Source organism: Giraffa tippelskirchi, chromosome 2 (genome assembly GCF_054371585.1).
Source record: "Giraffa tippelskirchi isolate mGirTip1 chromosome 2, T2T-mGirTip1v1.2.pri, whole genome shotgun sequence".
Taxonomy (NCBI): domain Eukaryota; kingdom Metazoa; phylum Chordata; class Mammalia; order Artiodactyla; family Giraffidae; genus Giraffa; species Giraffa tippelskirchi.
In genome coordinates this window covers 42,799,078-42,943,256 of record NC_137276.1, presented here as the reverse complement: position 1 = coordinate 42,943,256, position 144,179 = coordinate 42,799,078, and the positions used below count along the sequence as shown (strand labels likewise).

The window sequence follows — 144,179 nt, the reverse complement described above, 5'->3', positions numbered from 1 at the left end:
AGATAATAAATGGGATCACTAAGTAAAATATTAAATATGTTAATAATGTGAAAGAGAAAAAAATAAGACAGGGAAAGTCAAGATCAGTTCAGTAACTCAGTCATGTCCGACTCTTTGCGACCACAAGGATTGCAGCATGCCAGGCTTCCCTGTCCATCAAAAACTTCCGGAACTTTATCAAACTCATGTCCATCGAGTTGGTGATGCCATCCAACCACCTCATCCTCTGTTGTCCCCTTCTCCTTCTGCCTTCAATCTTTCCCAGCATCAGGGTCTTCTCCAATGAGTCAGTTCTTTGCATCAGGTGGGCAAAGTGTTGGAGTTTCAGACATAGCATCAGTCCTTCCAATGAATATTCATAACTGATTTCCTTTAGGATTGACTGATTGGATATCCTCGCAGTCCAAGGGATTCTCAAGAGTCTTCTCCAACACCACAGTTCAAAAGTACCAATTCTTTGCTGCTCAGATTTCTTTATGGTCCAACTCTCACATCCATACATGACTACTGGAAAACCCATAGCTTTGACTAGATGGACCTTTGTTGGCAAAGGAATGTCTCTGCTTTTTAATATGCTGTCTAGGTTGGTCATAGCTTTTCTTCCAAGGATCAAGTGTCTTTTAATTTCATGGCTGCAGTCACCAACTGCAGTGATTTTGGAGCCCAAGAAAATAAAATCTGTCACTGTTTCCACTGTCTCCCCATCTATTTGCCATGAAGTGATGGGGCCGGATGCCATGATCTTAGTTTTCTAAATGTTGAGTTTTAAGTCAACTTTTTCATTCTCCTCTTTCACCTTTATCAAGAGGCTCTTCATTTCCTCTTTGCTTTCTGCAATAAGGGTGGTGTCATCTACATATCTGAGATTATAATTTCTCCCGGCAATCTTGATTCCATCTTGTGTTTCATCTAGCCTGGCATTTCTCACAATGTACTCTGCATGTAAGCTAAATAAGCAGGGAGACAATATACAACTTTGACATACTCCTTTCCCAATTTGGAACCAGTCTGTTGCTCCATGTCCAGTTCTAACTGTTGCTTCTTGATCTGCATACAGATTTCTCAGGAGGTAGGTCAGGTGGTCAGGTATTCCCATCTCTTTAAGAATATTCCAGTTTGCCTTTGGCATAGTCAATAAAGCAGAAGTAGATGCTTTTCTGGAACTCTCTTGCTTTTTCTATGATCCAATGGATGTTGGCAAATTGATCTCTGGTTCCTCTGCTTTTTCTAAATCCAGCTTGCAACATCTAGAAGTTCTAGGTTCACATGCTATTAAAGCCTCGCTTGGAGAATTATGAGCATTACTTTGCTAGCATGTGTAAGTGTAAGTCATTCAGTAGTGTCCAACTCTTCGCAACCCCATGGACTATGATGAGTGTAATTGTGTGGTAGTCTGAACATTTTTGGCATTGTCTTTCTTTGGGATTGGAATGAAAACTGACCGTTTCTAGTCCTGTAGCCACTGCTGAGTTTTCAAAATTTGCTGGCATATTGAATACAGCACTTTCACAGCATAATCTTTTAGGATTTGAAATAGTTCAGCTGGAATTTCATCACCTCTCTTGCTTTGTTTGTAGTGATGCTTCCTTAGGCCCACTTGACCTTGCACTCCAGGATGTCTGGCTCTAGATGAGTGATCACACCATTGTGGTTATCTGGGTTGTGAAGATCATTTTTGTATAGTTCTTCTGTGTATTCTTGCCACCTCTTCTTAATATTTTCTCCTTCTGTTAGGTCCATACCATTTCTGTCCTTTATTGTGCCCATCTTTGCATAAATGTTCCCTTGGTATCTGTAATTTTCTTGACGAGATCTCTAGTTTTTCCCATTCTATTGTTTTCCTTTATTTCTTTGCATTGATCACCAAGGAAGGCTTGCTAGTCTTTGGAACTCTGCATTCATATGTGTATGTCTTTCCTTTTCTCCTTTACCTTTAGCTTCTCTTCTTTTCTCAGCTATTGCTAAGGTCTCCTCAGACAACCATGTTGCCTATTTGCATTTCTTTTTCTTGAGGATGGTCTTGATCACTGCCTCTAGTACAATGAAACCTCTTTCTATAATTCTTCAGGCACTCTGTCTCCTCAGATCTGAGCCCTTGAATCTATTTGTCACTTCCATTGCATAATCTTGTGGGATTTGACTTATGTCATACCTGGATGGTCTGGTGGTTTCCCCTACTTTCTTCAATTTAAGTCTGAATTTTGCAGTAAGGAGTTCATGATCAGAGCCACAGTCAACTCCTGGTCTTGTTTTTACTGACTGTATAGAGCTTCCCCATCTTCAGCTGCAAAGAATATAATCAATCTGATTTTCATATTGACTATCTGGTGCGGTCCACTTGTAGAGTCATCTCTTGTATTGTTAGAAGAGGGTGTCTGCTATGGCTGGTACATTCTCTTGGAAAACTCTGTTAGCCTTTGCTCTGCTTCATTTTGTCCTTCAAGGCCAAACTTTCCCATTATACCATGAATTTCTTGACCTCTTAATTTTGCATTTCAGTCCCCTATGATGAAAAGGACATCTTTTTTGGGTGTTAGCTCTAGAAGGTCTTGTAAGTCTTCATAGAACCGTTCAACTTCAGCGTCTTCAGCATTAGTGGTTGGGTCATAAACCTGGATTACTGTGATACTGAATTCTTTGCCTTGGAAATGAACAGAGATTAGTCTGTCATTTTTGAGATTGTAAGCAAGTACTGCATTTCGGAATCTTTTGTTGACTATGATGGCTACTCCATTTCTTCTAAGGGATTCTTGCCCACAGTGGTAGATATAATGGTCACCTGAATGAAATTTGCCCATTCTCATCCATTTTAGTTCACTGATTCCTAAAATGTCAATATTCACTCTTGCCATCTCCTGTTCGACCACTTCCAATTTACCTTGATTCATGGACCTAACATTACAGGTTCCTATGCAATATTGGTCTTTACATTATCAGACTTTATTTCCATCATCAGTCACATACACAACTGGGCGTTGTTTTTGTTTTGGCTCCATCTCTTCATTATTTCTGGAGTTATTTCTCCACTCTGAAGGCAATGGCACCCCACTCCAGTACTCTTGCCTGGAAAATCCCATGGATGGAGGAGCCTGGTAGGCTGAAGTCCATGGAGTCGCTAAGAGTTGGACACGACTGAATGACTTCACTTTCACTTTTCACTTTCAAGCATTGGAGAAGGAAATGGCAACCCACTCCAGTATTCTTGCCTGGAGAATCCCAGGGACGGGGGAGCCTGGTGGGCTGCCGTCTATGGGGTCACACAGGGTCGGACACGACTGAAGTGACTTAGCAGCACTAACCTGGGGAGTTCATCTTTCAATGTCATATCTTTTTGTCTTTTCATACTGTTCATGGGGCTCTTAAGGCAAGAATACTGAAGTGGTTTGCCATTCCCTTCTCCAGTGGACCATGTTTTGTCAGAACTCTCCACCATGACACATCCATCTTGGGTGGCCCTATATAGCATGGCTCATAGTTTCATTGAGTTAGACAAGCCTTGTTCCATTTGATCAGTTTGGTTAGTTTTCTGTGATTAGGGCTTTCATTCTGTCTGCCCCTCTGATGGATAAGGATAAGAGGCTTATGGAAGCTTCCTGATGGGAGAGACTGACTGTGGGCAAAACTGGGTCTTGTTTTGATGGGCAGGGCCATGCTCAGTAAATAATTTAATCCAATTTTCCACTTGATGCACGAGGCCGTGTTTCGTCCTTGTTGTTTGGCCTGAGGCCAAACTGTTGACTCAAGCCTCTACATGAGACTCCTGGACACTCACAGGCAAGTCTGGATCAGTCTCTTGTGGGGTCACTGCTCCTCTCTCCTGGCTCCTGGTGTGCACAAGGTTTTGTTTGTGCTCTCCATGAGTCTGTTTCCCAGTCCTGTGGAAGTTCTGTAATCAAATTCACAGGTCTCCAACATCAAATTCCCTTGGGGCTCTTTAGTCCCTTTGCAGGATCCCCGGGTTGGGAAATTTGTTATGGGTACTAGGACTTTCTTAACAGTGCAAGAACTTCTTTGGTATAATTGTTCTGCAGTTTGTGGGTCATTTGCTCGGCGCCTCTATGGTGGGCAATGCTGTGTGACCCAAGTCTGCTGCGGCCAGACACTCTGTCCCTATGGCAGGCCATTGCTGACCCATGCCTCCACAGGATACACTCAAACACTCAAGATAGAGGACTATAGATTAGAAAGTCAGGCAGAGATCTTCTCATGAGATGATATTATTTAAAGGAATAATAATTGAAAGAAGGGAGGAAAGAGAGGAAAATTCATTTCACACAGAAGGAAGTCTGTCACAGAGGCTGAGGGCACTGAAGTAGTGAGCCAAGTGATACCGTAGTGGGAGGTAGATTCTGAGAGAGAGGAGGTTGAGGAGAACAGATGGAGTAGTCTTGTAGGATAGAGGAAAGATTTTGTATTTTGAGCAAGATGGGTAGATTGAAGGATTTTGACAAAAGAGTGCAAGATCTGGTTTTGTGTGTTGAATTGTTGACTACTTTTCTGGTGAGAAAAAATTAGATATATATATTCCAACTTGAATTAACTATAGAGAAGTATGCTGCTTAGGGCTGCATTGGGCTCCCCCACCCCCACCGAAAAAAAAAAATTCCGTATGTTGAAGTCCTAAGCCCCACACCTGAGAAGGTGACTGTACTTGGAAATGGGGTCTTTAAAGAAGTGATTAAATTAAAATGAGGCCATTAGGGTGGACCCTAATCCATTGTGGGGCTTCCCAGGTGGCACTAGTGGTAAAGAACCTGCATGCTAATGCAGGAGACATAAGAGACACAGGTTTGATCCCTGGGTTGGGAAGATCCCTTGGAGAAGGCCATGAAAACCCACTCCAGTATTCTTGCCTGGAGAATCCTGTGGACAGACAAGCCCAGTGGGCAAGAGTCAATGGGGTCGCAAAAAGTCAAGGACAACTGAAGTGTCTTAGCATGCAGTCCAGTGTGACTGGTATCCTTGTAAGAAAAGCTTAGGGAACAAATACAGGAGGGGAGTGCACAGAGGAAAGGCCATGCAAGGAAACAATAAGAAGGCAGCCACTGTCCAGCCAAGGAGGGAGGCCTCTGAAGAAACCAGATCTGCCAACAATTTGATCTTGGATTTCTAGCCTCCAGAACTGTGAGCAAACAAATTTGTCCTGTGAAGACTCCCCAGTCTGTGTTATTTTGTAATGGCAGCCCTAGAAAACAAAGTTGTATGGCCTATACAGTCCATGGAACTCTCTAGGCCAGAACACTGGAATGGGTAACCTTTCCCTTCTCCAGGGGATCTTCCCAACCCAGGGATCAAACCCAGGTCTCCCACATTGCAGGCAGATTCTTTACCACCTGAGCCACAAGGGAACCCCAAGAATATGGAAGTGGGTAGCTATCCTTTCTCCAGCAGATCTTCTCGAGCCAGAAATTGAACTGGGATCTAATGCACTGCAGGTGGATTCTTTACCAACTGAGCTATCAGGGGAGCCCAAGGCAGCAAAAATGTTGCCCAATGTGTGGCTCGAACCCTTGACCCTGAGATTAAGAGTCTCATGCTCTACTGACTGGGCTAGCTGGGCATGACTTACTGAACCATATAGTCAAATGCACGTTTCCTTTTGACAGGGAAAGAGCATATTTTTCATATGATATGAAGTTTACAGTGACAACCAAAGTGTTTTTCCTCCTATTCTTTTTACTGTAAAGGTAAATATCTTTAATATATAATACTTAATACAGGAGACTTCCCTGACAGTCCAGTGGTTAGGACTTTGTCTTCTAATGTGGAGGGTGATCCTTAGTTAGGGAGCTTAGATCCCACAGGCCTTGTAGCCAAAAGACCAAAACATAAAACAAAAGCAATATTGTAACAAATTCAATAAAGATTTTCAAAATCATCCACATCAAAAACGCTTTAAAAAAATATTTAATACAAATAGCTGGGCAGACTATATTCTACCTCATTGTGGCAACTGGTGACCACTCAGTTCTTTAGCTTATTTTGCATGTGCATCATTTTAAAAAGAATTGATTCACCTAAATATGCCAACAAAGCCTATCTGTAAGGCAGTTATCATAAACTACCAAAGTTGTTATTAATCATTTTCTTACATACTCTAAAGAAAATTCTAATTTCCAAACTTTTAAATAATGCTTGGCATTTGTTTACTTTTGTATGTTTTGAAAAGGGTTAGAATTGAGTTTGGTCAAGATAGAAAGTTGCTAAATAATTCAATTTTTTTTTTTTTTTAGAACTCATTTTATTACATAAACTTCACAATTCTTCTCAAAGTCTCTATCTTTTTTTTTTTTTGTCCTGAAATCTTAGTAATAAGACAAAGTATAAACTGGGAAAATTCTGGTGTAGCATTTCCCTGAATGAAGCAAAGAAAAAAAATGTAAATAAACCAAATAAATATGGAGAATGTATGGTTGAGTCATTGGGGGGAAGAAGATTAGTATCTGTCTCTTTAGGCTCCTCACTTACACCTCCACACACATACACACCTATGGAAAGATGCCCTTTACCTAGGGTTGTCAGAGAAAATACAGGACACCTGGCTAAATTTGAATTCAGATCCACAACAAAGAATTGTCTCAAATATCAGATACATTTGTATTTGTTAAATCTGGCAACCCTTCCCTACAATCATCCTCTCAGTGTTGTGCTGCAATTGGCCTGTTCAAGCTCAAAAGAGTTGATCATTAAATTTTCTGGAAGTTTGCAGCCTGGTTAACATCAAGTTGCTGGCTAGAAATTGGCCAGAGTAGGAATATTAACACCACAGAAATTGGCAAAATTTAAAAAGCAAGGCTTTTCTGTTTGGAAAGCTGGTTGCTGAGCCATGTTCCAGATCACCACAGCTTCCCCTGAATAAGGAGATTGTTCAGAGCATCTGAAACTATTAGTATTTCTTTATAGAATAAAGATGTCTTACAATTGCAAGATACTTTGCAATTTACGAAACCATTTCACATACATTATTTCACTGAATAATTACAATCTCATGTTTGTTCTTAATTAATGGATGGTAAGAAAGGAAGCTTCAGGGAGATGATATAACTTCCTTGAGGCAAGCAATTGGTTAAGAACCAAAGTGGTGAAGAAAGGAAGGATGTATTTAGAGAGAGTCTAAAGTAACACCACAAATGACTTACTGCAAATGGGAAAATGTATCTGTATAGTGGAATCACTTTACCAAGGGGTCAAATGGTAGAAGAACCTGATGTATGTCAGTCCTGATGTGATGCATCATGAAATACACAATGTCACTGACAGTGTAGCCTTGCCAAAAGTATTTATCCTGAATCTCATCAATTAGACCTAAATTTCAATTTAGAAGAAACACAAGAGATAGGGGGACATATTAAATTACACAAGGAGCAAGCAACTAGATAAATTCAGAATGTGGAACATTTTATGAGAACACTGATCTGGGCTTTTTAAAAAAATGTAATTAAAAAAAGAGGGGTATGTGGAGGGAACTACTTTCTAATAGAAACTAAAAAGATGTAGCAACACATACAACATAAGAACATAGGCAGAATTCTTCTTTAGAAAAAAAAAAGAACTAGAAAACACATCCATGGCATAAGTGGGGAAATTTGAATGTGGACTGAAGATTAAATGATAACAAGTCATTTTTGTTAATTTTATAGGTTTGTGATTAGTATTGTACTTATGTAACACAGTGTCCTCATTTTGAAAATTTTAAGGGTGAAAATAGACACCGTCTAAAATTTTTGTTTTAAACATTTCAGAATAAATGTGTGTATCCATAGAGAGGAAGATATAAAACAAATACAGTAGGTGGTTAATTGTTGAATTTATGTGGCATAAATACAGTGTTCATTGTACTAGTGCTTCAACTTTTCTGTTTATTTGAATATTTCACAACAAAAAATTGAAGATATAAAAGAGAAAATCAGCTTTGGACATTGAAAATGCTCAAAGAAAGCAGACTTATGTACATATGGAGAAGTAGTGGTTTAAGAAGAAAGAGTTGTTGTTCAGTTGCTAAGTCATGACTCTTTGGGACCCCATATGCTGCAGCAAGCCAGGCCTCCCTGTCCCTCACCATCTCCCGGAGTTCTTTAAGAAGAAAAAAAAGAGAGGTTACTAAGAGTTTTCCAAGGATTGGCCTTTAGTCATGGGATTGGCCCCTGGAGACAAACCAAAGTGACATTTAAAACTTTTTTTTTCACTAGTAAATACATGCCCATAAAAGCTAAATAAAAATGTTCTCAAGTCATCCAGAATTTTAAAGTGATTCATGATCCTTGCTACCTCACTGATCACGTAGAAGATATGAAGCTCTGAGATTACATTTGAGTTAAACCACCTTTACGTTCCTCAACTAACACAGAGTTTTTCTTCTTTCTTTTTTCTCCTCAAGCTGCATGTATATTCCAGGAAATCTTGAAATAGCAGTCAGTTCTTAGATCAGAAAAGAATCCGGATTTAGTTCCTCCATGTATTGAGATACGCACGATCTCAGGCTGTGCTTGGTTCTGTGCCCACACTAGTTGCTATTTTGATATCTTTCACACTTGTCCATAAACCTTTCCTTAATCGACTCACTTTCAGTTATTTCCCTCCTCTTTTTGAGGGTATGGGAAATATGCAGGTGCTCTCTCTCATGACTTTCTGGGACTTCTGGAAATATAATGAGGCTAAATAAGGCCATGTTCCCAAAAAAACCATCTAATCATTTTTGCTCCAGTGCTGTGCTGGGTTGAAGTCAGAACTCTGGGAACTTGCTACCTTATTTGCATAAGACTCAGTCCCCAGGGTGTGAATTCTTTTATTACCCCTTGGCCACTTCCTGGCTAGTGCTCTATATGAAATATAGGGCATAGGCCTTTTAAGGATATGATGCTATGTAAACTCTCTAGCATCTTCTTCTCCTCTCTCTTTCTCTCCACCCTTCCCCAGTTAGGAAAAACTTGATCTAGTTTTGGAGATAAGAAAAAATCAATCAGACTGCTTAAGGTATCCCCCTAAATCTTGTATTTATCCCTCAAGGTCTAAGCTTTGAAAACTTAGAAATATTTACTTTTGTTCTCCGGATTCTACTGGATCATCACTGTCCTGAGATTAAGTATAGTCAGTCCCAGATGGTAACTCAACTAATGAAGGAAGACAATTTAATAGGAGTATAGGAATATAAAGCCCTTTGTTTTACATATCAACACAATACCCAGTACATTTATAAAAACATCAACATGTACTTATCCACTGTTCTGCCAGGATACCACCCTTCCACAAACATTTTGTAAATCAGAATATATGATCATTTTTTTTATATCAAAGTGTCTTAAATTAGCTCAGGCTTTTTTGTACAAACAAAATGAATTCTTTAACAGAGTGCAACATACTTTGAGCCAAATATGTAATTTAAATTTTTCTTGCACTTATATCACAAAAGTAAGAAAAAACAGATATGATTAATTTGATAAATTTTTAATTCAGAATGTCTAAAATATTACCATTTCAACATGTAATCAACATCAAAACATTAATATGTTACATTCTGTTTTTCCATGACAAGAAACTCAGCAAATGTTTTATATGTATAGTATATTTCAATGTTCAACTAACTATATTCTGAGTGCTAAATACAGTCACTACTGTATCAGACAGTATGATTCTAGCATCTCTTTTCTCAGTGCATCACAAAACATCAGAATTTTCAAAATTGAATATACATTATTTTTCTAATTGGAGTAAAGGCTTTCTCTGATGTTTATAAAATTTTCTCCATTTGATTCATGGGGGCTAACAAATGATAATAAAATAAAAACAAAAACATCTGTATATAACATATAAAAGCACATTTATGTCACAATAATTCTCTAGTTTGAAAACTTGTGTTTTTAGATTTATTTAGTTTTTTTTTTTAATTTATTTCTCTGCTTATCCGAGTATAACTTTTTAGTAGTAATAAGTAAGAATAGTAATTAGGCTCTAAATATAAAGGGTCATTGTTGATCACATGATGAAGTGAAAAACTGAAACCATTAGTCGTTCCTGACTCTTTGTGACCCCATGGACTGTAGCTCACAAGGCTCCTCTGTCCATGGGATTCTCCAGGCAAGAATACTGAAGTGGGCAGCCATTCCCTTCTCCTGGGAATTTTCCTGACTCAGGGATTGAACCTGAGTTTCCTGCATTACAGGCAAATTCTTTATCATCTGAGCCATCAGGAGAACCTCCTTAAGGAGAATACTAGGTAGGAGAAGACAGAGAGAATATCTAAGGAAGAAAAATAAGATATTTTGAAAAACTAGATTTTTGTACTTTATTTAGCGGTTCCTAAAGACAATTAGATGCAGTGTTTTTGGACAGCAGGGTCAGTGCTCATTTATGAAAATCAGAAGAAACCCTAACAACTAAAAAAGTTCAAGTGAAAGTTTTAGCATTCAAAAAGGAAATAAAATACATAAGGAAACATGGTCTAGCTATTTATAATGTAGTAGAGACCCTATCTGTGAGGATACATGTAAAAATCTATCTATACATGCTAATGCTCCAATAGTATGTTTCCGATATGGCTCAGGAAAACATAATACACGATATACAAAAGAACACTGCAGAAGTGCAACTTCTTGTCGAAACCTAAGACTACAGTGAGATACTAAGTAAGCTAGACATAGGTTATAAAGATTGGATTCTTTACATGGTTTGATCAAAACCCAAAAGCATGGAACTGTACAACCTTGAATAATTTCCCCCAAATTTTATTTACTTTAAAGTCCTCCTCCACATAATGGTAACCATAAAGTTCTGAGATCTGTACAAGTACTGTAGATACTTGTCCTACAGTATCTATCACTTTTTAAATTCCTCGATAGTGGTGATCTCTTCCTTTGCCACTGACATGTGGTTGTCAGGCCATTTTTATCAATTCAGCCTTTATCTACATAGTACCACAAATTCAATCATGTTGTAACTAAAGTGATGGCTTGGTAGTCAAACAGCTATGTAGCTAACAATTACATTGGGAACCATGAGCTCAGTTTGGTCTTTTCTAGAACCTGTAGAGTGTTCAATTATTTATATGTAACCAGCTGATCTGATTAGTTATATAAAACTGATTGTAGTCATTCACACTTTTGAAAATCCAACACCATATAAAGTTTCTATAACCAATGTATCAATTGCAAAAAATTTGAACTAAAAGTTCCTTGTCTTAAAGTAGTATAGAAAATTAAATTTTATTAGTGAAGCAATTAGCAATTAGCAATTTAAGTAGGTCAGAAATATTTTCCTATAAGCCAAGATAACAGAATTGGGGAAATTTTGATTCCGTATAATTTGTGCATGCATCTTATAACAACCTGGTTAAATTGCTCAAGGAGTTTCAAAGAAATAATAAGAAAAAATTGAAATTCAATAAGAATGCAGCATTCTAAGAGCTAATGTCATTTAATCTCATTCAGTGAAAGGACAAAAAAAAAAGTATGTGACTCTTTCTCAGTAAATGTCTCGTAAAATTTGAAGAATAACAATTGAAGTTATGTTCTAATTCTCTAAAAGAACTTTTGGAAAAACTTAATGAAGGCTTTAGATTTCAGGGCATAAATATAGTTAGAAATGGTTACTAAGGTATATTAATTAAATTTATTATTTCTGTTAAAGAACTCATGTAGCTATCTAAGATTTACTAACGTGATGGATACCGAGAAAATAATCTGTGGGCTTAATTGCCAAGTTTCCAAACTATACTAGGATCAGAGAGTATAATGGCCCCTTTGATCACAAAGTACAAACATTACAGAATCTTTTCTACCACACAATTGGACATATATGCATTACTTTTCCACATAATATGCTATTGCCATGTTTAGAGCATCTTCAGAGAATGAGAAACTCATATTAAAGTTTAACTACAGTACTTTTGATAAGTACACTCTCAGTTAAGTTCAGTTCAGTCGTTCAGTCATGTCTAAATATTTGCGACCCCATGGACTGCAGCACACCACACTTCCCTGTCCATCACCAACTCCCGGAGCTTACTCAAACTCATGGCCATTGAGTCGGTGATGCCATCCAACCATCTCATCCTCTGCCATCCCCTTCTCCTACTGCCTGCAATCTTTCCCAGAATTAGGGTCTTCTCCAATGAATCAATTCTTAGAATAAGGTGGTCAAACTATTGGAGCTTTAGCTTCAGCATCAGTTCTGTCAATGAATATTCAGGACTGATTTCCTTTAGGATGGACTGATTGGATCTCCTTGCAGTCCAAGGGACTCTCAAGAGTCTTCTCCAAAACCACAGTTCAAAAGCATCAATTATTCAGTGCTCAGCTTTCTTTATAGTCCAACTCTCACATCCATACATGACTACTGGAAAAACCATAGCTTTGACTAGATGGACTTTTGTTGGCAAAGTAATGTCTCTGCTTTTTAATATGCTGTCTAGGTTGGCCATAGCTTTTCTTCCAAGGAGCAAATGTCTTTTAATTTCATGGCTGTAGTCACCATCTGCAGTGATTTTGGAGCCCCCCAAAAAATAAAGTCTGTCACTGTTTCCATAGTTTCCGCATCTATTTGCCATGAAGTGATGGGACCAGATGCCATGATCTTAGTTTTCTGAACGTTGAGCTTTAAGTCAACTTTTTCACTCTTCTCTTTCACTTTCATCAAGAGGTTCTTTAGTTCCTGTTCGCTTTCTGCCATAAGGGTCATGTCATCTGCATATCTGAGTTCATTGATATTTCTCCCGGCAATCTTGATTCCAGCTTGTGCTTCATCCAGCCTGGCACTTCACATGATGTACTCTGCATATAAGTTAAATAAGCAGGGTGGCAATATACAGCCTTGACGTACTCCTTTCCCGCTTTGGAACCAGTCTGTTGTTCCATGTTCAGTTCTAACTGTTGTTTCTTGACCTACATACAGATTTCTCAGGAGGCAGGTCAGGTGGTCCGGTATTCTCCTCTCTTTCAGAATTTTCCAGTTGGTTGTGATCCACCCAGTCAAAGGCTTTGGCTTAGTCAATAAAGCAGAGGTAGATGCTTTAATGGAACTCTCTTGCTTTTCCAATGATCCAAGAGATGTTGGCAATTTGATCTCTGGTTCCTCTGCCTTTTCTAAAACCAGTTTCAACATCTGTAAGTGCATGGTTCACATACTGTTGAAGCCTGGCTTGGAGAATTATGAGCATTACTGTGCTAGCATATGAGATGACTGCAATTGTGTGATAGTTTGAACATTCTTTGGCATTGTCTTTCTTTGGAAGTGGAATGAACAGTGACCTTTTCCAGTTCTGTGGCCACTGCTGAGCTTTCCAAATTTGCTGGTGTAATGAGTGCAGCACTTTAGCAACATCATCTGTTAGGATTTGAAATACTCTCTACTTAAAAATACCGAGGTACTTTCCACTTAAAAAAGTCAGCAGGGCCAAATATATGTCACACGAAATATTTCCCTCATGAAATTTGACAGTTCTATGCAATTTTCAAGTTTATAAGTGATCAGTTGTTTTTCTAGCTTAGGAAAATATTGTATTTTTGATATCCACTCTTTCAATTCTCAGTCAGTGACTCTCTAATCTATGCTTAAAGTTCAAGTTTCCCTCTTAGAGACACAAACGTGTGGATCCAAATATTCACTGAACATCTCTACCTGGTTCTTCCAAAGCACCTCTAACTAAAAATCTCTACAGGAGGCAGTGATCAAGAGTATCCCCAAGAAAAAGAAATGCAAAAAGGCAAAATAGTTGTCTGAGGAGGCCTTACAAATAGCTGAGAAAAGAAGGGAGGCTAAAGGCAAAGGAGAAAAGTAAAAATATACACATTTGATGCAGATTTTCAAAGAATAGTAAGGACAGCTAAGAAAGCCTTCCTCCGTGATCAATGCAAAGAAATAGGGGAAAACAATAGAATGGGAAAGGCTAGAGATTTCTTCAAGAAAATTAGAGATACCAAGGGACATTTCATGCAAAGATGGGCACAATAGACAGAAATGGTATGGATCTAACAGAAACAGAGGATATTAAGAAGAGGTGGCAAGAATACACAGAAGAACTATACAAAAAAGATCTTCATGACCCAGATAACCACAATCACTCACCTAGAGCCAGATGCTGGAATATGAAGTCAAGTGGGCCTTAGGAAGCATCACTACAAACAAAGCTAGTGGAGGTGATGGAATTTCAGTTGAGCTATTTCAAATCCTAAAAGATGATGCTGTGAAAGTGCTGCACTCAATATGCCAGCAAATTTGGAAAACTCAGCAGTGGCCACAGGACTGGAAAAGGTCAGTTTTCATTCCAATCCCAAAGAAAGGCAATGCCAAAGAATGTCCAAACTACTGCACAATTGCACTCATCTCACATGATAGCAAAATAACATTCAAAATTCTCCAAGCCTGGCTTCAACAGTACATGAACCATGCACTTCTAGAAGTGCAAGCTGGATTTAGAGAAGGCAGAAGAACCAGAGATCAAATTGCCAACATCTGTTGGATTATCAAAAAAGCAAGAGAGTTCCAGAAAAAAATCTATTTCTACTTTATTGACTACGCCAAAGCCTTTGACTGTGTGGATCACTACAAATTGTGGAAAATTCTGAAAGAGATGGGAATACTGGACCACCTGGCCTGCCTTCTGAGAAATCTGTATGCAGGTCAGGAAGCAACAGTTAGAACTGGACATGGAACAACAGCTGCTGCTGCTACTAAGTCGCTTCAGTCGTGTCCGACTCTATGCGACCCCATAGACAGGAGCCCACCAGGATCCCCCATCCCTGGGATTCTCCAGGCAAGAACACTGGAGTGGGTTGCCATTTCCTTCTCCAATGCATGAAAGTGAAAAGTGAAAGTGAAGTCACTCAGTCGTGTCCGATCTTAGCGACCCCATGGACTGCAGCCTACCAGGCTCCTCTGTCCATGGGATTTTCCAGGCAAGAGTACTGGAATGGGTTGCCATTGCCTTCTCCACAACAGACTAGTTCCAAATAGGAAAAGGAGTATGTCAAGGCTGTATATAGTCACCTTGCTTATTTAATTATATAGAGAATGTATTATGAGAAATGCCAGGCTGGATGAAGCACAAGCTGGAATCAAGATTGCCCAGAGAAATATCAATAATCTCAGACAGGCAGATGACACAGACCCTTATGGCAGAAAGCGAAGAGGAGCTAAAGAGCCTCTTGATAAAAGTGAAAGAAGAGAGTGAAAAAATTGTCTTGAAACTCAACATTCAGAAAACTAAGATTATGGCATCTGGTCCCATCACATCATAGCAAATAGATGTGGAAACAATGGAAACAGTGACAGACTTTATTTTTGGAGGGCTCCAAAATCACTGCAGATGGTGACTACAGCCATGAAATTAAAAGACATTTGCTCCTTGGAAGAAAAGCTATGGCCAACCTAGACAGCATATTAAAAGGCAGAGACATTACTTTGCCAACAAGTGTCCATCTAGTTAAAGCTATGGTTTTTCCAGTAGTCATGTATGGATGTGAGAGTTGGACTATAAAGAAAGCTGAGCACTGAATAATTGATGCTTTTGAACTGTGGTTTTGGAGAAGACTCTTGAGAGTCCCTTGGACTGCAAGGAGATCCAACCAGTTCATCCTAAAGGAAATCAGTCCTGAATATTCATTGACAGAACTGATGCTGAAGCTAAAGCTCCAATAGTTTGACCACCTTATTCTAAGAACTGACTCACTGGAGAAGACCCTAATGCTGGGAAAGATTGAAGGCTAGAGTAGAAGGGGATGACAGAGGATGAGATGGTTGGATGGCATCACCGACTCAATGGCCATGAGTTTGAGTAAGCTCCGGGAGTTGGTGATGGACAAGGAAGCATGGCGTGTTGCAGTCCATGGTCGCAAATGGTCAGACATGACTTAGTGACTGAACTGAACTGTCGATGGAAGATACTGTTATCTATCCTCATCCTCATCTTTCTGTGTCATTTATCCTTGTAGAAGATGCCACCATCCCTTCAGATTCCCAAGGCAACACTTTTGGGGATATTTTAAATGGCTCTTTAGCTTTTAATTTTTCTTAAAATTCTGTAACAAAAGGATGAGTCCTGTTGTAACTGCAAGTTAAAGTTCTATCTAATCACCTCTGACCCTGGCTATTAGTTCCCTTTCCTTCCTTCCACCCTGTAATCTTTCCTCAACTTTTTCAGCATGTTTTTCTCTATCTTTTCTAACTAACAAATCTGATCATCACTTGTCACTCTTCAATAGCTCTCCATTTGTAGCAAAACAAGTTGCATTCATTTTGCATGACATTCAAGGCACTTTATGATCTGGCTTCCTGTTTACCCACTCATCTTTATCTGTCACTCAAAATTTGTACAATACAAATATAAACTACTAAGAATCCTTGAACATTCCCTTCTCATCTGACTTATATGCATTCATATATACTTTGCTCTTTTCTTGGAATGCCAGGCAGTTCTGCTATGCAATTCATCAGTTTTCAAGAATGACCTAAATGCTAACTAGCCATGAAGACTTCTTTGATTCCTTCAGGCTGACTCAAGTGTCCTCTCCTAGGTTCTGTCTGTACTTTGTACACAACATCCTTACAACAACTGCCTCACTGAGTCATTGCAACTGCTTGTTTACCATTACAGAATAGTAAAAGTTATTGTCAAAATTAACTAGGCTTGTTTTATAAGGATCCTCAAGAAGGCTTTCTTTCAGCTCTTAACATTAGGAAAAGATGTGCTTTTCTTGAATAAATCATTGTTCTTTAATATAAGAATATCTAATTTTGTAACTTTCTTTAGAAGATTATAATACCTAGGACCCTCAAGGGCATCTACTGTATACCAGCAGATTAATTGCTTTTTCTTGAATAAATAAATAAATGAAAATGTATCTTTCTTGCTTTGATCACTAGAAAGCTCACAACTAAATCTGCAGCAACAACACAGGACCTTGAGGCATGCAAGTGCTGTATTAATCTTAATGCTGGTTTCATCTTATTTTTTTTTAACCTTTTTGTTATTCATTACACTTATCGGCTCATCACTTTACTTTTATTTTTTAACTCTTTCAATAAAGTATGGTGGTGGTTTAGTCATTCAGTCATGTCCAACTCTTTGCAACCCCATGGACTTTAACCTGTCACACTCCTCTGTCCATGGGATTCTCCAGGCAAGACTACTGGAGTGGGTTGCCATTTCCTTCTCCAGGGGATCTTCCGAACCCAGGGATCCAACCCAGGGTCTCCTGCATGGCAAGCAGATTCTTTACCAACTGAGCCACCAGGGAAACCCTTAATAGCGTATATACATGCCCTATTGTTTTCCTGAAAGGAAAATAGGGTGTAATCATAAGCAACAATTGCACATTCATTGTTTAATTAAAGAAGAATGAATGTAAACAAAAAAACAACAATTTGGCAGAGTTTCGTAAAAGATATCATTGAATTTAATTTCTTGTTAATATTATTATGGCAGAAAACAATAGTTTACTGTTCTACCTTTAAGTTCACTTTCACTGTTAGGTAAGTCTAAATTTACACTCTCTAAACTGTAGATATTACAGCTTCCTCCCAAAGTTGTAGCTGATCCCACCAGACTTTCAGTAAAATATCTTCAAGTGAAAGGCATGAAATTATCAGAAAGATTATTATCATTCTACTTTTAGTCTACCGGATAGGTTTTTCCCTAAGCCTAATCATGTGAAGATTTAAAATTACAGCAAACTTTCCAGTTTGAATTTTCCCAGTCACAAAGGAAATAATTCTAACACAGGAACTGCTCAAAACTCCTTAAGTGTGGTTCTTGTTAGGTTATCAGTACCATCTTTTCCTTGGCTCTTAGATAGGAAATATCTGCTAATAGTACAGGTAGGGAGAGTTTGTGCATTAGGAGAAAAACTAACAAACAGAGCCAAAGCTATGACTCTTGGTGCTGTTTTTATATTTAACTGTTTGATTCAAAAAAAAGTTTCTATTCATAAGAAGCATTCCTTTAGTAGAGATTACATTTCCCATGCATTTTGCCATGGAAGCATAACTTCCTATGAGGAACATGTTTCAGTTTAGTCTTTAACTGCAACTTTTCCTTTCATGAAAACTACCTAGATGGAAAGAAAAGGAAGAAAAAAGTCAGGAACTCAAACTGCACAAGCATTCTCTGAATAATCGATTTGGAGTTGGATGGAAAGCTTATCTAAAAGAGAATAGTTTTTTAGTTTGGGTTTTTTAAGTGAAATCCTTTCTATTTCTCTGCATGTTTCTGCAAGATTTTGAGCTATTTTAAAAAAAAAAGCACTAGGGAAATGAGGAACATAGTTTTAAAAATAATTGCATTTGGACTATGTATTATTTAAATCCTGATGAAAAACAAAAATTTTTGCATTCTGTCAGTGCATCAAGTTTCCTAATATAAGAAGAAACACACTCTGCCTTAATCCAACCAAAATGTATTTACATGTCAGTTAGTATTCTAAGATATTTAACATTATACCTCATTTAACTTCACAACAACCCCATGTGGTACATGGGTGATGATCACCTAAATAAGGAGACTGAACCTAAAAGAAGTTAGGAGCTTTCTCAATGTCTCCACAATGGGGCTTTTTCAATGTATTAATAAATGGCTGAAAGGAAAGGTTAGGGGCGATAGGATTAGAGGTATCCAGGAATAAAGGACTGATTCTGAGCCAGATATGAATTTGAAAACCAAGTCTACCACCTGCTAGTTCTGTAGCCTTGATAAATTACTTAACCACTCTGAAGATCCATAAGGTAGCAATTATACCTACATTTTAGTTATGTTAAAAAGAAACAATACTATGTGTCAGAAATAAGGTAGGTGCTAAATAAATGTTTGTCCAATATATTAATAAATAATTGGTGAAAAGTTCTAGTGTGGTTTTCAGTGAGGATTAAATGGATTAATATATGTGGCTGCCTAGCACATAATAAGTACTAGTAAATATTGGTAATGCTATTATTATTGCTATTACATTATTAAAGTCTCTAAATAATATTATTAAAGTCTTTAAGTAAGTATAGCTAATATTATTATCATCATTAACTTACCGGGTTTGAATTTCAGTTCTTAGCTCCCTCTTACTTGTCATCCCAATTAGAAATTAAAAATACCCAACCTTTCCAGAGCAAAATAATCTCTTTTCAAAGTGAAAGCTGAGAGAAGGTGACTCTTTATGCTCTCATCTTTGAAGATGTGTATCTGCTTGTAATTCATATCTTTCCCATTCTTTCCTAGTTTATTTTTCTAACATTCTTCACAGTACTTCAAAAAAAAACTGCCAGTGAACAAGGCTACTTTGCTAAACTTCTCTCTAATTGGGGCCAGCAATATACCATGTTCCCTTTCTACTAGGCAAGGGCTATTTTATTTGCTTGCTTTAGAAGAGATTTGACACTGCCATTCCCAATTCACAAACCCACAAGTCACTGTCACAGACCTGGTTTTTATCTTTGAAGCACCTCTTCCTAAACTGGTATCCTTGCTTTTAAGGAAAAGAGACCTGATGTTTCCATCAGATATTATTAACCTGAGGAGAAGCGCAAATCCTGACATGACAAATGTGGCTTGTGACATAAGCCTGCTGTCGTCTCCTAGACTCCGGAATGGACAAACAGTCTGAAGGGTACAGCCGAGCCTGCTGACTGGCATTGCATGTTCAGGAAACCATCTGGACAAAGGGTTGAATCTGTTTCAAATTAGGAGAGTAGAAATACAGTAAGATGATTGCACAGTGATTTAAATAACTGAAAACAATTTATCAATTCAATAAGTTGTCACACCATCTGCCACATAAATGAGACAGTAAAATAGATTTGGCCTATAACACAGCCTGATGAAATGCAAACTGGATCTGATTATTCCTTCTGTAAATTCTTCACTTTTATTACCTTTATTGAATGAACTTCCTAGTTTCAGTAGTCATTTGTCAAGAATTCTGTTCTCTTCTTGACATCCTTTTGTGCTTTTACTCTTTCATTTTAGGAATGCACAGCTTGGAGATTGTACAAAAAAGTATGTCAAGTTTTCATTCATTTTAAGAATAAGTAAAACTTGAAATATATTCTATTAATAATAGCTGCCATTTATTGAGGACTACTTATGTGCTGTGCTAAACTTTTTATAGACAGTGTCATTCAATCCTCACAGCAATTGTATTAAATAGGTTTTATAATTTGTGCCAAGAAAAATTAAATAATGTACTCAGGGTCACACAAAACTTAAGTGAAATATCTGGAATCTAAACTTAAGTCTGTCTGACTCCAATGACTGTAGTTTTCATTACTTACTCTTTATTTAGATCCAATTCAATAAAAATATATTCCAGAATATCGCTAGCCAAATACTATGAGGAACTCAGAGAAGGCAGATAGCAGATTCAGTTTGGTAGGTGCAATTTATAAGGCACAGTCTAGGCCAAAAGTGTATAATCATTAGAACTGAAGTAAGTCCATTTCCCAATTCACTGCCGTAAGTCAGTACATTGTAACTATTTAAACCCTGTGGAGAAATCTTAAATTGTATTATTGAGTAGACAAAAAGAACTATAGATATAAATAGCCAGTGCCTTAATGATATAATTAAAACCAGACTTTTCAGCTCACCTCAGATAACTTTTATTCTGATACTTCAAAGCCGGAATACAGGTAGAACATTAGAGATTCTTCAATCATTTTGAGATATATATACACACATACATAGCCATTATACCAGCCATTGTGGCTTTTTAGGTCCAAATCCACCCTTCTTTGCCCTGTGACATGCTTCCCCTTGGACAACCAGTACAATGCTTTGTCAGTAGAATATGCGGGGGTGGAGGTGGGGGAGGGTATACTGCAAGAGGAAAGGGGTTTCTCTTCTTTGTTTGGTGCTTTATCTCTTACTCCAGCGGCTCAGATACCAAGGCTTCCTTGTCAGCCGTCAGCATCCCAGCTAGTGGGAAGGGGGCTCCTCTGATATTGCATTAGGGGGCTCAGTGACACGTACCCTTCCAAAGATTTTTGCCAGAACAACCATGGGCATCTTCCCAGTAAGTTTCATCAGTATCCCAGTGGTCAGCTTCTTTTTAAGTCTCTCTGGTACCTACTGTGTGTGGTTTCCTTCAGTACAGGTCCTGCCTGCTGCACAAACTTCACTGTCCAGTGGGCACAGCCACACTCTCTGCAGAGAAGCCTGGATCCCAGCTTGGGGTGGAGGACAGCTGCTCCAGGTTAGTTCCTCCCTCAGGTTCTCTCACAGCCCTAGAATCAGAAGCTGTTCTCTACATCTGTTATCCCTGCACTTCCATCACACTAGGAGCCTACATACAAACTCCCCCGAAAATCCTTTTAGGGTCCTCGTGTAAATTGCCTTTGTTTTCTGATTTCTGGTAATTATGTATTGAAACCTCTCATATGCTTCTTGGCACTTTCCCCCTTTTGTTTTAGCTGTAATTAATCGTTTCATACCCCTCAGGGTAGGAATAAGACAATACTGTTTATTTCTCAAATTAAATTATAATTATGTTCTAGAAATACAAAGCCAGTCTAGGTTAGCACAAAGTCCAGAATCATATTTTATGTTTTTAAATTTACTTATATTTAATGGGAGGATAATTGCTTTACAATATTGTGTTGGTTTCTTCTATACATCAACATGAATTAACCATAGGTATACATATGCCCACTCCCTCTTGAACCTCCCTTCAACCTCCCACCTCTTTCTAACCCTCTAGGTTGTCACAGAATACTGAGTTGAGCTTCCTGCATCATACAGCAAATTCCCATCATTTACCTATTTTATACATGGTAATTTATGTTTCCATGCTACTCTCTCAATTCGTCCCACCCTCTTCTTCCCCCGTTGTGTCCATAAGTCTGTTCTCTATGCCTATGTTTCTATTGCTTCCTGCAAATAAGTTCATCAGTACTATTTTTCTAGATTCCATATATATGTGTTAATATACAGAATTTGTTTTTCTCTTTCTGACTTACTTCACTCTGTAAAACAGGCTCTACATTCATCCACCTCACTAAAACTGATTCAGATTTGTTTGAATTTGTTCCTTTCTATGATTGAGTAATATTCCATTGTATATATGTACCACAATTTCTTTATCCATTCATCTGTTAGTGGACATCTAGGTTGCTTTCATGTCCTGACTATTGCAAATGGTGTTGCAATGAACACTGGGATATATGTGTCTTTTGGAGTTGTGGTTTTCTCGGGGTATATGCCCAGTAGTGGGACTGCTGGTTCATATGATAGTTTTACCAACGGAGTCACCAGGGAAGCCCAAGCTCAGCTAGTGAAGAATCTGCCTGCAATGCAGAAGACACTGATTCAATTCCTGGGCAGGGAAGATCCCCTGGAGAAGAGATAACTACCCACTCCAGTATTCTTGGGCTTCCATGGTGGCTCAGTCAGTAAACAATCTGCCTGCAGTGAGGGAGATCTGGGTTCAATCTCTGGGTTGGGAAGATCCCCTAGAGGAGGGCAAACCACTCCAGTATTGCTTGGAAAATCCCCATGGACAGAGGAGCCTGGCAGGCTACAGTCCATGGGGTCGCAAAGACAGCTTTATTTCTAGAATCATATTCTTCAGTTCAGTTCAGTCGCTCAGTTGTGGCCGATTCTTTGAGACCCCTTGAACTGCAGCACACCACGCTTCCCTGTCCATCACCAACTATCAGAGCTTACTCAAACTCATGTCCATCAAGTCGGTGATGCCATCCAACCATCTCATCTTCTGTCACACCCTTCTCCTTCTGCCTTCAATTTTTTACAGCATCAGGGTCTTTTCCAATCAGTAAGTTCTTCACATCAGGTGGCCAAAGTACCGGAGTTTCAGCTTCAGGATCAGTCCTTCCAATGAATATTCAGGACTGATTTGCTTTAAGATGGACTGGTTGGATCTCCTTGCAGTCCAAGGGACTCTCAAGAGTTTTCTCCAACACCACAGTCCAAAAGCATTCATTCTTCGGTGCTCAGTGTTCTTTATGGTCCAACTCTCACATCCATACATGACTGCTGGAAAAACTATAGCTTTGACTAGATGGATCATTGTTGGCAAAGGAGTGTCTCTGCTTTTTAATATGCTGTCTAGGTTGGTCATAACTTTTCATCCAAGCAGCAAACGTCTTTTAATTTCATGGCTGCAGTCACCATATGCAGTGATTTTGGAGCCCCAAAAAAATGAAGTCTCTCACTGTTTCCATTGTTTCCACATCTATTTGCCATGAAGTGATGGGACCAGATGCCATGATCTTAGTTTTCTGAACGTTGAGCTTTAAGTCAACTTTTTCACTCTTCTCTTTCACTTTCATCAAGAGGTTCTTTAGTTCCTCTTTGCTTTCTGCCATAAGGGTCGTGTCATCTGCATATCTGAGATTATTGATATTTCTCCTGGCAATCTTGATTCCAGCTTGTGCTTCTTCCAGCCCAGCGTTTCTCATGATGTACACTGCATATAAGTTAAATAAGCAGGGTAACAATATACAGCCTTGACGTACTCCTTTCCCGATTTGGAACCAGTCTCTTGTTCCATGCTCAGTTCTAACTGTTACTTCTTGACCTGCATACAGACTTCTCAGGAGGAAGGTAGCTGTGAAAGGAAGAGAAGTGAAAAGCAAAGGAGAAAAGGAAAGATACACTCATTTGAATGCAGAGTTCCAAAGAATAGCAAGGAGAGATAAGAAAGCCTTCCTCAGCAATAAATGCAAACAAATACAGGAAAAATAGAATGGGAAAGACTAGAGATACCTTCAAGAATATTAGAGGTAACAAGGGAACATTTCATGCAAAGATGGGCTCAGTAAAGGACAGAAATGGTATGGACCTAACAGAAGCAGAAGATATTGAGGCGGCAAGAATACACAGAAGAACTGTACAAAAAGATCTTCACAACCTAGATAATCACAATGGTGTGATCACTCACCTAGAGCCAGACATCCTGGAATGTAAAGTCAAGTGGGCCTTAGGAAGCATCACTACGAACAAGGCTAGAGGAGGTGATGGAATTCCAGTTGAGCTATTTCAAATCCTAAAAGATAAAGCTGTGAAAGAGCTGTATTCATTACGCCAGCAAATTTGGAAAACTCAGCAGTGGCCACAAGGACTGGAAAAAGTCAGTTTTCATTCCAATCCCAAAGAAAGGCAATGTCAAAGAATGCTCAAACTACCACACAATTGCACTCATCTGACATGCTAGTAAAGTAATGCTCAAAATTCTCCAAGCCAGTCTTCAGCATACATAAACTGTGAACTTCCAGATGTTCAAGCTGGTTTTAGAAAAGGCAGAGGAACCAGAGATCAATTTGCCAACATCCGCTGGATCATCGAAAAAGCAAGAGAGTACCAGAAAAAATATCTATTTCTGCTTTATTGACTATGCCAAAGCCTTTGACTGTGTGGATCACAATAAACGGTGGAAAATTCTGAAAGAGATGGGACTATCAGACCACCTTATCTGCCTCTTGAGAAACCTGTATGCAGGTCAGGAAGCAACAGTCAGGAGGAACTGGACATGGGACAACAGACTGGTTCCAAATAGGAAAAGGAGCACGTCAAGGCTGTATGTTGTCACCCTGCTTATTTAACTTATATGCAGAGTACATCATGAGAAACGCTGGGCTGGAAGAAACACAAGCTGGAATCAAGATTGCCAGGAGAAATATCAATAACCTCAGATATGCAGATGACACCACCCTCATGGCAGAAAGTGAAGAAGAACTAAAGAGCCTCTTGATGAAAGTGAAAGAGGAGAGTGAAAAAGTTGGCTTAAAGGTCAACATTCGGAAAACTAAGATCATGTCATCCAATCCCATCACTCCATGGCAAATAGATGGTGAAACAGTGGAAACAGTGGCAGACTTTATTTTAGGGGCTCCAAAATCACTGCAGATGGTGACTGCAGCCACGAAATAAAAGACGCTTACTCCTTGCAAGGAAGGTTAAAGCATCTGCCTGCAATGTGGGAGACCCAGTTTCGATCTCTGGGTTGGGAAGATCCCCTGGAAAACGATATGGCAATCCACTCCAGTATTCTCACCTGGAGAATCCCATGGACGGAGGAGCCTGGTATTCTACAGTTCACGAGGTCGCAAAGAATCAGACACAACTGAGCGATTTCACTTTCTTTAGATAGCATATTAAGAAGTAGAGACATTACTTTGTCAACAAATGTCCATCTAGTCAAGGCTATGGTTTTTCCAGTAGTCATGTATGGATGTGAGAGTTGGACTATAAAGAAAGCTGAGCGCCAAAGAATTGATGCTTTTGAACGATGGTGTTGGAGAAGACTCTTGAGAGTCCCTTGGGCTGCAAGGAGGTCCAACCAGTCCATCCTAAAGGAGATCAGTCTTGGGTGTTCATTGGAAGGACTGATGTTGAAGCTGAAACTCCAATACGTTGGCCACCTGATGCGAAGAGCTGACTCATTTGAAAAGACTCTGATGCTGGGAAAGATTGATCACAGGAGGAGAAGGGGACGACAGAGGATGAGATAGTTGGATGGCATCACCGACTCAATCTACATGAATTTGGGTAGACTCCAGGAGTTGGTGATAGACAGGGAAGCCTGGCGTTCTGCAGTTCATGGGGTCGCAAAGAGTCAGACACAACTGAGCGACTGATCTGAACTGATTGTGTAATTGTAAGGGATTTGATTTAGTTCATACCTGAATGGTCTGGTGGTTTTCCCTACTTTCTTCAATTTAAGTCTGAATTTGGCCATAAGAGGTTCATGATCTGAGCCATAGTTATTTGCTAACCTGGATCATTTATGAAAATGAGTCCAGATTACAGGTCTCCAGTTTTCCCTTTCCAAGAGAGTAAGAGCTGGTGCTTACCCTTTACATGGAGTAAGTAAGCAAAGGCTTACATCACCAGCAAAATAAAGCCATCAAGATCACCTTTTTTTTATCTGAAAATATTTTAAAAAGGCATTTTAATGTTGGCACACATAGAAGTTTTACATTTTATGGTTAATATTAAGCTGACTATGATGCATCTGGGGCTTCCCTGCTGGCGCAGGCTGTAAAGAATCCACCAGCATGCAGCAGACCCGGGTTTGATCCCTGGGTTGGGAGGATGCCCTGGAGAAGGGAATGGCTATCCGCTCCAGCATTCTTGCCTGGAGATGTCCATGGACAGAGGAGCCTGGAAGGCTATAGTCCATGGGATCACAAAGAATTAGACATGACTGAGTGACATGTATGTACACACACATACATGATGTATCTATGGGGTAAGTGAGTGAGAGTTTCTTAAACTTTTCTGAGCTGTGAGCCTCTGAAGGTCCTGCCTGGAAGAACACTGGCATCTCTCAGTTTGTCCTGGCATCACTTGCTGGTATACAAGGCCACTGCTGAGGTTGTGGGGGCTTCTTTCCTCTGCTTATTGCTGTTATTTCATGCCAGGTCCCTGCTGAGGCTTGCCTGGTCTTTTAAAGGAGGGTGGCTCTGAGTGTTATTTCATGCTCTTATTACCAGCTTGGTTATGACTCATCGTTGGTCAAGTTCTCAAGCTCTGGGTTCTAATGTCTAGTCCCTCTGGGTACACAAACCAACATCCTTGTCAGAAGTCTTTCTGTATCAGAACCTTTGGATCCAAGTGGTCCCAAACACCAACCTACATGAAATCTTCAAACTTTATGTGAGAGATCTAACACAAAGTGTTCCTTCCACATTCTGGTGATTCATCTGCCAAGCTTGATGGTCATTGGAAAGGACTGAAAGGGAGGCAGGCGTAGCCACACTACTTAGCGAATGAGTCACTCTCCCATTCCTTCCAATCAAGTCATTTTTTCTTGATTGGATGAATGCAGAACTTGCAACAGCATCAACACATACACACAGAATTCTGGAATGTTCATTTCAATATTTTGTTATGACATTGTCTTATGTTTCTCACTAGAATCAAAATCCTGAATGTGAGCTTAATGCCTAACTTTTTTTCCTATCCTTTCTGCAAGATACAGAACATAGTATTTTTTTTAAAGATTTTTTTTATATGGACCATTTGTAAAGTTTTTATTGAATCTGTTACAATATTGCTTCTGTTTTATGTTTTGATTTTTTGGCTGAGGCATGTGGGATGTTGGCTCCCCAACCAGGGATTGAATCCATATTCCTTGCATTGGAAGGCGAAATCTTAACCACTAGACCCTCAGGGAAGTCCCAAAATGCAATATTTTCATATATCATAATTGAACAAATATTTGTTGAATGAGGGAGTGAAGAAACTGTATTATTTTTAATTCCAAGAAATTATATTGACTAGAGTAAATCACATAATTAACATTTTTACCTTAAAATAATATATCATTGAGAGTTACAGAAGAGGGATTTGAAAACTACTTACCTAATTAGAGACTAGTTATAATAAGTCAACCATTCAAAGAACATTTAGTGGGTACCTACTATGAGCTTAAAATATGTTAGGTTCTAGGGTCATAAAAATAAATAAGACCCTGGAAATCAGGGAGTTTATAGTCCAAGAAGGAAAACTAGTACATAGACAAATATTCATTTTTCAATGTAAAGAGGCCAGTAAAATGAGTATGAAACACACTGGAGATGCACAGAACACATGGTTATCTAGCACCTTGTAACTCCCAGTAGAACCCTCAGTACTCTCTAGGTAATCACCAACTGAATAATTGCCTTCTCTAAAAGATTTTGAGCTCTGTGAGGTCAGTGGCTTTATTTTTTATGTTCACTACAGCCTCCAAGTAACTAGCAGAGAACCTGGTATATAGTAGGCACTAAATAATCTTTTGATTGAAGACTACATTTAAATGAATTTTGCTCTGATGATTTAAAAAATCAGCATTAATTTCAATTATTTGAATTAAATAAATTTTCTAAAATTACAAACATAGCACATGCCCCTTTGGGACAATTTAACAAGAAATGCTGATAAATTAGAACACTTGGACCTTCCATTTCTTCCTTCAGTGGTTGATCTTGACTGCTTATCCAGCATCCATTTTTTCTAAGGCCTTTCTGATGAAAAATTAATTTTAGTTATATAATATCCCTTCACATAGCTCAACTGCCCAGTTGCATAATTGGTCCTAAGGTAGGGTTTCCATATTTTTGATCCCAGGAACCCCTTGACAACTCTTGGAATTACTGAGGATTCTAAAAAGGTTTTGTTTCGTTGGATTGTATGAATTCATATTTACTATATGAGTAATTAGCTTCCCCCAGTGTCTCAGCAGTAAAAGAATTCACCTGCAATGCAGAAGTCACAAGAGATGTGGGTTTGATCCCTGGTTTGGGAAGATCCCTAAGATTAGAAAATAGCAACCCCACTCTAGTCTTCTTGCCTGGAAACTTCCATGCACAGAGGAACCTCATGGGCGACAGTTCATGGGATCACAAAAAATTGGACACAACTAAGCAACTGAGCATGCAAGCAAGGTGCCTCAATAGTAAACAGACTATGCCTGCAATGCAGGAAATGCAGGAGATAGGAGATTGATCTTTGGGTTGGGAAGATCCCCTGGAGAAGGAAATGGCAACTCAGTTGCATAACTCAGTTCAGTGTAGTTCAGTCGCTCAGTCATGTCCGACTCTTTGCGACCCCATGAAATGCAGCACGCCAGGCCTCTCTGTCCATCACCAACTCACGGAGTCTACCCAAACCCATGTCCATCAAGTCAGTGATGCCATCCAACCATCTCATCCTCTGTCATCCCCTTCTCCTCCTGCCCCCATTCTACCCAGCATTAGGGTCTTTTCCAATGAGTCAACTCTTCGCATGAGGTGGCCAAAGTATTGGAGTTTCAGCTTCAACATCAGTCCTTCCAATGAACACCCAGGACTGATCTCCTTTAGGATGGATTGATTGGATCTCCTTGCAGTCCAAGGGACTCTCAAGAGTCTTCTCCAACACCACAGTTCAAAAGCATCAATTTTGTGGTGCTCAGCTTTCTTCACCGTCCAACTCTCACATCCATATATGACCACTGGAAAAACCATAGCCTTGACTAGACGGACTTTTGTTGGCAAAGTAATGTCTCTGCTTTTAAATGTGCTATCTAGGTTGACCATAACCTTCCTTCCAAGAAGTAAGCGTCTCTTAATTTCATGGCTGCAATCACCATCAACAGTGATTCTGGAGCCCAAAAGAATAAAGTCTGACACTGTTTCCACTGTTTCCCCATCTATTTCCCATGAAGTGATGGGACCACATGCCATGATCTTAGTTTTCTGAACGTTGAGCTTTAAGCCAACTTTTTCACTCTCCTCTTTCACTTTCATCAAGAGGCTCTTTAGTTCTTCTTCACTTTCTGCCATAAGGGTGGTGTCATCTGCATATCTGAGGTTATTGATATTTCTCCCGGCAATCTTGATTCCAGCTTGTGTTTCTTCCAGCCCAGCGTTTCTCATGATGTACTCTGCATATAAGTTAAATAAGCAGGGTGACAACATACAGCCTTGACGTGCTCCTTTTCCTATTTGGAACCAGTCTGTTGTTCCATGTCCAGTTCTAAATGTACCAAAGGAACATTTCATGCAAAGATAGTCTCGATAAAGGACAGAAATGGTATGGACCTAACAGAAGCAGAAGATATTAAGAAGAGGTGGCAAGAATACACAGAAGAACTGTACAAAAAAGATCTTCATGACCCAGATAATCACGATGGTGTGATCACTCACCTAGAGCCAGACATCCTGGAATGTGAAGTCAAGTGGGCCTTAGGAAGCATCACTACAAATAAACCTAGTGGAGGTGATGGAACTCCAGTTGAGCTATATCAAATCCTGAAAGATGAAGCTGTGAAAGTGCTGCACTCAATATGCTAGCAAATTTGGAAAACTCAGCAGTGGCCACAGGACTGGAAAAGGTCAGTTTTCGTTCCAATCCCAAAGAAAGGCAATGCCAAAGAATGCTCAAACTACCACACAATTGCACTCATCTCACATGCTAGTAAAGTAATGCTCAAAATTCTTGAAGCCAGGCTTCAGCAATACGTGAACCGTGAACTTCCAGATGTTCAAGCTGGTTTTAGAAAAGTCAGAGAAACCAGAGATCAAATTGCCAATATCCGCTGGATCATCGAAAAAGCAAGAGAGTTCCAGAAAAACATCTATTTCTGCTTTATTGACTATGCCAAAGCCTTTGACTGTGTGGATCAAAATGAACTGTGGAAAATTCTGAAAGAGATGGGAATACTAGACCATTTGACCTGTCTCTTGAGAAACCTGTATGTAGTTGCATAACTGGCCCTAAGGTTATTTCAAAATTACTGGTCTGAGGTAATTTATCTCTCCATCCAATGACTGAGAGTTCAAAACACAATCAGCTTTCGACATCCCCTCAGTCACAGGATTTGGGTCAGCAATGGCAAAAGTATCGAGTTCAGGCCAGGAAATTTTGAGAACTCTATTTAAGGCTTCTGAAAGAAATCATGGTATTCTCTTTCATAGTAAAGCCAGGAGAAAATGCCATCTCTCTTTCCTCTGAATGTTGTGACTTGTGAAAGGTAGCCATAGATGCCAGCTGGTCAGGGACCAGTCTGGCTTATGCCTATTGCCCTGGGGTGAGTATTAATAGCACCTCCTTTCACTCTCCAAAATTTCCCAGTTTAGGTGATTAATCAGGCAGGCAGTCACCCCAGGCATGTGAATATGGCACAAAGAATGACAATAGTTCTTTTGCCAGTATAAAGAAAGCAGAAAGAGGACAAAGGTAATGTTCAAAGGTTTCAGATAGGAAGCAGCCAAATAAATCACACACCAGAGCCAGAAAGACACTGACCCTGAATCACCCAAGGGCTAGGATTCTAGAATGGATTTCTATTCCAATCTCTTTCCTCACTTTCAAGATCATTTTGAATGGAGATCACTAGGCCCTGAATATTCATTGGAAGGACTGATGCTGATGCTGAAGCTCCTATACTTTGGCCAGCTGCTGTGAAGAGCCAACTCATTGGAAAAGACCCTAATGCTGGGAAAGATTGAGGGCAAGAGGAAAAGGGGGCAACAGAGGATGAGATGGTTGGATGGCATCACTGACTCAAACTAAGCTCTGGGAGACAGTGAAGGACAGGGAAGCCTGGCGTGCTGCAATTCATGGGGTTCCAAAGAGTCAGACATGACTTAGCAACTGAACAACTACAACAAGGCCCTGAAGTTGAAGGTAACCTAACTGAGTGCCCCCCCACCTCAAGTGACAGGTGATAGTGGCTTGGTGCAGGCTCTTCCACCTTTTCCTTGGTCACATAAATGTATCCTCACACATATTTCACAGAATAGCTTTTGGTTGAGGTTTGTTTTTCTAAGAATTAAATTACTGGGTTGGTCAAAAAGTTCATTCAAAAGATGTTATGGAAAAACCCAAATGAACTTATTGGCCAACCCAATACTATGTACCTTTTTATAACAACACATTATGAACTCTGGGTCTGTAGATATAAATCAACCTGACATCATTTTACTAGATCCATTATATAAATACGACGCTACTTTCCCCCCTGATCTTGGGCATATAGGTTGTTTCCAGGTTTTGCCACCTGTTAATAATGTTCAAATGATGATTTTAATACATGAATTTCTTGAACTGTTGCTTATGATATGGTAGATTTCTAAATCTGGGATTTCTTGATCAAAGGGTGTGTGAGGATTATTATTCTTCAAAGTAAATAGAAAATATTTTAATGGAATAGTAAGGGAATAAGTAAAGATCTCAAGACATACTAGAAGAAGCAATGATCTGAATTCAATGTTCTTCCTTCTAATGGTGAAGTCGGGGAAGGAGAGAGGTTTGGGATCTCTTTAATTGGCATCTTTTGTCATCACCTGACTGCTCAATTTACCCAAATTTTCAGAAAGAGAAAGTGGATGGAGAATAAAATGGGATATAACTCTTTTAGTTAGGGAATGTTTTTTTCTCCCACTTAGTATGTTGAGGAAATAAGTAGCTACATAAAATATTAAATACTCAATTAAATAGATACATATAATATTTATTTAAATGACAATTGATATTTTATCAGCAACTAGAAAAGTGACTTTACAAATCAAGATAACATGCAGAAGATTAAACTATTGAAAATCATTTATATTAACTTGTGAGCCATATATAGGCCTTCCCTGGTGGCTCAGACAGTAAAAAGTCTGCCTGCAATGCAGGAGACATGGGTTCTATCCCTGAGTTGGGAAGATCCTCCAGAGAAGGGGATGGCTACTCACTCCAGTATTCTTGCATGGAGAATTTCATGGACAGAGGAGCCTGGTAGACTACAGTCCATGGGGTTGCAAAGAGTCAGACACAACTGAGTGACTAACACTTGATGAGGCATATAAGAAGATTAGGTTTAATAGTGCCTCTTTCAAGGCACCAAACTAAAAATTTAAAGTTCTAGTGTTGACATATAACCATGTTTAAACAAGTAAAAGGAGGTCATGATCTGAATATTTAGATTGTTTTTCAACTGCTATTCATGTAACATGTACTGTGTTCTGGATTTTATAGCAATGTCCACTTTATAAAAGAAATGGCTTTAATTCTCTTGCTAGCTATCTTTTTTGTCCCTCCAATATGGAATAAAGATTCGAAAGGCAGGTTGGAAGAAAGGCTATGCTTATAATAGATAATCTGCTAATTTATTTGAATAATCATCTTCTAATTAAAGGATATAAGTGGCTAATCCAATCAGCAATGAGTGAATTGCTTCTAGTTTTCAAAGACTAGATTTCATTCAGATTTTCATATCTATGGATTTTGGAGGCATAAAATCATAGTGCAAATACTAAAACTGGCTCAAGACATTGGAAAGATATAAATCACAAGTCATAAATTTATGATGAGATTATCTGTGCATATTAAATATTAAATGTTTCCATGTACATACAATTGATATGTATGTGAAAATGAAATACATAAGCTTGATACAATATTAAAAATGTTAATAGAGGAAGGGTTCTCTGCTACCCTTCCTTCTTTCCCAGTACTATCAGTTTAACAGATATTCTCTCAGAGACAGACAAAAATATGTATGTGTGTGTACTACTGCTTTGTACATAAATGGTAGCCTTTTAAATATACTACCAAAAAGCATTATGCTTTTTCTTACTTAACAATGCAGTTGGCTTTCCAGAAGCCCGTGTTTCCCATATACAATTATATATAAGGAACTTGAGCATTGCAGATTTTGGTATCTGTGGGTGTTGTGGGATGGATGGTCCTGAAACAAATTCCCCGTAGATAGGAGGGGCGACTATACACCATGTAGCTTCAATTCAGTACATACAGAGCATATAGTACTTTTTAAACTAGCTGCATATGGTCCAAAATCACTGCAGATGGTGACTGCAGCCATGAAATTAAAAGATACTTGCTCCTTGGAAGGAAAGTTATGACTAACCTAGACAACATATTAAAAAGCACAGACGTTACTTTGCCAACAAAGAGCCATCTAGTCAAGGCTATGGTTTTTCCAGTAGTCATATATGGATGTGAGAGTTGGACTATAAAGAAAGCTGAGTGCCAAAGAATTGATGCTTTTGAACTGTAATGTTGGAGAATACGCTTGACTCCTTGGACTGCAAGGAGATCCAACCAGTCCATCCTAAGGGAGATCAGTCCTGAATATTCACTGGAAGGACTGATGCTGAAGCTGAAACTCCAATACTTTGATGCTGAAGCTGAAACTCCAATACTTTGGCCACTTGATGCAAAGAACTGACTCATTTGAAAAGACCCTGATGCTGGGAAAGATTGAAGGCAGGAGGAGAAGGGGATGACAGAGGATGAGATGGTTGGATAGCATCACCAACTCAATGGACATGAGTTTGAGTAAACTCCAGGAGTTGGTGATGGACAGGGAGGTCTGGCGTGCTGCAGTCCATGGGGTTGCAAAGAGTCAGACCCGACTGAGCAACTGAACTGAACTGAACTGATATGGCCTATTTAATCATTCTCCTATTGTTAGACATCTACATTGTTTTTCTAACATTGTTATAAATAAAACTGCAATGAATATCTTTGCACATGTCCTATGTATATGTGGAGAAATTCCTAGAAGTCAAAAGGTATATGCATTTTACATTTTGGCCAAATGGCCTTCTGCAGCAGTTCAATCAGTTCCACTAATTGTGTGTGTTACCTGCAATGCTTTATTCTCACCCACAAACTGTTTTAAACTTTTTGATATTTGCAGATCTGATGAATAGAAAATAGTATATAATTTTCATTTTCTTTGTTTGATTATAAATGAGTGTGAATCATTTTAAATGTTGAAGAACTTTTATCTTTTTCCTGCTGCTTATATCTTTTGCTCATTTTGTTCTATTTAGGGTTTGGTTATTTTTATTAATTTGTTATTGTTGTTTATAGCATTAAAGAAATTAGTCTTCTGTATGTAACACTTACAGTAAATAGAATTTCTTAAGTTTCTTATCTTTTAAAATTTTTATTAGCCTTATTATACATAGTTTCTCATTTTAAGATAGGTCATGTTTACTACTGTAGTAGATAAAATTCATGTATTTTCTTCTATGGTCTGGATTTGGTGTCAGTCTTAGAATGGTTGATTCTTAGATGTTTTTCAAAAGCTCATTTTTTTCTAATTGTTAGTTTTACTTTTCTTGTTTAAATCTCTAATCCACCTGAAACGTATTTTGGAATAATGAGTGAAATATTATTGAACTGTTTTCCACAATCCATTTATTGACTAACCATCTTTACTCCACAAGGAGGCAATGCTACTTTGTTTCATTTAATTTGTTTTACCTAACAAATTACATTGATACATACATTTTAAAAAATAAAAATATAATGTTTTAGTAATTAGCTAGCCTAGGTTCCCCTGTATTTTGTCGTTTTTCAGAATTTCTCTGGCTCTGATTCCCAAATTGTTCTTCAGAGGAGCAAGTAGTGGGATTTAGGCAGGTTTTTTTTTTTTCTAAAACAATATAATTCTATCTAAATTTCTTTTTTAAACTTCAAACAAGAAAAGTTGTTTTGTTGTTGCTGTTGTTGTTGTTGATAAGAAGAGAAGATAAACCCCTAAGGGTTCAGATATGACATTAAAAAAATTCCCTCTCCCCCTACAGCTCCCCCCAACAACCCATCTCTAACAACAACATCATTCCAGTGGGTTTTCCCTCAGAAGAACATTTCTGCATTTGGATATCCCATTGTTGTTATATGGGAAGTGGAGCATATTATCTGAATCCCTACAACAAAAGAAAATGGTGAGTATATATTTTTTTTCTCTTTTGCCATGTTTTCTGATCTAGTTTCCACTAATTAAGCAGCAGTTTAGTCCCTTACACTTTGAAGTTTCACTCATTACCTGGCTTCTGTAAGTCAACAAAAGGCAACATCTGAAGCTCTCAGGATTGGGCCATCACTTTGTGGACTGCTAATTGAATGTAATTACTTTATTTTGTGCCAGGGTTCATACTTGTAACATTGCCTTGTAATAATTTAAATTGTCTGCATACTGCAAGGGGACTGTTTGACGCCAGAGTGGAGACGGCCAGGCAGCCACTTGGGCCTTAGAAGCAAAGTCAAAAGTAAGGAGACATTGTCATTTGGCTACCTACTCATTAGCTGCCCTCCATGCTGTCTGTTGTTTTGAGCGGACAGGATGTGTAGTCACTGAATCTTGCCCCTAAAAATAGCTGTGAAAACATGCATTTGGGATGTACAGTAATTGGTTGCTTAGTTGATCGCAGATATTTTTAAAGACCTTGGGAAAAGGCAAGGTATTTTTAAACCATGACCTTACAATACCACTTTACTTCTCTCTCTCTCCCTTTCTCTCTCACGCACTCACTCTCTCTCTCACTCTCTGTTCCTCCCTCCCTCCAAAAAGAGAGGAAGATAGAATTGTAAGGGAGCAAGGATCAAAATGATAATGAGCAGGTTTTCCTTCATTGTCTCATTTGAGATATTTGAAAGAATGATGTGTGTCCTTGAAGAATAAACCCAAGTCCTCTTGCCATCTGTCTGGCCTAATATTTGGCAACCAGGTTGCTTCCAACAGGAAGTATTACTCAAACTTCAGTTTTTACTGCATGTTGGAAGAAAGTTTATTGTAGAAGAGGAAAATTACAAGCCTGAAGCCCTAAACAAGCTCTGGAAAAGCTCTTTGACCCACACACTAGGTGCAATCCAGGCGGAATTCTTGACTCGACTTCAGTGATTAATCACATGGTGAATCTGGTCTCACTAGCTCTAATAATAGGGCTTGCTCTTGACTTTTTGTGAACCAGGCAAATAAGAACATCTTCCCTGAGTGTTAGAATCCCCCTCTTTTGTTAATGGTGCCAGCAGGTCTACACCACTGGCAGTTAAAGCTAATGGGAGCCTTGTATTCTAAAATCACATTCAAGTTTAAAAAGAAAAGAATGCTACAGTTTTGAAAGAAAGGGCAAAATGGTAAACAGGAAAAAAAATCACTGAAAAATATAAAATGAGATAAAATTTAATAAAATTAAGTGTAAGTCTTTAATTTATCTGAATCTCCTGCAATTATTTCTTCAAGATGATTAGAAGAATAAAATGACTACCAAAGTAAAAAATATTAATTCTTTCCCAATATGTGTATATTTAGTGTGTGTGTTTTTAGATATAATTCACGTATCATAAAATTCACCTTTTCAAAGTGTACAAGTCAGTGATTTTTAGTATATATATTCAAAGTTGTATGGCTATTACTCTATCTAGTTCAATAACATTTTAATCACCCAACAAAAAAACTCCATATCCATTAGCAATCAATCCCCATTTATCCCTTTCCCCACCAGCTTCTGGTTACCTCTTTACTAATTTCTGTCTCAGTAAATTTACCTAATCTGGACATTTCATGTGAATGGAATCATACAATATATGGCCTTTTGGGATTGGCTTCTCTCAGCATGTTTCAAGGCTTATCTATGCTGTAGCGTGTGTCAATACCTCATTTTTATGGCTAAATAATATTCCAATGTATAGATAGACTGCATTGTGTGTATCCACTCACTTCTTGATGGATATTTGGATTGATTCTACTTTTTAGCTATTTTGAAGTGCTTTTATATACATTTATATATGAATTTTTGTGCATATACTTTCAATTCTCAGAGGTATATACCTAAAAGTGGAATTGATGGGTCATATGGTAACTTTCTTTTTATTTGTTGAGGAACTGCTAGACTGTCTTCCAACGTGGCTGAACCATTTTACATTTTAACTAGTAACCTATGAAGATTCCAGTTTTTCCATATCCTTATCAAAGCTTTGCCTATTTGTCTATTATCTTGATTATAGTCATCCTAGTGGATATGAAGTGTTATCTTAAAGTTTTGGTCTGCATTTCTCTAACAACTAATGACATTAAGCAATTTTTTATGTGTTAGTTGGCCATTTGTATATCTTCTTTGAAATAATGTTTATTTAAATTTTTTGCCCGGTTTTAATTGGATTATTTGTCTTTTTATTGTTAAGTTGTAAACATTCTTTATATATTCTGGACACTAAGTCATTATCCAATATATGATTTGCAAATGTTTTCTCTCGTTTTGTGGTTTGTCTTTTCACTTTATTGAAAGTGTTATACAGATTATTTGTTCTTTTTTTCCTTTAGTTGCTTGTGTTTTTGCTGTCTCAGCTAAGAAATCATTGCCTAATCCTGTATTCTAAAGATTATTCCTATGTTTTCTTCTAAGAGTTGTATAGTTTTAGTTTTTGCACTTACATTTTTATTCCATTTTGAGTTAATTTTTTGGGTATAGTGAGAGATAAGAATCCAGCTTAATTCTTTTGCATGAGGATATCCAGTTATTTTAGCACCATTTGTTGAAAAGACTATTCTTTCCTCTCTGAATGGTCATGGCACACTTGAAAATTAATTGACCATGCCTGGGTTTATTTCTCTCAGTTCTGTTCCATTGATTTATTTGTCTGTCCTTTTGCCAGTTCTACACAGTCTTGAATATTATAGTGTTGTTGTAAGTTTTGAAATTGAGAGGTGTAAATCTTTCAAATTTGTTCTTCTTTCAAGGTTGTCTTGGGTGTGTATGATAGTTTTAACATAATTATAGTAAAAATCACAACAGAAATGTTTGAGCTGAGAAAACCTGAAGACATAACTTGCTTTTATAAAGTATTTTTAAAAATTCTTTTCATGAATAAATAGTTTCACATAACCTGAATGTCTGTCTATAAACTCTTCTCCAGTAATGTTTTTAGTAAGTGGCCTAATTGATCTGAAATCCAATTAACATTTGTTTAATTAATGTTTTAGAATGATAAATTAGCAAATATCCTGGTGGTACAGTAGCTAAGACTCTGAGCTCCCAATGCAGGGGTCTTGGATTCTATCCCTAGTCAGGGAACTAGATCCCACATGTCACATCCAAGATTTTGTATGCTACAGCTAAAAGATGCCATGTGTTGCAATTAAGACCCAGCACAGACAAACAAACGTGCTGTGCTTAGTTGCTCAGTCATGTCCAACTCTTTGTGACCTTATGGACTGCAGCCCATCAGGGTCCTCTGTCCATGGGAATTCTCCAGGTAAGAATACCAGAGTGGGTTGTCATGCCCTCCTCCAGGGGATCTTCCCAACCCAGGGATTGAACCCAGGTCTCCTGCATTGCAGGTGGATTCTTTACTGACTGAGCCACCAGGGAAGCCCAAAACAAAAAATATATATAAATATATATTTAAAGAGGAAAGAATGCTAAATTATTGTGGGAGTAAAGAATTCAATAGAATAGTCAGACACGTGCTTCATGGAGAATTTGTGCTAGAATACTACATTTTTCTTTCAGTTCTGTTTATTGATTATGAGCTTTAGCAAGTCACTTTACCTTTCCAATCTTGGTGTTCCTTTATGTAGTTTGATTATAACACCTTGTTCCTGGTAGCTGGAAGAAAGGAAAGGGGAGGTGGTAAGCATATGCCTTCCTCCTAAAAGCTCAAATTGAATAGTACACACATAATTCACATTCACATATGATTGCCTAGAAATTAGTTACATGAGTTAGGGAGGCTAGGAAACAATCTTAATTCAGAGCAACTATATTCTCGGGTAAATTCAGAGAAATTACCTGCTAGAGGTGAGACAGAACAGTGATTCTTCTATCAGACTTCATAATTAAGGCCCACTAACCCTTTACTTGATTTGCATGGCTAGTTTATACCTTTCCAGGTGCCTCTAGTGGTAAAGAACCTGCCTACCAGTGCAGGAGATGGAAGAGATGTGGGTTCAATCCCTGGGTGGGAAAGATCCCCTGGAGAAGGAAATGGCAACCCACTCCAATATTCTTGCCTAGAGAATTCCATGGACAGAGCAGCATGGGGGGCTATACATAGTCCATGGGGTCACAAAGAGTTGGACATGACTGAGCAATTAATGCTTGGAACACTTTATTTGATTTGCATGGCCAGTTTGTATCTTTCAATGAGAAAGTGTTTCACATGTTTCTAATAATACACTTTTTGTGATAATAAAAGCCCTCTCAAATGTGCAAACCAATTTCCCAGAGCCTCCAAGAATATTTTTGTTCCTTATTTTTAGGTCTGAATTTTATCGAAATACTCCAGGTACTTAATAACAAATCAAATACTACAGAAAACTTTATAATGCAAATCAATAGTCACTCCTTCTGTACATAGACTGCAATGTTCCTATTTTTAATTCTTGTGGTTGTTACTTCTATAGCTATATATATTTGAACTTCCATTTCCTATTTGATCTAATTTAGACATGCATGGGGCTTCCCTGGTGATTCACTCAGTAAAGAATCCACCTGCAATGCAGGAGACTTGGGTTCAATCCCTGGGTTGGGAAGATTCCCTGGAGGAGGGCATGGCAACCTACTCCAGTATTCTTGATGGAGAATCCCCATTAGAGGAGCCTGGTGGACTACAGTCCATAGGGTCCCAAAGAGTCAGACATGACTGAGCGACTAAGCACACACACAGAGTTGTGTGCCTGAGTGCTAAGTCACTTCAGTCACGCCTGAGTCTTTGTAACCCTATGGACTGTAGCCCTCCAGGTTCATTTGTCCACGGGGATTCTCCAGGCAAGAATACTGGAATGGGTTGCCATGCCATCCTCCAGAGAATCTCCTCGACCCAAGGATCGAACCCGTGGGTTCGATCTCTTATGTCTCCTGCATTGGTGGTCAGGTGCTTTACCACTAGCTCTACCTAGGAAGCCCTCTAATTTATATAATATCTGTTAATTCTAATTTTCTGGCATGAGAGATGAAGATTTTATTCACCCTCTCTATCCTATTCCCCCATCTACTCATTTGTATCAGTGTTTAATATTTATTTTATTATTTCTCTCATTGGCTATCTTTATAATTTTTAATATGCTTACATCGCTGATTCTTATTCCATTAATTTTGCAGAGTATCCTTTGATTTTTACTTTGTAAAATGAACATATTAACAACCCCACTATTTTCTCTCCTTTCTTCTGTTTATTTCCCATTTTTCTGTCAACTATATTTTTACGTATACATTATCAAATTGGGAACAATTTCATTCCACCTGACAACTATTAATGCATAGTTTTGATACACACCTTTTCTATAAGTTGGCTCCAAGAGTTGGAGATCAATGGGTCAATAGTAGGATTTACATTATTGTGACTATGTAAATAATATATATTGGGTCAAGTAAAGTGCTAGAATTACATTTTCATATTTACAGGCCCATTGCCAAAACTGTTGAGCAAATTAAAACAGATTGGTCCCAACATCAGTGTCAAATGAACTTTACTTTCTTATGCCTTATCAATTACTTAAACTTCATTTGAGTTTACCTCGTGGTTGCACTTTTTTACTCAGCTTGTGTATTAATAAGTCATAAACAAATATGATATTCAGTTAACCAACATGTATCAAAGACCACAAAAATATGCATTTCCTGTGATCCAGCAATTTCATTTCTAGTGATTTAATTTAAGGGAAAAAAATCAGGGAAATGTAAGATGCATGGATATCCAACACCTGGTTATTTATAAGAAGATTGGAAACCTAAGTGCCCAAAAATAGAGGTTGGATTTATATTATATTCATGTAAGAGAATTAAAAATTATGCTGTACATACATATTTATTGACATAGGAATACACCCAAAATATCATCTTATGAAAAGTGCATGCTTCAAAATAGTATATTTGGTATAATTCCAATATTTTACTGACCTGCATAATTAAAAATCATGCCTGGTTTGATCTAGAGGCTCAAATAGCACTGTATATTATTACAGAGTACAGAAAAACATGTACAATAACATTAAGAATGGTGTTCCCTGCAGTGTGATTTTGGTTTCCTTCTTTATAATTTTCTATATTTTCTTAAATTTCTAAAATGATCAACTGTTACTTTTATAAGCAAGAAAAAAAGAAGTTAACTGATTCTCTTCCTTCTATTTAAAGATTTTTGGTCCCTCTTGACAATCAGAGATCATCAGAATATAGATTTCCAATGGACATGGTGTGGGATAACCTCCCATTTATCATAAGAGCTTCAACTTTCCTTACCTCACTTTTCATATAGACCTTCATATTAGACTCAACCACAGTTAATCTGCTTTTTTCCACATGCTATTTTCTTTCTGTGGTCTCACGTTTTCTAATTATTTAAAGACAAGTATTCATTCTTTATTTGGGCAAAATGCTATTTGTTATCCCTATCATTTGGGGTGATATTATTATAAGATATTATAATGGGTTTTTCCTTGTGAATTTGCCTATTAGTCATAAATACTTCACACTAAATTTAGATACAAGGAATAACCCATTTAATCAGACCAGATGAAGTGAGTGAAGCTGCTCTTCCGGCAGACAGAGTTGAGTACTTATCCAGATAATTTGATTACTGTAAACAGTCAACTTTGCCTGAATTATCTGGATAATTGCCTCACCTCTCCATTTTACATAGCCTAAGATTCTAGGTTTATTTTTGTATCATATGAGCCACTTTCTGCAGTGATCAGCAATCAGAGAAAATCAGATTATCACTGTTTAACCTTCCTGTGCCTTGGGTAATTAAGTCAACAAATTAGATGAAGGCTCCAATGCGGAAGGGGATTGGTAGACTGTGGTCAAGACACATATTTATGAATTTTCCCTTAAGCTGCTTTTCTTGAGGAAGCTTTGATAAGAAACATATGATCTCAATTATCATTAACTCTCTGTGGTTTCCGTGTTTAGGAGCTTGACCTAGACTTTAGAAGGCCTAGGACCCCCTTCGATGTGTGCTTGAGCAGTATATTGCCAGTCCCTTCACATTTTCCGTCCTGTTATCTCACATTGAGAAAGGGGACTTAAATCACTCTTCACACACTCATGGCAGACTCAGGCTATACTACTAATGTGGACTGCTTTTAGTTTTTCTTTACTAAGAATCAAATAAGTATGTTTTTCTGATCAACTAAGCATCTTTCTTTAAGCTTATTTCAAAGCATAAAATTATTTACAAAATAATATTGTAATTATTGAAATGAAATCTCAAGGTCAAAGGGAAAATATGTAGATATGAAAATAATTCTTATCGTACACAAATAAGAATTTAGCAAAAATACCACTGCTGTTGTTTGAAAATCTAACCCCGTAAATAGGGGTTTTGTTTTGCTTTTAGAATTTTAAATTTAGTTTCTCTGTATGAAAAAGGCTTAAAGGATATCAGAATGTTTGTTCAATTGCTGATGAGTCTTAATACCATATTTGAATACACATATTGAAAAGCCACTCCAAATATTAACTTTTGATTCATGACCAGGAACAGGGCTGACAGTGAAGGTTTGTAGGAGTCGGCCAGCTGAAAGGCACAGGCTGACAGCTCCGCTGTGGCTGAGTGCACAATTTAAAAGGGGTGTTTCTGTCTCATTCATACCATGTAAATACATATATACCATTTAAGGTTTAATCAGACAAAATGTTCTGTCTATGATTTGCTGTGAAGAATTCTAATCGCTGCTTGCGTCTAAAATCTAAAATAGCCAGCAGATGTCACAGATGAAAGTAACTACAGGATTACAGTTTTCTAAGTAAAAATGAAAACTCCAGGTGAAAGTCACAGTTGCCACAAATTGCCATCACTCATCATTTAATACTTGGGTGCTAAATTACAACTTTTTCTATAACTTTTTATTATTAATGCTTGCAAACCAGAAAAGAGTAATTTATTGTTTTGCTTTTTCTTGTTCTCTCAAATCCACGCTGCTTTGTAAGTATTCTCTCATGGATTTTTTGGTTGTTGTTTAGTTTATTTGTTTATTTTTAATATTTTATCCAGGTTTCTAGCTCTCAACAGGGTTTTTCTGTTGGTCACAGGTAGTTGGTTATAGCTGACAGCAAAGTCGACAAGTATTAATAAACCATCTCTCTATAATTTTTATTGAGAATGCTTACAAAGTTATAAAGGTAAAGAATGCATCACCCACTTATGACATCTCCAAGTTATAGGTTGAAGCACCACAGTAAAGGGAAAATCATAAAACTAGTGTATGTATGCTGTGTTAGCTTGAAACATGATTACATTTATAGAATGCCTCCATGATACTGCTGAGGAATATTCAGCACAGAACAAAGAAACACATTATTACTATGTTGTAACCTTAGGAAGCTACAGGAGAAAAAAACTTGGGTAAAGTTTCTGGGGCATCAACTTGCCCACAAGTTGATCAATTCTTACATCCTAATTCATTTCACTAGAAGTCTGTATAAGTTATGTATATAACATATGTATGTCACAACTCTCAATTTCTATAAGCATTAGGGAAAAAAGCAATTAAGAATTCAACATTTATCTTTATCTTTCCTCTTCCTTCCACTAACACACACCACAATGTCCTTCAGCACTGTACCACCACCACTGAAAAGTCAGTTCAGTTAAGGGAATATACATGTCTCATGTCTCCTCTTTGTCCCTAATATATGCAGGAAAAGTAAAGCTGTTAGTAAAAGTAAAGCTGTTAGTTTGGATAAATTCTAAAGCTTCAGTATCAGCCATATTGTGAGATACTATTTATGTTGCTTTTCTAATAACTATAATTTATTTTATTTTCCTTGATATATCTTTTCAAGTTATTATTACTATCTCTAGACATTTTACGAACCAATATAACTCACTTGAACTCTTATCTCAGTATCGAGTCTAAAAAATCATCATATGAAATAAGGAAGCAAAAACACATACACACACATATAAAGAAAACAAATGTTAATTTTGAAATTTAACAAACATTATGTTTGGCTAACTATATTCAAGAAAAAATATATACTTCATGACAAATATAAATATGCTTTTCCTGAAAAATTGACAAAAATTTATACTAAAGAATTACTGTAAACTGAGGACTAAGACATGAGATAATAGCACACTAATTCATAAAATATACTTTTAAATGAACTGAATATTAATTCTACTTTGAGAATTTGATGCATGTTAGGAAGTCATATACAAAGCTGGCTTAAAACTCAACATTCAAAAAACTAAGATAATGGCATCCCATCCCATCACTTCATGGCAAGTAGATGGGGGAAAAGTGGAAACAGTGACAGATTTTCTCTTCTTGGGCTCCAAAACCACTGTGAATTGTGACTGCAGCCACAAAATTAAAAGACAATTGCTCCTTAGAAGAAAAGCTACGACATAACTAAACAAAATATTAAAAAGCAGAGACATCACTTTGCTGACAAAGGTTCATCTAGTCAAAGCTATGGTTTTTCCAGCAGTCACATATGGAAGTTAGAGTTGGGCCATAAAGAAGGCTGAGAGCTGAAGAATCGATGCTTTTGAAATGTGGTGTTGACTAAGACTCTTGAGAATCCCTTGGACTGTAAGAAGATCAAACCAGTCAATCCTAAAGGAAATGAACCCTGAATATTCAATAGAAGGACTGATGCTGAAGCTGAAACTCCAATACTTAGGCCATCTTAGGCAAAGAACTGACTCACTGGAAAAGATCCTGATGCTGGGAAAGATTGAAAGCAGGAGAAGGGGACGACAGAGGATGAGATGGTTGGATGGCATCACTGACTTGATGGACATGAGTTTGAGCAAGCTCTGAGCATTTGTGATGGACAGGAAGCCTGGCGTGCTGCAGTCCATGGGGTCACAGAATCGGACACAACTGAGCAACTGAACTGAACTGTGCTAAACACATCAAAACTAGAGTTATTTTAATAACTTACTGTTATAAGAAATTGCCAAAAAATATTCACCAATAAAGATCACTTTATTATTTGTTGATTTGTTTTATGGTTCATTTGTCCTGGTGTTGAAGAAGTATCTTAAAGTATTAATATAAACACAGTAGCTGCATTATTTTTAAATCCTAAAATCAATAGCATAGTGCTAAAAAGCAATTGATAAATGATTAACTTGATCTGTGTATTATTTTTCCCAGCTTGACACTGTATAATGAAAGGATCCCCACATTTAGGAAACTGACATTCCAGAAGTTAATTTAAGATTTATTGTTGGCTTTTTAAGACTAATGACATTGAAACATTTTGATTGACCATACTTTCATTCACTAATTGATAATTTGGAGAGCATTTTCTAATGTGTGTCCCACCGCTTGACCTATGAGAGGCATATGAAACCTCCTGACACCAGATGCTATAAGAAGATGGGCACAAATGCTGCTTATATAGGAAAAGTAAGAGATGATTTGGGCTTCTCTTGTGGCTCAGCTGGTAAAGAATCCACCTGCAATGCAGGAGACCTGGGTTCAATCCCTGGGTTGGGAAGATCCCATGAAGAAGGGAAAGGCTACCCACTCCAATATTCTGGCCTGGAGAATTCCATGGACTGTATAGTCCATGGGGTTGTAAAGAGTCAGATACAACTGAGCGACTTTCACTTTCACTTTTAAGAGATGATTCAGGGCTAGGGGGTGACCTAACGATAGCAAAGTAAGCAGAGAAAAGATTACACTCACTAACATGAAGAGAGACACAAATATCGAGTTGTTGATTGCCTCAGTGTAAAATAATCAGGATTCATGATGGCATAAATAAAAATAACTGTAATTCCACTTCCTTTACCTATCCTTAAGCTACAAATTGCTTTCCCTTTATATATATAAACATATATATATATTTTTTTCTTTTCTTTACCAGAATTTCACTAGAACAGAACATGCATCTTCCACTCTCTCTAAAATCAATAGAATTATATTATATTCCTAATATGTGCCAATTACTAGAAAGATACAAATATATAAAAAAAGATTGTTGTAGCCCAGGATCTTGTGCTCCACTCTCAGGTCCTCAGCTGGTGTAAGTCTTACTCAAGCCACTTGTGCTGAGAGAGGAGAAAGTGTCATTCTTTAGAGGATAAAGGGAATAAGTGGTCACCCAAAGAAGAGAAGTACGGGTACAATGTAGCTAGAAAACAAAGTTTCCATATACCAGTATTATTTCTCACCTTTAGAATTCCACTTAAAGGGCAAGCTTTTACATTGTAGAAAACTAAATACATTGCTGACCTTCTTTGTGCTCATTTGTCTTTAATTATCACCTAAACTTTAGAAATCTTGCATATCCAAGTCTTGTCTCAGGCCATCCGAGTCCCCTGGACCTGTCATAAGGGTGGCAGAAGTAATTAGCAAGAGATTTTAAAGGAGATATGGATCAGGAAAATGATTAGGGCACCATAATGATAATAAGCTTGAGTGAATTGAATATAATTTTCATTTTAAAAGATGGCATCTCTTTACAGGTAAGGAAAGGGGGTCCTTGAGAAAGGAGACATTATGGTGCTAAGCACTGCAAAAGACATAAACACATTATAAATGTTTTTGTGTTTGCTTCGATAAAATCGCTATTGCCCTTTCAGGCCCCAAATTTAAACTGTTAGCTTGAAATGGAGAACTGTTTTATCTTCGGTGTGCCCAAACTGTTCTTCATTATGAACTAGCTTTATTCTAAAGATCTATGCTTTTCCATTCGAGATCTACAGGAAAATAAATAATACTGGTTCCAAATAGTTTCTGTAAGAGAATGTTCAAAAGTTTGATCATATGCAGATCTCTTTGTTATGATATAGTAAACTTTGATTGCATCACTTCTATCTAAACATGTTTCTCCTGTCTCTCAGTTTGTATGGGGAAATTAAGATTGGTTTTCTTGGTTGGTTTCCTGTGTTTTGTTTCTCTTAAAGCACAATGGTATCCAGTTGTTCCTGGGGCTCTATGTTCTGCCAAGTCTTTTTCTTATCAATCTGCTAGAGAAAAAAAAAAATCATAAGGATGTTTGTTTTTGCAATAATTAGGAAGGAATTCTAGCTTCTATATTCTCACAGATAGCAGGAAGTACACCCATTGGCCACAACCCTAATCACTGAACTTCAGATTCCTTAAAAGCTCTATTATTTTAACTACCATTCTCTCTCTTTTTTTTTTTTTTAAAAGGGGGGGGGGCTAGTTGTGGAAACCTCAAGAAATGCACAGGAAATAACTGCCTGAGAAAATGTTAGCCAGGGAATTGGGTCATATAACAAAGTGGGAAGGCATGACTAAAGCTACAACCAAACACTTATTTAAATTCTCAAACTGTCTTTGTTTGTGACATTACATATTTGTAAAAAAATAACTGTCACAATACATATATCATGTGTTAGAAATATCACTGTCCATTTAGGCAAAGAGCCAAGACATCTAGTTAATTGTTGACTTTTCAAGGCAAAGGGAAATGGAGAGTTAAGTCAATAATTCAGCCAATAATCTTGCTGCTGAGAGAATTTGTGTTTAAAGATTCCATAGTGATTGCCCACAGAGGCTGCCTGCCATCACTGCTCATTTTTGTTTTGGACATCCAGTTGCTTCACGAGTTTACAGACATATGAGACTGTGGAGACAGTGAGAGCCCTGGTCTTTATTCTTAAATATTTTTGGTTGATGCCTTGCACTAGAAAGAACCAATGTAAATATAAGACATTCTCTCTGATAACTCAAGACCAATCCAGATGTATGCTTATTCCATATCAAGTAAACCTGGGTTTGTATCCTAGCTTTGCTACTAGTGCAGCATGTATGAATTTGGGCATGTTTTTATCATCATTATGCCTCAATTTCTCTCTATATAAAATGGCAATCAGTTCAGTTCAGTCGCTTAGTCGTGTCTGACTTTTGCAACCCCATGGACTGCAGCACACCGGGCTTCCTTGTCCATAACCAGCTCCCTGAGGTGGCAATAGTAGTATCCAAAATGTCAATAGTAGTACCCAATTGTCTTACAGTTTAAATGAAAAACGTATCTAAACCTCTTTGCTTGATATTTGGTACATAATAGGGGTTCCCTGGTGACTCAGAAGGTAAAGAATCCGCCTGCAATTTGGAAGACCTGGGTTCAATCCCAGGGTTGGGAGGATCCCCTGGAGGAGGGCATGGCAACCCACTCCAGTATTCTCATCTGGGAAATCCCATGGACAGAGGAGCCTGGCAAATAAGTACTCATTAAATGTTAGCTACTATTACTATTATTCACGATGATAAATATGACCATTATTACAATCTATAATACCACAACTACTCTTACTAGGAGGAATTATATCCCCATTAATCACAAAGAATTTGCAGTCTAATTAATAAATCATCAAATCGAAAATACCTCAAGATTTTTTTTTCATTATTCTATTAAGCATAGCTAGAGTGTAGAAGATCAAAATCACAGGGCTTAAGATCATCTAAGAATATAAAACAAATCTCAGCCTCCCTTCTCTAATGTTCTCAGTGAAAAGGATGCAATGTCATTAGACATTGAAAAACTTGGTAGAGTACTGTTGACTCAAAATAACTGCAGAGCATTTTCTTTAGCTTTTAAATTGGTACAGTTGTTGTTGTTGTTGAGTTGCTAAGTCATGTCCAATTCTTTGTGACCCTGTGGACTGCAGCATGCCAGGCCTCCCCATCCTTCACTATCTCCCAAAGTTTGCGCAAACTCATTTCCACGAATTGGTGATGCCAGCTACTATCTCATCTTCTGTTGCCCCCATCTTCTCCTGCCCTCAATCTTTCCCAGCATTAGGGCTTTCCCAGTGAGTCAGCTCTTCGTATCAGGTGGCCAAAGTATTAGAGCTCCAGCTTCAGCATCAGTCCTTCCAAAGAATATTCAGGGTTGATTTACTTTAGGGTTGACTGGTTTGATCACCTTGCTGTCCAAGGGACTCTCAAGAATCTTCTCCAGCATCACAGTTTGAAAGTATCAGTTCTTCGGCACTCAGCCTTCTTTATGATCCAGCTCTCACATCCATATATGACTACTGGAAAAATCATAGCTTTGTCTATACAAACCTTTGTTGGTATCAATTTCCTATGATATTTCGTCTTTGTCCTAACCTCACTGGATGTGCTTTGATTCACTTACACAAATAGATACACACACAAATGGCCAGAGCTGGAGAAGGAGGCAAAGAAAACCCCAAATGAGTGGCATATGACTTATTATATCTTGCAGCAACTCAGAAGAAAAAAATTGTTTACAAGATGCATGTCTTCTACCTGCTTCCTCTCATCACTTCTGTTCTACCTTTTTAAAATTTTTTTAAAGAAAATTTTATAGGCATACCATTGACTTACACTATTATATTAGTTTCTGCTATACAGTGTAGTGAATCAGTTACACATAAATCTATTCTTTTTTAGATTCTTTTCCTGTATAAATCATTACAGAATATTGAGTAGAGTTCCTTGTGCTATACAGCAGGTTCTTATTAGTTATCTATTTTACATATAGTAGTGTATATATGTTAATTCCAATCTCCCAATTTATCCTTGCCCTCCCCCTGCCACGCCATGGTAACCATAAGTTGGTTTTCTACAACCATGACTGACTTCTGCTTTGTATATAAGTTTATTTGTACCCTGTTTTATAGATTCCACACATAAGCAATTCGGCTTTGGTCTACTCTCCCTTTCTTGGCTCTTTTTAAGACTTGTCTTCAGGCTATAGTATCTAGAGTGTCTATGATTGACTTGGTGTGAAGGGTGTTGAAAACATTTAACTACAGAAGGGAAAAAAGTACTCAGGAAAGAAAAGATTAATACAAAAAGATGTTCTGCACAAGTTTTAATACATGTGAAAAAAATCTTTGTTTCTTTCCAAAATCATAGTTTTCTTTATTTCTTACTAATGTGACCACATACCAGGAGTGTCTCCAGGACCTAATTCAATAGGAAAATACAAGACTATATAATAAGAATAGCAATAATAATGATACACATGTATATTTTTCTCTCTACAAAGTACACAAAAATACACATTATGAATGTTTTATTATAACCCTTTTCTTGGAAGTGACAAATCCAAATCAAACTTGATTAGGAAATGGTGTATACATACATACATATATATATATATGCAGGTGTGTGTGTGTTAAATTGTTTCAGTCATGTCTGACTCTTTGCAACCCTATGGACTATAGCATGCCAGGATCCTCTGTCTGTGGGACTCTCCAGGCAGGAATACTAGAGTGGGTTGCCACACCCTTCTCAGGGAATCTTCCCAACCCAGGCATCAAGGCCACTTCTCTTATATCTCCTGCATTGGCCAGTGGGTTCTTTACCCCTAGCTCTACCTAGGAAGCCCATATATTGGTAGCTATAACCAAACCCCAGGAAAACCAGTTGTGGATGTAGGGGACAATTAGCTGGCACAAGAGACAATCCACAGTCTCCAGACTTTTCTGACTCTGGGCTCTTGGTAAACAACTATATCCCAATCACAGTCTTGCCATCAGAGAAAGGCTGAGAGATACTTTCTATCATTTGTGCTCAAAAATCCTAAGAAAGGGTTCAGACTGTTTCTAACCTAAGCTGGGCCATTCATTTCTATTTCATAATTTATCAAGTGAATTTTTTGAGAATTAATTGCAGTACAAATGAACAGCACAGTGTTCACCTGGGCGCTTCCCTGGTGGCTCAGGGGTAAAGAATCCTCCTGCAGTGCAGGAGATGAGGTTTGATGCCTGGATCAGGAAGATCCCCTGGAGGAAGAAATAGCAACTCACTCCAGTATTCTTGCCTGGAAAATCTCATGAACAGAGGGGACTGGCAGTCTATAGTACATGGGGTTGCAAAGAGTCAGACACGACTTAGCAACTAAATAACAACATATTCATCTGACTTTTAAATTTTTCTCTTGAGTTCTAATGACTATACCAAGGATTTTCATTTTAATTCATGCTTATACAGACTATTTACTTTGAGGAAAATGAAGCATTTCAGAAATTTAATTCTCTACTTAAATCATCATTTCTATATCTCTTAGTTGTGGCTATGGACTACCGCTTGTATTGTTTTACTTTTCACACTTAAAAAAAAATCACTATATATAGGGAGAACCGCACTAAATGCAGCCACTATAGTAATAACAAATTTGTTTTCATATAATTCTTTTTAATTTTCTCAAAATTTGTTAACTGTATAATGGAGTTTTCAGGATTTCAGAAGAAATTAAGAGCAAACAATACTCAAGCTCTTTATGAAAATCCAGTCAGAAACCTATCAACTAAAACCAACAAACTCACTTAGCACAAGTGGTTATTTGCATGTTAGGGGAACTCAGGTGTGATTCTGTTCATCATAGTTATTACTATCACTAATTAGAAGTTTGTTTAAATAAATATAAAGGGTACCTTCTCTATTGACATTTGAACATAGTTTCTGGTAGCCAATTCTAAAGACAAGGTCAGTAACAGATGTGAGGCACTTATGAAAATGCTAGGTAAGAAGGCAGGATTAGCAAATGGGAAGACTTGAAGGGAAATGTCTTTTTGGCCATTGTGAGGGGAAGGCTGAGAAGGCAGAGCTGGGGGAGGGGGGGTTCCTTTCTCTAGACAGAAACCATAGCTCTGCTCTGGATTTTGATTATGATAACCATTTAGTCTAAGAACCAATTTAAATTTCTTACCCCAACAGTAAGCAAAATACAAAACAATGTTCATTGACTAACTGTGAAGCACATTTTTTTAACCTATTTTACTTTGTCCCACCAAATGCATTCTATGTTTGCACTGGAGACATGTTACAGATGACTTACCTAAACTAATATCTTGGTTGAAGGCAGAAGGATCATTTAAGGAAAATGGGGAGAAATCTGAAATATTAAGGAAACGACTTCTTTCCAGTCTCCTTGAAGGGAGGAAACAGATTGGCCAAGAGTGTTTATTTAAATTACTAAATTACCTTTATAGTGACTTGAGGCCAGAGAGGTACTTATTTGCAAAGCTGTAATAGAATGTCTTTAGCAGGAAATCTTAAATAAGGGCAAAACCACTTCAGGACTTTGGCTGGAATTTTGAACTATGAACATTAAGCAATCAGCAGGAAAATAATATAACATTATTTCATTGATATAGACTAAGCTATAAATAAGCAGAAATAAAGGAAGAAATAAATAGACTACATTGCTTTTGGTACTAAATTTCCCTGGCAAGGAAGAAAATAAAAAAGGAAAACATAATAATTGGCTTTAAAAGCAGAGCAATATATTTTGAAAGATCTTAAAAACCTGATCATTAGCATCAAAGATCTATCAAAACTGGGAAAGGGTGAAATAAGAAGAAAAAACACATAGTATGTTTTACTTTCCTGAGTTTTTTTTTAGTCTCTCAGTGCCAAGGAATTAGGACAGCAAGCTGAAATGATTTATGAAATGAAAAATTCTTGCCCACCCAGTTCACAGACAGTCGTGTGCAATAACTACTGTGTTCTGCTATTTGCCATAATGTTTAGCTCAGATGTAGCCAGAAAAATCCCACTACACTCAGAAGAGTCAACCATAAAAAGAAACAGATTCCCTTGCATTTCTCTCATGTGTTTGTACACAGGCACACAGGAAAATAATACAATCTTATTTTTGCGCACATCGGTAATTTCCCTTGTATCTTATTCTTTTGCTTTTCTTTTTCTTTTTTTCAAATTTAATTCACTTTTACTTTTGCAGTAATTCCTATATAAACACCTCTTTTCTCCATCTCAGTCCCCTCACCCTGTTTCCTCTCCAAAAGACTCAGAAACAGGTTGTTCCCTGAGTAATTTAGCAAATAACCACTCATTCAGATTGAATGATTGTGCCACAAAAGTGATTTTGTTAAATACTGGTTTTCTTTATGCTACTAATTAGCTTTATTAGGTATGTGACTACTCAAGAGAGTATAATCTGGTCTGAAACAGTAAATAGTGCATTTGTGTGTACTGCTATGCAAAGCTTAATAAAAATACTCAGGAGAAACTGTGAATGTTGAATGGAGAAACCACCATTAATTGACACATAACAAGACTATGGGCAAGTCCTTCCACACATATATATTTAACTCAGAACAATATGAGGTGTTGTGTAAAAAGGGTTAAGTAGAAGTTAGTCATATAGATTTTCCTGTGAGGACCCTATGTTTATGTCGGAAAATCGTTCACAATACATCATACACAAAAAATCATACACAACAGATTATTTACAATGAGACCCTCCAGTAGTTCAAGGAGATGAAGAAATTTTCCCAGACTTAGAGAACTGGAAAAAGTCAGTAGAAGTAGTGGGACTTAACATGAGTTTAAAATACGGCTTTGGATAATAATACCTGCCTACCATGTAAGGCTCTTGCCACAGTGGATTGCCTAGAAGTAATAATTACAGCCAAACTTCAGTCTTCCCAGTTAATTATATTTTCCCATATCCTCTGGATATCTGAGCACACAGGGAAGTTTGAGAAACAACAAGGCCTGGTAAGCAAGAATAATAGTCATGTAGGAAATAGTAGGAGGGGGTACTGTAATGGAGTCTTACTTTCATCTCTCCCATAATCTCATAATCTCATTGTGAGTTATATGGGAGGCATTTAAAGTCATCTATGCCTCAGTTTCTTAAGGATAAAAATTGTGTTGAGACTAGTAATTTTTAGAGGATGGATGGTGGAAAACAAAATGCTTCATAGTGTAGGGGTCAATATTAAAACCTTGGGAAACTTTCTTTTTTTTTTTTAAGTTGCCAACAGCGCTTTATTTTTTCTTTTCAACATCTTGTCCTGCGGCTTCCTTGGCCCTTTTTGTCCGGATGCCAAAGAGCTGGGCCTTGGCACAGGCCATGTGGAGACTGGCAAATGCTTTAAAGTTCTTCTCCTCCTCTGTGATGACTCTCCTTCTTATAGACGTTCCATATGGGCATAACAGGTCCAGTCAGCTGAGTGGCCAGTTTGAGCTCTTCAGCAGAGCTGTCTCCCTTTTGGGGGGCTGAGGACTTCCTGGGGAACAGGATAAGCTTGGAGTGGTACTCCTTGAGCCGCTGCACGTTGGCCTGCAGGGACTCCGTGCACTTGTTCCGCCGCCTCGGGTCCACCAAGATCCCAATGGTCCGGGCCACCTTCTGTGGATGCCGGCCACCCTAAACTCCTCCAGGCTGAAGCCCCTGCCTGCTCGAACCTTCGTGTAGTACCTGACCGTCAGGCATCTCACCACCGGCCGGAGAGGACCGGACGCTGGGCGCGGGGCAATGCGGCGCGCCTTGGCTGGCCGGGCCTTGCGTCTACGGACCTTGCAAGCCAGCTGGTTAAACCACGTAGCCACGCGCCGCTGCCAGTCCTTGTGGAAGTGGGGCTTCAGGATCATGCCATTCCGGCTGGGTGCCGTGGCTGCGGCCGAATGGCCTCCTCCGAGGCCGGGAAAGGAGCTAAAACCTTGGGAAACTTTCTAATTCCACGGGAGAAAGTCTTAAGTGACATTCTAAGGAGCTTTTTAGTCACCAGCCCCACCTTCCTGCCCCTTTCTTGCACATCACATGCAATGGGATGAGGATTACCAATTGTAAAGAAGAAATGCAGAGGGGAATGGGGGTGGGTTCAAAGTTGAAAAATACCCTATTTTTTAATTCTTGTCCTTTTTGATCAGTTATGTTTTTTTGCATATTCTTATATCTCATCCTCAAGAATTGTTTTAGGCTTATAGCTGAACTCTAAAACACTTTTGAATGGAATTTCAGAATACTTTAACGCTTGATCTAAAAACTAAATTTGATAATGATCTTAGCTCAAGGCAGAAAATTTATGTCTATATGATCTCCTGATACATGAATTTCAAGTTATCATTCTGAAGCATATATTTTTAAGATGATTTTATCCTTGACCATAGTATATTTAGATTAATGTGCTATAGTAATTTATCAACGATTTTTGTCATCAAGATCTATTTTTTCCAGTCTTTTCTGGTTAACCTAATCCACAAGTAACTGGTCTTGGTAAACACATACTTAACGGAGGGGGGAAGGTGAGGTAGAATGAATTAGGAGATCGGGATATATATATATATATATATACACACTACTATGTGTAAAACAGACAACTGATGAGAACCTACTGTATAGCACAGAGCATTCTTTAGTCTATAAAATAAAGTTTAACAAAGCATTTAAAAAAATGTGAGATATTTTAGCAGCCACATCTTATTGTTATCTTATGATGGGCATTTTTAAACAAGAACTGTTCCTGTAGCGGTCTCTCACTATGAAACTACAAAGTTGACTTTTTGAGCCAATATTCAGTCCTCTTATTTAGTCTCATCAAGTAGCATATTGTTTGCCACAATCCACTCTTCTAACTCAAGAATTTTTAAATTTATTGTCAATTATTTCCATTAAGCGACTCGAGGTGATGGAATTCCAGTTGAGCTAGTTCAAATCCTGAAAGATGATGCTGTGAAAGTGCTGCACTCAATATGCCAGCAAATTTGGAAAACTCAGCATAGGCCAGAGAATTGGAAAAGGTCAGTTTTCATTCCAATCCCTAAGAAAGGCAATGCCAAAGAATGCTCAAACTACCACATAATTGTACTCATCTCACACGCTAGTAAAGTAATGCTCAAAATTCTTCAAGCTAGGCTTCAACAATACATGAACCGTGAACTTCCAGATGTTCAAGCTGGTTTTAGAAAAGGCAGAGGAACCAGAGATCAAATTGTCAACATCTGCTGGATCATCAAAAAGCAAGAGAGTTCCAGAAAAACATCTATTTCTGCTTTATTGATTATGCCAAAGCCTTTGACTGTATGGATCACAATAAACCATGGAAAATTCTTCAAGAGAAGGGAATACCAGACCACCTGAACTGCCTCTTGAGAAATCTGTAAGCAGGTCAGGAAGCAACAGTTAGAACTGGACATGGAACAACAGACTGGTTCCAAATAGAAAAGGAGTACATCATGGCTGTATATTGTCACCCTGCTTATTTAACTTATATGCAGAGTACCTCATGTGAAGTGCCAGGCTGGATGAAGCACAAGCTGGAATCAAGATTGCCGGGAGAAATATCAATAACCTCAGATATGCAGATGACACCACCTTTATGACAGAAAGTGAAGAAGAACTAAAGAGCCCCTTGATGAAAGTGAAAGAGGAGAGTGAAAAAATTGGCTTAAAGCTCAATATTCAGAAATCAAAGATCATGGCATCCAGTCCCATCACTTCATGGCAAATAGCTGGGGAAACAATGAAAACAGTGAGATACTTTATTTTGAGGGGCTCCAAAATCACTGAAGATGGTGACTGCAGCCTTGAAAATAAAAGACACTTGCTCCTTGGAAGAAAAGCTTCCATGATAAACCTAGACAGCATATTAAAAAGCAGAAATATTACTTTGCCAACAAAGTCCATCTAGTTAAAGCTATGGTTTTTCCAGTAGTCCTGTATGAATGTGAGAGTTGGATTACAAAGAAAGTTGAGTGCTGAAGAACTGATGCTTTTGATCTGTGGTGTTGGAGAAGATTCTTGAGAGTCCCTTGGACTGCAAGGAGATCCAACCAGTCCATCCTAAAGGAGATCAATCCTGAGTGTTCATTGGAAGGACTGATGTTGAAGCTGAAACTCCAATACTTTGGCCACCTGAGACGAAGAGCTGACTCATTTGAAAAGACCCCGATGCTGGGAAAGATTGAGGGCAGGAGGAGAAGGGGATGACAGAGGATGAGATGGTTGGATGGCATCACCAACTCAATGGAGATGAGTTTGAATAGACTCCAGGAGCTGGTGATGGATAAGGAGGCCTGGCGTGCTGCAGTCCATGGGGTCACCAGGGGTCGGACACAAATGAGCGACTGAACTGAACTGAACTGATTTCCAGTAAATGGATCCATTACTTAAAAATAAATAAATAAACAGATTTAAATGTCTTAGTTTTGTTCTACTGGGGTAAAGTGAATCAAATGGACCCCATTTTCATTCTCCTTTAGCATCTAAAAGTTAAAGCAGATATGGTTAGATCCAATCACTGGAACCCTTTAAGTTAGAACTGATGAAAAACATATTCAAAATAGCATAAGAGAAAAAATATTCAACAGACTTTGAGGCCCTATCACTAAAATCCAGGGATACATCTCCTCAAACATGTCTGAGATCCAAGGTCTCATAGAATTCCATTAGGAAGTAAGTCCTCTCTGTCCAGTAGCTCTTTTCATGTAGCTGGATAAAGGTTAGCAATCATATATTGGCTCACTACCGCAAAGAAGCTTTAGTGCCTTCCCTAAAGCTCTGGATTAAGCATTCTGATTAGCTACCTTGGTCACCTGCCCACCATGTGGCTTGGGACAAGGGGTTCAGTTTCTCTCCTGATCGAATCATGTAAATGTTTTCCACATGAATTGGAGGTTCTATTAGCAAAAGGAAGGAAAAGGAAGCTGCTGCTACTGCTAAGTCGCTTCAGTTGTGTCCGACTCTGTGCGACCCCATAGACAGCAGCCCACCAGGCTCCCCTGCCCCTGGGATTCTCCAGGCAAGAATACTGGAGTGGGTTGCCATTTCCTTCTCCAGTGCACGAAAGTGAAAAGTGAAAGTGAAGTCGCTCAGTCGTGTCCGACTCTTAGTGACCCCATGGACTGCAGCCTACCAGGCTCCCCTGTCCATGGGATTTTCCAGGCAAGAGTTCTGGAGTGGGGTGCCACTGCCTTCTCCGAGGAAAAGGAAGAGGATAGGGAAAAACAATATATCTGCTACACTGGGAAAATTTATCAATATGCTGAAATATGAGCATTCTGTCAACATTAGACTTTGTGACAGCTCCCTCTCTTCCTAAAAATTTCATAGAGAACACCTCTTTTTTTTTTCCTTTCATTTTAAAATTTATTTTTGTTTTCAAATAACTTGAGAGAAACAGGCATAAATGGAGTACTGTGAAAGACTTGTTTAAGGGCCAGTGCTTCAATTGCAGAAAATCAAAACTCTATGAATCCTACAACATTTTCTAGAATTTCTATCTGAGAAAATAATAGTTAACATGAGTTGAACCCTTACTATGTTTATATTAAGTATAAGGCACTACTCTAAATGACTTACATGTATTAACTCATTTATAACTCATGACCATCCTATGATACAGGAGCTCTTACCCTTATTTTTTAGACAGGAAAACTGAGTACTGAGAGATTAAGTAATTAACTCAAGTCATGCAGTAAAGCTGGGATGTGAACCGTTCAATTACTTTATGTCATCTAACTGTTTACACAGCTTCATGGTTTTCCTTTTTTTTTTCTTTTTAAGCTGTAGACAATGACTTGCTTCCTTCTTTTATAGGGCCTAAACTACATATTCTAGAAAACCTATAAAAATGCATAGACTTATTTCTTCCTTCAACCGTCAGTAGACTTTTCACAGGTAAACCGACAAAAATTTTCATTATGTTTTAGACTACTTATTGGTCAAACCAAAATTAAATGCAGTGCATATGAGCTTATATCATTTTTAATATCTCTCTGATTATTAGAAAGTTTCTGAGAATGAATTTTCCTTTTGCTGTTTTGAAGTTATAAACACATGGTTTGCTTCTTGTGCCTCAATTCTTAAATGAAACCACATGGAAGAGAAATGACTTAAGGCTAGTGAGAAATATGAAGTCATTTGCTCTCTATGCAGTATAGTAATAGAGTCTATCTGAATTAGCCTGGCATAAAAGACACTAGAGACTATTGGTTAGTACTTGTTTGGTTGCAAGTAACATAAACCTAAGCCAAAAGGAGAAAGGATAATATTAGTATTTCTCATGATCATGAAATGCACATTTAACTGAGCCTTGGTAACAACTGAAACCAAGAACTCAAGTTCTATTAAGATATTTGTTTTCTGTTTCTGATTTTTCTACTTTATTTGTTTAATGCTTAGCAATATTTTCTCCCACCTCAGGCTGTACAGTAGAGCAAAAATACTATTAATCTAAATTTATACAGCTCTCTCAGACACCTGTAATCTTAGTCCTGATTCCAAATTCCCAGAGAAACTAACAAATTCAACTTGAATAATTTGCTTATTCCTGATCCAATGACTTGTCACTATGGAGAAGATTAGAGTTGGCTCAGATTTGGTCAGCTACTAACTACTGGGAAAGAGTAACACATGTGAATAGGTGAAGTGACAGTTTTCAGAATAAGATGATTCTAGAAAATCAAAACAATATGATTCTACAGTTCTGAGCCTGCTATTTAAAGTCACTTATCTGATATCTACCTTTTTGGCTGATTGGGAACTTAAGAATTATTTTTCAATACTGTTTACAAAAATGATACCTTTTTTAAACAAATTTCAAAAGGCAAAAGCCACATATTTAGCTTCAGTAACTCTTCCATTGTGTGTAAAAGATTTTGACAAACTTTGCAGAGTAATACACATATTGGGTTGACCTAAAGATTCATTCAGGTTTTCCGTAAGATGCTACAGAAAAACCCAAACAAACATTTTTGCCAGCCCAATAAAATTACTCAAGTGGAAAACACTAGAAAATTACAGAATATCATCTGATTTACATGTATTCTCATCCAAAATATACCAATTGCTAAGAAAGAGAAAATTTAGCTTATACAGTTTTTCACCTTTCTTTCTCCTTTCTTACCACAAGAAAAAAACTAATAAAGACTTGAAAGCCAAACATAAGAGAAACAGCTAGAAGGAGAGGGAGGAAGAAAATGAATTCCCCAACTGACTGAGGGAATTCTGATTATAGTGAGATTATTTTAAACAGTAATTGTGATTCTGCCACTAATGGAATATAGGCTTGAGATGGAAATAAAGTTATAACAAAATACAGAAAATTCCATTTCTTGGACATTTATGTTTACATACTAAAATCTGTAGTAATTACTCAACAACAGAATTGAGAAAATGTTGCCCATTAACTATTTTTCACTTAGTTTTCCTTTTTAAAAAAATGTATTCTCTAAGCCAGAGGTTGAAAATAAGGATTTAAAATCACAACAAACAAACAACTGATCCCCATGCCTGACAGTGCTTTTTTTTTTTTTTTTTTAAGATTTTCTCCTTTGTTTCAAGGGCCTGAGAACCAAACTCTCCAACATTTTAACTATTTGGTTATATGTTCAAATGGGATGATTTCATGTGCTAGAGATTTTTATTTGTTCCTTTGAGATTCGATCTTACTTAAAGCTTAGTATACGAATCTTTCTTCTTTTATCTACTTATTATCCTCACTTCCTACAACCTTCTAGTACTTAAACAGCATCACCAGAATGGGACCTCCATGTATGTTATTCTTCAGTTTGCTAGTGATAAAAAAGAATCTTTTAAATATACTTCCATAGAGACCACATGTGTACCATTTAGGGCTTAATATAAATCATGAGTGGGCCTCCAGCATCCCATGAGTAAAGTCTTGAACTTGGCATGCTATAGTAGTTGGTCTTTGATCCAAGGAAACCCACAATTGAATTAGCAGAGATGATTTCTTTTTTTGGTTTTTTCTCTTTCTCATGCCCTTGGTAGATTTGTAGCTCAGAAAACTGTATCCCTAGAGACATATGAGGAAGCAGTGCCTGCAACTTCTCTGACTCAATAAATGACTATTAGCAAGGGAAAGTGACAAAACTAGACAGTTCAAGAGAATGAAACTTGTCATGGCCCTGTGGTAATAGCTTGTCATTATTCCAGAGTGGAGAGCAGAATAAAGTCATCACTGTAACCAAGTGATAAGTCAGATTACACTAAGGATCCCCCTCGATAACAAAGCCTTTTAGATTTACATTTTCCTTATTTGTAGCTCTAATGGACTTGAAAGGGAGTATCATATGTATGATATTCATGAAGCAAAGTTTCACAGTTTGGTACTTCTGGTCTAAGTTGTCAGTTATCTTCTACTCTCTGATCCTATCAGGCTTTCAGCAAAATGGGACCAAGGAACTATAAGCTTATGTGCCTAAGCATGTCGGGTTACAGATAAATAGTTTTCTAAGTACACTGCAAGCTCCTTATAAATACCTAGACTTCTCCTGAGTATACCCCAACATTTTGTTTTATTTCTATATTTTTGCTTTATCTTACTCCCAAAAGGATATAAAGATATATATATGTATATATATATATATACACATATCTTTATGTATATATAAGATATATAAAATACTTCAAATTGATATAAATTGTAAGTGGGTAAGAAATAATAAAAAAAAAGTGTTGGTACATTAAATACATTAAATAAAGTTAAGAATGAGGCTAATTCAAAAGCCTTTATCATGTGATCCTAGAAAGATTCACAAAATTCGTCTAACTATATAATAGGACAAGGAAAAAGGGGCATCTGATGAATTAGTTATACTTGGTTTGTCAGGATGTTTACCAGTTCATAACAATGATTTAGAAGAAGCAAAAGGAAAATATCTGAAGGCTCCTCAAGGTGGATAAAATTCCCAACCATTTGGCACAGTGCTAGAGACACAGGCTTATTGGTTAGCAGAAAAACTGAATCTATGAGTACTATCTTAAAGAATTATTTTGGATCATCCATGCTTCTGAAAAAAAAAAAAAACAGAAAGAAAAATCAAAATGACTTTTTTAAAAAACATTTTTCCTTTTTGTATTTAAACAATTTGGCAGAGACAAATTTAAGGCCACAAATGTTTAATGACACTAGAATGTGAAGGTAAATTTACTATCTTAGGAGACTTTTTACACTGCTAGTTGGAATTAGCTTGTGTGGAAATTTATGTAGGCCTTTATAACTAACTGGTTATATCTCAACTTAAAATCTGGATGGAACAATGTGGGAAAACATGAATAGTTGGGAACATTCCTTCCAGTTTTCACCGTTTGATACATGACTCATTTCTTTAGACTATAACATGGGTTTACCATGTGAGTAAGCCCTGGAATCCTTCACCATTCCACCAGGGAACTGATTCAAACTGTGTTAGAAATGTGACAGACTTTATTTTCTTGGGCTCCAAAATCACTGCAAATGATGACTGTGGTCATGAAATTTAAAGACACTTGCTCCTTGGAAGAAAAGCTATGACAAACCTAGACAGTGTGTTAAAAAGCTGAGACATCACTTTGCTGACAAATGTCTGTATAGTCAAAGCTATAGTTTTTCCAGTAGTCATGTACAGATGTTAGAGTTGGACCATAAAGAAGGCTGAGTGCCAAAGAATTGATGCTTTGAAATTGTGGTGCTAGAGAAGACTCTTGAGAGCCCCTTGAATAGCAAGGAGATCAAACCTGTCAACCCTAAAGGAAATCAACCCTGAATATTCTTTGGAAGGACTGATGATGAAGTTGAAGGTCCACTACTGTGGCCACCTGATGCAAAGAGCTGACTCATTGGAAAAGACCCTGATGCTGGGAAAGATTGAGTACAGGAAGAGAAGGATACTATACAGGATGAAATGGTTGGTTGGATGGCATCACTGATTCAGTGAGCACCAGTTTGAGAAAATTCCTGGAGATAGTGAAGGACAGGAAAGCCTGGTGTGCTGCAGTTATGAGGTTGCAAAATGTCAGACACAACTTAGTGACTGAACAACAGAAATTTTCATTTTAATGATTTTATGAAAGTTGATGTATATCTTTATATTTTTGAAATACATGAAAACGAATAGATGAACAGACATAGAATTAACTGAACTGCTTAATCTGTTAATTAAATTGCTTAATCTGTTAAATTTGATTTGCTAGTGTCTACTTTATTGACTCCTGACCAATAAAACTGTGTGCTTAGTCACTCAGTTGTGTCTGACTCTTTGCAACCCCAGGCTCAGGAGCCCACAAGGCTCCTCTGTCCATAGAGTTTTCCAGGCAAGAATATTGGAGTGTGTTGCCATTTCCTACCTCAGGGGATCTTCCTGATCTAGGGATTGAACTCATGTCTCCTGTGTCTCCTCTATGGCAGGCAGATTCTTTACCCACTGAGCCATAAGGGAAGCCCCCCAAAAAAGCCATAGAACAATGTATGAAAGACTCTTGAGCCCTCCAAGAGGCTGAGATTAATCCTATTCCACTCTCCTTGAGGACTTGCTTCCAAATGTTAGAGCATGGAAAGGGGGAAAAATAGTAAGGAAATCTAGCAAATACTAGCTTAATCAAGTGATAGTTAACATCACCAGTGATATCATGTGGATATCTTTTACTCCTGATATGATATGATGAGAAGGGCATGTCACATGGGATATACTTCCACAAAATCTTAAATGCAGCCTAATCGTGAAAAAGCATCAGATAAACCCAGAATAACATTCTACCAGATACCTAATTCGTCTTCAAGACCATCCAGGTCATAAAAACTAAGGAAAGACCAGGAAACTGCCAAAGACCAGAAGGGAATGAGGAGATAACATAACTAAATGCAGTATAGTAGGCTCCATAGGATCCTGGAACAGAAAGAGGATAATAGTGGGAAAACTGATGGAATCTAAATAATTTCTGAAATTTAGTTAGTAATAAAATATCAATGTCAATGTCTTAGTTTGACCAATGTTCCATGGTAACATAAGACATTAACACTGTCAAAACTGGGTTAGGAGTATAGAGGAACTCTGTATTATCTTTGACCATTCTTTAAATCTAAAATTCAAACTTATTTTTAAGAAGATTCTTGAGATATCTAATATTTAATAGGCTTGTGATTACTCATTTTGGGTAAAGGATAATATCTATAAATTTTAGAAGGAAAACCAGTAGCAAGAGAAAGTTAATTTTCCAATTAGCATAAGTTAGCTAAGAAATTTAAAGAGCATACTAGCTAAGACACAACAAACAAAACAAAATTCTTTAAAGCACAATGAATGTGAAAAACGATTTGCGAAAATTCTGCACAAAGATAAAATTCTACATATTCTTTTATAACTCCTCAGAGATGTGTATTCTTCTTATATTTCCTCCCCTGTAACATGAACTTCTTCTTAATATTAACTACATACACTTATCCCCATTATACATAGTCCCCTGAGTCTTTCTGTAGAAAGTTCAAAGGGGATTTTTTTTTTTCACACCCAAATTATTCTGAGGTATTTTCCCTCTTTCTTCTCCTGGCATGTTTATCTTGTTTTAATCACCTTGCCTCTACCATGAAAAACAACAAATGGTGTCTGAGGTTCTGCTCTGTCAAACTAGTAAGCAGTGCAGGGAAGCTGGTGACCAGCTGTTTTCCATTTCTGCTATGAGTAGAAAGAGCAGAGATCAATGTCTGCCTGAAAGAACTGTATACCTAGTCCTACGAAATCCTTTTTAAATATCCTATTAGAACAGGTACCAAAGTGAAATCCATTCTCTCATATTTTATGAGAACTGTCATGCATTTGAAACAAAATTGACAGACAAACATTGCTCTATTGGTTCAAAATGAAACAATGAAAGAATGGAGGGTTAAAAGGGTTTTGGAAATATGCTACATTTTTCTACAAGAATATAGATACAGGACACTTATTTAATAAATTACTCAATTCTTTACAAAATAGAGATGTTTGGAAATGGAAAAAGGTAACAAAGAATTGTATTCTTTTGTAGTATATTTAATCACTAACACGTGCAGAGAACTCTAGTAGTTTGCTGACATAAAAAAGTACAAGCTTCATAAACCTAAGAGGAGAAGCAATATATCATGAGGTATGAGATAAATGTTAACATTTATAATAACAAACACAGTACTGTTTTATGAGAAGCACATTGACCTGATGGCACTAATAATATGTCTGTTTTTTAAAAGTGTTTTTTACAGTATTTTAATAACTAGAATTTATAATAGGAAGCTATCATCATCTACTCATTTCCTGCAGGGGGCAGAATTACCCTGGATGAAATAGATGGTATAAAAACATGAAGAAACAAGACATAGTAGAAAAAAAAGTTTGTATTTTCCAGAATCTGTCCTATTTGAAAATTACTTACACTATCAATTTCTAAGAATAAAAAGATTCTTCATAAAATATTTAGATATTGCTACCCTAGAATTTACCACCAAAAGCAATTTCTTTCAGCTACTCAATAGAAAGATTGATTTTGTGCAATAAGTCAAAGAGAATAATTGAAGCTTTACCAGAAAGAGGACAGAATAGTTAAATCTTTCACAAGAAAATGATCCAGTGCCTTCTGAGCTTGTATGCTTGCTTTCTTGTGCTGACTTGGCATCTCAAACATTGTTGAAAAGTTCTTATTTTTCTAACTAAGCCTTTAATGAATCAAGTAAAAAGCACAGTAAACAGTTGTAATCAGTGGTGTACTGGTAATCATTTAATAATGACTTCTCTAGAAAAAAAGACTGTGTATGTGTGCATGAGTATGTACATCAGTTTATTATAAGTTATACTGATCAAAGACTATAAATACTTCTGTTGATTTTTCTAAGCTTTTGTAACCTTACCAAGCAACCTGTTGATTGCAATTGCTAAATGTGTCTGGTCCAGATATGGATGTAGATTGATATTTTTCTTTTCTTTACCCATTAAGATAAAAGTAAAACAATGAAGACCAATGTCAGAACTTCAACCCTTCACCACGATGTGAGCAACATGATAATTCTAGTTTTAAAATACTAGAAGACCATTTCCTTAATTTTTTGTGTCTCACAATGGAACAGCTGCACAACTGACACACTTTTAAGTTTAATCTGCAATATTTTCTCCATCACTTTCTCAAATCTAGAGACTATAAAGAAATTAATTGAAGCCAGTGTTTGTAGCATTGCTTATTTCTGTGATATAAATATTCTTACTATGGCTCATTTTAAACCAATAATGTAATATCATTGAACACAGAGTTAGAAAGTGTTGCTCAGCAGTTTACAATCATATAGTATTGCCAGTATGTAGATATAATAAACATCCTAAAGAGGATAGATAATAGCGTAATGTGTAAAAAATTAAAAAGTGCTGAGTTTTGGGTATTTATTAGCTTTGTTTTAACGTAACAATTATTACTAAATTTAGTTGATTATAAATTTCTATAATTTTTTTAAAAATGAACTTAAAAAAAAATTTTATGTATTTATTTTTGGCTGTGCTGGGTCTTCATTGCTGCGTGGACTTTTCTCTAGTTGTGGTGAGTGGGATCGACTCTTTAGTTGCTGTATGCAGGCTTCTTATTGCAATGGCTTCTCTTGTTGCAGAGCACAGGCTCTAGGGCATTCAGGCTTCAGTAGTTGCTGCTTTCAGGCTCTAAGGCATGCGGGCTTCAGTAGTTGCTGCTTTCAGTCTCAGTAGTTGCTGCTTTCAGGCTCTAGGGCATGCGGGCTTCAGTAGTTGCTGCTTTCAGGCTCAGTAGTTGCTGCCTTCAGGCTCTAGGGCATGCGGGCTTCAGTAGTTGCTGCTTTCAGGCTAAGTGGTTGCTGCTTTCAAGCTCTAGAGCACAGGCTCAGTAGCTGTGGCACAGGGGTTTAGTTACTCTATGGAATGTTGGATCTTCTCAGATCAGGGATCGAACCTGTGTCTCCTGCATTGGCAGGCAGGTTCTTTACCACTGAGCCACCAAGGAAGCCCCAAATTTATATAATTTTATTTTTAATAGTGGCTCATTTAAAAACCAGCTTTTAAAATTATGTAAAATTTAGCAATCCACTATTGCAATATGAGCCAGTTCCAGCACACCACTGATTGCAGCAAGAAATCTGGGCCATAAAACAAATCATAATGAATTCAAAATAATAGATATCATACAATGTCTGCTCTCAGCCCACAAAGAAATTGAACTAGAAATCAACAGCAGAAAGATAACTGGAAAATTTCAAAATATTAAATAACATATCTAAATAACACATGAATCATGGGGAAAAAATCTCAAGAGAAATACAAAGAAATTTTTGAACTAAATGAAAATGAAAACACAATTGATCAAAATTTGTGGGATGCAATGAAACCAGTACTTAGAGGGAAATTTATAGCACTGATTGCATATAATAGAAAAGGAGAAAAACATCAATAATCTAAGCCTTCACCTTAGGAAACTAGAAAAAGAAGAGTAAATTAAATCCAAGGTAAGCATAAGAAATAGTTGGAGCAGGGGTCAATGAAATTGGAAACAGAATGTCATTAGAGAAAAATCAATGAAGCCAAAAGCTAGTTCTTTGAAAAGATCAAAGAAGAAAGGACACAAATATTCTTGTTTGACAGAAAATAACAAAATTCTGTAAAGCAATTATCCTTCAATTAAAAAATAAAGTGGAAAACAACAAAGAATTACTAATATCAAATATGATATCCCATCGCTTCATGGTGAATATATGGGGAAAAAGTGGAAGCAGTGGTAGTTTTTATTTTCTTGGGCTCCAAAGACAATGACTGCAGCCATGAAATTAAAAGACATTTGCTCTTTGGATAGGAAAGCTATGACACACCTAGACAGCATAATAAAAACCAAAAACATCAGTCTGCCAACAAAGATCCATTAGGCAAAGCTATGGTTTTTCCAGAAGTCATTTTCGGATGTGAGTTGGACCATAAAGAATGCTGAAGGCCGAAGAATTGATGCCTTCAAACTGTGGTGCTGGAGAAGACTCTTAAGAGTCTTCAGAGTCCCTTGGACAGCAAGATCAAACCAGTCAATCCTAAAGGAAATCAATCCTGAATATTCATTGGAAGGACTAATGCTGAAGCTGAAGCTCTAATACTTTAGCCACCTGATGCAAAGAGCCAACTCATTGGCAAAGATCCTGATGCTGGAAAGATTGAGGACAAGAGGAGAAGGGGACAACAGAGGACGAGATGGTTGGATGGCATCACTGACTCAATGGACATGAGTTTGAGCAAACTCTGGGATATAGTGAAGGACAGGGAAGCCTGGTGTGCTGAAGTCCATGGGGTCACAGAGAGTTGAACACAACTTAATGGCTGAACAACAACAACTATGTGTGTAAGTAATGTTAGTTGCTCTTACAAGCACTATAAAGATGTGTAAGGTGATTACTGAATTAATAGAAGAGAAAAATACATATAAGGTAGGTGCTTTAGGCCAGGCTAAGCTCATACAAAACACAGAGGAATGCTGGACTGGTAGAAAGCCTGGCAGCAAAGGCATAACCACTATGGGGACTGAGGAGGCACTAAACACAAATAGCCCTTTAGGAAGTTTGTAAACAAGAATAGCAGCTTGAAGAGAAAGCAGAATTGAGAGAATCTGTGTTTAGGATATAGCTAATGAAGATGGAGTTTCAAGAAGTCAAGAGAACAATTGCTACTGTGAGTACTGAGATCAATCCTAAAGGAAAAGGTTCATCTCATCAAACAACTGGGGTGTTTCTTTCTAGAGAAAAAACACAAAAAAATTTAAATAACTATCACAATTTCTGGGACCTCCCTCGTGGGTCAGAGGTAAAGAAGCCGCCTGCAATGCAGAAGCCACAGGTGACACGAGTTCAATCCCTGAGTCAGAAGATCCCCTGGAGGAGGGCATGGCAACCCACTCCAGTATTCTTGCCTGGAGAATCCACACAGAGGAGCCTGGCGGGCTATAGTCCATAGGGTCGCAAAGAGTTGGACATGACTGAAATGACTTAGCATGCAAGCAAGCACGCACAATACCAGTAATGTGGAAGAAGTCAAGGGTTGCCACGTGATTTAAGAGAATAGCAATTGTGCTCATTTGGAGCTCAGGGCTAGAGTGATAATTTTAGGAACATCAAATACTGAATTGATTGTGGTATCTGTCTTCTATATATAAATCAAAATAATATTGAAAATAAATTATTTTATTGAAGTTCAACAAAGTTTTGGTATTTTCCATGATGCACACTTTGGTTCCTTATTTTAAAATATTGAATTATTTCAAAAGAAATTATGTTTACTGCATCTGCTTTGCTGCTGCCCCAAATTCATGTTTAGTCTGTCTGTTGGGTTTCCAATAACAGAGTTTCTGGCTGGTTGCTTAGGACATGTACAAAGAATGGTATAAAGTTAGTGACTGCATAGAGCGATGGGTTTTTTCCTTAATTTTAGTTAGTTATTTGACTAATGTCTTAGGGATGTACCAAACTTAACAAACAAAACTGTTACGTAAATGAAAAAGAAAATGAATTAATAAAGTGAGAAACATTACCAGCAATCTAGATATTCTCATTTTTAGTATATCTTTTCCTTATACTATTTTATTCATGATAAAAATTTTTCCAGTGCCTATAAGCTTGTGTCTGCATTTTTGTCTTTATCAGAACTGAACAAACGATTAGAAATGTACATAATGAACGGAGAGGCAGAGCATTCATTCCTTCCCTGAACTTTCACATGTCATAAACCAAGCATGGGGCATGCATTGAAAAATAAAGGAAGCACATTATCAACCCCAAGGGTTTTAGAGCCTAGAAGTGGAGATAAACATTAAAGTAATAATCATAAAAAATAGAATTCTAAAAGAGAACATTATTAGAGGAATTTATTTAATTGATGTGACCAGTGGAGACCTCTCTGAGAAAGCATATTTTAACATTTTACAATATAGTCTTGAAGTGTATTTTACCTAACTCTTGATATTTTAGAAAAACATGTGTCTAATGACCATAAGCTTTGTAACATACACACTGAAAGTGTTAGCTGGTTAAAAAATGGTGCTTAGTGGTCATGAAGAGGGCATGTTCTGGGGTCTAAGCATCTGGTTAGAGGTGCTTTCTGCTTGTAAAACCTTGGACCTATGATTCAGCTTTGTACTATAGGTATAGTATATGACTAGCAAATTATTGTCAAGATGAATTGGGTTAACCTGTGCAATGTAGTTAGCACAATGACTGACCAGTGGTAAATATTCTATACTCACTGTTGTTGTTGTGGTTAACATTAGGTTTGCCCTTTGCAAGGGCTGCATAGTTTCTGCCAATTTTTGCTCTCAGGACGGTGCTTTTTTTATAAAATTCATTGAGAATATTCCTGTTTGTTGAGACTTTTTTTTCTTTAAATATTGTTAGCATCAGACTAAGGTATAGACTTTGACTTGGAGATATTCTGTATTTCCGCTTTACATCTTCAGAAATTACTTCTGATAGATACATTATTATTTCAGTAATTATTTGCCTTATAGAGAGGAAGTATTATACTAGAGGTTAAGAGCATGCACCTTGGAAGGAAAGTTATGACCAACCTAAACAGCATATTAAAAAACAGAGACATTACTTTGTCAACAAAGGTCCATCTAGTCAAGGCTATAGTTTTTCCAGTAGTTATGTATGGATGTGAGAGTTGGACTATAAAGAAAGCTGAGAGCAGAAGAATTGATGCTTTTGAACTGTGGTGTTGGAGAAAACTCTTGAGAATCCCTTGGACTGCAAGGAGGTCCAACCAGTCCATCCCGAGGGAAATCAGTCCTGAGTGTTCATTGGAAGGACTGATGTTGAAGCTGAAACTCGAATACTTTGGCCACCTGATGCGAAGAGCTGACTCATTTGAAAAGACCCTGATGCTGGGAAAGATTGAAGGCAGGAGGAGAAGGGGATGACAGAGGATGAGATGGTTGGATGGCATCACCGACTCAATAGACATGAGTTTGAGTAAACTCTGGGAGTTGGTGATGGACAGGGAGGCCTGGTGTGCTGCAGTCCATGGGGTCGCAAGGAGTCGGACACGACTGAGTGACTGACCTGAACTGAACTGAAGAGCATGCATTCTACACCTAGGCCACCTGGTTGGAAATCCCAGCATTACCACTTACTGAATGACCTAGAAGAAAATGCTTAAAGTACAATTTCAGCATATGTAAAATGAAAATAGTAATAGTACCTACCTCATTCTATTCTTATAAAAAATAAATTAGTTAATTAGATAGAGTGCTTAAAACCTTGCCTGGCACTTAAAATCTAGTAAATGTGTTAGCTATTACTATACTTTTGTTTAATCCTTTCTATAGCCGTATGTATTAAATACTAATACTGAAAGAAATTGTAAGGTCCATGGGGCAGGCACCTTTAGATCTTAGTCATTATTCTATCTTCAATACTTTGAACAGTGTTTACTTAACAAATATTAAAATATAAATATGAATAAATATAAATCAATAAGTTAAATCAATGGATGGATGAATGAATGAATGATAAATGAGTCTCCATGTCCCAGATAAAGAAATTACAACAGAAAGTGGTTTGAGAATTTGTCCAACGCGTAGCTAGCATGTAATAGGATCAACCTTTGTCTGTCTGACTATAAGACAGATATGCTTAATGACACATTTGTGGTGGAAACATTCAGTAAAGTCTTGATCTTTTGTAGCAGGGTTCAGCTCAGGGAGAAGAGAAGGCAGATCAGAGAAATTACCAGTGCTGGAATTTATATGGTGTGGCAGAAAAATAAAAAGGAGTCCACATATGGTTTGTGGAAAATCCTATACTAAAGCATATTCCAAATCAGAATCTTTAGGATCGTACTCTGGAATCTGCATCCCTAATGAAACCCTGGTAATTCTATGCTCATCAATGCTTTGCAAGTCCTGAGTAGAATACATTCCCAGTAGACTGAAGTGGTGGACACTGAAGTCGGGAAGTGAAAGGCAAGTCAGAATGGAACTGAGAGTGGAAAATTAAGAGAGGTTACAATTGGGAACTAAATACTAGTTTCAAAGAAAATCATGAAGAATCTCTCCGGCAAGAGAGCAAGTATTATCATTACTGGAGTAATCTTATTAAAGTGTCTTATGATCCATCAAAAGTATAACTTTGTTACTTAAACTATCTGTTAAAAAAATTTATTTCATCGGGATTAATTTTAATAAATAAGATCATAACATTTTACAAGGGAGTTGTTATGGCATGCATTTAAGCACTGTGCAATGCAAAGCTTAACTTTCCTTCAGTTTCTGCTTCCTGGGAACTGATTATAGTGCAGTGCCTAATTCTATGGTTGCAGTGGCAATTACAGGTATCCTAACTGCACTAAGTGGCCCCAACATTCTCACATGTCCTGTATAGACAAAAATAGCAGTGTCAAAGCTCTCATCTATACCTCACAGAGTCATAAATGTAGATCACATGTGTATAACTGGAAATGAAAGCATTTTAATATTTATTTCTCAATTATTGTTGACTACTAAATAATAAATCTGCCTTTTAAGTCACTCTTCTTTATAGTAGTCTTTTAAAATTACATGTGTAATTGTAATTATACAAATATAATGTAGCTATTGTTTCAAAAAAACACATTTATTTTAGATTTGTATAATTTTTAAATACTCAAAGGACTTTTAATGTTCCTAAGAAATGAGAATTGAATTTAGCAGTGGTGTGCTCACCATCTTTCACACATGATACTAATTTAGTCCTTTTCTTCAAGCTAAAGAGGAAGTGCCTTTTCAATTAATAATTTAACGCATTTGCACATGATTATATAAATATTTTGGATGCCATACTTAATATAAGAAATGGAAGCTAAATGTTGTTTAAAAGCGCTATGTCAGCAATCAGTTACTAAATCTGCTTGCACACACATCTATATGTCAGCAATGTTAGGTAATTCTCAAAAATAACTGTCACATTTTTACATATGGAATGCTTCCAAAATATATTTCAAAATGCTTAATCAGCTCATTTTATTTGATCTAGATATTTGTCTACTCCTTTTTTCGCATTTCATTTATCAAAAAATTTAAATTGACATAGTTGATTTACAATGTTGTGCCAGTCTACTGTATAGCTGAAAGTTATGCACATACAGACATTCTTTTTAAAATATTGTTTTCTATTATAGTTTATCACAGGGTATTGAATATAATTCCCTGTGTTATGCACTAGGACCTTGTTGCTTATCCATCCTGTACACAACAGTTTACATCTGCTAATCCCAAATTCCCAGTCCTTCTCTCCCCTCTCCCCCTTTGCAATCACAAGTTTGTTCTCTATATCTGTAAGTCTGTTTCTGCTTTGTAGATAGGCTCATTTGTGCCATATTTTAGATATAAGTGATATCATATGGTTTTCGTCTTTCTGTTTCTAACTTACTTCACTTAGTATGATAATCTCTAGCTCCATCCATGTTGCTGCAAACGGCATTATTTCATAAAGAACCATTTTTATTAATTTAATTTTAAAGGTTTTTTTTTTTTTTTCACTTGAAGTGACCAAAATACAAATAGTTAGGAAAAAATCTTAAACCTGGGGACATGTTTGTCCGAGGCATAAAAATTCCCATTTCACGTCAGTTTCCAGAAATCACAGTGCTCATTTTATTTAATCTAGATATTTGTCTATGCTCTCTTTTATTTAATGTTTTATTGATGAATAGGGCTTTTCAGGTGGCTCGGTGGTAAAGATTCCACCTGCCAACGCAGGAGACACAAGTCCAATCCCTGGTTCTAGAAGATTCCCTGAAAGAGGAAATGGCAACCCAATTCAGTATTCTTAACCTGGGAAATCCCGTGGACAGAGGAACCTGGCAGGCTACAGCCCATAGGGTTGCAAAGAGTCAGACACGAGTAACATGAGTGACTGAGCACACATGCTCATATTGGTGAATATTTAATATTTTATTCTCAAATATCTTTTCTTGTCTATCTAATGCTTTATGTCATGCTATCTATATTTTAACTTCTTCTAAGTTTCCAAAGAGCCCCTGGCTACTTTGCTTCTCACTCAACAATTTCATGATGCTACTCTTTTGAAAGTTTTTACTAAACTAATATTTTTCCCAGTCATTATTTTTAAAATGATTATTTGTTCTTACAAATTTTCCCTCATTTTATTCCAAAATATTGCAGCATCTGAAGTTAAACTTTTTTCTTAGTTCCTTTCATTTTTAAAATTTTATGTTATGCAACATTCTTACAAAGTCAGAAAGCAATCATTTTATCTTGTGTACTCAGCACTAAAACAGATGTTAACATTCTGTCCTATTTGCTTTAGACCTTACCTTTCTAAAAAAACGTTAAATCGAGAAGATGATACACAAATAGCTAAAGCCCTAACCAGAACCTTTCTCCCTCCTTCTCCTCAGAGGAAGGTGTATGATATTTTCCTGCATGGCTTTATACATTTACTACATAAATATATTCATTAAAAATATATACTATTATTATATTAATATTTGCATGAATCTTGTCATACTCTGCATCTCTTTCTACAACTTGTGTTTTTACTAGTCTTATGTTTTTAAAGATCTTCCACATTTATGCTTGTAAATCAAGTTTATTCATTTTCACTGATGAACATGGTGGTGGTTTAGTTGCTAAGTCATGTCCAACTCTTTTGCTTCCCCATGCCCCATAGCCTACCAGACTCCTCTGCACTGTTTCACTATATGAAAAATCATGATTAATTTATTTCCCTGCTGAGTGACAATTAGTTTTTTTATTTTTTTGCCATGAACAAACAGTCCTGCAATTATTATCTTTGCATATGTCTCCATGAGAACAAATTTCTCCAGGGGAGACCTTGAGAATAATTTATGACTCAGAGAGTATGCCTATCTTAAATTTTATTTTGTTGCCATTGCTGTTGTTCAGTCACTAAGTCATGTCCAACTCTTTGCGACCCCATGGACTGTAGCATATCAGGCTTCCCTGTCCTTTACTATCTCCCAGAGTTTGCTCAAATTTATGTCCATTGAATCAGTGATACCATCCAACAATCTCATCCTCTGTTGTCCCCTTCTCCCCCTGCCCTCAATCTTTCCCATAAACAGGGTCTTTTCCAATGAGTCAGCTCTTTGCATCAGGTGGCCAAAGTATTGGAGCTTCAGCTTCAGCCTCATTCCTTCCAATGAATATTCAGGGTTGATTTCCTTTAAGATTGACTGGATTGATCTCCTTGCTGTCCAAGGGACTCTCAAGAATCTTCTCCCATACCACAATTTGAAAGCATCAGTTCTTCAGTGCTCACCCTTCTCTGTGGTCCAGTCATTTTCAAATTGTTCCCCAAAGTAGATGTACCAATTTGCATTCTCACCAGTTTTATATAAGTTTCCTCTTCTCTACTTTCCTTCAACACTTGTCATTACCAGAGGGAGTAATGTTTTCCTAAGTGATGTATATGATGCAATCCCTCTTTCTTTTGATTTGTGTTTTCCTGTTGCAGTGGACAGAGGAGTTTGGTGGGCTACAGTCCATAGGGTCACAAAGAATAGGACACAACTGAAGCGACTTGGCACACACACAAGTTACCAGTTAGGGGTGGGATTTCCCATCCATTTGCATACAAAGTCACACATTAGGGCCATGATTTCAGAATGTTCACAATGCCTGATACTAGCCCAGAAGTTGTAAAACACATAAACCCATAAACAGAAAATGTGAGCCGGCTAAGTAACAACAAAAACAAATTTTTCAAGGTATCTGCTTATGCCAAGTGAGGAGAGAGTTCCAACCACAGTGAGTTAGAAATTGCATTGGATCCACTCGTAACACATATCCCCAAAGAGTAATTTAAGTAAATGTAAGCAAATTTGTAGTTTGAAAGTCATGAGCAAAAAACCAAACCAAAACAAAAAACCCAGTGACCACTACTTGAAAAAGCTGCAGGGGAAGGAGGATCATCAAGTGAAAGGTAGGTCTATGTGAAAGCATTAACATAAAGCAACTTCTCAGTTAAGAGTCTGAGAACTGAAGAGATTCTGAGATGATGGACTATGAATTTGAGAAAAGTACAATGGAAGGAGTGTGAATAGATGAAATATGGGGCAAAGATGGGTTTATATAGATCCTTATAGGAATCAAAATGAGATACACACAGGATGATCTGGTAGTCGACGCAGTCTCATGATGCCATGCTCAAAGATAAATGTCCTGGAAGATTCAACCTTATGATTATTGGAAGATAAGGATAACGGGAGATTAGCGTCCTCTGATCCTTATAACAAAGTTGAGGATACCTGAGGGAGTGGACTGATCTTTCTATCAGAAGACAGAAAGTATAAGGAGAGAGTTTAATTTCAGTGTTTGGGGCTTGCTCTCAGCCTTGTTAGAAGCAAGACAGTCATATTTTTGTGTAAGCAGGAGAGCAGAGATAATTAGAATCACTGAAATATAGAAAACTCAACAGACATAACAGAAAAGTATTCACTGATATAATTTAGGAGATTTTCCCTAAAATAGATAAATGCTGAATCTTTTGTTATATGTACCAGAATATTTTATACATATCAATTAATATAAAGACATTTTCTGGTTATTTAATCTAGGACTATAGACAATTTTTTTACTCATCTAGGCAGCAAAAGGTATTTTGCTACCAGACAGAAAAATTTAGTCTGGCTTTAGCCTTCTCCAAAGCAAATTTAAACAGAAAAGAAAATTGAGCAATTGCCACAGAATTTCCAAGGTAAGGAAATTGTGACCCAAAGACTGCATCCAGCCATGGTGCCACTTATTGTAAGATCAACAGGCAGGTATTTTTAAACCTCAAAGAACTCAAGAAATAAAACACTCATGATCCCTCTTGAAAATACTATTCAACAATAAATTGCAGCCACTTCAGAAATAATTTCTGAATAAAGAATTCAGCAATGGAGGAGCTATGTTAGAAGGTTTGCTTCTGATCTTTGAAACCTATTTAAATAGACTATAGAGAGTATGTTGTTTTTCACATTTGGTTTTTGGAACTGCTTTGAGAGAACTGATGTGTATTATTTGAAATGCTTCTTAAGAAAATCCTTTTCTATCAATAGAACAAAGGACAGGCCCTGATCATGCTGAAATATTCTTTGACAAAGTATAAATTTGGGAAATATTGTGAAAAAAAAAAGCTTCTAAGTTTACTGGTTGTTTTATTTCCCACCAAAGGAACACAAAATCAGCAACAGTGAAATTCTGGGAAGACCCTGGAACCAGATAAAACAATCTTATTAAACACTGAATCACGGTTAAAGACCAGTTACCCAGCAACCAAGGACTTCATCATTTCCTCCAAATCTTCCACAGTGCATTTTTTTAAATCTCATAAAACTAGGACAGACTGAAAAATCATGGAAAGAGGTAGGAAATGAAGAAGGCTGAGGGAAGGGGAAACTGAATATTATTTGACTGCAAATTTGATCCAGATACCCAAAGGCTGCACTGGGTCAAGCCATTCAGGCCACAAAACATATGAAATATTCTTTTATTTCAGTCATCTGAAGAGCAGACAATAGGAGGAAAACAAGTGACAAAGGAAAATTACAAAACAATGGGACAGGAAAGAATCTGAGGCCCCAAACCCTTCACTCAGCAGGTGAACTAACAGAATCAGGAAGGTGGTGTAGTGAGTCTATGACCCATTACATACATCCAAAGGCTAAGTGGGCCCTTGGGGACTCATGTTCTTTTTTACCGATCACACTCTTTCTTGTATTTAATATAAGTGTTGTTAATTGAAAGCATGCATCATTAAGTAGTAATTAACTAGTGAAATTTGGCTGTATTATCAGTAAGTTTCCATTCTGAGAGATCGAACATTTTAATAGTATTTGAGCAAAAGGCAGCTTTCACTGGTTTTCTAGGCTCTGTTTATTTCTGAAGCTTTATAAATCACTACTTTTTCCCATGGCCATAAACACATTATCCACTACTTTCATGTCAAGTTGATAAAAACAAATCTTCAGTGTAAACACCCTGGCAATCAAAATTTGAAGCACACTTGGTCTGAGTCTTAAGACTTGAATACCTGTCTAGAACAGGGATCTAGAGGCCTATCAATTTCTACCATTGCCACATCTATCAAAATATTGTCCTACCGACAAAATCTCTCACAATACCACTGAATTACCATCTTAGTCAGTTTGGGCTGCTAGGACAAATTTCCACAGATTGGGTAATTAAACAACAAACATGCATTTTTCTGAAAGCTAGAACCCTGAGATCCAGCTGTCAGCACAGTTGGGTTCTCAGTGAGGGTCTTCTTCCTTGTTAAGTCCTCAGATTGCTTTTTCTTGGTGTGTACATGCAGAAAGAGAGAGAGAGATTGCATATCCCTGCCTCCTTTTACAAGGATGCTAATCCCACAATGGTGGTCCATCTTTATGACCTCATCTAAATTAGTTTCTAAAGCCTTCACCTCCAAATATCATCACGCTGGGGATAAGGGCTTTAACATAGGAATTTAGGGGAGACAAAAACATTTAGTCCACAGCAGTAATCTTATAATTAACCCCAAACACCCTTAGGATTACATTGACACAGATGTATACTTTCGATAAACACTAGAGGAATCACTTTATTTCTAATAGGTCTATTTAATTTTTCTAGAAGATTCTTTTGAGTTCAGGAGTGTCTAAACAGAGCAGAAAAAAGAATGTTCTAGGTATGGGATATGGCTTGTGAGAAATCTTAAAGTTGGTAGAGGATAGGGTAAAATACCATCACTCTGTGCCTGGAATTGTGCTAAGTGCTTTATATAGGTTAATTTTAATTATAAACCTTATAAAATTGGTTATTTTATTACTGCTATCTTGCAGCAGAGGAAATTCAATCTTAAGAATTTGTCAGTTCTAACAAGTGACAGTGCCAAGATTTGAAGCCAGATTCTTGATTCCAGAACGAGGCTCTTAAACACCTCACTCTGCAGCCTTTGTCAGACCATCACAATGAATAAATTTGTATCTTTAGAGTAAACTTGGTTTTTGAAAAGACAATTTCATATTTGTTTTACCTTAGCATTCAATAGCATTCTAGATTTACTTTCCTTTTCTCAAAAGTTTTAATGAATAATTAACACATTTAAAAAGCTAATAATTCAACTCACCATGATTTTCTAAAGACATTTTAAAAATGTGAAGAGAACATCTGTTTCTTTTGGCTCTATTTTTTAGTAAATATAATCCATTTTAAGACATAATATAGACTAGAGTCTGGCTTATATGCATGTGCGTGCACTCTATGATGCTTCAGTTATGTCTGACTCTGTGACTGTATGGATCATAGCCCTCCAGGCTTTTCTGTCCATGGGATTCTCTAGCCATGAATACTAGAGTGGGTTGCTATGCCCTCCTCCAGGGGATCTTCCTGACCCAGTGATCAAACCCTCATCCCTTACATTTCCTGCATTGGTAAGTGGGTTCTTTACCACTAGCACCACCTGGGAAGCTCTAAAGCTAATAGGGAACATGAATTATTGGTAAATTAAGATCTCTATCTTAAAAGAAGATCTTAATGAAGAGGTACTTATAAAATCATGCCCTGGCCATATCTTTCTATCACTATACCATGACTGGAATGTAACTTACACAGCTGATTACTGCAAAGGCAAGGAGGAGGGAGCAATTGAACAATCTGCTGGAGAAGTGTTTCCATATGTGTCCAAATAACTATGATAACAGAAACTGCCCCTTTCCTCAAGTTAATAGGGACAGCTCCTTTAATCTAACATCATCATCAAATAATGAGGATTAAAGGAGCAAGACAGGCAAGTTCCTCAAGATAATGCTATGAGTTCATACAGGCTAAGGACACAATAAAATGAAAACATGGTAAAGGATTCACTTCTAATCACAGCTCCCTCAGTTAAGTTGTGAACTTTAAGAATCATCAGTTGTACAGATCATTTCCTAGAAAATGATTTCTATTTTTTGACAGAGCGCTGATTGGTTTGCAACTCATACAAATTATGTTGCTTTACAAGCTCACCAATGCCAACAAAATTAACCTTTAATGGGAAATGCTGAAGAAATCATCAAAATTCAGCTAAAATCCTAGAAATGCCTATATTTCTTCTGTATTTTCAAATTATTTTATGCTTTGCCACTATTTTTCCAAGTTTCTTTAGTGGCAGGTTAAGCCTATTAGAAATGTATGCTCAAAACTAAAGTAACAAAAAACAGACCCATCTAAAGGGGAAGGTGCTATATAAATAGTTAAGCAGCATTCTTAAGACATTATCTCAATATGTTACCTTAAATGTTGACAAATTAGATAGAGTTACTCTTTGAATATTATTGATAAATAATAAAAATTCAGTAATAACCAACATTCATAAAATGGCTTACCTCATTTTCTAAAACTTTAAAGATAATTTTTATTCGCACTCTCCATTGCTGTCAGATTAAAGTCCAAACTTCTGCACATGGTTTAAAATCATCTGTCCCCCATTTGCCTGTCTTACTCCATATCTTGCCATTCTCTGGTCCAATCCCGCAAACTTAATGTTCCAAACAAATTGAGCTCATTTTCATTCAGCAGGTATGCCATGTTCTCCCTCCAATTCTGAACTTTGCAAATTCTTCATCTGAAAAAATGCTCCCTCTTCATTTTACCTAGTTATCTTTCAATTCATACAGTTGTCACCACCTCCCAGAAGTCTATTCCACTCCTCTAAGACTGTATTAGATATCCTTCTTGCATTTATCCATATAACACTGTAGTTGTTATATGTGTGTGTGCATGCTGTCACTTCAGTCATGCCTGTCTTTCTGCAACCTTATGAACTATAGTCCACCAGGCTCCGCTAGCCATGGGATTCTCCAGGCAAGAATACTGGAGTGGGTAGCCATACTCTCCTCTAGGGGATCTTCCTGACCCGGGGATTGAATTCATGTCTTCTGTGGCTCCTGCATTGAAGGTGGATTCTTTATCGCTGAATCACCAGGGAAGCCAGTTGTTATATATTCCTTCTTCATTTATATTAATATATGGGCAATTGCTTATTTGCAAAGTCCATATATTCAAGGGGTCTCTCTTCCATCATTGCAGCCTCAGTTCCCAACATAAAATTTTGTGATAGATTTCAAAATATACCAACTGCCACAGACATTCTCTCATTTGATCATCACACCTTTGTGAATGGGAGAAATAAGTGCTATCGTTATCACCTCAGTTTTCAAATGAGGGGCCTGAGATTCAGGGAGGTGAAATAATTAGCTCAAAAAGAGACAGATTGGCAACAAGTGTTTGAGTCTATGGACTTCCTTGGTAGTTCAGTAACTGACTGTGCAGGTTCAATCTTTGGTCAGAGAACTTAGTCTCTCGTGCTGCAACTAAAAGTTCACATGCCCAACTAAAGATCCCACATGCCTCAACAAAGATCAAAGATACTGCATGATACAATTAAGATTCAGGGTAGTCAGATAAATACATAAATATTTAAAAAGGAGTTTGATTCTAAATCTTCATAAGTCATATACTCTTTTCAGTTAAATGAGATCCAATCTCTAAATTAACCATACTGTCCAAACATGAGATTTCAAAGCATAAGCAGTAAATGTAAAAGTATGCATCAATTTCTGCAAACTTATTAGTGATTTCAGAAATTGACCAGCATTTAGTGACATCTGTTCACTACAGTGGCACTTCAGTGTGGTTGAAACAATCCAAAACTAAAAGCATATTCATTCTACAAAAACTAGCACAACTGTTTTCTCTGAATAGATAAAAGTTAATGTGTTTATGAAACTGCCTGTGGAGACAGGGACTGTCTGTGCCTTTCCTGGGCTATTAAATAAAGAATCCACTGCATTTGACATAAGTTTTTGAAGGGAGAGTGTGTCATACTCCCCTAACCTTCCCCACCAAAAATGCTTTCTGTCAAATTCTCCCATTTCACAAATTAACCTTGTTCTATGGGAAAAGGAGAAAGTAAAATAAATGACAGACAAGCAAAAATATCACAAACGTAATGGCTTTAGAAACCATGGAACTAGGTAAAACAAAAAAGACTGAAAATGGCTAACAAAAATCCTCTGCCCAGGTGCTGTTTTATGATTTAAAATAATGTTTATGCATTAGCCAGAGATAGTCAGATGACTGGGTTCTGCACAGAGAAACTGATACAGAAAGATTGACTTTTACTTGTTTTGAGCATTCTTTCCTTCAACCTACAGGTTTTAGCTATGTGTACCAAAAAGTTTGAATTAATGTCGAAGATTCAAGAAGTTCTGGCATGAAGTAGACTTGATTCATATTCAGAAAATGCATAAGGTGGTGGAGGTAGATATCTCTACCCCTGTCCTTCAGCTTCCATGTCAAATAATATGTAGTACAGGGACTTCCTCAGTGGTACAGTGGTTGAGAATCTGCCTTCCAATGCAGGGAACTTGGATTCAATCCCTGGTTGGGGAACTAAGATCCCATATGCTGCAGGGCAACTAAGCCCAACTAGAGAGAAGCCAGTGTGCCACTATTAAGACTTGATGCAATCAGACAAATAAATACATAAATAAATACAAAATAATAACATATAGTATAGAAAACTCAAGAATCCGCACCTGAAAACTTTCTATGGATTGTATTTTAAACCCTGAAATTTAAACACTTTTTAAGTGAAGATTCCTTATGTGGCCAATGATACAATGTTTCTCTTGGCATGGTTTTCTTTGTATTTCATCAGGGTGGGTATCTTACACTGATTCCAATGCCCTTCCACCACCAGGATCTGGCCGTGATCAAAAAATAGGAAGAACAAAACAGGGGACAGAAAAGTTTTTCAGCTCGTGACTAAGCTTTATGACCCCATAGCTATCCAGTGTGTTAACATAAGCCCTGGCATATATGACAAACTGACAACAAACATTATTCACAATGGTGAAAAAGCATTTCTGCTAAGATCAGGGACAAGACAAGGGTGCCCACTCTCACCACTATTATTCAATCTAGTTTTGAAAGTCCTAGCCATGGCAATCAGAGAAGAAAAAGAAATAAAATGAATCCAGATATAAAACAAGTAAAATTCTTACTGTTTGCAGATGACATGATCCTACATATAGAAAACCCTAAAGATATCATCAGAAAACTTCTAGAGCTAATCAATGGATTTAGTAAAGTTGTGGAATACAAAATTAATACACAGAAATCCCTTGCTTCGTTATACAATAACAGCAAAAAATCAGAAAGAGAAAGTAAGGAAACAATAGCATTCACTATTAAAACAAAAAGAATAAAATATCTAGGGAAAAACCTACTAAAGGAGACTAAAGATCTGTATGCAGAAAAGTATAAGACACTGATGAAAGAAATCAAAGACAAAACAAACAGATGGAGAGATATACCATGTTCTTGGATTCAAAGAATCAATATTTTCAAAATGACTATATACCAAAAGCAATCTACAGATTCAAAGCAATCCCTATCAAATTACCAATGGCATTTTTCACAGAATTAGAACAAAAAATTTCACAATTTGTATGGAAACACAAAAGACCCCCAATAGCCAAAGCAATCTTGAGAAAGAAAAATGGAGCTGGAGGAATCAACCTTTCTGACTTGAAACTATAATACAAAGCTACAGTAATCAAGACAGTACAATGCTGACCCTAAAACAGAAATATAGATCAATGAAATATAAATAGAAAGTCTAGAGATAAACCTATGCACCTATGGGCACCTTGTCTTTGACAAAAGAGGCAAGAATATACATTGGAGAAAAGACATGCTCTTCAATAATTGGTGCCAGGAAAACAGGACAACTACATGCAAAAGAATGAAACTAGAACACTACCTAACACCATACACAAAAATAAACTCGAAATGGATTAAAGATCTAAATACAAGGCCAGAAATTATAAAAAGTCTTAGAGGAAAACATAGGCAGAACACTCTTTGACATAAATAGCAACAAGATCCTCTTTGACCCACCTCCTAGAGTAATGGAAATAGAAATAAAAAATAAACAAATGGGCCTGAATTAAACTTAAAAGTTTTTGCAGAGCAAAGGAAACTATAAACAAGATGAAAAGACAACACTTAGAATGGGAGAAAATAATCACAAATGAAGCAATTGACAAAGGATTAATCTCTAAAATATATAAGCAGCTCATTATATAATCAGAGAAGGCACTGGCACCCCACTCCGGTACTCTTGCCTGGAAAATCCCATGGACGGGGGAGCCTAGTGGACTGCAGTCCATGGGGTCGCTAAGAGTCGGACACGACTGAACGACTTCACTTCCACTTTTCACTTTCATGCATTGGAGAAGGAAATGGCAACCCACTCCAGTGTTCTTGCCTGGAGAATCCCAGGGACGAGAGAGCCTGGTGGGCTGCCGTCTACGGGGTCACACAGAGCTGGACACGACTGAAGTGACTTAGCAGCAGCAGCAGCATTATATAATATACAAGCAGTTCAATATCAAAAAAGCAAACAACCCAATCAAAAAATAGGCAGAAGAGTTAAACAGACATTTCTCCAAAGAAGACATATAGATGGCCAATAAACACATGAAAAAAATACTCAACATTGCTTATTATTAGAGAAATATAAATCAAAACTACAATGAGGTATCATCTGTCAGAATGGCCATCTCCAAAAATATCTAAAAACAATAAATGCTGAAGAGGATGTGGAGAAAATTGAACCCTCTTGCACTGATGGTGGGAATATAAACTGGTACAGTTACTAGAGAGAACAGTATGGAGATTCCTTAGAAAACTAGGTGTAAAACTACCACATGACCTAGCAATCCCACTACTGGACATATACTCTGAGAAAACTATGACTGAAAAATGCATATCAACAGTCCCAATGTTCACTGAAGAACTACTTAGAAAAACCAGGACATGGAAGCAACCTAGATGTTCATCCACAGATGAATGGATAAAGAAGATATGGCACATATATACAATGGAATATTACTCATCCATAAAAAGGAGTGAATTTGAGTCAGTCCTAATGAGGTGGATGAATCTAGAGCCTATTATACAAAATGAAGAAAGTCAGAAAGATAAGACACAAATATCCTATATTAATGCTAAATATGGAATCTAGAAAAATGGTACTGATGAACTTATTTGCAGAGCAGGACTAGAGACACAGACATAGAGAACAGGCTTCTGGACACAGTGGGGGAAGGAGAGGGTGGGACAAATTGATAGCATAGCACTGAAATATTAATATAAACATTACCATATGTAAAACAGACAGCTAATAGGAAGGTAATATATAACACAGGGAGCTCAACCCAGTGTTCTGTGACAACCTAGAGGTGTGGGATGCGGTAGGAGGTGGATTCAAGAGAGAAAGAGGACATATGCATACTTATGGCTCATTTAGTTTGTTGTATGGCAGAAAGCAACACAACACTGTAAAGCAATTATTGCCCAATTAAAAAAAAACTATTAATTAAAAAAAACAAACAAAACATAAGCTCCAGGATTGGAATCTCAACTTTATATTGCTCTCTTAAAATCATAAAATTGGGAGACTATCAAAATAAGCAAGGTATTTAAAAAGTCATCTAATATTTCAACTTCTTAGTGAATGAAAATAAAAAGAGCTCTCTCATTAAATATGTTTTGGAAATCGTGCATGCCATATCATCCTCTGAATTTCTCAGAAGTATTTTTCTATATTAGAAGTTTTATGAAAATCTCCAATAAAAAAAGCTTTGTCACTTTGTGTAACCTAATCTTCTCCTGATTTTTTTACTCACTTAGCGCCATATTTCACCATCCTATGAGGTCACATTTGGAGAAGTGCTAACCTGGTCTAACCCTTTTCTGAAATTTGCATCCAAGGAAACATTCTTTCTCACTGCTACTGCATTCTTCCGAAAAGCTGAAGAGATGTCTGGTTCCTCCCACCTCGTGGCAGGACAAGACAGACTGTCTTATGAGAACATTTCATCTCTGAGTAGGTAGAACAAAGTGTCACCAGTCTGAAATGCATGCCTTTCTCATTCTCTAAAGCCTTATCCAGAGTTGGTTGGCTAAGAATCATGGATACTGGTAATATTGTTTGTTTGGTTTAGTTTTTTTGATTTGTTTTTCACCCAGTAAGCTTTCTCATCTCCTTCCCTCTGGGAACAGAACCTGCTCTCTTCCATTGTAGATTCAGTTCTTGGCTCATCATGTTCTCTTTTCTTGGCAGCTGTGATGGGTCCAGAGATGAGCACATCACAAAACTGGGCTAATTAGGGTCCTTTTGCAAGATTAACACATGAACTTTGGGAAAGAGAAACTCTCTTTCTACAGAGTTCATTAAACTAGGAAGATGTGATATCTCTGGCTGCTGGTCAACTTCTGCTCCAGCACAGGAAAAAAGCTATGAAGCCGAACAGAAATAAGCAGTGGAGACAAGAAGAGCAAGGTCAAGTTGGGTTCCTTTTTCTCATGCTTGAGAATCTGAGTTTCAAAATATGCTGTGACAAACAGATACATGCTTTCCAACACATTATCCATAAATAATTTCACTTAAAGATCATTTAAATAAAGCCTATTATTAGGGACACTCTTTTTTACAAAACTCAAATTATCAGTGCATAACTCTGATTATGAACAAAGCTCTTGTATATGGAATAAAATTTAAATGCAAATTACATCTTGGGTAAATTATTTCTGTATTATGCTTATTTTAGCAATTAAAGAGAGTTTATTTTCAAACCTTAAAAACAGGCAAAGGTTTCTCTTTAATTATTGTATATTCTATTATTTGAATTTGGTAGTCTTAGGTAATTATTAAAATTTGTAGTTGGGATCAACCTGAAAATAGCAGAGTTAGTGTATTTCCCTGTGGAAACCCCAGCACTTTTCTTTCTGGTGTGTTTGGTAGGGAGGGAATGCGAGAAATAGTGTTCTTTATTCTGACTTCTTTACAACATTCTTCATTAAACACTCTGTGCAAGACATAGAAAAAAGCGTCCCCTTGCTCTCTGTTTCTTTCTTGTTTAGCAGAAGTCACCCTCAAAGATGTTATCAACTGAACAGAATGTTTAGTGTCTGGAGCCTTAGATCAGTGAGTCAAGCATTGCTACAATGAAAATCAAAATGCCATGCTGGCTTCAACTCCTAGAGCTAGCTCCACTCTGATAGCATTTCAGAAGATAAGTGGCACATTGCCATGGCATGAATGCTCATGTCCTGATGGATGTGCCCAGAGATGTGTTTAGTTCTTGGGTTCTTTCCCACATGGCACCTCCTGCTGCAATTTATTGACACCAGATGTTCTTTTGTATCAGAAAGACTTGTAGTAATGTCTATTTAAAGTTAAATGGAGTAATTGAAGCCAGAGCATCGTACTTTGAATGAAGTAAATCAAAGCACATCACAGTCATAAAAATGCAGACTAGGGAAAGCATGAATGAGAGAAATCCATTATAAAAAGAAAACCAGACTAATAGAGACCAAAAAGCTCTGATTAAAATTTATCATCTCACACTGCACTGATAGAAATCAATTGGTCGGGTCTCTGACGCCAGAATTAGTGAGCAAGCCTCACTATATAAATTAGGCAGGAATCTTTTGTCATAATGACCTCCTTCTCCACAACAGCTCACGGAAATCAATTCTCCACTTGAATCGCTATAGGGATCAGATGCAGAAACTCTAGTTAATGATAAGAGACATGGACCTGAAGTCTAATCATTTTACTAACATAATGCTTTAGACAGAGGTTTTAACAAATCAAGGCTCAACTAATGATCGACGGTAGGAAATGGAGACAAGTTTTAAAGTCTGATTTAAAAGAAAGCTAAGACAGGAAGGATAGTGTGATTAGGCTCAAAGCCAACCATGAGCCATGAGCATTAATAAATACGGATTTTAATAGGTACAAGTCGGGAAGACAGTAGAGCTTAGAATTGTTGAAAAGAAATAGAACTTTCCGTATGACCCCTACTAAATTGATTCATCAGTTGCAGTCAAAAATAATCCAAATTATAATAGTAATTTTAAAATACAGAAATCAAAGCTAATAAGACTAAAATAATAAGTATAAGCAGGGCAAGAATCCCTGGTGAAGGAAATGGCAACCCACTCCAGTATTCTTCCCTGGGAAATCCCATGGACAGAGGAGTCTGTGAGCTACAGCCCACAGGGTCACAAAAGATTCAGACATGACTCGGCGATTAAACAACAACAATGGCAAGAACATATTTTAAAGAAGTTAACCTATATTTTCCTTTTCAAAAACTTTTCCAGGCATTTTTCAATCTGTTGCTAATGCAGGCTAATACTTGACTCTGCATTCATCATTTGAGCAGAATGTCACAGGAAACAAAGCAGATGGAGCCTGTCAGACTCTATCTTTTGTACTCCAAAAGCGTAAACTCCTTTGGAGAAATTTTAAGGATTTAGAATAAAATATACAGGAAATACAAAATATACAGGAAAAGCAAAATAAAAAGGGATGTTTCATGCCCACTTCCACTTGGACTAGAAAAATAATCCACTGGGTAGAGAGGAGAAAAGATGGTAAAGAACTTAAAAAAGAGAAATTACAGTGTTTGAGAAAGGGGTCCAGTGCCCAGATCTCAAAACAGGATGCTCAGAGTGGGGTTGGGGAAGTCAGGAAACCATGAGGGATAGTAAAGAGCATCTGTATAATGGATCCAGACAGAGCCCTGGACAGACACTGGGAGTTTCCCTTGCCACATCATGGAATAAAAGCTGCAGGATGATGTTCATGCCTGAAGTCTGACTCTGTTGTAGAAGAGAGATGCCAGCAGACTAGAAGGAACCTTGAGGACAGGAACATGGGTTGACTCGAAAGGAATCTTAATTCCTGAATGACTAAGGACTAAATAGGAAAAGGTAGGTCTCTGAGGATTCTTGCTTCAATAGATGACTCAAGGGCCAGATATGCCACAATATCTCAGTACTTAACAAGCCCTTGGAAAAACCCTTTAGCACTCCTGCAGAATGAAGTCTTGATATAAAAATTAGAGTGATATAGAAAAATAAGTTATTCATATATTTAGGGCTAAGGACTGATATTTATACCACCATAAAAGTATTTCAAATGCCTTTGAAGAGAAAAAATGCCATATTCAACTGTACTCAGTTGCTCAGTCATGTCTGAATCTTTGCAATGCCATGGACTGTAGTGGATTGAACCCATGTCTCTTGTGTCTCCTGCATTGGCAGATGGCTTCTGGCAACCCACTCCAGTATTCTTGCCTGGGAAATCCTATGGACAGAGGAGCCTGTCAGGCTATAGTCCATGAGGTCACAAAGAGTCGGACACACTGAGCAACTAACACACTTCTTTACCATTAGCACTACCTGGCAAGCCTCTTATTCAAAAGAGAGGGAGATACAAAATATTGAACAGAAGGAAGAATTATTGCATGAATATGAATTGCTTTAGTGCATCAAAATGATAAGATCAGCCAAGGGAAATGTGTGATCCCTGCAATGTGTGGGTTCCCTCATCACGATAGATGGATGGCATCTAAAGCTTTTCACTTCCTAATGATCCTGAGCCAACCTAGCTCTCAGTTTTGGACATGCTGAAACATGACTCCACTCCATAACTTAAGTCCAGGAAGATTCAAGCAAATAACTAAAGGAAGGTTTTCTGGCTTCAGGGTAAAAGCAGTGTGTGGATCTATGAAGAGGTAGTGGTGTGCTACTAGTCAGCAAAAGATATAGCAGAGCACAGGGCAGAAGCAGGTGAGTCATTCATTTGTTTATAGCATTGTGAAATCCTAAAACAATAAAATAAAAGACAAAATATCACATTGCTTAGGTTTTTTTTGAAGAAATTACAAAATGTACTAGGAAAAAATGTGAACTTGGGACATTGTAAAGGAATTTCTCCTACTATTTTCAAGCAAAAAAATAAAACACATTTCTCTATTTTTGACAGAAACAATTCTAGATGTCTTTGTAAGATTTAGGATATAGATGAAATTTTTAGAAGAAGTAGAAAAATGGACTAAGACTTAGTAAGGAAAAAAACAATCTTATACGTGAGCCAACTGTTTCTTTAATGAAAAGACTGCAACTATAGGAAGTTAGGAAAAATTACAGAAAATAACTGTGTGAACTTCAGATAAGAATTTCTGAAGCAAAATGCATACAGAATCACAAACCATTAAGAAAAAATACATAAATTTGTGTCTATTTGATTTAAATTTTAAAAATATTTAAAATTAAAAGATAAGTGATTGAGCAGGAGACCATATTTTAAAAATATACAGCCTATAAAAGATCAATCCCCAAAACTGATAAACCCCAAAAAGTGCTAAAAAATGCAATTACACACACACACACACACACACACACACACTCTGAGATACCACCTCACACACTAGCAAGACTAGATACAATTAGTACACCTGATTAATGTTTACAGGAAGATATGCAAAAATGGCTTATGCTGATGGAATTGAGGTTAATAAAACAATATGAAGGATAATTTGTCAGAATCTAGTATGGTTGAAAAATGTATATTTTCTATGGGCCAGGATTTCTGCTTCTCAATTTGTAACATACAGAAAGCATTTATTGCAGTATTGCTTTTTAATAGAGAAATATTGGAAATATCATCAACAGGGAAACAGTATAAGAAGAATGTAGTAAGTAATACTACAGTTTAGAAATAAACTAGATTTCTATATCTTAAAATGATTAGGCCTCAAAAATATGATTTTTAGAAAAAAGGAAGTTGCAGATTGGTATGCCAGTATGATGCATTTATGTATATATACATTTTAAAATCCTTTGTTACTCTTCAGGGTGAGGAGCAAAATGGACATTATCTGCACGATTTTTGCTTATTTAAAGAAACCAAGAAAATATATCAAAATATTAACAAGGATTAATTTTAGATATGACATTGTCTTTTGTCTCAGTATTTTTATATTTTATAAAAGAACAAAAAAAGAAAATCAGAAAAGAATACAAGGTATTCATTTCCCTTCTAAAAAACATATTTAAGAGATAATTTTGAAACCCAAGACCTAAAATTGAACAGATTCCACGTGTCATTATCAATTACACAAATTGAGCCAATTTTTATTGGATTAAAATAAGACATCTTTAAATGTCTTAGGAGAGTAAAGGTATTGTTTTGCTAACTTCTTGGGTCATTTCATAAATTTTTCTTTAAATACCTCAAATACAAGGTGGACTCCAAAATAAAAGTTTAATTATTTTATTAAAATAAATAAATCACATCTTGCTAGGTTGGAAGAAAGGGAATTATCAAAGTGGATACTTTTTTTAGCCTTGGGGAAATAAAAACCTCATTCATTATATTCAGCATTAAATGTAAAGCAATTACTTATGTCAAGATTGTACCAGTATCTACACTGCATAAGACAGACATTGGATGCATAGAGACTTTGTATACAGAGAAGAGGATACACAAGTAGAAAACAAAGGCAATTTCATGATGATTATATTAGTTTCCCAGCTTTCACAACAAAGCACCACAAACTAGCTTAAAATGACACAAATTCATGGTCTCACAGTTCTGGAGGCTAGAAGTCCAAACAAGAAATTGGCAAGGTTGGTTCCATCTAAGCGTTCTGAGAGAGAAGCTGTGCTTCTTGCTTCTGTTCACAGCCTGGGCATCCCTTGGAGTGACTCTATCACTCCAATCTCTTTCCTCCATCTTCACATGTGTTCAAATTTTCCCTCATCATACAAAGACACTAGTCATAGTGCATGAAATCCAACCTAATAATCTCACTTTAACTTGTTTAAATCTATAAGAACTTATTTCCAAATAAGGTCATGTTCACTGGCACTAGTGGTTAGTACTTCAGCATAAAGTTGTTGTGGGGGCTGCATGCTTGCTAAGTCACTTCAACTTAGTGTTCAACTGTTTGCACCCCAGTAGACTGTAGCCTGCCAGTCTCCTCTGTCCATGGGATTCTCCAGGTAACAACAGTGGAGTGGGTTGCCATGTCCTCCTCCATGGGATCTTCCCGACCCAGGGATCTACATCTACATCTACACCTACATCTCTTATTTCTCCTGCATTGGCAGGCAGGTTCTTTACCACTAGCACCACCTGGGAAGCCCGTGGACGGTAGAAGGGGACTTAATTCAACCTACAACAATATATAGCTCAGAATTTCTAAAAAAGGTAATAAGAACTGTGAGTGGTGGAAATTACTTCTTTTTTTAACTTTTTATTTTATATTGTATCCATTCTCCCCCATACTTCCCTCCCATCCAGGCTGCACATAAAATTGAGCAGAGTTCCCTATGCTATACTGTTGCACCTTGTTGGTTATCCATTTTAAACATAGCAGTAGGTACATGATGATCTCAAACTTCCTAACTATAGAGATGTTTTCTTTAAAGAGATGAGACTTGAACTAGAGACTAGAAAAAACTTTTATAAGCAGGGAATATTTTAGGTCACAGGAATCAAGTATGAAAAATGACACATTGACAAAAATCACATGCATTTACAAAAATCATTTTATTGCTTAGAATTGGAGTTTTCAGTTCTTGCAAGAACATTAGTCATTATGGGATCTGACCCCTCATTACTGCATTCAACAAATCGTTATTCAATATCATTATCAACTGTCAGGCACTGCCAATGTGCAGGAAATATGATGCTAAGAACAGGCACAGCTCTTGTCCTCGTAGAGGAAACAGAGTAATAAAATAATCACGCAGACAAATTTAAAGCTTGTTGACAAATGCTGAGATAGGAAAAGCATTGAAATCACTTATGACTACACAGTGGAAATGAAAAATAGATTTAAGGGACTAGATCTGATAGACAGAGTGCCTGATGAACTATGGATGGAGGTTCTTGACATTGTACAGGAGAGAGGAATCAAGACCATCCCCAAGAAAAAGAAATGCAAAAAAGCAAAATGGCTGTCTTAGGAGGCCTTACAAGTAGCTGTGAAAAGAAGAGAAGTGAAAAGCAAAGGAGAAAAGGAAAGATATACCCATTTGAATGTAGAGTTCCAAAGAAAAGCAAGGAGAGATCAGAAAACTTTCCTCGGCGATCAATGCAAAGAAATAGAGGAAAATAATAGAATGGGAAAGACTAGAGATCTTTTCAAGAAAATTAGAGATACCAAGGGAACATTTCATGCAAAGATGGGCTCAAAAAGAACAGAAATGGTATGGACCTAACAGAAGCAGAATATATTAAGAAGAGGCGACAAGAATACACAGAAGAACTGTACAAAAAAGATCTTCATGACACAGATAATCACGATGGTGTGATCACTCACCTAGAGCCAGACATCCTGGAATGTGAAGTCAAGTGGGCCTTAGGAAGCATCACTACAAATAAAACTAGTGGAGGTGATGGAACTCCAGTTGAGCTATATCAAATCCTGAAAGATGAAGCTGTGAAAGTGCTGCACTCAATATGCTAGCAAATTTGGAAAACTCAGCAGTGGCCACAGGACTGGAAAAGGTCAGTTTTCATTCCAATCCCAAAGAAGGGCAATGCCAAAGAATGCTCAAACTACTGCACAATTGCACTCATCTTACACGCTAGAAAAGTAATGCTCAAAATTCTCCAAGCCAGGCTTCAGCAATACGTGAACCGTGAACTTCCAGATGTTCAAGCTGGTTTTAGAAAAGGCAGAGGAACCAGAGATCAAATTGCCAACATCTGCTGGATCATTGAAAAACCAAGAGAGTTTCAGAAAAAGATCTATTTCTGCTTTATTAACTATGCCAAAGCCTTTGACTGTGTGGATCACAATAAACTGTGGAAAATTCTGAAAGAGATGGGACTCTCAGACCACCTGACCTGCCTCTTGAGAAACCTGTATGCAGGTCAGGAAGCAACAGTTAGAACTGGACATGGAACAACGGACTGGTTCCAAATAGGAAAAGGAGTACGTCAAGGTTGCAGATTGTCACCCTGCTTATTTAACTTACATGCAGAGTACATCATGAGAAACGCTGGGCTGGAGGAAACACAAGCTGGAATCAAGATTGCTGGGGAAATATCAGTAACCTCAGATATGCAGATGACACCACCCTTATGGCAGAAAGTGAGGAAGAACTAAAGAGCCTCTTGATGAAAGTGAAAGAGGAGGGTGAAAAAGTTGGCTTAAAGCTCAACGTTCAGAAAACTAAGATCATGGCATCTGGTCCCATCACTTCATGGCAGATAGATGGGGAAACAGTGGCTGACTTTATTTTGGGGGGCTCCAAAATCACTGCAGATGGTGACTGCAGCCATGAAATTAAAAGATGCTTACTCCTTGGAAGGAAGGTTATGACCACCCTAGATAGCATATCATAAAGCAGAGACATTACTTTGCCAACAAAGGTCTGTCTAGTCAAGGCTATAGTTTTTCTGGTAGTCATATATGGATGTGAGAGTTGGACTATAAAGAAAGCTGAGCGCTGAAGAATTGATGCTTTTGAACTGTGGTGTTGGATAAGACTCTTGAGAGTCCCTTGGACTGCAAGGAGATCAAACCAGTCCATCCTAAAGCAGATCAGTCCTGAATGTCATTGGAAGGACTGACGTTGAAGCTGAAACTCCAATACTTTGGCCACCTGATGCGAAGAGCTGACTCATTGGATAAGACCCTGATGCTGGGAAAGATTGAGGGTAGGAAGAGAAGGGGATGATGGGGGTGAGATGGTTGGATGACATCACTGACTTGATGGACATGAGTTTGAGCAAGCTCCAGGAGTTGGTGATGGATATGTAGGCCTGGCGTGCTGTGATTCATGGGGTCGCAAAGAGTCGGACACGACTGAGGGACTGAACTGAAGTGCACTGATGAGAGCATATAAAAAGCCCATTTGATCTAATCAAGGCAACAGTGTTTCCCTGAGGAAGTGACCATTTAATCCACATCTGAACCAGAAGGAAATTTCAGTAGTCCAAGGAAGGAAAATTTAGCTTCCTAAAGTGAAGGAAAGCATGTGCAAGCATTCTGGCAGACAGGAGCTTGATGAAAACAAGGGGCTGGAGGAAGCCATAATGGCTGAGGCAGAGAGCTTGAAAGGAGGCATGATAGGAGATGAAGCTAGAAATTCAAGAAAGAGTCAGAACACGCAAAATTGTGTGAGTCATACCAAAAATGGGAACAGGAGCCAGGTTTAAATATTTTTAAGCCAGGTAGTAGAATTATTATATTATGCTTTATAAAGTAAGCACTCTGGCAGCATATTATAATTTACAAATAGGAACACCAAGAGTCAAATAAATTGTGTCAGGCCAAAATCAAAGAGCTTTTTAGAAACAGAATAGAGCAAAAACCAAGACCTCTTGCCTTGTCCTTTGTGAAAAGCAAAACTGTAGGGGTTCCTCAAACACCTAAAAACATTTGGCTTCTCCCTTAGCCTTCTCCCATGTAAGTAACTGTCATCTACCCCATTGCCCATATCCAAATCCTTCTGCCATTTCCAGCTCTATTTCTCACTACCATATTTAATCCATTAGCAAACACTGTCAGTCTTAGAAAAAATTCCTCGAATCCATTGCTTTTCTCGAAAGCCCTGCTTCCAGATTAGTCAACACCATCATCAGTGGTGGCCTGAACAATGACATGGCTAACTGCTCTCCTAATCACCATCCTTGCCCCTCTGCAACAAAAAGATCTACTCTCCATACTGCTACAAAATTGATTTTTTTTTTTTTTGGAGTTTAATTGGGAAGATCCCCTGGAGAAGGGATCAGCTACCCACTCCAGTATTCTGGCCTGCAGAATTCCATGGACAGAGGAGTCTGGCGGGCTACAGTCCATGGGGTCGCAAAGAGTTGGACACAACTGAGTGACTTTCACTCCTTCCTTCATAATTGATTTACAACATTGTATTAGTTCCTGCTGTACAGTGAAGTGAATCAGCCATATTCATTCATAATCCCCTCCCATCTTGCACCTCCCTCCAAACCCCTCATCCCACCCATCCACTCTGAGAAAACCATAATTCAAAAAGACAAGTGTACCCTGATGTTCATTGCCTCACAATTACAATAGCCAGGACATAGAAATGGCAACCCACTCCAATATTCTTGCCTGGAGAATCCCAGGGACAAAGGAGCCTGGTGGGCTGCTGTCTATGGGGTCGCACAGAATCGGACACGGCTGAAGCGACTTAGCAGCGGCAGCAGCAGCAGAAACAATCTAAATGTCCAATGCCAGATTGATGTTTTTCATTTTTTTTTTTTTTGAAGAACATATAGTATGTAATGTCACTCCTCTACTAACCACCCCTCTCCCGTGGCTTAACAAAACTCCTAAAATAATTCAAAACAATTTACCATGGCCTAGTAGATCCTGCATTTTCTAGCTCCTCTTCAACTTGAACTTAGACATTTTCTCCTTAACCATGCTTGGGTCTTATTCATTTCTCTAACATACCAAGGTCATTCCCAACTCAAGGCCTTTACATTTGCTGTTCCTTCTTGTAAGTTCTCCTGGTTCTTTGTAAAACTGGATCTTTCTCATATTTCACATGTCAACGTTCAGCACTTGAGAGAGAAATTTTTGGCCATTGTATCTAAAGTGGGCAATGAATCTGCATCTCAAAACTCTGTTTTCTTCTTGGCTTTATATATATATATATGTATCTTCTAGTATTATCTGCTTCACCCCATCAAATATGAGATCCCCTAAGAAGAAACTTTCAATGCTACATCTCCAACATTTACCATAGTCAATGTCAAGCAGAGAAGTTGTTCAATAAACATTGATCAAATAAATGAATAAATACATACAGTGCTCAGTAATTATGAATAAAAAAAATGCACTAAAGACAAAAACATGAGAAGGATAAACAAAAACAATTATGGAAATCTCCTAAAATTTTCATCAAAAATAATCATGACTTTTAAAGGATCCTCCATGGAAAACTATATTTGCTTTATGGGTAAATTTTTTTATTATTTTTTAGTCTAGACTTTGAGAGTTTCTTCCTAGAAAGTCTCAATAATGATTTTCTTCCTAGAAATAATGATTTAATAATGATTTTCTTCCTAGAAATAATGATTTTCTTCCTAGAAAACTATGTCTGAGGTTTTCAAAAGAATGAAACAAGACACTATGGACAGTAGTAGAGGGGTGGTTGGAACATTGGTCAGAGACACCTTGTTTTAAGGAGATTCCATTGTGGCTTTCCATATAATAAAACAAGGTGTAGAAAACACACCCAACTATTACAAGAGCTGAGCTTAGGATTTTTTTTAACACTTTTAATTAGAAGCTCTTTATTTTTTCAAACTTAAAAAAACTGTTCTAATTACTCAATAAAAACAGCCAGTTGTTGGTTCCATCTGATTCATTTTCCCTAATGTAAGATAAAACTAAGTGGACCATTTCAATTTGAATGTTCTCTTCCCAAAGTACTTTGTCTGTAAAATTACTTGGAAAATAAGAAACTATAAATAGATTTCTATGTCTGTGTAACATGTGTTTAACTTCTGATCATCTGGCTAAAACATACTGTCTCACTGATTTGTAAAATTCTTTCTTCATTCTTATCATTTGTTTGCAATCAACCACAAATATGTTTATAATGCTAGGAGTTTTCACAACTTAACAACACATATTTACAGAACAGCTACTGTGTCTTTAAATTTGTAAGATAAAAGCAATATATTAATGAACAAAATATAGTTTTATTCCCTCTAATCTGTAGTATCATGGTAGGACCTAGAAATTAGTGATCAATAAAACAGACTCTATTATAAGTAAGCATTGCCCCTAATTAACATAATCTTAGAAAATTTATTTAAAATTTATAGGATCTTTTTGAAGTATTTGGATTTCTCATCAATATTATGGCAATAATAGCACCAATATCATAGTATAATCAGGCATATAGTATATTAGTAATAGCATTCAGTTAATAACGGTGAAAAGGTAGAAAATGGGGTATGTTGTTCTTGAAATGAGGCAAAATTTGAACCAGTTGTACAAAGAGAAACACAGAACCCCTTTCAAGGAAAGAATCTTTTCTTTTTTCAGATAGCATTTATAGTAGCATATATTTAAGCCTCCCCATACAGTAGCCATATGAACTAAAAATAGTTAAGCTTGCTTTATAAGAGAAAACAATAAGAAAGCTTTCATGGGCTGTTGGCACCTGTTGGAAAAGATGGGAGAACCTGGGAGAAAAGGAAGAGTGATGAGTTAAGCAAGGTGGTAGCAGTCAGAGACAGAAGAAAAATTTAGTTCATATATATTTTCTGTTATAAGTTTTAGAGAATAAATCTTTAAAAACTTTAGAACAATGATATTACACAATCAATGATATGCCATGTGGCATCCTTTCTTACTACAAATCTATCCACCTATAAACCCAACATATCTGCAAACGATCTGATGAAGAATATCAGCTCAGTGATAAGTCTTCTTTATAAAAGTAAATGACAAGGGCAGATGTTAGAGAAAATGAAACAAATTTCCTTTCAAGAAATACTTATTTATGAGAAGATAATCCATGAAAGGAGAAAGGGAAGACATGCATATTACACGTTTGTTAAATGATCTAACAAACCAGTCACAAATTGCCCTACAAATAGAGGGAAGAATATTTCTTATGGACTTGTTTACAACTTATAGTACCAATAACTTGAGAGTATTGTAATAGTTTGTAAAGTATTGTCATCTCTGAAGTCCATTTCATCAAAAGAATGCAATCCATAGACAAAAAGTTGCTCATGACACTTTCTTTTTAATCTTCTAATGTATGTGAGAGCTGGAGACATGTCTTTTTTTTCATTTCTGATATTGATCATTTGTGTTTTCTCTTTTGGTCTTGATCAGTTTCTCTAAGGCTTATAAATGTTAACAATCTTTTTGAAGAATCAGTTTATGGTTTCATTGATTTTTCTCTGTTTTGCTCTGATTACTTTCACCTAGATCATAATGGTTACCCAAGTGATGAACACATGACCCAGTAAGACCAATGAAACATGGTCTTACTTAAAGTGATTAGAATTTTATCACTGCATTTATGTAGGCTGAGGCTAATTCCACCATCTTGCTACCACATGCAAAACTGTGTGTTGGCAAAAAATCAATAGTCAGAAGCAGGCAGACCTTCGAAAAAGAAAATTTGAATCTTAGTATATCCTATGAGTTTCAATTGAGCTGAGCTTACAGTCTCCCTTTCTTCTTTTTTTGTTATATTGTTAGGGGAAGCACACTGATTGAAATTGCCCACCCTGGCTAGGCACCATAGTAACTGTTTGCATGAGTAGTTTTAGGACAGGAGGTCCTGCTAAGGAACACGGAACTAATAAGCCACCAACCACCACCAACCTGAAGAGTTCGGGAAAGGTCAAAAGGAGACACCACGTGTCCGTCCACTTCCCAGAATCCCTCTCACTAGCATCCATCTTGGCTGAAGGATGCGTGAGCCACCAGGAAAGACTCTGAATTAGAATGATTGGCCAAAGACAACCCAGAAACTAATCCCATCCCCATAAAACCCGAGACTGCAGAGCTGTTCTCCTGGGTTCCCTTACCCTCCTGCTCTCCACCTGGGTGCCCTTTCCCAATAAAATCTCTTGCTTTGTCAGCACATGTGTCTCCTCGGACAATTCATTTCTGAGTATTAGACAAGAGCCCAGTTTCGGGCCCTGGAAGGGGTCCCCCTTCCTGCAACAAAGTGAGTTAATAAATTCTTTTTGATTAAGGCATTTTGGTTTGGGGTGTGTAGGTGTGCGTGTGTGTGTGTGATACACAATCTAAATAATCCTAACTGATAAGACAACTTTGCAGCTTTAGATATGAAACAAGTCTAGTAATAATAACACATAGAATATCTGCAATAAAAACCAGCATCTAAGGCTTTCTGTCACAATGGTAGACCAAGTTGACACAGGAATTCTGCCTTCTCACTTGATCTTCTTTCAAAATACATTCATATTCTTCAAACATAATGTAGGACTATTCTGATACATACCATGACTCATTGCTTGGGTCTCCTCTGAACTCATAAAGTTCTCATAGTGATTCCTCATGCAAAAGTTAGGCATGTGTGTGTGTGTGTGTGTGTGTGTGTTGCTTTCTTAGATTGAGTGTGCTTTTAACATGGAAGGACTCAGAGACTTCTTTTTTTTGCTCTTTATAGAGATTTATTCTTTATGGTGCTAACCCTAGAAAAGTGAATGTGCATTTTTATTAAAGTTCAGATATTTCTAAAGGTAGATTTCAGTCTATAGTCATTCCACCCTGAATGTGCCTGATCTTGTCTAGAGGTAGATTTCTGGTCAAGAGCATAGTATTTTGTATTTTTCAGTAAAAAGGTACGAATTCCTAGTTATAAGGTAAGTAAATTCTGGGGATGTTATATACAACATGGTGACTAGAGGTAACAATACTGTATTATATATTTGAAAGTTCCTAAAAGAGTAGATCTTAAAAGTTCTCATCAGAAGAAAATAATTCGTAATTATGTGTGGTGATGGATGTTAACTAAACCTACTGTGGTAATTATTTTGCAATATATAATTATGTCAAATCATTATGTTGTATGCCTAAAATTAATCCAATGTTATAAGACAATTATTAATATACCTCCATATATATATACATATGAATATATATGACACATATTAAGAAAGCATTTTTCTCATTAGGAAAAAAAACTAAATGAAATACATGGATAACTTTTTTTTTTTAAGAGCATTGTCATTTGACCAAATCACTTATAACTTGTCCTTGAAAGAAAGAGAATGGCTAACCAATGCTATGTGTGTGTGTGTTTGTTTGTTTTTAATTGGAGGATAGTTGCTTCACAAAGTTGTGTTGGTTTCTATCATACATCAACATGAATCAGTGTAGGTATACATATATACCCCCTCCCTCTTGAACCTCTCTCCCACCTCCCACCCTGTCTCACCCCTCTAAGTTGTCACACAGAGCACAAAATTGAGCTCCTTGCATCATACAGAAAATTCCCACTGGCTATTTGTTTTACATATGGTAATATACATGGTATCACCTCACACAGGTCAGAATGGCAATCATTAAAAGAAATCTACAAACAGTACATGCTGGAGACAATGTGGAGAAAAGGGAAGCTCTTGTACTGTTGGTGGGAATGTAAATTGGTATAGCCACTATAGAGAAGAGTTTGGAGAGTTCTTAAAAATGCTGTGCATTCTTGATTTTCATTAAACGCTTGTGGAGGGTGAGGTAGGCACTGACTAAAAATTTGCAGCCTCTGAGTGTGCAGGTAAGCATCAGAGCCAAAATGGCTTTAACAGACTTTGAAGAAAAGGAACCATTGCTAATGGGGAAAAAGAAATCAATTATACATACAAAACTATACTCTTTCTTTTTAGGACTTTATATAGACCCATCTTTACTACAGTGTTAGTATTTGTGTTTCAAAATTTTTGTTTTATATTTTTTGAAGGGCCTCAGAATAACAATAGATAACATGTGATACACACTTACTGTGTTATAAGCATCATGCCAGGCACTTCAGATACATCATATTAATCCTTACAACAACTTTATTAACCAGGTATAAATATCCTCATTTTGTATCTGAGGAACTGAGGCTCAGACAAATGCAATCACTTGCCCTGGATCAACAGATAGTGGCAGAATTAGGAACCACAGAGCCTGAATCTATAGCTAATAATATTCTTAATTACTATATTCCTGCACTGCCTTCTTTAACTTTAGGCCTCTGTTAGCACAAAGTATCCACCCTATATTTAATCAAAACAGAGAAAGGTTTGCTAGGTTTTTTCTCTGTCCTTTATCTTTGCCAAGTCTCCCAAAATAGAGTAATCCAAGTTTCATAGCTCAGCTCATGTCTAGCTAAATATTTTGAATATCCCTGCCTTCATCCCCTGCCATGCCCCCCTAAATTTTCAACCATCTCACCACAGTAATGTCTCTGATGGCAGAACAGTGCCCATCATTATATGATTATTTAAATAAATTGTGGTTCATTTATTAGGTACATATGTAGCCCTAAAGAGTGTGTTATAGAAGAATATCTACTGAAATGGAAACCATTTCACACTATGCTTAAAAGTAATAAAATATTCTCTATTACTCCTTTTGGTAAAGAAACACACAAATGTGAACTTTGGTTACTTTTATCTAGTAGAATTACACATGTGTTTATTTTTTCTTGGCATTTTCCACAGAGTTTATATTGCTTCTTGACAGGAAAAAGTTATTTATTTTTTAAAATCATGGAAAATCTTCAATATTAAACTCAATCCCACTGCTTTCACTAAATCTTTGGCAGGCAGCTATGATCTCTCTCATCCAAACTCCTATAGCATCTGGTACCTCCGCTATGAATGCTGCACATATAGTAACTTGCTTAATGATTACTTTGTATATATGTTTAACTCTACAAAATAGTAACTAAGATTTAGAAGAATGAGGAAGAATGCTTTGTAGATGCTGTTCCCTAGCCCCAAAACCAGAGCACTGAAAATTCAGCTAGAAATTATAGTTCAAGGCTTCCTATTTCCTGGTTAACCTTTACTAATCCTTGCTGGTCTGTGCTAAGTCGCTTCAGTCATGTCCAACTCATTGGACACCATGGAATGTAGCCCACCAGGCTCCTCTGTTCATGGGATTCTCTAGGCAAGAATTCTGGAGTGGGTTGCCATGACCTCCCCTCCAGGGATCTTCCTGACCCAGAGGTTGAACCTGCGTCTCTCATGTCTCCTGCATTGGCAGATGGGTTCTTTACCACTAGTGCCTGGGAAGCCCCTTATTAACCCTTACCTATCACATAATTCATTCACATAATTACTATATATATATATATATATGTATATATATATATACATACATATGTCATATAGATGACATAAGTCATATAGATCTAAAGAAAAGAAATGCTTCAGTTCAGTTCCTCAGTTGTGTCCGACTCTTTGCAACCCCATGGACTGCAACATGCCAGGATTCCCTGACCATCACTAACTCCCAGAGCTTGCTCAAACTCATGTCCATTGACTTGGTGATGCTATCCAACCGTCTCATCCTCTGTCATCCGCTTCTCATCCTTGTCATCTGTCTTCAATCTTTCCCAGCATCAGGGTCTTTTCCAAGAATCAGTTCTTCACATCAGGCGGCCAAAGTATTGGAGTTTCAGCTTCAGCATCAGTCCTTCCAATGACTATTCAGGACCGTTTTCCTTTAGTATTGACTGGTTTGATCTCCTTGTAGTCCAAGGGATTATCAAGAGTCTTCCCAACACCACAGTTCAAAAGCATCAATTCTTTGGCACACAGCTTTCCTTACAGCCCAACTCTCACATCCATACGTGACTACTGGAAAAACCATAGCTTTCACTAGACAGATGCTTAGAGCACTTATTGTATATCAGGGCCCTTCAAAGACCTGGAGACTCTTTCTACAACAATTCTATTTTAACCTGGGGAATATCTTGGGCTTTACCTAAGATTCAGTTTAAAAAAGGTATTTGTCACCTATAACCTGAAAAATGTTTTTTAAGATACTAGCCTGCAGAAATAATTCACAGAATGGAAAATATTAAATTTCATATCAGGTGGAGAGTGGTGGTGGAATGGAAAGCCACCAGCTGATGGAGAGCTGGAGGTTAAGATACTGTCCTGAGTCATCTCCTAATGAAATCATAGAAATTTTATTGACATGGGTTCCATCCACCAAATATTGAATTCCGAGCACACTTTTCAACTCCTAGAATGCTTGATCTATTTTGGTATTTTACTTTGCTGACAAAAGTATTGAAAATTATTTTCTATATTCTACAAAGTGCCAAGTATGTACTAGCTGCTGATGACAATGAGTGAGCAAAACATTTATCCATAGATCTCCAGGAGCTTAAAAGTGTAATGAGAAAAGGTATGAATCAAAAAAGTACATACATAAGTATACAATTTAAATACTACAAATAAGAAGTACATGGTTCAATAAAAAGAGATTTGACCTAATACAGGGCTCACAGAAAGCTTCCTTGAATAAGTGAAAATTGAGTCAATATATGGGAAACTATGAGGAATTAATTACACAAAAGGAGAATAAAAAGGAATTCCACTGATTAAAATAGCACAGGGAAAAGCCCAATTACAAGTAGAAGTAAGAGTTTATAAGGGACAGAAAGAGGCAGTACAGCTGGAAGAAAAAGAACAAGAGGAAAATGGAATGAGCAAATGCTAGGAAGGAGACAGCCTTGCAAGCCAAGTAGAGAGTTTAGTTTTACTCTTAAGTACAATAGAAGCAGTTGATGGCTTTCAGTGAGAAGGTGATATGATCAGCTTTTCCTTTCAAAGGAGCATTCTTGCTGCTGAGTGAGAACAGATTGGAGGGAGAAAAGAAGAAATATCAATAATCAATTTAGGAGACTATTGTAAAATTTCAGGTGAGAAATGATACCTTGATCAGAATGGTGGTAGAAATGGAGCAAAGTGGATGGACTCTAGAAATATTTAAGAGGCCAAATAATAGGACATGGTGATACTACATTGGGGGTTAGGAAGAGGAAGTTGTAATGGATACCTCTAGGATTCTGACTTGGGAAAGATTGATAATATTGGATGAAAAACAGGATTAAGGAAGTCTCAGAGTCATGAATTTGAGTTTAGACATGTTTATTTGAGGTGCTTTGAGGCATTCAAAATAAGCTGATAGACAGAATACCTGATGAACTATGGATGGAGGTTCATGACATTGTACAGGAGACAGGAATCAAGACCATCCCCAAGAAAAACAAATGCGAAAAAGCAAAATGGCTGTCTGAGGAGGCCATCCAAATAGCTGTGAAAAGATGGGAAGTGAAAAGCAACAGAGAAAAGGAAAGATATACCCACTTGAATGCAGAGTTCCAAAGAATAGCAAGAAGAGATAAGAAAGCCTTCCTCAGCAATCAATGCTAAGAAATAGAGGAAAACAATAGAATGGGAAAGACTAGAGATCTTTTCAAGAAAATTAGAGATACCAAGGGAATATTTCATGCAAAGATGGGCTCAATAAAGGACAGAAACAGTAGGAACCTAACAGAAGTAGAAGATATTAAGAAGAGGTGGCAAGAATACACAGAAGAACTGTACAAAAAAGTTCTTCACGACCCAGACAATCACGATGGTGTGATCACTCACCTAAAGCCAGACATCTTGGAATGTGAAGTCAAGTGGGCTTTAGGAAGCATCACTACAAACAAAGCTAGTGGAGGTGATGGAGTTCCAGTTGAGCTATTTCAAATCATAAAAGATGAAGCTGTGAAAGTGCTACACTCAATATGCCAGCAAATATGGAAAACTCAGCAGTGGCCACAGGACTGGAAAAGGTCAGTTTTTATTCCAATCCCAAAGAAAGGCAATGTCAAGGAATGCTCAAACTACCGCACAATTGTACTCATCTCACACGCTAGTAAAGTAATGCTCAAAATTCTCCAAGCAAGTCGTCAGCAATACATGAACCGTGAACTTCCAGATGTTTAAGATGGTTTTAGAAAAGGCAGAGGAACCAGAGATCAAATTGCCAACACCCAATGGATCATCAAAAAAGCAAGAGAGTACCAGAAAAAGATCTATTTCTGCTTCATTGACTATGTCAAAGCCTTTGACTGTGTGGATCACAATAAACTGTGGAAAATTCTGAAAGAGATGGGAATACCAGACCACCTGACCTGCCTCTTGAGAAATCTGTATGCAGGTCAGGAAGGAACAGTTAGAACTGGGCATGGAACAACAGACTGGTTCCAAATAGGAAAAGGAGTACGTCAAGGCTGTATATTGTCACCTTGCTTATTTAACTTATATGCAGAGTACATCATGAGAATTGCTGGGCTGGAGGAAACACAAGCTGGAATCAAGATTGCCGGGAGAAATATCAATAACCTCAGATATGCAGATGACACCACCCTTATGGCAGAAAGTGAAGAACTAGAGAGCCTCTTGATGAAAGTGAGAGAGGAGAGTGAAAAAGTTGGCTTAAAGCTCAACATTCAGAAAACTAAGATCATGGCATCCAGTCCCATCACTTCATGGGAGTTAGATGGGGAAACAGTGGAAACAGTGGCTGACTTTATTTTTCTGGGCTCCAAAATCACTGCAGATGGTGACTGCAGCCATGAAATTAAAAGATGCTTACTCCTTGGAAGGAAAGTTATGACCAACCTAGATATCATATTAAAAAGCAGAGATATTACTTTGCCAACAAAGGTCCGTCTAGTCAAGGCTATGGTTTTTCCAGTGGTCATGTATGGATGTGAGAGTTGGACTATAAATAAAGCTGAGCATCAAAGAATTGATGCTTCTGAACTGTGGTGTTGGAGAAGACTCTTGAGAGTCCCTTGGACTGCAAGGAGATCCAACCAGTCCATCCTAAAGGAGATCAGTCCTGGGTGTTCATTAGAAGGACTGATGTTGAAGCTGAAACTCCAATACTTTGGCCAACTGATGAGAAGAGCTGACTCATTGGAAAAGACCCTGATGCTGGGACAGATTGGGGGCAGGAGGAGAAGGGGACGACAGAGGATGAGATGGCTGGATGGCATTACCAATTCGATGGACATGGGTTTGGGTGGGCTCAGGGAGTTAGTGATGGACAGGGAGGCCTGGCGTGCTGTGGTTCATGGGGTCGCAAAGAGTCAGACACGACTGAGCAACTGAACTGAACTGAACTGAGAAAGCAAGAGACATAAATTTGAATCATTGACATATAGGGGCAGATCTAGGTTTATTTCTATGCTTTCCAGTTCACAGCTTCTATTTTCTCATAAGGTAAGGCTGGGGTTTATATTGAGGTGAAAGAAAAAGAGGAAGCTAGATAGAATGAGAGAATTTCCGCAATTGTCATTGGTAAGTGTGTGAGAAATGTATAGTAGAATAGAAGGGTAACAGGGAAGGTCTCTGAAGTTGGTGATCATGAATTCATGGTGGAACTCATCTCTACTTCTGTGACTTTCTCCAGTAGACTTCAAATGCTTGTGAGCAGACAGATATGGAGACAGAAGATGGTTTGCTCATGTCAGGGCTGGAGTTGGACTTTTTGCATAAAGACAAGACACATTTCAAATTCTCTTGGAATTGTTCAGAAAACTCTTTGTTCTATCACTTTGTCACTGTCCAAAAGTGGTAACTAAATGACTGTAACTAAATACGTAAGTAGGCATGAAATACTTAAATTGGATAACAACACTAGCTGCTATAGCTAAGAGCACTTCTGATCAAGAAGGAGATAAATTAAGTAAATACAAATAGGGTATTCTAGAAATGGAGGAGATTCTTTCAAGAAATACTCAGCCAGAAGAACAACAACAGCAAAACGCAAAGTTCCAAAGCGCAAACATCTTTCACATGTAAAGGGATTTCATAGCAGGCATTTTGGGTGTTTGATAATATAGGTATTTGCACATCAACCCTAATGTTTAAAATTTTTCTGTTACTTTAGTGTTTCTTCAAGTGGCTTTTCTTATAATAGATTCAATGTAACATAAATAAGATTTTTATTTAAGTAAAAATGGATTCTGCAATTAAGTAAATTTAGAAAACTGGTTTAAACAGAGTTAGAAAAACTTCTATACTGCTGTAGCAAAGAATTGATGTTTTCGAATTGTGGTGCTGGTGAACATTCTCGAGAGTCCCTTGGACAGCAAGGAGATCAAACCAGTAAATCCTAAAGGAAATCAACTCTGAATATTTATTGGAAGGACTGATACTGAAGCTGAAGCTCTAATACTTTGGCCACCTGATGTGAAGAGCTGACTCACTGGAAGATCCTGATGATGGGAAAGACTGAGGGCAGGAGGAGAAGGGAGCAGCAGAGGATGAGATGCTTGGATGGCATCACTGACTCAATGGCATGAGTTTGAGCAAACCCTGGAAGATAGTGAAGGACAGGGAAGCCTGGTGTGCTGCAGTCCGTGGGTTCACAAAGAGTCAGACACAACTTAGTGACTGAACAACAGCAACAACTTTTGTATAGAAATATATGCCATAAATACCTAAATTTTGATTATATCATACAGATTTCCCAAGATTATTTGAGTAGGAGAGCTTCTTTATGAGAAGTAACTTATAATTATTGTTAAACAGTGCTCTGAAAAAGAAACTCTACTTTTTCACATGGCAATTCATTATGATCCTAATTGGACTATCTTTTTTTTTTTTACTTCAGTATAACCTAAATTCCTTATGCTATAGCTGAAATAAGAGTTTCTTAAGTGTGGCCCCATATTACCTGTAACAGTATCCTATCACTCCTTGTTAAAATTATAGATTTTTGTGTCTTAACTCAAAGCTAAAGAATCTCTCAGGTGGAAAACAGAAATTTATTTTTAAACAAGTGTCCAATTATCATGTTAAGGTTTGAGAACTGATGATTTAAGTCTATTTTCTCTTTTCAGTTGTTATCACCTGTATAATAAACTTTCAAACACACTTAGAAACTGATATGAAGTCTCTCCTTTTTCCAAAAACCTAATTTTTACAGGGAAAGTGTGGCCCTGCATTCTTATATTACCACCTGGCAAAAGATTCCTTATGTTCTCCTTCTCCAGTTTTTTTTTTAATTCTTTTCTGGTGGTATGAATTTGATAGTATAATTTGCTAGAAACTTTATGTAAAAACTTTCCTTCTAATGGAAAACAATACCATCCATTAATATGTTTATACCAGTAGAGAGATAACAAATTATCTAAAAAATTTTATCCAGTCAAAAATATAGATCGTCTTGTTTGATATAAGCAACTTTCAAAATTCTTCTTCAGATAAGAAATAAAAATGACTAAATTAACCAGAATATGGTATAAATTGCTCACTTTGGGTTGCCTGTACAAACAGAGTTATAATGGGATTAAATTTCAGAGTTTTCCACTAATCAAGGGATTCAGTGAATGAGGTTGACAATTTCTGGTAAAAATCTTGGCCAACAGAGCAAAATGAAAACTCAACAGAATTTGGATTTGTGTTCTTATTTTTCCACTAAAAGACAAATCCTTAATCTTCCATACATTTCAATTACTATAACTGTAAAATGGAATGGTTGGATTAGGCCATATTAAAGTCCCTCTCTCATTTTAAAACTCTAATTTCTCTAGGTTACTGCTTTGCACATGTACAAGTGCACACATCACACACAGAATTTATTTTTTTTTCAGTTAATTGAGTTGTATTTATTGTTCCCGCCATATAACACACACAGAACTTAAACATGCTGGACTGCAAAGCACTGCGTATGTATGATACATCCTCTACAGACATGAAAGACAGTCCCATTCAATTTATCTGTGCATGTTAAAATTTTTGCCTTCCTTCAGTAATAAAGTAAATGTTGCTTTTCTTTCTGTTTGTCTCTATTCAAGTGTTAAAGTAATCTTTATAAAAAGATAATTTAATCCATAGAAGGGACAACTTGCTTTCAAATGTGGCCTTCCATCACTTTTAAATTTTGTTTAATTAGGGTGAGGAGTGCACACTGGAAATGCGTGTATGGTACTGATTACCACTTGGAATGCAGCATTTCGATTGAAGTCGTAATAACTACAAGTCTACACAACTTGTATCAATAGTTGCAGCCATGCAGGAGCCACAGCGCCAATGTTATGTCTCTCGTCACTAGCATGTGCCATTGTGAGCCAGGCTGCGGCACAGGGCCTGTCTGCTTCCTCACAATAGCTCTCGCCCTCTGGGGAATACAAAGGCAGACAGCAGCTTTTCTCCTCTTTTCAACAGACACTCAGACGGTCTGTTCCTTATTATCTTTGGAAGAACCGACACAGGTTTCCACAATCTACTTGAGCTGGTATCAGCTCTAAGATCAGAAAAGATGAGGTAGGTCCTTGAGCCTCTTCTGCAAGACAAACTTTATTGTTGTTGTTGCTGATAAAAGTAAGATTCACAAACATTCAGCAAATCTGAGGAGATTCATGTTTACTAACATCTTTATAACCAACTCTTTTGTGGAGAAAAGGAGACTTAAGTGGAGAAGCTAAGAGCTACTAAATAGGAGGAGTATTCATAATAAAAGAGAGAGAGAAAGAGAAAGGCAGAGATAGAGGGAGAAAGGAAACTTTCTGACCCCCACAAAGAGTTACTATCTGAAAGCCATCCCTTTACCTCCAACAGCACAATGCTGGGCAATATTTACCATAGCAGACATTCTTATTTGCATCAGTCAGTTGACTTCCAGGAAACAACCATAATAATTTTTTTTTTAAGAAAATGACAACATGGTATTAAAAAAAAAAAAAAAGGTGTCTTGGACTGGACTCTGGGAGACATGGGTTCTAATATTAGTTCTGACACTTGATGGCTGTGTAATGTTAGGAATATTCCTTTAACATCTCTGCCGCTTGGCTTCCTCGTTTTTAAGACATTCCATTTAGATTATCTCTAAAGTCTCTAAAAGTACAAAAATTCAGTTCTAAAATACACTGAGCCTATTTTCTTTTTTTGGTCTAATGGAGTTGTAAATTTCTAACATTTTAAGTTAATACAAATTTATTCATGCAAACTAGAAGGCCCTCAATTTACTTACACTTTCCAGCCAAACATTGATGCATTTAAAGAGAAAAACTGTATTTCAGCAAGGCCACCTAGGAGCAAGAATAAAAACCAGCTGTAGCACAATGTTCTCAAGGACTGCCCTTGGTAAAAGTTCTGAATGTGTCTGTTCATGGTGAAAACCTAAGGGAAAAAAATCAACCGTTATATTTCCCTTTCATTGGATGGAAACTCATAGAATAAAATAAGGCACCAACCCAGAGGCCTTCTTCTGTTTTAACTAGAGCATCTGTGTGGACACTGTGGAGCCATCAAGACTGAATTCCCTAAATCCTTTAGGAAAATGAGCATTTTATCCTGAGTGATAGAGCAGTAAGTAGAAAAGAGTGAGGGACACAAAGAGGGTAAGCTGTGCTGAGAACAGAGACACACACTTATTGATAGCCTTTGGACAAAATCCCTTGGCCAATTACACTTCCTAAGCACCAGTCCAAAATCCATCCTGGTTTGACTCTGCTAACAGCATGTTTATTGTATGAAATCAGCCCCAGCTTGTATTTATCTCATAATTTTTTAAACCAAAATAAACATTTACCAGAATTATTATAAAACAAGATTCAAAGAGTCAGACACTATTGAGCGACTGAACTGACTGACTGACTGACTAGAAGATTGGTAAGTGTGACTGAGACTATTCCTAGAGATGTAGTCTGCATGCTCAGTCATGTCTGACTCTTTGCAACCCCATGGACTGAAGCCTGCCAGGCTCCTCTGTCCATGGAATTTTCCAGGCAAGAATACTGGTGTGGGTTGTCATTCTGTACTCCAAGGGATGGCCCCAACCAAGGGATGGAACACACGTCTCTTGCATCTTCTGCATTGGCAGGCAGATTCTTTACCACTGCATCATGTGGGAAGCCACCAGATGTAGATATCCCAGGATATAGATATCCCAGGAATCCTTCTGGTTGAATTACAGAGCTTCTCCTTAGGTAACAGCCACCAGTCCACCCTCTCCCCAAAAAGCCTCACCAGCACATTGGATTAATTCCCTCCATATTTACTTGAAGTCAAATTCTAACTCTCTGCTCACTAGAACAGAAATGCCCTTATTTTTCTTATGCATAGCTCAAACATTATTTTGGAATATAAAGATCACTCACTGAACATCTAGGGCCTCTTTATCATTGGAAAGCTCCCTGGCTCATTTATTCACTCAACCAACCATCCTCCATTTATCAGATAATTGTCCATCTTGTATTGCTGGGTTTTGGGGGCCTGCATTATCCCATTTTCTCTTCAGATTCTAAGCTAGTTTGTAAGCTGGTGCAGCAATCAAGGAGGAGTAAAATATATTATCTTTATTGAAGGCACGATAGAGGTGAAAAATGTAGCTTGGACCCAGGAAAGTTAGATATCTTAATCTTTGTTGCCTAAATTGAACTCATTTAACCAGTTACAGAGGGCTTCCCTGAGGGCTCAGTGGTAAAGAATACGTCTGCAATGCAGGAGACCTGGGTTCGATCCCAGGATTGAGAAGATGCCTTGGAAGAGGAAATGGCAATCCACTCCAATATTCTCACTTGGGAAATTCCATGGACAGAAGAGTCTGGTGGGCTGTAGTTCATGGAGTCACAAAGAGTCAGATACAACTGAGTGACTGGACAACCAGTTATAGGCAAAGAGGCAGAATTCCAGTCATCTACTGCATGGAGAGGATGTATCAATAAATTGTGCCAAGACTGTTTACCTATTTATCAAAATTATATTCAACTTATAGAAACATACATCCTCTAATACCTAAATGAAACTGAATTTAATTATTCTGCTTTTATTCTTCTCTTGTTTAGATTGCCTTGTGGCTTTTATTGTTTTAAGTTATGATAGCAAGTATTAAAAGAGTCATCCTGCAAAAATAGAAAGGATATTTAGAAAATTATTTTAGCACTTGCACAAGTAAGTGAGAATAAGAATTACTAGCCACAGAGTTGTTACCAAGTTCACAGTTCTAAGAAAAGATTCAGAAATGTGTGTGTTCGTGTGTGTGTGTGTGTGTGTGTGCGCGCGCGTGTGTGTGCACTAGTTGGGGAGGGGGTGGCTAGAAAGTGAACAAAGCTATGTTTGAAGCTAAAGCTGTTTCAACTTTGTATTATGGCTTTCTGGAAACATGCCAAATGTTCAAGTGTCTTTAGAAAGACACCAGATTTCCTAGTCCACTAAAAAAACAAGTGAGAAAATCTGAGTAATATTAGAAATTAGCCTTTGCTCATCATTTACAATAAAATCCCACTGATACTCAGAAACAATAAAATGATACCTCAAAACCCTGTGAGAATATTTGTTTAAAAAAATACCCTATTTAAGATCCTTCTTGTTATAAACCTATAGTTAAGGCAAAGCTTTTAACTCAGGTTATTTCTATGTCTATTATTTCTCTTTATTACCACAACTACCTAATAAAATATGAGGGCAGTGGGGCAAAACTACAGTTTTTCTTAATTTTTATTTCCTTCTTTTTTAGTAATAGGACCTTCCATTTTCAGTTGGACTTATCATAGTCTTAAAAAAAAAATCACACTTTCTTCCTTCCCTTGAGCTAGATAACTCCATGTCATTAATGCCCGACCAATGTAGTGTGTACAATTTCTGGGAAGTGTCCTTAAGAGCCATGATCTAGATCACTCTCCTCTTCCTCCTTCTTGCTGGCTGAAAAGTAAAAGAAATGGCTGGTATTCAAGCAGCTGTATTACCTGTGACATGACCTTATGATTAAACATTATGCAACAGAATCAGGAGACAGAAGGAGACTTGGCCTCCAAAAAGCAGCCATTTTAAAACTTGAAGCTGCTTATGTTTGGGCTTTTGCATGAGAGAGAAATAAACCTCTTATTTGAGCCATTTGCATGTGTCTGTTTTCTATCTATAACCATATCTAATTCTAATATAGGTAAATAAAGAGCTCACAATCCCTACTAAGGTGTCAGACGTGTTTCAAAAGTAAATAGTGGTATTTGTAGCAGGATAATACAATGTGTAAAGTGTACATTATGTAATATATCAATGGGATCTGGAGCAGTAACATATAATCAAATTCATTAACATTTTTGCAGCAACATATCAAAATACAGTAAATGAGATAAATAAAGCTAAAAATAGCTTCTCATTGGTTTATGCCTGATTTTCCCAGTAAACCAATACAGGTCTGGTTGGTTAAGTTTTACCACCAAATTATCATAAAAAATTTCTTGGTTTTTAGAGATTTGAGACTTCAGTATTGTGGCAAAAGAATCATATACCTACATTATCTCTTTTTTACAGGTAAAGGAGCTACAATGTAAGAGATTAAATACTTGCATAATGCTTCATGATGGTGGCTCAGACAGTAAAGAATCTACCTGCAATGCAGGAGACCCAGGTTTAATCCCTGGGTCAGGAAGATCCCCTGGAGAAGGAAATGACAACCCACTCCAGTATTCTTGACTAGAGAATTCCACAGACAATGGAGCCTGGCAAGCTGTAGTCTGTGGGGTTGCCATAGCCATAATGCTTCATGGTAGGATAGCTGTTGAAATTTCCTGACTCAACTGAAGATCCTTTTCATTACATAATAGCATTTCTGGTTTTTTTTTTTTTTTACAAAGTCTTCATTTATTTATTTATTCACTCTAAAACTCATTGACTAAAAAAAAAAACCAAAAAACTCATTGACTGACCACAAGCCATGTGCAAGGCTTATACTCCAGAAGTATACTCTTGGGAGTATATTAAGGCCATGCTTCTTATCAAGGGTATGTGTACTCGGTTGCCACAAAACCGCAGTATAAATACAGAACATACGCTCATACAAAGATTTGCACATGAGTGTTCATTTATTTGTAATATCCTCAAACTACAACCCAAATGTCTATCATTAGAATGTAATGGAATAATACTTAACAATAAAAAAGAACAAATTATACATGCTATAATACGGATGAATCTCAAAACCATTATATAGAGTAAAAAATGGGGGAAAATAGTAAATACTGTTTGAATCTGATTATGTAAAATTTTAGAAATACTAACAAATCTATAGTGACAGAAAGTGGATCAGAGATTACTCATGGGGAGATGTCAGAGACAGGTAGAAGGGAGGAATTACAAAGGGGCACAGGAAGGTTTTGAGTGATGGATATGTTCATTATCTTGATTGTGGTGATGGTTTCACTAATACATACATATATATATACATATATGTGTGTGTGTATGCATGTGTGTATATGTCATAACATTAAATTGTACACTTGCAATATGTGCAGTTAATTATTTGTCCACTATATATCAATAAATCTGTTTTTTTTAAATATGAGACATCTTCCTGGACTGTGAGTTTCACCAGGAGTTCTGAAAGGAATACTCAATGCTTAGATTTTCTTTGTATTAAAATAACATAAATACCACTAATATAACATATAAAGCAAAACTGAATCACTTCTCAAGATAAAAACTCTAGATATCACAATTTAACACTTATGGTGGGCTAGATCTAGCTAACTCTTTAAGATACCCCAGAACCTGGCTATTTTCACTCTTCTCTGAAGTTACAAGACTTTGGTGGTAAAGTCTGAAGTTCTGCCAAGGGATTTACAAGCTCATACACCAGATGGAAAAAGTCCCCCCATACCTATAACATACCCTTGGCTCTAAGTTACATGTGGTTTTAGTTCTGTCATCATATCTTCTTAAATCATTGACTCCTTGTCTATTTCTATTACTAGGAGTACTAGTTATTTACAATCAAAAGAATAAAAATAGAGGACTAGTCCTTGTGATACCATAATTGTACTATCCTGGGACATGAGAAAATTAAGCCCTATTTTTAAATGCCCATATTTTGTTTCTAGTATTCTTTCCCCAGAGAATTACAGATTAAATGGGTAGCAAATCTTGAAACACCTTACAATTCTGACACTGTGCAGACCATAATGTCCTATGGACCTACTTGAATAATCAGAAAGAGGAATTTATCACAGATATTTTATTCAGAGGCTTCATATAAAGAATGTACAATCTTCTTGATGAAAATACCACCATGAAATCTATGAATTTCTAGATTTTATGAAAATAAAATTCTAAAGATTCTGATAAAACATAATTGTAGAAATGAACAGCTCTCCAGAAGATGGTGTATATACATACACAAAAAAGAAAAAACAAAACAAAGCTTTTTTGACTCCTTGAGAGAAAAATACTCAAATTCTATAGGGTTTAGAAAACATCATTCAGAGATATTTGAGACCAGGTTAGAAGATAGCAGGAGGGTGCCTATCCAAAATATTTAGGATCAAGATCCAAATTAATTTATCTCAGGGTACTGAGATTTGCTTGATATGATCTTAGAGCAAAACTTAGCAAACTTGGAGAGATCTTTGAGAAACAGCAGAGAAAACTGGAGGAATGATTTATAATCTTCTAAACAAGGAACAGATAAGTAATAGAAACTATGGAGAAGTATGAACAATGTTAATTCCCACAAAAGTACTAGAACCAGCTGCTAAACAAATGGTTTATGATGCTTTCAGAAAAAAAGAAATGTTACCAATGTAGTATATACTCATTAAAAATTTCTGTCTAAAATAATATATGTTTTATCTCATACTAAGTAGGACAAATATATGTCTAGGCCATGATGGAATGTAGCTTCAATTATTTCAATTTAACAAATAAATTCAACAAACGAAACAGTGTGTTGTTGCACACTGATATATGAGGTGAGGATATAGGAGGGCTGTCCCTTGGACCACATCAATCCTAAGGGGAATCTGTTTGTTCACCATAAGACTGTACTTGGCATTACACATAAAAACAGATATTGATAAACTAAATTTAATCAGAGGATTATAAAAAGGAAGGTAAAAGTTCTGGTAATTATAGCAAAGATGAATAGCTGCACTAACAGAATGTTTTACAGGCAGATGAAAATATTCACATGGGGCTTTTAAAAAACATTCAAATGTATGTTACAGTGATGAGTGAAAATACTTATTTTTTATTCTTCCAAATGGCATAGCAGGACCAGTAGTTGAAATTTACAGTAAGACTGATTTTGGTTCAATGTAAGAATGAATTTATAACAATTATAAATGTTCAACAATATATTTTCGTTTCAAAATGTATCATGTCCTTTACTTGATAGCATCTTTCAATATTCAAAATGTGCATGCCTTTTGACAAAGGATTTCTATTTAAAGCAATTAATCTTGAAACTATAACACATATTTTCAAAAATACCTATTATATTGTTTGGAGCATTATTTATAAAACCATCTAATATATTATTTTTAAAAATCCATACATGGGAGGCAGCAGTTACAAAGAATAAGAAAGATCTATATGACAGTATTTTTTTTTCTATTAAGTGAAAATGATTATAGAACATTGTGCCTAGTTTGATCTGATTTGCATAAAATTAAAAGGATTCTGAGTGTTTTATATTATTACATGTATATGCTTACATATGCATAGAAAATTCTCATTAATGCATAGAAAATACATGTTAGAATCATAGTAATTTCTCTAGACAAACTGGGAAACCTATAAGAATTATAAAAATAATCTTTACATCTTTATTACCATTTTTATTTATTTTTTCTTGTTTTAGCTATTACTTTTAGGTATTTTCTTTTTTTTTCCGGAGTCATTTTTTTTTTTAACTTTACAATATTGTATTTGTTTTGCCATACATTGACATGAATCCACCATGAGTGTACATGTTTTCCCCCTTCAGCACCATTTTTATTTTTTAAAGTTATTAGTGCAAATTACTTTTTAAAAATACTAATTTAAAAGTTATTTCATTTGTTATCAAAAGTGTTATCTAATTATCTGATTAGTATATATTATTAAACCCTGTCATATATGTTATTTATATTACATTATACCTGCTATATATAATTATTACATCTAATATAATTATTATATAATCATTCATTCCTATCAAACACATATTTCAAAGAATCTGTTTTACTATCAGGACTAGAATATTAGTTATACAACTGTCTAGTTGTGAGTTTAGCCTGGAAATTTAACATCTGTGAGCCAAAAACTTATTTCCTGTGATGTAAGGAGAGTTTATGAATTGGAAATAAGGATTAAATGGGATATAACTAAGAAAGGATTAACTATTTCACTTAATTCTTGCAAATTGAACTTATTAATGTCTACTAACCTTGAGCAGGCTTAATATAACAGAATGAAGTGTACTCTGGAGACAGTATTTTTTCTTAATTCTCCATGCTTCCCCCTTTAAGACCTGGATGTTGGTCATCATCTTAAAAATCTAACAAAATATTCAAATTTCCTTATAATTGAACATGGGCTTTCCTTATATTTTTGCTTTTAGTTTGCCAAGTTTCAAACTTTAATGTGAATAAAAATTACTATATAGAGATGATATATTCAATATTGTGTATGCAGTACTATATGGGGAATTTTTCATAGGCAATTTTAACAAGACACAATTTTCCTTTATTTGCTAATTTTGTATTTTATAACACACACATATATGAATTTTGGGTTGACTTATAGTGCTCACAAGGTATGTCTACCCTAAACCTCAGAATGTGACCTAATTTGGAATAAGGGTCTTTGCAGTGTAATTTAGGTAATGGTCTTGAAATAAGATTATTTTGGTTTGCTGCTAAGTTGCCTCAGTCGTGTCCGACTCTGTGCGACCCCATAGACGGCAGCCCACCAGGCTCCGCCGTCCCTGGGATTCTCCAGGCAAGAATACTGGAGTGGGTTGCCATTTCCTTCTCCAGTGCATGAAAGGGAAAAGTGAAAGTGAAGTTGCTCAGTCGTGTCTGACTCTTAGCGACCCCATGGACTGTGGCCTACCAGGCTCCTCCATCCATGGGATTTTCCAGGCAAGAGTACTGGAGTGGGGTGCCATTGCCTTATTTTGGTTTAGGGTAGGTCTTAAGGTCAGTAAGTCTTTATAAGAGATAGAAGAAAGACACAAAGACACAGAGAGGAAGGCCATGTGAAGATGGAAGTAAAGACTGAGGGGATGTGTGCAAGGGTGCTGTCACTTAAGTCATGTCTGACTCTTTATGACCCTATGGACTGTAGCTGGCCAGGCTCCTCTGTCCATGGGATTCTACAGACAAGAGTACTGGAGTGGGTTGCCATGCCCTCCTCCAGGGCATCTTCCCGACCCAGGGATTGAACCCCCTTCTCTTATGTTCTCCTGTACTGGTAGGTGGTTTCTTAACCACTAGCACCACTTGGGAAGCCCAGAGACTGAGGGGAATATGATATCACAAATCAAGAATGTCAGGCACCACTGGAAGCTGGAAAAAGCAAGAAAGGATTCATCCTCAAAGTCTTCAGAGGGAGTATAACCCTACTGACATCTTGATTTCAGACTTCTGGCTTCCAGAACTGTGAGAGAATAACTTTCTATTATTTTAAGTCACCAAGTTTGTGTAATTTGTTACAACAGCCCTAGGAAACTCATTTAATATACAGATATCATGACTATATAATTTGTTGTCTTAAATGGGTCACTTTGGGAAATAAAAGGGGAACAATCATTAATGATACTGGGACAATAGAGATAAATAGCATAAGTAGCACTGCTTATTGGGACACATAATCACCTAACTCATAAAACATGAAGTTGCACTGTAAAGTATGTAATAGAGTTAGCAGAATGTGCCTCTGATATAATATGTCCTCAATAAGAAATTATTTACTGTAAATATCTTATATGTAATTACAGTATAGAAAGAACTGGGGCCCTGAAAGTGTGGGCTCTCTGTCTACACTTATAGGATGGAGGCTGGCTGAGCAAAGGAGAGACAGAAAATGGAGACAGGAAGAAAGGAAAATTATTAGCCAAAGGAAGGTCTCTGTCACACTAATAGTCAGATATAGTTAAGAATTCTGATGACTACAGCTGCTCCCAGCTCCCGTGTGTCCACAGATACCTTTTACATACTGAGAAAGCTCTCTTACCCCTAAATTATTGCTAAGGTTCAAGTTCTACCACAGCTGAATGACTTGGAAAATCTGTCCCAATTTTCTATTGAGTTCTAAAGCATATCATCACTACTGATTTTAAAAAGTAGGTGGGAAAATACTGATAGATATGAGACTAGATTTCTAGAAGAAATCATTTTCATCCAACCATCTGAAAAAGAAGGTCTTGGTTTGAAAGGAATCTTGGCCTGATAAGTCAAATTCTCTGTTTTATAGTTATAGAAACTGAGACCAAGCAACATTACATCTGCCAGGTAAAACAATAGCCAGAACAGGAGTAATAATTACTTAATTCTGATGTTAAATATTTGGGAAGATTTTGTCCTTATTTTGGTTTGTCCATATTGTGTGTACCTAGGAAATCATGAGAGTATATTGAAGGTATTTCATCTTTCTTTATTCTTCAAATAGTTCGTAAATTATATAGAAGCCCTTATTCCATGGCCTTCAAGATATCAAATTAGTGATTCATACAGGGAGTCTACACCCAAGGGAATTAAACATTTACGAATAGAGAGAGTGAACAACCCTCTAAACTTCTGACATTAGGACAAGGTATTAAAAACGTATTTTTTAAATAATCAGAAAAGTATTTAGTGTTTACCATATACCACTTAGGACTTCCCAGATGGCTCAATGGAAAAGAAACTGCCTGCCAATGCAGGAGATGTGGGGTTGAGTCCCTGGGTTCAGAAGATCCCCTAGAGAAGGAAATAGCTACCCACTCCAGTATTCTTGTGTGGAAAATCCCATGGACAGAGGAGCCTGTTGGATTACAGTCCAAAGGGTCACAAAAGAGTTGGACATGACTTAGTGACTAAACAATAATATACCACTTACATGAAGTACTTTCCATGTATTCTCCTTATTGACCTATTACTCAGCTGGTAAAGAATTTGCCTGCAATGCAGGAGATCCTGGTTGGATTCCTGGGTCAGGAAGATCCCCTGGAGATGGGATAGGCTACCCACTCCACTATTCTGGCCTGGAGAATTCCAAAGACAGAGGAACCTGGCAGACTATAGTCCATAGGGTCACAAAGAGTTTGACACCACTGAGCGACTTTCACTTTCATGTAGATATTATGTTTCCATTTTCAGATGAGAAAACTGAAGCTAAAGATCACTACATCATTTGTTCTGGAGCCCACATTCTTAACTAGGCCCTGTACAAGGCTTTCAAATTCCTAGCCTCAAGAGTGTTTCATTCATGAACTTGAAAGACTATAGGAAAATCATCTCATTCTTCTAAGCACCTGCCAGACAAGAATATTGCTGAAGTATATATTTTCCATCTCTAAAAACTATAAATATAAAATTCAGAATAACTAGGGTAGATGTATTCAAACACTTCTAGAATAATGAATATCTATTTTCTCCATCTTGAATTAATGCACAGGAGTCAAAAAGGGTGAGAATCTGTTGAATGTGTGAAAAATTTTATTCAGTTTTTTTAGTGTATTTCTTCATAGAAAAACTGATTCATATGCTCCTTACATGTGACTCATTTCAATGGACAGATAATTAAGGTCTCATGTTACATACAAGTCAGTCTTGAGACCAATGCAAAAATAAAAATTGAGATCCAATATTTGTTTCACCTCTTTTGATTGGCCATAAATTCATTTATTTTCCTGATTGGAATATGAAAAGTGGTTGAAAACACACATTTTTTTTTTTAAATACAATTCAGTCCCTTGGCAAGAAGTTATTGTATTTGTCAGCCTATACCACATAAACCTTTCCAAGATGTTAATGATGTTATAGATAGCCCAACTTTGATCACTCTAAGAATTAATTCTCCTATTTTATTATAATGCTTTGCTTTCAGGAAGAATTAGAAACTTTTTTGTAAGACATAGAGTAAGACTGTTAAAAATAAATGAAAATGCACAGTGTTCTTAAATAACCCAAAAGCAATTATCTAAGCTAACATAACTACTGTGAACATTACATTTATCTCTGAACATCTAGTCATCACAATGAAATAAGAAGCATAATATCTGATAAAAGAAAGTATCAAAATTAATCAAGTGATTACAGGTAATCAACTTATCCCAGGGTCATTTTCAAGGGACATTTATTCAACATAATAACCATAAACTTTAGAGTATCTTTAACAATAGATGTTTAACTAATGTGTTCTTTACATTACATTTCTTACAGTGCAAGTATAACTGCCCATTGTTCTTTGAATACTTTGTAGGGAAAAAAATAAACAGTTTGAGTTGAAACATCTCTTTGCTAACATGTTTATAAAAATAAAATCACGTAAGTATGAAGGCACTTTGAAAACATAGTATTTATTACCATTGGAATGTAATCCTGAATTTCCTTCCTTTACATTGTTCAGTTGTGTAAAAGTATCACTTAGAAGTTTTAGCTCATGATGGGAGTGTATAGTTTTTCACATTTCTTTCTTCCCAAGGTAAGAAAAGAAAAGGTTATTTTCTTTATTCCTGAATAGCCATATATTTCTTTCCTTCAATTGTACAAGAGAAGAAAGGAATAGCAATTATTATCTTAGACCAAGAAGAGTTAATAAGAATGAACACGCTGGAATGGTAACTGATTCCTCAAGGTCCTGAACTTGCCAAACTGCTGGGATGATTCATAAAAATTCTCAGTAGAAAGAATGAGTTGATTCTGGAAACTTTGAGTGATATTTTGATCAAAGGTAATGGAATACATTAAGAGCATTTCCTTTTCAATTACTGGTTCTTTGATTATGGTTTGCCTATATTTTAGAACATGTGAAGGCTATTACAAAATGTTGTACTGACAGTCTTACATGAAATTCCTGCCTTTATTCACTATGTCCAGATTTTTAAACTGAAACCTGTAGACAGACAATTATATGCATGTTTTGCTTTAATTAGGCAAATACACAAATTTAAAGGTCATGTATTTTAAATAGATCCTATTAGGCAAATAAATGTGTCTTGAGTATATCAACAACAAACATCAACAATATGGGTTGGCCTTAATATAATTTAAATATTAAATTATAGGAATGCATCTGTGTGTGCTCAGTTGTGTCCGACTCTTTGCAACCCCATGGACTGCAGCTCGCCAGGCTCCGCTGCTCATGGAATTCTCCAGGCAAGAATGCTGGAGTGGCTTCCCATTCCCTTCTCCAGGGGATTGTCTCAACCCAGGAATCGAACCCTGTGTCTCTTGTGTTTCCTGCATTGGCAAGGCAGATTCTTTACCACTGGTGCCACCTGGGAATTAAGTACTAAATGGTTTCCTAAATTATTCACTACTGTAGATTAAATGTCAACCTTGAAAAGAAGAGACTACTGAGGCATAATTATGGGTTTCTGGTTGTTTAAATATCCCTCTATTTCCTCCAAAATGCTATCAGGCTTATCCTCCCTCCACTATGCTAACAGCAGGTAATGTGAGACAGGGGGGCAACAGGAAGAGAGAAAGAAAAGGTAGCAGATACAGACTCCAAAACTCATTCCAATTTAAGTTTCACATATTCTATCTAAAAGTAAGGGACAGTAAATTAATGAAAGATTGACTAAACTATCTTGTAAAACTAAAGTTATACAGGCATGCAGTTGAGATGTTTGCTTACTTTTTTTTAGTACATTTAAGTACAATTTAATATTTTCAGCATGTTCCCTTTTTACTGTTAACTAAGTGTTTTAATAATTTTGGACAGTGTTAGTGTCTTGGAACCTAATGCATTACTTGGTAAATAATGCGAACAATGATAGCAAAAGCAATTACAACAACAAACATTTATTGAAAATATTCCATGTGTTCATACCTGTTCTAAGTAATTTTACATACAAAAGCACATTTTACTCACAGTTATGCGATGAGGTAGTTATAATTAGCATCCCCATTTTACAGATGGGAAAAAAAATAACTGAGGTTAGAGAACTTAAGCTTGAGATCACAAGGCTAAATTAGCACAGTAGCCAGGATTTGAATGCATTAGTCTGGCTTCAAAGTCCGTGCTCTTAGGTAGTGAACATATAATAAATCTAAGCAAAATATAACTTGTTTAGCAGATCATGTTACTTACCAATTCACATTCCAAGTATGGGCAGCTTCCATCATTTGTATTAGTAATAATTAATTCATTTACCACTTATCATAGGCTAGGCATTAGGCTAGTAATTTATATAAATATTCTCCTGGCTTTATATTCAGAGAAACTGAGATTAAGAAAGTTTAAATTATTTAATTAAAGTCACACAGTTGATGAATTGACTATATAAGCATTCAAAAATGATCACTTCTGCCTTTCCAGAACTGTCTCCCCTGGTGTATAATTATGAAGCAACAATTAGAGTTTAAACTGGTAACAGGTAAGTGATAATTGGAAACAGGTAATTCTGAAGAATTGTAGTTAATACCTGTTTTATCATATGGTTATTATGCTCACTTTTTAATAACTGAAAATGACAATTACTCTTACCCAGTCTGAATTCCTCCAAATCATTGTCAACTAACTTTATCCAAACTTCAACAAGCTTTTATGTAGAAAAAAAGTACAATGGAAAAAATATATATTATTTCCTATATTACTTAGTTGACAGCTTTACGTTTGAAAATAAAATAAAAATTAGTCTCAGACAAGACCAGAAAAGGAACTGATCAATACTTGCTCTGGCTTGTGGATCTTTGTTAACCTCAGCCAGAGAACATGAAGTAAACAGCTGTCAGTTCTATGACCAACACTGCTACTTCACTGCGTTTTTGAGACTCAACATTGTCTCTTCCTATTACTATGTTTTCTGTAGACTATGGGGCTTCCCAGGTGGCTCAGTGGTAAAGAATCTGCCTGCCAATGCAGGAGCCACAGGAGACGTGAGTTCGATCCCTGGGTGGGGAATATCCTCTGGAGGAGGAAATGGCAACCCACGCCTGTATCCTTGCCAGGGAAATCCAATGGACAGAGGAGCCTAGCCGGCTGCAGTCCATGGGGTTGCAAAGAGTTGGATACCACTGAGTGACTGAGCACTCCCTGCCATACAGTTTCTGCTATATAGTACTTTCTGCCACCAGGTGGTGATAAAGAGTCACAATTGTTTGTCGGTCCTAAGCAAGTGGTGTTTCAGGATTGTAGCATAATTAAAAATAGCTCAGGTAACAGAATTTAAGTATGAAGATATATGAACTGAAAAGAAAGCTTAGCAAGAACAAGGCAATATTCAAGGGTGTCAGCTGCCAGCAGATGCAAGACAGTGCCTCATTTCTAAAGGGGGCTTGAGGCATAAGCAAAGCTACATGGCAGGCTCCATGTTATGTTAGGACCATTGTTTCTGGAATCAGATTACTTGGGAAGTGACTATAGCTTGCTCCCTCTAACCTGTGTATTTTGAAGCAAATTTCTTTTAACATCTGAGCATCTGTTTCCGCAACTGTAAAATGGAGGAAATAATTATTACCATCTCACAGGATTACTGTGAGAATTAAAAAAAGATACCCTACATAATTTACAGTGGTCTTGAAAGTGTAGTTCCCTGAATCAAGAGCATCAGTCTCAACTGGGAACTGCAAATGCTGAGCTCTACCCTGGACCCACTGAATCAGAAACTGTAAAGGTGGAACTCGAAACCAGTGTTTCAACAAGTCCTCCAGGTTTTTTTCTGATGGTCTTCATAGTTCGAAAGCAAGTCACTTAGAAGACTTAAAATAAACCCTTAAAAATGGAAGCAAGCAGAATTCCTATTCTAATAGTTGATCAAAAAGTTCGTTTGGCTTTTTTCTGTAACATCTTACAGAAAAACTGAAAAGACCTTTTTGGTCAACCCAAAAACAATAGAAAGAAGGTAGGAAATACTAAAATAAAAACAGCTATATGGGACATAGGGCTTATCCAAGGCATACCAGTTCCTAGGTCTGCTTATCAGTGAAGATGATTCAAGAGAAAATAAGAGCAAATTTGATCTTAACAATTGGAAATTAGTTAGGACTGGGGCCCATATTTTATTCCTAACCTGATGAATTTGAAACCGCTGACCCTTTATTCAATCAGCTGTGGTTTAGGGAGTGAGGGTCACATAATAGAAACATACCCACCTGACTCTGACTACCCCTTCAGGAAAAAACTGGATGTAATAATATTCCAGATAATGAGGCCCTGGTGGGAAGACATCCTACATATCTTTACTTTAATCATTCAGAGGTCCTATTTTTTTTTTTAATCTAAATTAAGTATAATTAGTTTCTTCTCAAAATTTCAGTATCTTCCTTCTACCTCAAAAACCTATTCTTCCTGGTCACTGTCCTCTTAAAATATGACATGGTACTCTAAAGTATTAATAGTAAGCCCTTAGAACATATTAATTATATCTCCATTCTATCACTCTACATCTGCTAATTGATTCTGTTAATTATGTTTGCTCTGACTGTCCTGCCACCCTGATTACATTATAAGACCCCTGAGCCTCCAGGATATGTCAATCTGCCTTGATCCCTCATATTTGTTATAATACTCTAACCTAGACTCATGTTTTTTAGAAAGTCTGAGAAAGTTATTATATATGATGATCTATATATACCATTTCAGCTTAAACAAACAAAAGCATACATTTTTAACCCTCAGATCACTATAATTAGCCCAGATTTCACTGTGCCGCCTAGCATTTTGTATTTTTATTTCTTCTTATCAACTCTAAAATAACATCTAAAAGAAGTAACTAGCTTATTTTATCATACATCTAAACAATATCCAAACACAGGCTTAGGTTCAACGTGTGGATCTGTGGCAACCCTCTCATATTAAAGCAATGCTCTAGCTGATAAAAATGTCTAAAATTGATATATATTCTGGAATTAAAAGTAATGTATACCATTCACGAAATTATTCTTGCAGGACAATGAGTTAAGGAATTTAAGGACTACACATCACTTCTTTTGAACTTAGGTATAAAGTAAAACATTTGAAAGTGAATATTTTTAAAACAGGGCTTTCTAGAAAATGCACATATTTGCCAGTCTAATTATTAACACATTCCTGTCCTCTTTATTTGGCATAACAAAGATTTGCTGAGGGCCAGAATACTGTTATAAGTCACGTGTTAAAGTGAAAACAGTTGCAAAGCATTCAAAAGGAAAACTTCTATAAATTCCCTTAAAACTTTACTAGAACTACAAAAGTCAAGGAACTTTTGTATCTCACCCCCAAAAAAGAAAGAACTGTAAGCTTATCAACCCTCATTGCTATAGCAAGATTCAAAAAGGATCCAAGCACATGGTCTTTCTGCAGATATATTGGCAACTGAAGTAAGACAAGATTACTAATAATTATTAATATTTGGTCTTTCTATAATTTTCAGGCTGGTAAAGCTCATTCTACATATCCTCTTTAAAAATTATTTCATAAATTTTAGCCTCAGTGTCAAAAATCAAAGGCAAACAACAAAAAACAGTTGTTGTTTTTTTGTAAATAATCTGAATCACCCTTGCTGAATAGTCAACTTATGTTCTTTTGTGCTTTCACACCATTACACACACACACAGAATTCTTGTTTAAAAATTTCCTTGATTTATATAGCTTATAAGTGAGTTTTTTATGTTTTTCACGATCTTTCAAATAGTTCAAAATAAATATATAATAATATTGAAAATACTTTATTCTCATTCTTTGTTTTTCTACAAGATGTTTCTTCCCCAATTCTTTCTTTATTACCAGGCTTATTTTTCAGCATTACTCATCTTTACTATTTTTGAAATTTCTCCAAATTTAACACAGTATACACACCTGAATATAATTTTGAGATAATATCTAGTATTAGTTGACATCTCTGAAATGATTTCATTGTTTTAAATCAAAGAAGTCAAACAGCCAATATTGCTGTTGACTTTAGTATCAAGAGAATTGCACCGAATATACCAGTATGTTGCTTCTCTGAAAAGACGTTGGTTTAAGGAAGCTACACAATTTTTCTTTACATTTTATTATCACTTTCTTCTAATTAAAAAAAAAAGCTTGATTATGATTTGAATGTTTAAATTTCAATGCGACCTTAAAAGAAAGTAGGAGGTTTCTGTTAATGCCAAGGGATCGAAGCTCCAATTTGGATATACCAGAGAGCCAAGTTCAACCTCAATGAGACACCAGGAATCTGTGAAAACCCCTAGTGTAATGAGTTACTCAGTCATCATTTTAAAGTAAGCACACATTTTTGTGGGAGCCCAGATTGAAATGTGAAATTGAAATAATAAATACAGAACATATACATGAATATAGGAATCCCAGATTTGGATGAAAGCTGAGCCCTGGAAAGAGCATTAGTGTGTGGAAAGAACCTGTTATGACCACATCTAAATTGTCAAATTGGACTTTTAATAGACTTGACAATTAAGAGCTATGGAAGATTCTTCAGCTAATCAAAATCATATGTGTTCCTAAAGTTTTTCAGGTCTATAACACTGCCACAAGGGAAAAGAAAAGATTCCCTTTCAAGAGTAGAATGACTTTTTGAGAAAGTTGCTTTTGGTTTCTGAATGGGTAAATGCATGTAGAGTCTGGGCTACTTTTTCCTCTCGGACCATCACTGAATACCGCTGAGCAGCCAATGATGATGAGAGTCTATCTGAGATCAGGATTTTTGCTGCTTCATGCTGGTATTTGCAGAAGTTTATAATATCACCATTCATTCTCACTTAAGGACAGAAGGCTGTCTGGAAAATCCCATTGATGAAGCTCACTCCCTTTTTTTAGCATTTGCTCAACTATCCATCTCAGCTGCCTTTATGGCCAATTAGTGAGCTCATGGACTTAGCTGAAAGTTTTGTGTTTTTTTTTTTTAAATTGTGTGTGGCTCCCACTGCTGTCAGTTTCCCTTGCTCTCATCAAATATTTTCTTCTTTGGGATGGTTCTCCCCTTGCTTTGAGACTGTTTTGATCCTAGGAATATCTCCTTTTTTTGCTGCCAAGTTTTTCACTGGAACCCTCAGCTGTAGCAGTAAGATGATTTCTCACTTCATTTTCTTTTAATTTCCCTTCTTTTAATTTCTTTTAATATATATTTGACTATCAAGTCAAATATATATTACCATTTCACAATGATATACTAAGCCTTTAAGTCCCTGACATCTTGGGAATCAACTTTTCATTTTCTTCATTTCTCTAAGACTTTGCTACTCTCCAGAGAGTGGTCTGTGATCCAACAGTATGTGCATCACCTAGGAGCAGAATCCAGGCCCCAGCTCAGAACCACAGAATCAGCGTCTGCGTTTTAACAAGACCTCAGGTGATATACATGTATGCATATTACATTATAGAAGCACTGCTCTATGATGTCACTGATATGTGGTAATATCTTCTTAAATGTCTTAGTGATGCAGAAAAGTGAAAGTGAAAGCCCTTCCTTACACTGAAATCAAGTTTATATCTCCATGAATTCTATTTGTAGGTTTAAGTTCTACATGCTTGGGTCAGGCCAGAATTTAATCTTTTGTTTACAAGATATTCTTTCAAATATGTTAAGATAAATATCAGCCCCAATTATTTTTTTTCTATTTCAGAGTAGGTACATTCACTTAATTGCTTCAACAGGTACTCATATAATTTCAGGTTTTTTCTCCTCTGAAGACATTTCAGTTTGACTCTACCTCCAAAAGAAACTGTCCTAAGTCTTGAAAATTTCACGGTCCAGCATTCAAGGACTAGATTATTGGTACAACCTCACGTTGGTAAGAATGAAGGGTGGAATTTCCTTTCCAACATTCTCACTGCCACACTATTTTCATCAAAACCCTAACCCTTAGCATTGTTTGGCATGCCATAAGTTAGAAATTTCTTACCTGTCTGATATAAACCTATGGGATTCTTTTTCTTAAAGGTTTTTAAAACACATTCAAACCTGGAAATAACCTAATAAATTTATCTAACATTTTTCATCTTTTAAAATAATGTGTTAGGCCTACTGCCTTGTATGGAAGTGATGAGATTTTTTTTTCCATTCTCTCAATAAAAGCATCTGCTAATGGAAGTATAATTTGAATTCTCTGAAGCTGCATCAAATAAATGAAAACCATTAAGTGGACTCAAGGAGGAATAAGGACAGAGAATTAGAAAAGGAAAATCTTAAAAATAGAAGGCTATGTTCTCACAGGGGAAAGTGCAATCACAAGCTCTATGATGACATTTAGCCCCATGGAAATACGAGTGTTCTCTAGCATTCCAGCACTTAGACATCAATTCATGGTGGTCTCAAGCTATGTTTTTGTTCTGGCACATTAAACAGAATGAAGACATATGTCTAAATTTAAGACATCCTTTTAGTGCTGTGTGCACGAGAGCCAGCTGAGAAATTTGAACTATTTCAAAGCACTAGAAAGGGAATTGTAGACACATCCTTTGTTTGGGCATATATTTTTAATTATCTTGCCTTTTAATATTCTTCTCCATTTGAGGATAATCAGACAAAATGGATCCTGCTGGGCATTGTCATGCTTAATAAAAGTAAGACTGAACATCTGCAAATATGGCGACACTGTGGCGCGTACGATGCGCCAGTGACTGAGCTGCATTCTGATGCAATTATAACACCACATGTTGCTGTGATAATGTAACTCCCTGCTTACATTAGTTCTAGCACTTAGAGCAAACTCCTCTTGTATTAGGTGCTAAGCAATTTCAACCAGGGTAGGCACAAAGAATAATGAAGGAAGAAATGTGTTAAATGCAAGATGTAGATAATAGCAAGGGAAGGCAGATAAAAGTCTACAGACTATCATGTTTGAGTCTGCAGGCCAGATGTAAACTCCCTGCATTTAATTTCAGCTTCTTTAGTTACTAGCTATATGACCTTGAGCAAGTCCTTAGCCTCTGTGATATGGAGATTATAATCATACTTTTCTCATAAGATTATAGTAAGACTTAAATGTATTAATATATGTAATGTTTTCTCTTCTTCTCTTTCTTATTTTCCCTTCTCTTGATTTCTTTCTTTTATTTTTATTTTTTCTTTTTGCTTTAAAAAAATATTTTATTTTACATTGGAGAATAGTTGATTTACAATGTGTTAGTTTCAGGTGTACAAGCAAAATGATTAAGTTATATACTACATATATCCATTCTTTTTCAGACTCATTACCCACATAAGTTTTTACAGAATATTGAATAGAGTTCTCTGTGCTATATAGTAGGTCATTGTTGATTATCTACTTTATATAGTAATGTGCATATGTTAAAAACAAACTCCTAGTTTATCCCTCCCCACCTTTCCCCTTTAATAATCATAAGCCTCTTCTTGAAGTCTGTATGTCTGTTTCTGTTGGATAAATAAGTTCATTTTGTACCATTTTTTTAGATTCCAAATATAGGTGATATCATATAATATTAATATTTATCTTTTTCTGTCTGACTTACTTTACTTAGTATGATAATCTTTAAGTCCATCCAGCTGCTCCAAATGGCATTATTCAATTTTTTTGTAGCTGAGTAATATTCCATATGTACAACATTTTCTTTACCCATTCTTCTGTCGATAGACATTTAGGTTGCTTTCATGCCTTTGCTAGTGTAAATAATGCTTCAGTGAACACTAGGATACATGTATGTTGAAGTATGGTTTCTCTGGATATATCCGCAGAAGTGAGATTAACTGATCATAGGTATGTAGGTGTATTTCTGAGTTTTCTATCCTGTTTCATTGATTTATACTTCTGTTTTTGTGCCAGTACCATACTATTTTGATTTCTGTAGCTATGTAATATAGTCTGAAGTCAGGAAGCCTGATTCCTCCAGCTTCTTTTTTCTTATTTTTTCTTTGATTATTCAGTGTCTTTTGTGTTCCATACAAATTCTAAAATGTTTTCTTCTAGTTTCATGAAAAAAGCCATTGATAATTTAATAGGGATTGCATTGACTCTGTAGGTTGCCTTGGATATTATAGTGATTTTGATGATATCGATTCTTCCAATTCAAAAGTATCATATTTTTATTGCCTTTCTTCTTTCCTTCATCAAAAAGTCATTAAAAAAGCAGATAGTCCAGACTTGTCAGGCCTCAACGACAGTTAGAGCCAGTGTGCAAAGAGAGTAGCAGCCAGGTGGTATCACAAAATTGACTACACTTAGGCACTTGAGGTAATGAGAGCCGGACTCTTCACTGTCAAAGAAAGGAGATACAAAGGAGGAGGAGAAAGCCAGAATGAATCCTTTGATGTTGGACTGGAGTTGAGGTATCAACAGAAACTCATTATTTTATAGATTATATATATATATATATATGTCTCTGTGTGTGTGTGTATATATATATATGTATTTGCTATGGTCTATGGTCTGAATGTTTGACCTAAATTCATATGTTTAAACCTAACTCACAAAGTGATGATTCTAGGAGGTGTGGCCTTTGGGAGATGCTTAGATCATGAGAGTGGAGCCCTCATGAGTGGCATTAATGCCCTTATAAAACAGACCCCCTCAGAGCTCTCTTACCTCTTTTACCATGTGAGGATACAATGAGAAGTCTGGGACCTGGAAAATGGCTCTCACCTAACCATGCTGGCACCCTGAACTCAGATTTCCAGCCTCCAAAACTGTGAGCAGTAATTTTTTATGGTTTATAAGCCACTACTCTCTGGTATTTTGTTAGGACTAAGTCTGTGTGTGGGGTGTGTGTGTGTGTAAACATGCATGTATTTCCTATTTCCCATGAAGAGCTTGGGAAAAGAAATATTACAATAGCAATGAGCATCCCTCATGTTAAGACCTTGCTAATGTTTCCAAAGAATATTTTGCATTAAAAAGGAACCAGGGCACCTTACTGAAATGACTGATTCTAGGTCTGATTTAGGAAATGAGCATAGAGAGAATGAGCATAGAGATTCTTGTTATACCAGATAGTAAGGAAATACTCAAAGAATAATAAGGACTTGTCAAAATAATAAGAGAAGCTAGCTTAAAGGAGGTAAACTAGTCAAATCTAGGATAATTTTTGATCATCAAAATAAATAATAGTAGTAAATTATAAGCATTCAATAAAATAGAAACCCATGGGTCCACAGGGAAATAAAGAAATTAATGAGAAAGCTCCTCCTTGTAGAAAGCCAACTAATAAATATAGAAGAAATGATGAGAGTAGAAAACCACCATTTAGCAACCATCAGTGTAACAATTGATGTTATAACTAAAACATGATTTAAGGAATGGGATTCTTTTTTCAACTATTACAAATTTATTTCAAAAAGAACTAAACATTTCTACTTAAGACATCCTTGTGATAGTTCACATAAGGATTGCACCTGATTCAAAGGTAAGCCTTTTAGTTTATATTCAAACTAACTCATCATTCATATTTAATATGATCATTTCACCAACCTTTATCATTAGTAGGAATATACATTTTATTCAATACCAGAAGCTGTTTGCAGATCCAAGGAGTGGGATTTTTATATGGTCTCTAAATATCCTCCCACAAAATATTAATTGCAAAGGAAGAAAACTGATTTTACAGTGGAGAAAAAGTTGGCAGACATCACTTTAAGCAAGTGATCAAAGTTAATAGCACTAGTAAAAATCATTACCACTCAAAAGAATGCACAAAAGTTAGTTACTAACCCTAACTTCAAGGGTCTTCTACAAAAGGAAGAGTCCACAATTCTTTAAGAATTTCAAGGTCATGAAAGTGAAGAAAAGACTGAGGAACTGTTCCAGTTGAAAGAAACTGGAGAGACAAAACTAATGGGTACAAACCATAATTCCTGGGTTGAATTCTTTGCTCAGATATTAGCAGGATAATTTGAAAGAGGTGAAATTTGAAAGAGGTCTCTGAGCAAAAGATATGTGAGAGTTCTTTCTTTGCTTTTGCAACTTTTCTGTAGGTTTGAAACTTATTCAAAATAAAATATTTAATTTTAAAAATTTAGGAAAAACAAGCTTTGTCAAGTAGCTGGCACATAGTAAGGGCCCAACAAAACTTAGTCATTGTTTTTCTAATTGCTGTACTATAAAAATTTTTTTGTTACAGGTGTTTTCATTTTCATTTGTCCTAGCCAAGAATTCCCCGAAATAATCAGTTCAGTTCAGTCCAGTCACTCAGTCGTGTCCAACTCTTTGCAACCCCATGGACTGTAGTATGCCAGGCCTCCCTGTCCATCATCAACTCCCAGAGTTTACTCAAACTCATGTCCATTGAGTCAGTGATGCCATCCAACCATCTCATCCTCTATCATCCCCTTCTCCTCCTGCCTTCAATATTTCCCAGCATCAGGGTCTTTTCAAATGAGTAAGTTCTTCACATCAAGTGGCCAAAGTATTGGAGTTTCAGCTTCAGCTTCCAGTGAATATTCAGGACTGATTTCCTTAGCAAGACTAAAACTTTAAACCTGCAAAATTTTAACATCCACACCAAGATTTACCAATGCTGTTCAAATTTCCTAGGTATGGGTTAAAGGAACTCAAGCATCTATTTCAGTAGATACTCTAAAAATTCTCCATATAGCCAGATTCTTCATATGTACATATGTATATATATATATATATATATATATATATATATATATATATATATATATATATATAAGGTGAAAGTGAAAGTGAAGTCGCTCAGTCGTGTCCAACTCTTTGCGACCCCATGGACTTGTAGCCCACCAGGCTCCTCCATCCATGGAATTTTCTAGGCAAGAGTACTGGAGTGGGTTGCTATTTCCTTCTCCAGGGGATCTTCCCAACCCGGGGATCGAACCTGGGCCTCCCGCACTGCGGGCAGACGCTTTACCGTCTGAGCCACCAGGTATACATATATATGCATACATACACAGACACATATAATGAACTGAAAAGGAAGAGAAAAAGAAAAAAATATGAGCATAAATGCAAAGGCTTATAGTGGTTTCTCCCAAATGAAAACCAGCTTCACAATTACAAGGTCACATTTCATACAGCTACTTTTTAGAACAAATGACTAGTCCTTATTTTCTGAGTTGGAGGCTTTCAACTATATTGTTCAACGTTTTTTTCCACTTTGTTTCAATACAACTGCAATGGTTCCAGGTACCACAAGTGCACATATCTCCACCAGCAAAGAAGAGAGCTATTTCTTCATATGAAGGTCTTTCTTCTTTAAGAAAAACTTTCCCAGAAGGTAGTGAAAGACTTTCTCTCAGATCCAATTTGTTAGAATTAGGTCAAGAAACGTTTAAAACCAATCACTATTAAAGGGAATCAGGCCATGATTGAATTAAATTTATGATCAATTCTTTGAAGCTGGAAAGTAGAGTTTATCTTTCCCTGGGTACTGTGTAAACACCAAAACATAGTCAAGATTTTTCCAGAAAGGGGGGATAGAAGGTGGAGACATGGTTACTGCATAAGAAACTTGTAGTGTCTGACTACAGAGATAGGAAAAAATATAAGAGAAAGGTAAGAAAAAAGACCTACAAAAACAAACCCAAAACAGTTATGAAAGTGGCAATAGAAACATACATGTTGATAGTTACCTTAAATGTAAATAGATTAAATACTCCAACCAAAAGACAGCAGAATGGCTGAATGGACACAAAAACAAGACCCACATATATGCTGTCTACAAGTGACACACTTCAGATCTAGGGACACATACAAATTGAAAGTGAGGGGATAGACAAAAATAGTCATTGCAAAGAAAATCAAAAGAAAGCTGGAGTAGCAATATTCATATCATAAAAAAAATAGACTTTAACATAAATACTGTTACAAGAGACAAGGAAGGATACTACAAAGAAAAAGATGTAACAATTGAAAATATATATGCACATGCACCCACATAGGAGCACCTCCATATATAAGGCAAATGCTAACAGCCATAAAAGGGGAAATTAACAGCAACACAATAATAGTGGGGGCTTCACCACTCCATTTACAGACATTCCATCCAAAAGAAGCAGAATACACTTTCTTCTCAAGTGCACATGGAACATTCTCCAGAACAGATCACATCTTGAGTCACAAATCAAGCCTCACTAAATTTGAAGAAATTGAAATTATATCAAGCATCTTTTCCTATCACAATGCTCTGAGACTAGAAATCAATTACTGGGAAAGATATTGTAAAAAGACACAAACACATAGAGGCTAAACAGTATGTTACTAAGCAATGGATCACTGAAGAAATCAAAGAGGAAATCAAAAAATAATATAATCTGGCCATTCATAAATCACCAACTTCATTAAAACAAAAATGCTTCTTAATGTCTAATACATGTGTGTGTGTGTGTGTTAGTCACTTAGTTGCATCTGACTCTTTGCAACCCCTGCCAGGCTCCTCTGTCCATGGGATTCTGAGAATACTGGGGTGGGTTGTCATTTCCTTCTCCAGGGGATCTTAAATGTTATTAATTCTAAAAATGCACATCTTTTTATTTTTAAACATCTCTGATATTGAGTTTACCTTTATGATATTATATAATTCTTTAAATGGCAATTCTCTTCTTTCTTTGTAGTCTGCAAACTAATGGTACATCTTATATTTGTTGCAGTGTTAGATTAGATAACATGTAGTAAATGATAATAGTTACCTTATTCACTGGTGGCAAATATTATCTCAATAGGGGAATAGCCCTATGAGGTAAGCACTATTATTTTCCCTATTTTAAAGATGAGAAAACTGAGGCTTATTAAGGCTAATATGTCCAATTCCACATGATTCTACAGTGATTTAAGGGCAGAATTAAGACTGGAGCACACTGTTTGTCTGGTAATAGTTTGTACTTTTACCAATCCAACACTTGGCTATCAGTTCCTCCATTCAACATATGTATGGTGGGCCTACCAGGTGCCAAACACCATATGTGACACTAAATATGAAGTGGTGATTAACAGAGCTTTGGGGCTTAAAGTTGAATAAGGGAGAATAATGGTATTAATAATAAATATATCATTAAAATTGCAATAAGTAATTAAGACTATGATGGATTTCTCACAAATGTCTGATACCCTTCCTTGGGGAAGGATTTTACTTCCCAATCCTATTAATGTCAGGCTTTTTGGCCAATAGGAGACACTTTGTTGGCCAACAAAATGTGGGAGAACATAGCATAAATTATTTTGCTGAAGAACTTTAAGTACCAATACATGGTTTGCTATATCTTTTTTCCTCTGTCACAATGACCAGCAGGTTCCAGATAGAAGCATCTCTGTCAGTCTAAGCTCAAAAGTGAAGAAAACATAGAGTACAGTTGCGACCACCCTGAGATGTACTAGTAACAAGAATATAAAATACATTTTTCAGGTTGCAAGACACTGAGATTTTTGAGGTCTCTAGCTACCACAGTATATCCTAGTCTGATGATTCACTGACTTCTCTTTTAATTGAAAAAATTAAAGTGCAAGAATGTGAGAGGCCACATAACATAGTCCCTAAAAGCAGGAACTCTGGAACCAAATTGCATGGATTCAATCCCATCGCCCCTATTTACTAGAAAACTGGTCTTAGAAAATGTACCTCTTCCTTGGTTGCTCATAGGATAATACTAGACTTAACTCATAGCATTATCATGTGGATTAAACACATTAATATTTACAAACTTTTGAGGACAAGGAATGGCATATGATGAGAGTTACACAAATGTTTGTTAAATAGTATTTCTCTGCTAGGAAATAATAGAAGGTATTTAATTTGGGGGGGTAGGGGGAGCAGTCATAAAAGGGATAGACTGCAAAGCTTTAAATTATATCTGTTTTGTCTTTTATTTGGTAATATTCCCCAAGAACAAAATTTCCTGAGAACTGCTGCATATTTAAGGATGAGAAGACTATACAAGGCCATATTGAAATGTAGGTTCTGGATGGTCAGCTAGTCTACCCTAAGGGATTCCTCCCATAAAATGGTCTTTTAGAGCTCAAGGTTCTGATTGATGCTTCCACTTAGGTACAAATTTCTACCCTTCACAGACTTTCTGGAGGGCTTCAAAACAGCTGAGTATACAAATATGTAACATCCTGAATGCCCAGGATATTCCATAATTTAACAAAGTGAAAGTCACTCAGTCTTGTCTGACTCTTTGTGGCCCCATGGACAATACAGTACATGGAATTCTCCAGGCCAGAATACTGGAGTGGGTAGCCTTTCCCTTCTCCAGGGGATCTTCCCAACCCAGGAATCGAACCCAGGTCTCCCGTAATGCAGGCAGATTCTTTACCAGCTGAGCCACAAGGGAAGCCCATAATTTATTTAATTTAAAACTGGAATCCTCAAAAACCTAGAAGTTCACTAGTTACCTTCCTGGGTGGTTGGTTGAATAGTTCATGGTTCTCTGATGGGATTTTAAATGAATATAAAACCTTCTTCCCTTTCTCGTCAGCATTCTCAGCCATCATCTGCTTGCTGAAGACCCAAATCTTTCAGAAGAAAAAGTCTTCCTTTTTTCATGTAGAGATGAGGCTTAAAATACAAATCTTCCTGATAGGAGTAATATAACTGGAGTTAAATTTACATTAGTTGTACGTTGCTGATAACAGATTCCCAACAGCCAAGAAGAATTGCCTGGAAGAAGGCACAAACTATAGAAAGGAAAAAAGTGCAAATGATGGTTTCTCAGCTCTGCTTAGAGTGGGGCTTTAGCTCTTAGTAACTCTGTCTTTTCAAATCACTCATAATTTACTTCACATTGGACTCTCCTCAATACAGCAATCCTAGTTTCATTGGCTGAATGTTTGTATTTGCATAAAGTCTTTCCCTAAACTGATTCTCTTGGTTGCCTAATACTAATCCGTAGACCAGACCCTACCTCCAGAGGTTCTGACTCACTGCATCTGGGAATTTGTATTTTATCACTGTAGGATTTACTAGCATACCATGATACATACAGAGGAGAATAAGCCATGTTAAAGACACATTCTACAATACATACTGTTCCACTAAACTGCACATTCTGGAAAACTAGAATTTTTGTTAGTATCTATTAGCTTCACTCCAGTCCTCTTGCCTGGAAAATCCCATGGACGGAGGAGCCTGGTAGGCTACAGTCCATGGCGTCACTAAGAGTCGGACACGACTGAGCGACTTTACTTTCACTTTTCATTTTCATGCATTGGAGAAGGAAATGGCAGCCCACTCCAGTATTCTTGCCTGGAGAGTCCCAGGGACGGGGGAGCCTGGTGGGCTGCTGTCTGTGGGGTTGCATAGAGTCGGACACGACTGGAGCAACTTAGCATTAGCTTCACAGTAATATATGCTTACTATAGACTGTGGAAAATCACATAGGTAATAAAAATTACTTCAAATAAGTCCAACACTCAGTGATATCCATATCATTCATGAACATTTTCCAAGCTCTTAAGTTTTATAAAAAACATTTATTTCATTAAGCAAATGTAGCATGATTTATTTGACCATGGGAGACATTTAGAGATTTTTTCCTTCCAATGTTTTACATTAATTTCAATAATATCACAAGCGTACTTATAGTTAAATACTGAGCATATCCATGAGGATAAATTCTTAGTTTCAATAATATGAAGTTTTTAAAGTTAGGAGACTGTTGCCAAATTTCAATCTAGAAGCAATTTAAAATCTGAGTTCTTTAAATCAGAACTTTATGAAAACAACACAATGATTTTTTGAGAACTGAGCTCACATTGTCACATGAAAGCCTTGAAAGGTCTTTGGCATGTTGGAATTGAACAGTGAGATGCTATACTACCGAGGAGCAGTATGACAGTCCATGACATGGTCATATGATTTTAATGGGTGAAAATTTGAAAAGCAGGGCTTACCAGGTGGCGCAGTGCTAAAGAATCTGCCTGCCAATGCGGGAGGTGCAAGAGATGCAGGTTTGATCCCTGGGCTAGGAAGATCGCCTGGAGTAGATAATGGCAACTCACACCAGTATTTTGCCTGGAAAATTCGACGGACAGAGGACCCTGGCAGGCTACAGTCCATGGGGTCTCAAAGAGTCAGACATGACTGAGCACACACACACACACACACAATTTGAAAAGCACACTCTACAAATCAGGTAGGCAAAATTCGATCAGTGCCTAGCACTTGGTCCTTAAGATGGCTTTGTAGTTTATCACCCATTCTTCTGTTTACAAAAATCCCATGACTTAACAAAATGAGCAATAAGACTATAATGAAAATTGAGAGTCTGTGTGTGTTAAAATGTATGGGATTCTTTAATGTGATTCAGGGAAAAGCCAAGAGCTTGTACAGACATTTCTACTTGAAAATGTGAGTATTCTTGAAGGTTTTGGCACAAATGCTAAAAAAAATCAATGATATGCTACTCATTTAACTTACTGTATAATTTCCTAACATTTATATTTAGCAAAATAAAATATGTAGTAGGTGCTGATATGAATGTGATTTCCTGGTATTTCAGTGGTAAAGATCCCACCTGCCAATTGCAGGAGCTGCAGGAGATGCAGGTTTGATCCCTGGGTTGGGAAGACCCCCTAGAGGAGGAAATGGCAAACCACTCCAGTATTCTTGCCTGGAGAATCCCCATGGACAGAGGAGCCTGGAGGGCTACAGTCCATGGAGTCGCAAAGAGTCAGACATGACTGAGCAACCAAACACACTGAATCTAGTTGTATCCTTCTGAGAAGGCATAGAGGTTACCCAGATCTGACTAAAAGGAAGGTGTCTGTTTGATTCTAACCTCTCATTCTTTCATTGTCCTTTTTCCTATGGTTCCCTTCTTGCCCTTCCTCTGTGTGACCCATGCTAATCTTTCTCCATCCTGGCTGGGAGTTGTTCACTTTATTGTATTAGGGCCCTTACAACTATTTACAGATTTTTACAGTCTATTTACAACTGCAAGTTCTCTTTTTTCTCTTTTTAAAAATTCATTTATTTTTTATTGAGATATAGTTGCTTTACACTGTTGTGTTAGTTTCTGCTGCACAACAAAGTGAATGAGCTATATACGTATACATATATCCCTTCCTTCTTGGACCTCCCTCCCACCCCTGTCCCCATACCACCCATCTAGGTGACCACAGGACATCAAGCTGAGGTCTCTGCCTTATACAATACATTCCCACTAGATTTTGGTATTGTTCTGTTGTTTAGTCACTGAATCATGTCTGATTCTTTTGTGACCCCATTGACTATAGCCCACCAGGCTTCTCTGTCCACGGGATTTCCCAGGCAAAAACACTGAAGTGGGTTGCCATTTCCTTTTCCTGGGGATTTTCCCAACCCAGGGATCAAACCTGTATCTCTTGCACTTCCTGCATTGGCAGGTGGGTTCTTCACCACTGAGCCACCAGGGAAACCACACAATACAGTAGGTTCCCACCAACTTTTGTAGCAATGTTTTTAAGACAGGCCTGTTGTTAACTATTTGAGGCTCCAAGATTAACTTTCATGTGGTTTTCTGGGTCCTACAACTTTGCTCTATAACATAAGTATTCTGTGTGCGGTTAAATTCTGTGTGTTTTTTGCTTCTTTATTACTATCTGTTTGGGGTCTGAGTTTACAACAGCACACCATTAGGCACAAATATGGGCACCATGATATATCCTTTCTTAAAACTTTCTTTAAAACATTGTATTAGGTGGGTCAGTCAGTAAAGAATCTGCCTGCAGTGCAGGAGACCAAGTTCAATCCCTGGCTTGGGAAGGTCCCCTGGAGAACAGAATGGCAACCCACTCCAGTATTATTGCCTGGAGGATCCCATGGAGAGAGGAGCCTGGCAGGCTACTGTCCATGTGGTCGCAAGAGGTGGATATGACTTAGCAACTAAACCAGGCTTCCTTGGTGGCTCAGCTGGTGAAGAATCCGCCCGCAATGCGGGAGACCTGGGTTCTATCCCTAGGTTCGGAAGATCCCCTGGAGAAGGGAAAGGCTACCCACTCCAATATTCTGGCCTGGAGAATTCCATATAGTTCAAGGGGTTGCAAAGAGTGAGACATGACTGAGCTACTTTCACTTTCACTTTCTTTAGCAACCAAACCACCAAATAAGCAACAAAATGATCAACTATCATTTACCATAGCCATCTCTACTCAATGTGGAACTCTTGTTCCCTCAATAACATCTATCACAATTCAGTTCAGTTCAGTTTAGTCCCTCAGTTGAGTCCAACTCTTTGCAACCCCATGGACTGCAGCACGCCAGGCCTCCCTGTCCATCACCAACTCCCAGAGTCCACCCAAACTCACGTCCATTGAGTCAGTGATCCCATCCAACCATCTCATCCTCTGTTGTCCCCTTCTCCACCTGCCCTCAATCTTTCCCAGCATCAGGGTCTTTTCAAATGAGTCAGTTCTTTGCATCAGGTGGCCAAAGTATTGGAGTTTCAGCTTCAGCATCAGTCCTTCCAGTGAAAATTCAGGACTGATTTCCTTTAGGATGGACTGGTTGGATTCCCTTGCAGTCCAAGGGACTCAAGAGTCTTCTCCAACACCACAGTTCAAAAGCATCAATTCTTCGGCGCTCAGCTTTCCTTACAGTCCAACTCTCACAGCCATACATGACCACTGGAAAAAACATAGCCTTAACTAGATGGACTTTTGTTGGCAAAGTAATGTCTCTGCTTTTTAATATGCTATCTAGGTTGGTCATAACTTTCCTTCCAAGGAGTAGGCATCTTTTAATTTCATGGCTGTAGTCACCATATGCAGTGATTTTGGAGCCCGGAAAAATAAAGCCTGCCACTGATTCCGCTGTTTCCCCATCTATTTGCCATGAAGTGATGGGACCAGATGCCCCAATCTTAGTTTTCTGAATGTTGAGCTTTAAGTCAACTTTTTCACTCTCCTCTTTCACTTTCATCAAGAGGCTCTTTAGTTCTTCTTCACTTTCTGCCATAAGGGTGGTGTCATCTGCATATCTGAGGTTCTTGATATTTCTCCCAGCAATCTTGATTCCAGCTTGTGCTTCCTCTAGCCCAGCGTTTCTTATGATGTACTCTGCGTATAAGTTAAATAAGCAGGGTGACAATATACAGCCTCGACGTACTCCTTTCCTGATTTGGAACCAGTCTGTTGTTCCATGTCCAGTTCTAACTGTTGCTTCCTGACCCGCATACAGATTTCTCAAGAGTCAGGTCAGGTGGTCTGGTATTCCCATCTCTTTCAGAATTCTCCACAGTTTATTGTGATCCACACAGTCAAAGGCTTTGGCATAGTCAATAAAGCAGAAATAGGTGTTTTTCTGGAACTCTCTTGCTTTTTCGATGATCCAGTGGATGTTGGCAGTTTGATCTCTTGTCCCTCTGCCTTTTCTAAAACCAGCTTGAACATCTGGAATTTCACAGTTCACATATTGCTATCACAATACTGCACTGTATTTTGTACAGTTAAGAAATACACTGAAATGGAAAAATATCAACTGGAAACAAGCTACACATTTTTTCAATTCTGCTTACTTTGATATAATATCCCAAAGTTTAATACTTCTCATAGGAGCAGATTTTTAATACTAGTCATCTAATGGGTAAAACAGGTGCTTACAAAATTTTTACTGACACATAAAGACTGCTTTAGCATCAGCTATAATTTTAATGATGTCCTATTACAGAGATAGTGACTTTATTAATGACTGACCAACAGTGACTTGGGCTTCCCAGGTGGCACTAGTGATAAAGAACCTGCTGCCAATGTGGGACACAAAAGAGACTCAGGTTCAAACCCTGGGTTGGGAAGATCCCCTGGAAGAGGGAATGGCAACCCACTCTAGTATAGTTGCCTGGAGAATCACATGGACAGAGGAGCCTGGCGGGGTACAGTCCATGGGGTCACACAGAGTTGAACATGACTGAAGAGACTTAGCACATAGCACACAGTGACTTAAAGGGTAGAATTCATAGGCTAAGTCTCATGTTTCAAAATTTACTTGTTTTCAACTTTCTCATCTGTATTAAGAAATGGCTTAATACAGGTGAGATATTTTCATATAGAGAATCACTCTATTGCTCTAATCTTTACCATCCTTTGTCAAGGCACGTGGTCAACCACACTGAAGGCCAAGGTGGGCAGAGGACTTATAAAAACAGTCAATGTATATGTGACAATGTCTTATGGAAAATGAACATAGCAATTCCTTTTTTGAAAGAGAATGTAAAACTTATTTTAGACTCACTACTTATGGAATACTGTTTATTTTCAAGGCATAGTTATTGTAAAAAATTGTTTGTTAATTTTAAATGAAAACCCTACCAATATATCCTTTCCCTCTACCCTCCCCTTCTTTGTTCTTTTTCCTTCCCTCTCACCATTACTCCCATATATATGTTTTAAGGTTAATTGAATTGGAACATTTGCATTTGGTATTATGGTGCATAAACCAAGGCTGCCCCATTGTTCAGGCAGGTCAGGAAAATCTGTTTATCCAAGAGCTGTGTTTAATCAGCTCTTAAAAGTATTTTTATTTATTTGGTAGGAACCAAAGTTGATGAGTGAATCATGAGGGTCAATTTGGGGCACTGCAGCACCAAAAACACACTTCTTTTTGCTTTTTAACTCTTCAAATTAGAAACAAGAAAATCAGTTTTAGCCTGTAAATATTGAGTCAGGAAACATTTCCATTTGATCTAAAATTACATTAAGAGATGAAGCCCAAGTAATATACCCTTTTCCCATAACGTGTCTTACACACATTTAACATTCTTAACCTGAGAAAAATGTGAACAAGCAAGCTCTCACCATTCATTCACACTCTAAATTATCCACCAGCTTCAAAGCTGAATGAGAACAAGTACAAGCAAAGAGGATATTATGCTTTTTCCAACCATACAATGGTAAATCAGAAAAGACATTCTGTGGGGTTCTTACAGAACTTATTAACTAAATAATGTTTATCTTACCTTCCTGGCTAACCTGCTCAGAGCAAGTAATGAGCTCAGAGGAAATAAAGCAAATACTGAGCCCTTTCCAATCCTTCCAACTCCTCTGCTACACACCAGTTCTTTGAATGTTTTCTCAATTTTGTGTTTGGTTGACCTAAGCGCTCCAACTGAACTGAGCACGGGCTTCCAGGAGGTGGTTTGGACCAGGCAAAGCAGGTTTTTTTGTTTCCCATGTGCTATTGGTAAGGTTCTCAAAGACATATGTCAATCAACAGTAAATACTTTTCCCCAAACATCTACCTTTCCTGGCCAGCAACAGATTGAAGACTATGAAAAGAAGTCTCTTCTAACTTGAACACTACACTGCCTCAATTAAACATGTAGCATTCAAGTTAGAAGAGACTTCATTTCATAGTCTTC

The 144,179-nt window shown here is 37.0% G+C and overlaps 1 pseudogene; it reads right to left on the bottom strand.

Annotated features, from left to right (window-relative positions):
- Nucleotides 1–53,905: 53,905 nt before the first annotated feature.
- Nucleotides 53,906–124,690, bottom strand: LOC145539524 (large ribosomal subunit protein eL13 pseudogene; annotated as a pseudogene).
- Between the last annotated feature and the right edge of the window lie 19,489 nt (nucleotides 124,691–144,179).